This window comes from Lupinus angustifolius, chromosome LG20 (genome assembly GCF_001865875.1).
Source record: "Lupinus angustifolius cultivar Tanjil chromosome LG20, LupAngTanjil_v1.0, whole genome shotgun sequence".
NCBI classification, from domain to species: Eukaryota; Viridiplantae; Streptophyta; class Magnoliopsida; order Fabales; family Fabaceae; genus Lupinus; species Lupinus angustifolius.
In genome coordinates this window covers 5021994-5152335 of record NC_032028.1, presented here as the reverse complement: position 1 = coordinate 5152335, position 130342 = coordinate 5021994, and the positions used below count along the sequence as shown (strand labels likewise).

The following is a 130342-nucleotide window of genomic DNA, read 5'->3' as shown; positions in this document are numbered from 1 at the left end:
CTTCTTCATTTATTCCTAGGCTGATTGGAAACCTTCCTTTTTAGTTCATCTTCACGCCATATATTACTTGGCATGCCATTGATATCCCCTTGTTTAATTACTATAATGATCCTACATGGTTTCTTAGTATTCAATTTCTTGGCCACTATTGGACCATGTTACAAGGAAATAAAATACATTCCCAACCCTCATATTACATGATTTAATGAAAATAAAATACTTAACAATAATTTAAAAATACTCCTAACACTACCCATGAGAATTAATCCCACTTATTCGTGCAATAAAATAAAAACAACTACCATATAACATTTAAGGACTATAAATGTCCTTCCCCATGTAATCTCCAGGGTCAATTGAGTCCTTTGTGACCTTAAGGAGTCTTGATTTGGCTTTGGCCCTAGTCATAGGACCCTCTTGACCTCTCTTGCCACTTGACTCAGAACTTGGCCTAGGCTGGTTCATATCACTTTTAATGACAAATGATGATTCAAGGATATTCATCCTTGAATCGGATGGTAGAAAACAATTAAATTCATTTTAAATCGGAAGTTTTATCTTCGCGTAAAAAATCATTTCGTAAGTATAATAATTATCGTCAGTTAACTAATTAATGTTATTTTGGCATAATGAAGAGTTCGAGAGGAGATCAGATCAAGTAAGCTCACCTGCAAACAGAGAACCTAGCGATCCAACACACTCAGGTGAGGGAGAAAACATTGTGACATAGTGGTGTCCGAATATGCATCAGGACCTCCAAACTCCCTCACAAGTTTGGAGTTGTCTTAGATATTAAGAAAGCTTGTACTGAATCAATTGTCTGTTTATTTGGATTAAGTATAACAATATTTCTTATACCGATTTATGTTATGTTTATATATGCAAATATCATGTTTACTCTTGAATTATAATGTTTGAATGATTATTTTGGGAATAATATGTATGTGATAATTGTTAAATTCAAGGTTTAAAAACATGTGATATAAATGAGAAATATTTTCCTTGAGAAAAGTAATTAAAATAATATTCAGACTCTTCTCGCTTGAACGAGAAGTGTCTAGAGAAAACGAATGTTTTAGCTCGGGGCGAGACAGCTCTCACTTGAGCTAAAATAGGCACCAAGAGAACTGATTGTTTTCTCGCTTAAGCCACAAATGCCTCAAAAATGGATGTGCCATCATTTGAGCGAGACAGCTCTCGCTTGAGCGAGAGGGCTCCATATAGACATGACTTCTTTTTAAGTCGTCTGCACGATAACTCTCATATATACGAGAGCCTAATGACATGTTTGTCATCAAGAAGTTGTAAAGGTAAATAACTATATGAAATTCTTGAAAGTAATAAAAGTAAGGAATTGCTTTGTTAAAGGCGAGGTCCGAAGGTGTGATATTATGCCCACGCAGCGAGATCGTTTGACCGTAAGAGGCTTGGCTAGATGAGTTGTCCATGATGATTCAGTGATGGTTCGTAGTAGTGCTGAGAAGTATTATGTTGTGCCCACGCAGCGAGATCGTCTGACCGTAAGATGCCTGACTTGAGAGTCGTCCAGGATAATTCAACGATGGTTTGTACTAGTGCCGAAATTATTCTCTTTTTGTTTATATGTTAAGATCGGGACTCACTAGAAGCATCCCGATGGGAGATGTCTTAGGATGGCAGATCGCTGGGAAAGATGAATTAAAAGACATAATTTGCTAATTTCGGTTAGGGTGCATATCCATTGTCAAAAATGAAGTAGTGGAGAGGAAATGTACGGGAGACGAATGAGCCCCAAGATATTGAGAGAGACGACGTTGATGGCGGTGATTCGTCAGCAAAGTCTTGAGGGAGAGTATAGGTGAGACGAGTCCCATGTATTTATGAATGAGGTATTCTGTTGGATCGGACAATGCTCACAACGCAAACTATACGATCTCTGACAACCCCTCTTTGCAATTAGGATCGATGAGAGGGATGCCCATAAAGTGTTTGATACGACACCGTCATGAAATGGACAGTTCCGTTGGAACAGATCGATCATATATCCTTGCGATGAATAATTTTGGTGCGATCAAATCGGCTTGTTATGGGAACTGTTCTCTCGGTTATTTTCGAATAGTTATTGGGATGATAAAGGAGTAAGGATAGTGGACTTATGTATCGCATTGCATACAAGATATTCTTCGATATTGATTCTAAATTCTCGAGTTTTATACTTCATTCATCGTTATTATATGCTTGTATGATCACATGATATATATGTACTCGTGTATTGTCTTGTCTTGGTGTATTATTCTGTGTAATTCCACGACGTCAATGACAAGTTTTTCATAGATGTTTTACTTCCTCTATTTTCTTCTGGTGTATTTGTATGCATGTTGATATGGATCCATCAACACTGATCCGAGGTTATCACTTCACTATGTCCCAGGAGGGGACATAGAGTGTTGAGGGTAATCGACACACTTACGCAAGTCCTTGCGACCTGGAGCTGGATTGGGTAAGCAATGGCTCAATTCTGCATCTTCCACCTTACTACACAGTTCGGGAGGCATCATTCACTTTTCCCGACCGAAGACCTGCAACCGCCAAACTTTCTGTACTGGCTGAAGCTCGAGGCGTACCAGAAGTTGTTAGGACCTAACCCCAAATAGGATTCTCATCATCAGGATCGGCGGCGCCCAAGAGAGACAGACGGGGCCATGCCAAGGGTACACCCCGGATCCCTTGATGGTTTGGGGAGCGGATGAAGTGGAGGAGGAGGAGGAAGACAACAATGACTGTGTAGAGCTTATTTGCATTGAAGATTCAGTTGAGGTCATTGAGATCTCTTTTGACTCGGAGCTGGAGGAAGACCCTAGCGAGGCTTCCAGGGCACCTCCGGTTTAGGAGATTTTCTTTGTATTTTCAGTTTTTTTATTTGTGACGATGATTAGACTTCGCCGTGTAAACAATTCTGTATTTATTCAAGAAATTTATGAATGTGAGGCATTCAGAAAAGAATTGTGTTCATTTAATTATCTTCAATGTATTAAGAATTGTGTTCATTTAATTATCTGCAAGATTTGAAAATGGGATAAGGTAAAAGTAAAAATAATTTGTAAGTTATAGGTTACATAAAATAAAAAAAAAGGAAAAAAAAATTTAGCCATTTTTTTAAGAGATTAAATATATTAAATATGAAATGATTTTCGGGGCATTACAGTCATTATATACATTTTTTCTCTCAAATTCGAAAACCCGGAATTTGAATGATGTCCTTTCATCGAATCCTCCTAAACTTCATTGATTCATCAGAATGATTTCACTTGCATGATTGAATGCTTAAAGCACCCAACTCATAATTGACTAATGGCAGGTTCAATTCCTACTTGATAGTAGATACACGCTAATGGCTTTGTAATTTTCAGGTTTTTGATGCTATGGTTCATTTGAGGCAACACAATATTTACACTGGAAATTCTCTGCAGCCATGGATGAAGCCCCAAGCGAATTTCAATGATCATAATAACCTTCCCAGTTTGTTAGATAGTTCTCTACCACTAAGAGTTTGGGTCATCTGTCACAGAAATTACTAAAGGATCTAAGCTAAGGGCAAATGTTATGGTGGATGATGCATTTCAGGTATGAATTGCCTATCGGTCTTCTGCCCTCAATGCATTCAGAGTCATTTTGAACTATAATGATCTTTAATACTTTCTTTTTTTTGCATTACTTTGTGTATATACCAATTTTTCCATTCTTTTGTACCTTGCAAACTATTCTCATTGTCTTTGATCCATTGTTGCAAACTATTCTCATTGTCCTTAGGAGCTCATTACTTCATGTGTTGCTACATTAATCATGATACAGGTACACCTTCACTGATGTAACTGTAGAAGTAAAATTTGTTCTTTGTCAACTCTTTAAATCAAGATACCCAGTACTGACCACATAAGTTCTGAACTGGTGTCCTATATTGGGTTTGGTGTTTCTTTCTTGTCCTTCAACTTCAAGAGGCATTTATCATCATGTTTTACTCTTCTCCCCTGTCTTGAGAATACAACATGCATTTGTTTGCATAGTTGAACTTATTTGCGAACGAAAAATTTAATTGATATTCTTTAACTTCCAGACTTGCACTGAATGGCAATACCCTCCAGCTGATGTGGTTCAGATGTTAGATTCTGCTGTTACCAGTCTGCATCCATAGTCTCCTCTAGGGTGAGCATGAGTCGGGTAAAGGTTTGTCCCTTACCTGACCTTAAACGTTGATTGAGTCATTCTTTGAACCTAGACTCGATCATAGACTCGAAGATTTGAACTCGTGTCCGACCCTAGACCCAATTAAATATAATGTATACTTGTTTTAGATAAAATCTTCTCATTATTAGTTATTATTATGGATATATATTGTTAATGATGTATATATCATGAAAAAAAAATTAGAAAATCAATAATACTTCGACCAGATATATGTCATTATTTTGTACACAATTGAATATAGACACACATAAACACGATGAGTGAGAGACCATGGGTCGAGTCAGAACGGATCATTTTTGTCACCTACCCATCCTTAAATATTATATGAGTCTAATTTTTGAACCCAAAATTGGTCCTAGACCCGATGTGATCCGACCATATTTAGACTCAATCATAATCGAACCATATCAGGTAAACAAGTAGGTCGGGTCCTGCTCTCCTCATAAATTCAAATGTGCATAGGAAGAATTAAGAGTTAAGATTTTATCTATACTCCCTACTTGACTTTTCTTTTCCTTTAATCTCTTTTAGTAGATGTATATAGGATACTGAACTACAGTAGAAGCTCCTGGCTCACTTTGTAATTTATGTTTCTCTTTAGTTCAATAATTTTTATTTCAGGTCAAAAAGGTTCAATTGATGATATTGATAATTATGTAATTCACCACAAATTGTTTTAATGAATAAGGAAGATGTGATATATAAGCTTATAGAATATAATGATGAAAGTATGAAATCATAATGTATTGTATTAGCTAAAGTTATCATGCATTATATGACCTAAGAGTAGAATCATACTTAAATAGACATAAATTAATTAATGAAGTTAAAAAAATCATGCTGAGAAGATTGCTCACATTTCGTGAATAAAAAACTCTACTTAGAGAATTTAAATGTATTATTATCTCTTTGCTCTGTAATTGTTTAGAACCTATTTGATTGTCAATTATTTGTCATAATAGAACAATAATACAAGATGGTATAGCTTATTTTAATTTATGGTTTGGTGAAATAATAGAATAATTCAAAATTTATTGAGGGGATGTATCTCTGCCTAGTTATGTTAATTTATGGTTTGGCCCTTACTCCTAAACACCACTACTATTTTTCCATTGTTATATAGCCATTCGCACTTCTTACCATTATTTGGCCAAATCTCAATAGGATAAATATAATACCAGCCAATAGTTATCTATTGGGCTTTTGGAAAATGATAAAAAAAATCATAGGCTCACAATCTATCTTAATCTTGCCCATTTCTATCACCTCTCGGCCATAAAAACAAGCCCAAAAATGAAATCATTCTTATCAGGTACCAATAAAATAACCACACATTCTGATGCATATTTGTTGCTTGATTACGTGAATTGTGGTGCATTATAAACACCTTTTTGTTTTTTTTTGGTAAAATATAATCTATATCTACCTGTTGTCTTGGTGAATAAGACCTTAGCGAGGCTCATACATGGCCCCCTAGTAGGGCACAGGTGAGGAATCTAGGATATGTGCATTTCGCGTATCTAGTACAAATACCTAATTTTGCGTTTATAACATTATATTACGAAATTAATTGAGAGTATTTATGTTAATAAAAAAAAAGGAAAACCGTGTTTAGAACTTTAGATACATATGTAGTAAACTATCTAGATTAACCGGTGTTAGCCTGGGCTAAGGTAGAAACAAGTTAGGTAGCCTACCAAGGGTTTATTACATACTCTATAATAGATTAGGTTAGACTAGACTTTTTTGTAAAAATGTAAGGCTTTTTGAAAAACCTATTTAGTTTAACAGGTCAGGCTTTAGGTCATTCAAATGGTATATTAAGCCTAACAGACCGACCTATTTAGTTAGTTCATATTTTATAATTTTAATATATGAGTAATTTTATTATATATGTAATTTTAATATAAAAATGTATACAAAAATATAATTTAATTGTTAAGGTTATAAGACTCTTGTTAAAAGTATGCATATTAGTCTATTTAAATATTGACATGATGATTTATTTTAAAATAATATAGTATAATATGCATTTAAACATTCTAATAAGTCTGACTAGACTTTTAAACATGTCAGACTTAGGTTTTGAAAAAAAAAAATAAACAGGATAATAGAACAGACTCAGATTCCTATATGTTATACATGCTCGGTTTGTTTAAGACAAAGTCTGACATATTTCCATACTTAGTTTGGGCCCAACAAAAAAATTCATCCTCGTTAAAAATACAAACAAAATAAACTTCATTGGATAACAAATTAATTAATTATTCTTGATGCTTAAATACTTCCATATATACTAATAAGACATTGGTCTAAAGTTTCACTAAAATGACTAAAAAAGTCCAATTTTTGGGAGCTTAGAAGGATAATTATATATCCCAAAAGAGATTAGTTTATGTGAGGGGTTAAAGCGCTTACATTTTTCAACTATAACCATTGAGAACGATTCGCTCCGTAATAAATTTTTATTGCATTTTTTGTGTTGTTTGATTTCATAACTTTTCTAGATGTTCTCAATGATTTTGCTCCCACTTCAACTTAGTTGTTATATTTTTTATGCCTAGGCTGTATGATAATAAAATATCTGAACGTTTTCTTTTGGGTGGAATGAGTCTAGTTTGGTCCACAAATTCTCAATTAGTTCTGAATTGAAGTCTTCCATTTTCAGCTGCGATTCAAGGTAAAATAATATAATTCATTTTACGTAGTTGTTTAACATAGAATGCCAGTGTCCAAGTTATGTTAGCGCCGGTGGATTCAATTCAGAAGAGTGCTAGACTTTAGCAACCTTAGACCTATCATAATTATAAATTTTGATTGTTACCTGTTTTGTGCCTGTCAACATTATATCTTTTTGTTTGGGAATCATAGTGCTTCTTTCATTAATTAGATGTATCTTGTTAGGACTTAAATCACATGAGGAAAGTCCAACTCAAAAGACTAGTTTATTAGGTGAGAGAGTTTTGATTTTAAGTATTATTGAGTTTGCTATACTACCCAATATGAGATTTCTGATGAGATGTTAGGTAATGATGGAGCACACCACATTTTGATATCTGATTTTCTCTCAGATTGAAGAACTGTAGGCTTTCGATCAATCAGTCCTTGCCTATTTTATTTTGTTGGTAAAAATAACAGCAAAATCACCTGTGTTAGGGTTTCTGTGATAGCTGATTTCATGACCTCTACCCACTGAGCCAAGTGGGTCTTCGTACTCCTCAACAGCTGGTACTTGTTTCCTTTCCATATTTACTATTCATTTGTGTTTCTTGTTTGTTTTAAGGTATCTTTTGGTAAAGGAACCAAGAACTGATCACATCAAACATGTAGCATTTAATAAATCTCAAATCCATAAGTTATGACATTTATATGTTCGTTTTATTTTTATGTTGCTTACTACCATGTAAATCCTTCAGATTAATTGGAATGAAGTTGTTCAACTTAATTGGGAATTAAGCAATTTATTACTGATTTGAGAACCAGTATAGTAATAATGAGAAGCTCAACTGAAAATTGTGCAAATCCAATCAATCAAGTGTTATCAACTTGGGACTTAAGCAAATTTGGATGTACATTATTGCACTAAAATAGTTATATCTGGTTACTGGGTGGGACCTGACGCTGATTATGAGTGGGGATTTGTAGAAGCTGTAATTAATCAAATTACTTGAATTTGTTTGTTGGAGATAGTAGTTGAATTTATATAAGCCGACCAGTGACCACACTTTCTATTCTTCAAAGTTCCATAATAAACTAATCAGTCTTAACTAAAATGAGGGATTATTTTACACTGAAGTGTTTGGTGGAAAGCAGTTTATACAGCAGGGAATTTCAATTGGACTCCCTGATCATGATTCAGTCTTTTATTTTATACACAAATCGGGTTAGGTAGCTATTGATGTGAGAGCCAGCATGCTCCAAAAAGTGGCATTGCCACATGCCCACATGGTATGAGTTTCAATATTACCTTTGATCAGTCAATTAAGCCTGGTTTATAATTTTGTTAGATAATGAAAATTGTATCCATCCAATACAAGAGAAAGTGTCAATTGTGAATCTTTTTATAGAATACACTAATACAAAATGAATGATCTAAACACTTGTTTGCAAAATCTAAATTAATTGATGCAATATAAGATAGGAACTATATCCACGATCTAATTTGGAATTGATTTTTTTTTATTGGAAGATGACTTCATTTCTCATAATCCAAATTAACTACACAACAACAAACCAAAGCATCATCCACACCTTTTCCCCTCTTGCATTTTTGGATAAGGAAGCACGAAGCTTTAAAAATTCAATACACTTAACAAGAATGTATATCACAATAATTATAAAATCATGCCATGCACAAGAGATGAGAAGATGATATATGGATTCTACTAACTCCTTACAGATAATACATTTTCCGACCTTTGAATGAGACTTCTTTTAAAGAATTTGTCCTCACTCATAGCCTACCTCTAAGAACTTTCCAAAAAAATAATAGTTCTTTGAATGTGCATAATTTATCCAAGAAGAATTGTTTATAATAGTTCTAGCGAACAAGCACCGTCATGCTTAATGCATATGACATGTATATATGGATACTTGTGATATTCAATAATTTTAAAGTTTAATATTTACATATTTTATATTAATTAATATATATATATATATATATATAATTATTACATGAATAGTAACTTATTTGAAACATTTGTCATTATATAGTTTAATTGCTAAAACTTATTATAAAATAATAATGAAATAGATTATATATAAGTATTAAATTTAGTTATTTATTTATATATATATATATATTAGAGATAACATGTATATATATCTTTTCACTAAATTAATATATATATATATATATATTCACAAAAATTCACTAAAAATAATTATTAGTTTATTACATGAATCATGATATATATGCATGTATGTGACATTTTTATTCCAATTTATGTTTATATTTTAAACTTTGAGCTTGAGTGTAATATCTTAGAGTTCACGTTTTGTCTATTCTCCTCTGTTTTTTTTAATGTTTCGGTGCTCAATTACAACATGATATATAGAATTTTGCCAAGGGCTGTTTGTTAAGAATTAGTTGTGAATGAATAAAATATATGCTTTTACCCCTTAATCCCTAAAAATACGATGATTAGTGATTTAGAGAGTGAATGGAGAACTAAACGAATTTTACTTGTATGTTAAGATTTGAATCCTAGAGTTGTTATTGTGGATGGGGTTTTCTTAACATTAAGCCCATCGTAATATATCCCCAAAAAGTATATAATACTAACCTGAATCTTACGTTCCCACCAATAACTAATAAGTAATAATAGTTGAACAAGAAAAATAAAATGCACTTAAATTCGCACTGCTTGTATGATATTTTTTTTTTGTTTAAACTTTGGTGTAAACGTTGTTAATTTTTTTAAGAAACTTGGGCCTCGTTTTTTTTGATAAATTAGAGACCCTCAACCTATGACCTAAAAGATAATGAGGTTCAAAGAAAAAATATAATAACTTGTAATTAACATCACATACATCTTATCGTCTCAACTCAAATTAATTGCAGTGCAAATTTGCAATATATAGAATATCGAAGGTTAGGTTTAAGGTTTGGTGTAAAGGAGATTGAAGGTTCGAGTTTTATCTACAATAAATACTAATATTTTCCGATAAAAAAATATAAAGAACAACGTATCTAAGAATAAGAAAGGTCCCCTCCTTATGAGCTAAATATGTGTTTAGTTGGGTGCTAAGCTTATCTTCTCTATTTTTCATTTACTTTCAACCTCCTTTCTCTATGCCTAGCTGAACCTGGTTTTGCGAGCTAGTATCACAGTTACATTATTACTGTTAAGTTTGATTGTTTTTATGTGCTAGTTCGGGATATGCAAACCAAAGGTTACTCATGTTCACTTATGTTAAGCATTAAATACAGTGTTCAGATAGATTGATGTTATGATACTAGCTAACAGAAAATTAATGATTGATGGGAAGTAAAATGATACTCCTACAAAATAATAACAAAGGAGAGAATGTTATCATGCAAATTTATATAAGGACCTATCAAGATCCACTGTTCCAACGATAACATATTTAGTTTAGAAGTTCAGTAGTTCTTAAATCTCCTAATTACCCAAAATTCCATGCCCAAACTTTCCCTTCACTAACATATATATACATGATACATATAATATAGAAAGAAAGAGTGGATGAGTTCAGTTATATGCTCTATATATGTGACCTATCCAACTTAACTAGTTATATATCATGCAGTTAGTATACCTTTGCATCCCATTAAGGATTTAACAGAAGATCATTATCAGTTTCAAACCAAAATTGAAGTAAATTATTAGAGAATAATAGTGAAATGTTATAAAATTATAGTGTCATTACTTAAATGTACTAGGTTTTGGTTTTCTAACCCTAGAACCAGGGACCACTATATCACGTTGCTTTAGATGTGCATAATTAACTGTGAAATCGAATCATATCTCAGGCATGCCTGCATTCTCTTATATATTACTCCATGTCCCATTAAAGTTTACAGCAAAGCCCTAAAGTACTCAATTTGAAAATTCTATCAGAATTAGGGTTCTGCTATTTTCACAACCTCTTTGGGACCACTTCTCAACTATATATGTATTACATCTGAGACATTATTTAAAACCTCAAAGCCAAAGAATTTATACTTGTTTAATTAGAATTGATGTCACGACGGTTCAGAACCACAAAACTTTTGGTCAATATCTATACCAATGCAATGAAGTAGTTGACCATATTTCTTTGAAAGCAGCAAAATTTCAGTACTAGGTTTATATTTTTTTTGTATTACCAATGTTATTTTATCAACTTTTGGTTAAGAAACTAATCTCTTACAAAGTGTGTAACTGCCCATCCCAACAAGTGTAGCTCTCAGAAATCGAACTTTTAACATTTTGGTCATTTTGGGATCTAGTAGGTCTGACACCACTAGGTCTATATAAAATCAATATTGCAACACTAAGTTATTGTTTAAGATCTTGATAAGAATAACTGCATACATTAAAGTTTGTAATCAATTATAAATCACATAGTTGGGTGACTTCCATAGTTGAACATTTCAGTTGTGTGTTACTGTTCCCATGGATCCGACCATGAAATTGAGGTATTATATAAAACTATAAATATAGCATTCCTTTTGAGGGAGTATTAGCAAAACCAATATGGCAAACCGCATCAGATATGCCTTTTTTTCTGGATCATGGTTACAGAAGCTCAATGAAAAACTTGAGTGCAGATACAAAAAAAAATGGATTTCCCCGGAGCATGTAATTAATTTTCTTGTTATATGTTTTAGGAAAACAGAAACTTCTTTAAGAATTTCATAAGGAAAGCAATATATGAATTGATTAGTTTACACGCTCATATAGGGTAAACAAAGAACAAACCAAGAAAAGAAGGAAATGATACACTGAAGTGACTGAACCAATGAAGCTGACTTTCTCTTATTTCACCCTCAATTAATTACTTCATCTGCATATGTTAGTTTTACACCAAATTTTCAAACTGAAAGGTTCTCAAATACCTGACTTATGCTTCTACTTAACAGATCCAATACGTGGAATAGTGGATGTAAGTTAAGGGTATTTTAAATTGTGATTGTGATATCATTACATTGCTGGAAAATATAGTAGCAATTGCGGTGTTGTGATGTTGTTGTGAAAACTCTCACAACCATAATAAAATTTAGCAACAATTACTGTTGTGTAGTGCAATGCAATTTGAAGCACTAAGTATGTATGACTGTATTTTGTATTTTCATTGTTCATACAACATAACTCTTACAATTGGAATTGAAATGCTGAAAAGTCAGGAGAATTTGCAACAAATTGAATGAATCAACACGATTCACAATAAGTGGGTTTGACACATTTCTTGACTTAACAATTTAATACATCATGACTTATTTGATGGTGATCTGAATAGGATAAAAACAAGATATGATAGAAAATATTGTAGGATATGAGCATGATAAACTCTTATCATGTCTAGTATTTGGTGAATGGTGATCGAGCACCTGATAACATGATATTGATAATAGTGTTGATAACAACAATGGTATTCAAGTATAAGTCTATACACTTAAAGAATGATTCTAACATATTCTAGCCCCCGGAAGGAAATAAAAATGAAAACTTTAATTTATCAAAAACTTATAACTATAACTTCAACATTTTGTGTAATACATGAGGGTACGAATCACATTTATTTATTTTCTTGTTCAATAATTATTGCAAATAGTTATGGAGTTTGGATTAAGACTAATAATTTTTTTCTGACCCCTTTCATAATCAGCCCTAGGTCGTTGCCCCTTCTCTCTTTCCTTAGGATTAGCATTACATTCACTTACTACACCTCAACTATTATATAATAATATCACACATTGTTTCATACATTGAAGTATATATATATAGGATATTGGTTGTGTAGTCCGATCAGTGAAAAGAAGTTAGTTCTTTCATATCCAGCTCTAATCCATGTCCATGATCTCGATTAATTTAACTATAGATCAAACAGCTTTTCACAGTCTAATCTAGCATTTTTGAAGATAATATTGTTCATTTGTTCTTAATCCTATACATCCAAATTGAATATATAATTGTAAAACAAATAGAGATCCATGCTTCTTTTCCTTTCTTGCCAAGTAGAAACCTGTGTTGTGTGTAAAATGACTCTTCGCAGTCATTTGAATTGGCAGCACCATGACATATTCCAGTCATGCATAGAATTGATAGAGATGTTACCACACATCATATCAAGTCTTGCCGTAAAAGAATGAACAGAGATTTGTTGGCCCATATGCTCTCTCGCACTAATAAGAATATATAATGTCAATTAAAAATTTTAAACTTTTATTATTATTTTTGTTTTTGTTTCATTATCATTGAAGCGGAACAACGTATGAGATAGGATTTGGGACAACATATCTGTGTTCGTAAAAGAACAAGTGGAGTGTTTTTTCCTCCTCAGTGTTGCAAAAAAGCACAGTTGCAGGCTTGGTTTTCGTTTATAATCTATCAAACTGCTTATAAGTACTTGTCCTCAATTGGTATTTCAAGCACAACTCAAGATGTTTATATATTCATATATACTATACAGGCTAAATATAAGCTCACAGAAACCAGTGCGATATTGATATCATTATATCAGATACCTCAAGTGCTAGCTAGTGCTTAACTAAAGCTAAGCTATATGTTTTGTTGTTACTGTACTTGCACTAGTAATTAGTTCAGACTTTCAGTTAATATGTTCATGACTTTATTAGTGACTTTGGTCGAGCTAGTAACCTCAAAAAATTCACTTCCATATATCTTTAAGCCTTTGCATTTAATTATTATAATGTTTTTTTTTTGGAATTAGTTCAAGAGAATTTCATGGAGGGAAGGGGATCTTTAAACAGTTTACTAATGCTCTATATATTAGGAACCTAACTGGAAATAAATATAAATTAGTGCAATAATTTAATTATAGGAAAATTTGAATTTTATATATAAAAATGTACCATGGTTACTTAGCATGATATATATGTAAAAGAAATAAAAACAAGACACCTAGCTACTTGGAACAAAGGTTAGCAGATCCAACTAACAAACATGCGGTTGTAATTGTGGAGAAAAAAGGATAATAATGTTGTTGAAGGCAAAACTGGATCAACAAGTTAATTGATTAAACAAGAAGTAAGAGTTTCATTTGGTGAACTGTCTTTTGTTCAAAGCAAGATTTTATGATAAGCTGGATCTAGACTAACTTTATTATTCCATGTATCTTACCAAAATTTCCCTTTATTGTTGAACACAAAAACTATATTGTGCTAAGGAACTAAGAAATCAGTGATTCCATGTATCATCTTTCTAATACTATGTATTAATTGAAAATCAAGTCATGATTTGATTTGGATGTGTCAGTATCATCTGCAAAAGTTGCCTCTTTTATCTTCTACACTAAATATGCTCACAAATTATCAGACTCATCTATATTTGTTAATTGAGTAGTACTGCTACTTGTTATAGAAAATTATTAAGAGCAAAGTGGCAGCTAGTTCTTTTAATATCCAAAATATACATTACAGAAGCTCAATAACTAGCACTGTGGGATAGAAGGGTAAGTACCCCAAAAAAAAGATAGAAGGGAAACTAAGTCCCCTTATTTGACCAGATATATAGTTGCAACTTGCAAATTACCTTACAACAACCAACAAAACAAGAAATGTTATTCTTGATGAAGTAGTGTTATGTGTCATCAACTTGTTTGATTTCAGAAAGGCATATGAAATATATTGATCATCCAGATTTATCTGCAGGAGAGGTTTTAGTTTGATTCTCATGTTGCCCTTTTGTTTTTGTTGCTGATTCTTCATTGAAACTATCACACTTGTGCTGATTCACTTTCTCCCTTTCATTCTGCCTGTATTTATGCAAGTACATTCCAATGGCCCCAGCATAGTTATCAAACCCTAAGGACCCTAGAGCCCAAAAGATGTCATCCCCATTAACTGTCTTTCGATTTTCCTTATAACACTTGTCAGATGCCTCTGAAGTCACAAAACTTAGAAACTCTGTCACACACTCTTGCATTACTTGTTTCCCTTCTTTTGAAATCTTTGCACTAGGAGGAAGAATTTGCTTCATGATTCTACCCACATTTGCAATGGGCAAAGTTCTATCTTGCTCATTATTGTCCATTTTCTATAAAATCATGGTAACAACAACATTTGCTTACATCTTGCTTCTGATTTATGAACAAACTTGTTTTAAATAGATTTTTGTGCTGAATGTAATGTTTTGTGAAATACGATACGAATGTCACATGTATAAATGTTGGTATGTTTACTGTAACATAATGTATTAGTAGATCGATATTATTTTATGAGATATTTATGAATATCATTTTTCAAGAAATATTGGGGAGTTTTTCTAGAAAGAAATGTCGTTTTCTCGTACCGTATAACACGATTTTTTTAAGGAAAATATAATATTATATAATTCCTAAATTAGTAATATTATATATAGTTGATGTACAAATGGCCTAATTGCAGCAATATTTTAGGCAAAATGATAAATTGTAGTTAAAAGTCTGCAACTTCTTTAATATTCATGTACAGTACATATTGTTTAATATAAAATTGAGACATCATATATTTAACTTCTTTTGTATATTGTTTATTCCACCCCCCACTAAATGAATATGAAAATGTTTTTTCACAGACCAATTATAAATTATATACCATAGAAAGAAACATTTCGATAGCATTTAAACACCAAATATTTTACATGATTCAATTGGAACCTCTAAAATGAGTTCAAATAAAAATCTGAAGTTATATTGTTAAGAACATTACGATAAACATTTTGAAGTGCCTATCTTCAATTGCAGTTTACCATGGAATATCTTCTTTATAAACATTTTGAAGTGCCAATCTGCTTTCTATATATATATGTTCATAAATTATATAAAGCTGAGTGTGTAATCATAAACTATATATCTACATTATGACAAGAGATATTTTCGAAAATTATAATTTTGGAATCAAATGCTTATTACATAGGGTACAATTGGTCCCCACTGCCATTCCACTTATATCTATATAATATAAATATGCTCTAATGCCCTTAATTTAACTATTAGAGAACATATACTATAATCTATTATTGGTACAATTCATATAAGTGGAGTTTCATTCTCCGACACTGATCTGACCTAAACGTGTCAAAAAGAAGTCTTCTTATACCTTAACCTTGGTATTTTATCATAACTCTTACTTTAGGTTTTAAATTATGTTATTGACAATCTTATGAGAAAATAGCATTTCTTCTTTTCTAAGTTCGAATTCGGTTAGGTTTGGATTCTTTGTTAAAAATAAAATTCTTTATAACTTCCACATTAGATATGTTAGCAAAGCCAAATTGATGCTTAATTAGATTCTCAACATATAATGATATATATAAAAAGTCAATCACATTTTAACGTTAATGTTTGCTCATGAACTAGAACTAATAATAAAGTTACTCTCTGACTAATCGTTATAACTTTGAAGTGGTTAGTTAATGTGTTTGCTAAGTCTCTCGAATCTTTTTTCTTTCATGCTGTGTTTTAAAATACAACTGATCAAACTTCATTTGCCCCCTAGCTTTTTAAAATAGAAATGATTTTCTGTTTTGAAATTTGAAGTTAATCCATGTATTTTCTAGGTTCTTGATTTTTTTTCTTTTTTGTATGTATCTTCTCTGCACTCAAGAAGTTAGAGTTTCTAGAGTTGTAGCTACAACTCATGTGCTTAAATCTAATTGAATCGCATGCATATGCTTAAATCCATTTGTATCGTATTCCACATCCTTAATGAATAGGGAATGAGAAAAGTTCGTTACCTACATTTGAAGAGAAGAGAACTTTTTCGTACTCTATTTCTAGTTTAAGTTACTTATGAACTCAAACCTTATTTTTCAATGCAATTGGCACCTAATTTGTAAGACCCTAATTATTTTGTAATCTTTCATATTTTTTACCAAAAAATATTCATTTGTCACATGCATATGCTTAATCCCACCTTAACCTATATGCTTTGGATCCAAACTGAATTATTTTCTTTCAAATATGTTATCAAGAAGGTGTTGATGTAATGATGTAAGACATAAATAAATCTCAGTAATCGTATTGGAGGAATACTCACTATGCACTCAATTCCTAGTTTGACATTTGTTGAAGATGACTACACACTCTAAAAAGGGAATAATTTCTTTAGGTAATGGGATACATTTGACTATAAAAAAATATGTTGGAGAAGCTGGTAACCAGTAACTTTCAAACTCCAAATTATCATAGTAACCGTGGCCCACCATCATGATTATATTTTAGATGATTTTTGACTTTATCCTTGACTATGAAAAATGATAAAAGATCCTGAGCATGTGAATTTTACAAAGAGACAACCAAATTTTGTGGCATTCTTATACTTCTATTTTTTTTTACAAGGATTGAAGCATTTGGAAACCCAAAGAAGATTGGTGAAGCTATTATTCAGATCATAACAGGATCAGGGCAGCGGCCAGAGGTATAGGACACATTGATAAAAATCATGTTTGAGAGGATTCCCTTACAAATGCCTATTAGTATGAACTAGATTTCAGACTTGAGACCACATTGTTTCGGAGACGACACAATGTTTCTGTCCTATGCGCTCGTGGACATAGGTTTTTCGCTTTAATTGCGCAGGCACCGGAATTAGCCTGGCCAGGACTCAAGTCAGATTTCTATAGAATTGCACGTTCATTCAGTCTCACAGCTTAATTGGTGAATTAATATGAAACTTTAATGAATTATGAGATAAGCTCTTCCTTGCAGAAACAAGTCTGTATATATAGTACATGTGTCTTTTCTCCTTTATAACATACAAAATATATATGCAATTTATCATCATATGACTCTCAAATCAAATGTTTCTATCTATACGCATTAAAGGGTTACCTGGGTATTTGATCAACTACATTGAAAAATGCCAACCCATAAGTTATTGCTTAAATACAACTTTACTGTACATAATCCCTTTTTCCTGATTCAATGACCAAGCTTGAATGCAGGCGTTCAAGCACAAGTAATTTGCCTCCGCTTCACCATCTTCTCATAATTCTCAGAAACCATTGCTGTCAAATTAGGATCTCCATATCCAATCTCTGTGCCAAGTCTGTGGGAGAAACACAGTTAAGCCATTCACATTTATAAGTAACAGTAAGGAGATGAACATGTTGGGACATTTATTTTTCATGAAGAATCGACTAGTAAGGAAACAAACATCACATTTCTAAGGTTGACCTTGCAGGATAACTTACTAACAACAAACCCCTTGTAGGACATGGCTGATGCCCACATGATAAGGACACCGGTCAAACAAATAAACTTATATTCCATTTTAAAGACGTTCTGAGGACGTTCTGAGAGGAACATAATGAAGAAGGGGCATAGAAGAGAAAAAACTAATGCAATAACCAAAATGTGTGTGAAATATACATACTTTGGGTCAAGTACAAGTTTCTGAACTTCTTTGATGGCTGCACTTGCTGCGTAGAGAGATATCTTCCCAACCTGCATAAATGTCCGAGAGAATATCCAGACCAACACTTATGGGTCAGCTCAAAAACTACATGAATCTCAAGCATTTCTAAAGGATGTCATAAAGGGATGGAAGGTGACAATGAACAAAAGGGGTACTTAAGTAACTCTTCTCTCTTCTTACCTCCAATACTTGAAGTTTCGCTTCATGTTCGTTAGGTAGACAGCGGACTTGATCTGCCAATCTTACGGCTTCCCCCAGGCTTTCCGGAGATAAGAAATCAAGGCCCAATTGAACAGTGGACTGAAATTTTCATAAGACAGATTATCACATATACTATGATCACTCCAGAAGGGAGAATCCATTTTGTTTCCCCTAGACAGAAGGGTTTCCACTTTTATTCATCAAAGGAAATACTCTGTGATAATTGTGGTGACTCAATTGTAAGAATCTAAGGCATTCTATCACAAAATATGGTTAAAAACAAAAGTGAATTAATATTTTAGGCCAAAAAGAACTGCTATGTAGTTTTATTAAAGAATCTTATAAAAAAACATTTTTAATCAGATGACAATTTCACTCACCAAATGTGGTTCAAGCAACAGATATAAAATTATGAAGGTCATCAAGTAAAATATATGAACTGAACTTGCAAGGAAAATGAACTCACATGAAAATTTCTGGCTTGGAAAGGGCAACCAGCAGGGACAAATATAGCCTCCCCTATGTTCTGTTCAAATGACCATGGCTCCACACCTATGTAGGAAGATATGAATCACATTAAAAAGCAAGAAGATAAATAAATAAATAATTCAGATATTTCTAGGCTACCCACTATTTGTTCCTCCTCCATCTTTCCAATCACTTCTAGGCAAAACAAACTTTCAGGGTGTAATGAAGACCCCCCAACCTAAACTACCACTTCCCTATCCAGCTCTTAACAATAACATAGAAAACACATTCTCTTACCAAATTCTTCCTTCAACTTGCTTTTATGGTGTCTGTCAAGAAAAACAGCTCCATCATAAAGAGGCCATGTAACCTTAAATCCAAAGATTACTCATCAGCAATATAAAAGCAAAGCAAGTTAGCTAACTGAAAAAAAAGAGGACCCAATGTAAGTTTGCTTTCTTTTTTATTTAAAAAACAAGACTTACAAATTCATTTACAATATCATCTGTCTTCCCAAATTCTTTCCAATGCATTTTCAAATATTCAGTCACCTTTGGAATGTCCTGCCGACGAAAGACATCCCAAAGAAGTCCAGGATTTGTTTTCTCAGAGACATCTCCATTTTGTTTTAATGGAAGTTCACCATTGACCATATTCCCTTCAACACTGGGATGAAATTCAAACCCTTGATCCATAATTGACTTATTCTGGTCTGACTCCAAATCCAGTTCCTTATTATTGGCACCAACTGATGAATTAGGTGAACTCCCCCCTGGACATATTTGGGGATCCCCTGGTGATTCTTTCACATCAGATTCCTTACAATCTTTTTGTATAATTTCAATATTAGTTCTCTGACAGTCCTTCAGCTTCGACTCATTCGTATGAACCAAAAGGTACACCTGTTGAATCTCAGTAAATTTATTATATGTTACTCTATTCACAGTCCATTTCTTTCTTCAAATGAATCAAAATTTTATGATTTCATTCTAGATTTTATTAAGAGATTTTTAAATTATTAAATACAATAGTATATAACACTTGGAAAAATTTGGGTAAACGATGCACATGTTTAGGCATTTGAATTCAAACATCACATGATAATTTGGGAGCACATCTGCTGTCCCACACTTTGTGCCACTCCATGTGCCATGCGCTTGTAATTGGTTAGAAAAATACTTAATAATTAAATTTTAACTTAAATATATTTTTTCTGACCAATCACAAACTCATGGCACATGGAGTGGTACAAAGTATGAGACAGCAGATGTGTACCCTGATAGTTTGTGACAAAGCACTAATCATTGACAACTTACAAATTTTACTTGCAACTACAGATAGCAACAACTTGCAAATAGAACATGATAGTAAAACATGATAAATACCTAACCTAACATAGATTGACAATCAAGCACCAAATTTCTATGCTTAAGACATTTGAAATTAGAATGCCAAAAATATAAAGACATTGCAGTCCATGAACCCAGACTATCATAATTTTTTAATAAAACAGAGTATCATAAACTTGCGGTAAAATAATAAGCTGTATTACTCAACCCAAAACCATAAAAGACAAAAATGGCCATTTCTCACCACTTGGGTTATTGAGGATAAAGTAATATACCATGTCACGCATATTGAAGTGAAGATTTGTCACTGAATCACCTCTCTCAAGCTCATCACTTATCCCATAAGATATATAAATCTTGGGGCCTACATCATTCTGCAAGGAGTAATGAGGCAATTTAGCTGCAACATTTAGAAGACCCCACTTGGAATGAATATACTGAAGTAAAGGCAGTTTGCTGATAAACTCAGGTCTTTGGTACAACAGAAATTCTTCAGACGCACTAGGTGAAGGCCAGTCTTTCAACTTCAATATCTGTGGCCAACCATTTTCATGAACAGCCCCCTCAGAGTATCCTTTCATGAACTGACCAAGCTCGATATCAATCTGTAACATTATTAAAACAATAAATGGCGAAAGTAGAGTCAGTTAAAAAATGATAATAAGTAAACGGAGTGCAATTAAAAATCAATAAAATCTCAGTTGTCAAAAGGAGAATAGTTTTAGATATATGTGTACCTCAGACCTGTCTAAGCAATCTATGGCCTTAACAATTCTGTTTTCATCTTTCATTTTTTCGTCTGTTGTCTCACGAATCCCTTGCCAGATGACCAAGGGATCCCAGCTAGAGATGGATGACCTAGCAAATACTTGCTTAATGATAATTGGTTTACCGCTTTTCCAGTGCTTTCTAAAATTGTCAATCCCATCAGTTTTGAGATCTTCAGATGTTGGACAATAGAGATAATTATCATCACCAGCCTCTCTATGAGAATATTGGCAAACTCTGAGAGCATTCAACCCAGTTTCTGGTAGATCATCAGCATTGTTAATCCTACAGCCACTAACCATTTCCTCTACATTTTTCACCAATTTTGCAACCCAATTCTTCTTGAAAATCCGGCTTAAATTTAATGACAAATAACCACAGCCACCATAGTCCTTCGGGGGGCATGGAATACTTCCATTGTCATTGGATCTCCACTCAGGAAATTTACTTAATATGTTTCGGTCAGAAGCTTTTGCTTGCTCTGTTTGGGGTTCTTTATTGTGATCTATAGTTGCTTTTCGGAGATCTCGGCAGCAATTAAGGCACAAGTCATATGAGCAATTTGGACACCGTCGATGATAATCGATGATGGGTATCCTACAAAAATTGCTGCAATAAAACAAATAAAATAAAAATGGCCATTCTACCATCTAGTAATAAGGAAAATAAAGACAACTTCAGCACCCATTAAATCCATCACATATAAGGAAAGTGTTCTAGGTGTACCAGCACATCTGCTCATCTGCATTCAATTTTGTCCTGGGAAGATCTATTTCAGCACCTAAGGGACAAAACATTATTTTAACGTTGTTAAATACTTGTTTGGGAGAAAAGAAAAACAATATTGTCAAATACAGCTATGACTGCAAGAACGCAACCAAACCCAAAGAAACATTAAAATGCATCTTACCACACAACTTCTTTTCAAGTTCAACTTCAAAACACTGTTCACGATGAATCTGCTTTACTACAGGAAGCACTGATGACAGCAGCACATGGAGATAATGTAACTTATCTAGAACAGGTATCTCCCTTATCCGAACCTTAATACCAATAAAACCAGAATTTTTACTAACTGGAAAAAATTGCATATGCTAAACTTTGAAGGCATGCTTCATCAAAAGGTAACTATTAAAATACCTTTATGGAATTATCACTATGTAAGCAAGATTTGCAATTACAAATACCACGGCACGCAGGACATAACCTCTGAATTTCATCCAATGAAATGTCAGAGTACCTATAATAAGCAAGTAAAACATTAGTCTCACCATCCAAATAAAATAACTACAATTAAAAGGAGGTGTCTGCCTAAAATTCCACGCCCACCATGTAGATATACAGTTATCACAGTATCCTCTCCTATCACACTGGAGGCACCAAGTAACTCTCTCTTTGTCATTCCTCCGGCACTGATGGCAAGTTTGCCCACCAGTGTCCTGGGAAGAACCCGAACTTCCATCAGAATGTTCCTGCCAGTATAACCATTCAATTCAAAATATGAGTATAAAACCTCCCACCAGAATTAGCCACGAAATTTGCATATTAAACTCACCGGCGTAGCATTAGCATCCAAGCTCATCTGCATTTGTTTCCTGGATGAGTCCTCGCCAGAAGCGGTGGGTGAATCATTGGACACCCAATTCTCTTCATAGAGAGGGGCATCTGCCTCATCCTCTGAATCATCATCATTTGGATTCATAGCATGGTGCATGGTAGAACCCTTTATCTTGTCAGGGTTATAACGGAACTGATTTTTGGAGATCTTATCCAATAACTTCTTTCCAGAACGGTGTTCCTCAGCTTCAATAGAAGATACGGGCACATCAAGATCATCACTTTTGCTCTCCAAATAAATATCAGAATCGCCCAATGACTTCCTTTTAGCTTTCTTGAGGTTTGCTCTCATTGCAGAATTGGCAGCCCTTTTCTTAGCCTGGATGTAGTGCTTCTCGCACACTGTCTTGTCGGGCATGGACATTGCAGTGCATCTCCACTGCTTCCCGTCTGATCTCTTGCACCGCAAATCATCTGGAATCCCAACATTGTCCTCGCCGTTCCCTGAGTTCGTTCGTGCTTGATCCATTATGTTTTGAAGGGCACTCAAGAATTAATTCCAAGTTTCCAACACAAAAGAAGGAACCCGAAATTGAGAATCACAACCAGCAATGTGTTGTGATTCGAGTGAACAAATTCCTGGCACACTTAGAAAAGAATTGTCATTGTCAATCTCCAAAATTAGGTTATCGAAGTCAAAAAGTATGTGATAACTTCTCTACACTCCCGGATCCCCTCACTTCTTTTTTCAACAATATCCTCCAATATCAGTGAGAGTCTAATCTTACGAGTATTCGTTAAACGCCTAAGCGGCCAGAACCTATCCAACCGTGATTTTATTTTTATATACACGTGCTTTTTTTAAATCTAATTGTTCAAGTTAGAAATCCCTCGCCCCAATCGCTCTTTTGACAAAAAAGTTTATATTTTTATCGATAGACTCTTTCTTCAACCCTAATTATCGCTAGTTCGCTGCCCCGTAATTGAGAATTTTAGATCCATAACCTAACCCCGATATAAATTCAATTAGCAAATACTAACACTACAGAACCCAACCCTAGTACTGAATTGGAAAAGGAAAACGAAGCATAACAAGAATTGAAGTTGAGTTGAAGAGTTGAATGTACCTGTTGCAACGGCGTGGTGGTTTAGTGTGGTTCCAGTTCGAATCCAGAATCTTGGGTGTGATAGAAAAGTTTGCAGTAGACGAAGCCCAGGTAAGTTAGGCCGGTTGGATACATTTAATTTTTAAATCAATAATAACAAATAATTATATTTGTTTACAATAAAATAAATATTGAAAAGAGATTAACGTTAAAACAATTTTGTATAATATTCATGCATGACAAAAAAAAATCATACATAATCAATATATTATTCACTATTCATTTAAATTAATTTTATTTAAGAGTCAATGATGATTAAAAAATGAGTAGTAGATGATATAGTAACAATGTAAAAACTTTTACCATATTAATATTTTTTTTCTTAATTGTTTTTGTTTATTTCTCACGATAATTAATACATAATCAATATATCATTCACTATTCATTTAAATTAATTTTATTTAAGAGTATTAAAAAATGAGTAGTAGATGATGTAGTGACAATGTGAAAACTCTTACACTATTATTATATTTTTTTTCTCTTAATTGTTTTTGTTTATTTCTCACGATAATTATTATTTTCAGTTAAGTCGTTTCTAATGGCAATGAAAATAGAATATGTGAGGACTTGTCCGAACTCAACCCGAATGTAACATGAAAAACTTGATATGACTAAGATCGGGTTTTAAACAAATTCAATTTTTGGGTTCGGACGTAGTACATTTGATACTTCCCTAAACTCGATTAGTATACATAATATTACAAAATTAGACATAAATACATATATGAAACCTATATAGACATAAATACGTGTTTCAGATGGGTTCTCATTGTGTTCGAGTTGCTCAAAACTCAACTGGTTCGAAGATTGTAGTATTTTTTTCAATCCCGGTTGATTCAAATTCGGGTTTTAAATTTTGGGTTTGAGATTGAGTAAGCATAAACCCGACGTTGATCCACCCCGTTTTAATTCTTAATCATTTCCTATTTAGAAGTATGTATAACTATTATGGATGAAATTTCACAAAATTTATCTTTTCTCGTAGAATATCCATGATATGAATTGTTGAATATTATTGTTATTATTCATTTTCCTATCAAATAAAATGTATTCTTACACACTTTATGTGCTACAACTTTTACAAATAGAATGATTTTTTTGGAACTCATGTAAAATTTAATATCTTAAGTTTGAATAAAGTATTGATTTATTAATTTCAAAATTTGATGATCCATAAAGTTTTCGTTGTTTTATTTGTATCATCATATTTATCAAATAAACTTAAAGCGAAATATGAAAATATTGTAAAAATATTAAATGATTTATAAAAATAAAATAGAAAAATAAATATATTTAATTAAAAAAATTAAAAATTAGTTCCTTATCTTTGTGTGGCTTTAGCTGATGCATTTCCAGCATTTGCCTAGAATTAGGGATGACAAAAATAATTGACCAATGGTATAGTCAAAATACCCACAAAAACAACTCATGAGTGACAATGAGTATCAGATACCCTCCCACAGGGCACACAAATATATTTTCATTAAATATTTTTTATTATTATTTTAAATTATATTTTGTCTTTTTATTATTATTTCATAATAAATTTTAGTGATTGAATTATAATCATAAAATTATCATATACATATCAAATTGCTTACGTAAAATTATTTTTACATATTAATTATATAAAATATATAAAAATATAATTAAAATTGAAAATTCATTAGGTACTTACAAATATTGCTACCCCATCCTATTGCTATTCCTACATAGCAATAATGTGAACCGTCCTATTGCTATTCCTACATGAGTATTCACAAATAATGTGAGTATGGGTATGAGTGTGGACTACTTGTATCTAACCCGTCCTATTGCTATTCCTACATAGAACCGGTCTTAAGTGCTAGACAATGTCTATGGTGGTTGTGATGGTGGCCAATAATAATGATCACAGTGATATAAACGAGGATAATCGTAGGAGTGACAATAGTGAGGTGATATATTTTTTAAACTTAAAACCGAAATTTGTAAAACCATTTTTGTTATCAAAAAATTTGTGATAAAACCATATTTGTTATTAAAAAATTTGTGATAAAACCATTTTAAAAAGAGAAGAGAAAATTTATTTAAGAATTTAATATGTATATATTAATAGTATTAACATTTATATACAGTTTAATGTATTATCAAACATTTATTTGTATTAATTGAAAATAAATGATAATTAAAAAAAATGAATATTGTTTTATGATGAGTTGATGCATAGTCTTTCATTTAAACTCTAATTTTGCTTAAAGGCCTAAATAGTTTTAGTCTAGTATAGTACAAAACATTTTCCACAAGTATAACTCATAATCCTAGCTGATTAAAGAAAAACACCATCACCCTCGAGAGGGAGTTAGTAGAATTGAATAAGTGGGATCTGAATCGTGATGGCGATGGCGAGAGCAAGCTCCGGTATTCAATATCCAGAGCGCTTCTACGCCGCGGCCTCTTACGTCGGATTCGACGGATCCACCTCTCCCACCAAATCCATCACTTCCAAATTCTCCAACTCCACCGCTCTTCTTCTCTATACCTTGTATCAACAGGTTTCTCATTCTTATTCTTCTTCTTCTTTTCTGCATTATCGATCATCCTTTTGATACTGATTCCATTCATCACTATGTGGCATTCCATTGCAGGATTAGTTAGTTATTCTCATAATTCCACTCGAATATATATATATGAATATTGAATTGCGGTGACGGATGATGTTTCAAATAAACTACTTTGGCGGTGTAATTTTGATAGATCTGGTTTTTGTATTTAGTGATAGGAACTAAGAATATAATAATTCTACTATACAATACTCTTGTATGCAACAGTGATATAATTGTTGAGGATTTGTTTATCATTAGTGGATTTTGTTGTTGTCAGACTACTTGCGTTTAGATAAAACCTAGCTTCTGATTAAATGCAATCAAATCAGCACAATTCACATTCTAAACACTGAAGAACCAAATGTTATATTATAATGATGCATCCTAGTCTTATCGTTCTAGCCTCCTCATATGTGTTTTTGTTGATTCCTTCAGTTGTGTTGATATTTCAGTTTGAATTGAAGTAGTGATTTATACTAGAAGATTTATATAAGTAATTGCTCATTGTAAGCTTATTTTTTATATGTCAGGCTAGTATAGGACGTTGTAACATTCCCGAACCGAGCTCGTGGAAAATTGTTGAGCATAGCAAATGGGCCAGGTTTGTGTATGCTTTAAGTATTCATGCTGCCTTTTGCTTTCTCTATGTTATCACTTTAGACTCTAGTTATGCATGCTTTTATGTGTAATTCTGTTATTATAGTCTTCCGACTCTTCTCCATGCTATATATATGTATATATGTAGACTATTGCTTCAAACATAGAAGATGTTTATTCGAAAATACAACATTTGAGTTTTCTAAGTCTTGAATGCACCACTTTCCAATACACAATTTCTATCTTTGAGCTCTCATTCTCTTAACCAATGCCCTTAGGGAACCGGTTAACATTTCCATATTATATTATGCAAATAATTTTTTTTGGTAAAGTGTGCTGCATTGTTATCTATGTTATGTTTAATGTTAGTCTTTCAATTTGAAGTATTGCATCCCTGCTGTCATTTTCTTGAAAATTTAATTTAAAGTAGTAATTGTTGATGCAGCTGGAACCAGCTTGGAAACATGTCTTCCACAGAAGCCATGCGTCTTTTTGTGAAAATATTGGAGGTCTTGCAGATAATTTTATTTCAGCATTCTTCTTTGTTATAATGCAAAATGTTAGCTGATTACTTTCATTCTTATTTTCCTTTGTTGTGTAGGAAGAAGATCCTGGTTGGTATTCAAGAGCGTCTAACTCCATTGTAGATCCTGTTACAGATGTGCAAATGAATGTGAGTATTACCAAGCTTATATTTAACGCTGAGTCCTTTTCTTGCTTTGATGTTTTGTCTGGATCACCTAACTAAGTTTCATCCATACTTTATTCAACGACCTGCTATGAGTTTTACCTGTTAGATCCTTCTATCCTTTTCTTTCAGATTCTTCAGAAAATTTGGCATGTATTCATGATCAAATAGTCTGAAATCTTTTCTGTGGAAGAAATAAAATTGACCTCCTGTTTTTATATTATATGTAACTTGGTTTTTTCACAACCTTTCACCCATTGGGGATGTGCCCAGTTCTTGGGCAACTGAGAGCGTGTTTAGTGATTGTTATAAGTCATGTGCTGGCTCATTGATATGGCATTCAAAATTTTGTATTTGGATTTAATTAGTGTTAGACACTTGTCATCATATCAAGAGAAGTGCATTGAAAATATAATATTTTTCTTTAACTTTGGTGCTACTGTCAACATTCAACATTGTAATTTCTTACCTTCCATTATGTCTTTCTGGTTGTATAGCATAATTCCAAAGTCGAGCCAGTAGTTGAGAATGGGAACTCCTATCCCGAGACAAAGCCTATTTCTGCTGAAAATGGAAGTCAAGATAGAATACAAGATAAAGATGTTGTTATTGAAGGCTTTGGTTCAGTTACAGTCCATGATCAATGGATTGCACCTCCAATATCTGGTCAACGTCCAAAAGCGAGATATGAGGTATTGGGTTGCAAAATATAAAATATAAAGTTCATTCCTTAGTAGTTTTAACTTTATGCTCTATTAATTTTTCCCCTGAGCTACTTTGTCTTTATATTTCAGCATGGAGCTGCAGTTGTGCTAGATAAATTGTACATACATGGTGGAAATCACAATGGCCGTTACCTTAATGATCTTTATGTAAGCATATGTTCAATATCTATGTTGCATGAAGCTGTGCAATTTCTGAAAGTAATGGCATAATTTGAGGTTGATTTAGATCACCAATTTTGGTTTAGAAATGATTTATTTTATAGTTATACGGATAAACTTTTCTCAACCTCTTTCTCCAATTGACTAAGCCATATGGTATTTACTTTGGATTAAATGGAAACAAATACAGGTTCTAGATTTGAGTAGTTCAACTTGGTCAAGGATTGAGGCCAAGGTTGATTCTAGTACCGAGTCATCATCCTCAGCAACGTTAACCCCTTGTGCTGGCCATTCCCTGGTTTGTATTGAAGAAGTTTCTTTATGATTTGAATAACTCCATACAGTCTTATCTGCTATATTCAATGCTTTTTTAGTTGCTAGATCCGATTCTTGAATCGTTTGGATTTTGATGATGGAAACTTTGTTATTATAGATTCCATGGGAAAATAAGCTTCTGTCAGTTGCTGGGCATACAAAAAATCCTTCCGAAAATATCGAAGGTATACAATAATATTGTCATTATATCTTATCATTTTATTAGAGGTTAGCATCAAATCTGTTCAAAACTTAAAGTGTAGAAATGGGAAATTCAAAAGTGTCATTTAGATAAATCATCCAAAGAGAAGCTTTAAGAAATTTGTTGGGATTACTGTTCATTTCAGTAAATAACTAAAAAGCATGATACTATAACTTTATTCACCTTAAAAGGGCAAAAACAATCAAGACTCTTGCAAGTGATGAAATATTTGTGAAACATTCCTGGGAAAAAATTGTTTGTAGTTGTATTTTTTATTTATTTTGTAATCGCTCATTTTATTACAGCAACAAGTTATTACATTTTGTTCATTGATTCAATCTATGCCCGTTAATATGGTGCCCCCTCTCCCCTGTTTTGTGGCTTTTAGTCCTACTCCTGTTTATTTTATTAAGCATTCATACTACCATTATTAAATATTTAATATTATGACAGTGAAAGTGTTTGATCTGCGAACGACAACCTGGTCAACTCTAAAGACTTATGGGAAACCCCCGGTATGTATCTGTTATTCTTTCTGTTTTACTTATTAGTCTGAAAATCTTATGAATTTTGAATTATATATAGAAGTACATGACATCTTGAGTTTGCTTTTCTGTAACTGCTTAAGAAGAGTTGCAAAAGTTTAGTGGTTTTTGAATATTATGCATATTGCCCCTTTTCTTTTCCTTTCCTTTTTAGTGAGGAAACATTGTAATGGGCAGTTATCTTCCCCTTTTACTAGGTATCACGTGGAGGCCAATCAGTTACCTTAGCTGGGACAAGCTTAGTAATTTTTGGTGGACAAGATGCAAAGAGAACTCTCTTGAATGATCTGCATATTCTTGACTTGGAAACCATGACATGGGATGAAATTGATGCTGTGTAAGAACTTTCCTGAAGCAACATTTTCTATCTCCCTGGCTTCTTATTTTAGTTGGATTCTGTCTAGGGTGGAGGGGGTATGTTTTTTTTACCTCAATATTCTGGGAGAATGTTAACAATTTTTGGGTGAAAACTAAAAAGAGGAAGTTAAAAAAATAATTCAGCCATCTTTGCTTGTGCCAAACTCTGGTTTTATACATGGTATATACTCATTATCATTAGTAGCGAATATGCTATCCCCTGGTTTTCTATTCCTTATAGAAAAAAAAAGAATGAAAGAAAATCATGTTAAGGTTTGATGCTAAAGAAGTCTCAACTGGCAGTGGGACACCTCCTTCTCCAAGGTCTGATCATGCTGCTGCTGTGCATGAGGAGCGATACTTACATATCTTTGGTGGGGGTTCACATGCAACTTGCTACAATGATTTGCATGTTCTCGATTTGCAGACTGTAAGACAATTGCCTCTTCTGTTAGACTGTGACTAGAATAATCATTCATCTTCATCTGATCAATGATGTGAACTATACAGATGGAATGGTCTCAACCAACACAACTGGGTGAAATACCAAATGCACGTGCTGGACATGCTGGTGTGACAGTAGGGGAGAACTGGTTCATTGTTGGCGGGGGTGACAATAAGAGTGGTATGACTTTTTTCATATTATATTGAACCTTAAATGGTTCTTTGTGAAGCAATATTCAAGTTGATGATCAGCATTACAATGATTGCCCTAGGTACTAGTATTTAAGAAAACACCTTTTTTAAAGTAAAGATTGTTGGACACACACCAATCCAACCCTATGTCAAATAAAGTTGATTGATACATGATATTCTTCAAATCCTATTTGAGTTATTAATACGTGTCAACACATATTAGTAAGCTGAATGCAGGCCAATTGTTCCTCCTGTTTCCTTCTTTGTGTGCTTTATGAGTGAATGAAAGTTATACTGGAACACTTTTCTGAACTTCATCACTTAGATACTGAGAAAGACCTAGAGCCTGTAGTAGTTGTGAACTTAAACCTTGGAAGAATATCAAGTACAGCAAAAAAGAATTCAAAGCATGTAGAAGATCAATGAAGCCAACAATGAGATGCTGATAAGATCAAGAAGAAAGAAAGGAATTAATGGAAAACAATACCCTAAACAAGAATCAATGTGATTCTTGGTTGGGATGAAGAACAAGAATATTATTAGAAAGAATGAAAGAATAATAAGAATTGGGATGTACAAAAGGTCTCACGACCTTTCCCCAAAAGGTCCCACGACCTTTCCCCAAAAGGTCCCACGACCTTTCCCCAAAAGGTCCCACGACCTTTCCCCAAAAGGTCCCACGACCTTTCCCCAAAAGGTCCCACGACCTTTCCCCAAAAGGTCCCACGACCTTTCCCCAAAAGGTCCCACGACCTTTCCCCAAAAGGTCCCACGACCTTTCCCCAAAAGGTCCCACGACCTTTCCCCAAAAGGTCCCACGACCTTTCCCCAAAAGGTCCCACGACCTTTCCCCAAAAGGTCCCACTCATTCCTCCAAGAGACTAGTTCCTTATTTATAGCCTAACTAAGAAACTATTATAGAAAGCCTAACAAACTATTATAGAAAGCCTAACAAACTAACTGCTTAGGGATACTTTAGTAAATGTGTTACAATTACGAAATCTCTAACTAGACTAACATATTTCCCCTTCTATACACATTTTTAATGCTAGGCTTAGGCCTAATCTTATCAGATGCATTAGATAAATTCTTTGTTTAGATAATGAGCACAGGATTACATTTTAGGAGAATGTAGATAGGAAGAATTACTTTTGGATGGTTGAGTTTTATGTTTGGGAATGTTTACCCAAATGCAATTTTGTAGAAATGATTTTCATTTGGTTTAATTAAGTAAAATTATATGTATGGGAAATTACTAAAATAACAAAGGCAGATCTTCTTGATTAATCCCCTAGAGTCAACTCAGTTAGTCAAGCTGTTGGACATGAAGTGTGAGTGCCCGGGTTCAAATGCTTAAAAGTGTGCTCTGACCCTCTCCCCTCCCCTTGAATATCGTGGTAAAGAATTAACCTTTGACCCAGACATACCCATCAACCCCCCCAAAATACATTACAGAAACTATAGAGTAAAACCAAATGAGCACTTACTGTATGAGATGGCCTGCTTTTGGTTGCCTCTCCCAAATTCTTTGGTTTCTATGTGGTTTTGGGTATTCATTCTTTGATGGAGGTTAGTTGTCATTGCTTGTGCCCTTGATCCTCATAACAGATTCTGGAGTTACAGACCAAGCAAAAAAATTATGGCTTTAAGAACTAAGAAGGGTGTCAAATTTATATCTGACTTATCTATCATGCTTGTGATTTGAATTGTTATAATGATATAAGTGCTTATCTGTGGGAAATTTTCATGCACACTGTTCATTGTAAAAGAAAATTTACAAGGGAAAGCATTTCTGTTTTATTGGGATGATGGGATCACTTTGAAGGGTCATTTCTGGTGTAGTTATTATATATATATCCACATGGTTTCCTTACGTAGGTTGTTACAGATGTATTAATTATTTTAGATCCGAGGACATTTCTGCTGCTCTGTCGCGGTTGCTATATACGCCTTATTTCAACTTATATTTCTTGCTATTCTGCAGGGGCCTCAGAAACTGTTGTGTTGAATATGCTTACGCTGACTTGGTCAGTGTTAACTTCTGTTGAAGGGCGTGTTCCTGTTGCCAGTGAGGTATTTTCAATTAAATAGGATCCTTTTTATTTATAATAGAAGAACTCCAAATAAAGAACTCTTCTTAAAAAAAAATTAACCATGTAGGATCCTCTGTGGTTACTATTCCCCGGTGGTAAATATTTTTATTATCTGTTTTTGGAATTTTCTTTTTTATTATATATGTAATTTTTCAGCATTGCATGTGCCACAAATTCTGACTAGAGTGCTTATCCCTGTCAATTCCATGGTGTCATTAGCAAAGATAGCCAGACCTTTCACGTAGTTTGTTAATGCTATCTGCTTGAGATAATCAAATCTTCCCTCTGCAGGGCTTGAGTTTGGTTGTAAGCTCGTATAATGGTGAAGATGTGCTTGTATCATTTGGAGGATACAATGGGCATTATAACAATGAGGTCAAGATTATTTCAAAATTTAAGGCCTTTTATGCTTTGTTTTGCTTTTGTTTTATTGTTTTCCCCCCCTTTATGTAGTTTCCTGAATTCAGGTCTATGCCCTTAAACCAAGCTACAAATCAACATTGCAATCAAAAGTAATTGAAAATCCCAAAGCAGACAGTGTTTCTGCTGTGCACTTTGCCACAAATCCTACCCAAGATGTGAAGTCTGAGTTTGAAGCTGGCAATGAAGGGAAAATTAGGGAATCTGTCGTGGACAATGTTGATTCAACAGTATGTATTATTGCAAAGCATGTGCTTTTTCACTTTGACTATCATAGACTAGCATAGAGGTGAGTCTCGATGCAACAATATGGTTGTTGTCTTGTTATCTTGAGGTCACAAGCTCAAATCCTTGAAACAACCTCTCTAGTTGCGAGGGATAAGAATAGGTGCACTTATCCTCCAGAGACCCCACCGGGTGGGAGTCTTATGCATTAGGCCGCCCTTTTTTATAAATATAGATCAAGATGTTTGACATGGCCTAGTTAGTGATACTTCACTTGTTGCTGATCTCAAGACTATAGCAAAAATAATAAAGAAAAATTGTATAAGAAACTCCATACCACACATCTATACTATAAATGCATTTGTAGATATACCCATTTCACTCCTCAAAAATTCCTATTGCAGATTCTGTCTGGACCATTCAAAGTATAGGCGTATATCACATTTTTTAGTTCATTTTATTTCAATTCCTGCCAGTCTTTGACATTCTTCGGTATCGTACAGAAATTGAAAGGTGATCTTATAACTGTTCTGAAGGCTGAGAAAGATGAATTGGAATCATCACTCAGCAAGGAAAAGTTGCACGCTGTCCAACTAAAGCAAGATTTGGCTGAGGTCGAAGCTCGAAACTCTGACCTTAGCAAGGTAACTTCATTTAATTGTTAAAATTCCTTTTTCATTTTGGAGAGAGTTGAGGTGGGCTATTATTCATCAGTACATGTCGAACAGGGTGTGATTAGAGGATTGGTATGATGGAGTCTAATACTATATCAATAACCTTATTAATAAATATGCTGGCGAGATCTATAAATAAAACTTGAATATTATTCATTGTGGTCAAATGCAATCAAAATGTCCTCATTTTCATCTCATTGACAATGTAGGAACTCCAATCAGTACGTGGTCAGCTTGCTGCTGAGCAGTCAAGGTGTTTCAAACTTGAGGTATGCATTAATGCTTCTAAGAGCTTCCCCTTTGGGTCATTGTGCAAAAGTGTTTCTTATCATGACTTTGAAAAGTGAAAGCACACAAATTTAGAACATCTATGCTTATGCCCGGATCCCCCCTCCCCTGCACACACAGTTATACTTTTGTCAGATTTGGGGGTGAGAAGTGGTTTTGAAATTTTAGTTAGTTGCTTGGAGAGAATTGAGTCAGCAGCAGGTAAGTAATTTGTTAGTTGGATAGATAATAATGAATGTACATTTGAATGAAGTTATCCATTTTCTACCACTGACCCAGTCCTTTTGTCCAAATGTAACTAATGGAAGAAAAATCATTATCGGAAACACGAGGCACCATATCATCTATATGCTAAGTTATTCACAGAATAAAAAGTTGTCCCTGTGATCAACAATTTGAATTTAACAAATTTTCTGTTCTTTGCTCAAATTGCTCGATTTTATAACTTCTAATCACACAATTTAGAACTTATCTGTCTGAATCTTAGAAGCTGCTTTAAAAGTTAGACATTTGTATTCTTTTATTATAGTTGAAAAGATTTGATTTTTTTGTCACTAAAGAGAGCATTTGGGATCACAGGTGGAAGTTGCTGAATTAGGACAGAAGCTCCAAGCAATTGGGACATTACAGAAGGAACTCGAACTCCTCCAGCGGCAAAAAGCCGCATCAGAGCAGGCTGCCTTAAGTGCAAAACAAAGGCAGGGTTCAGGTGGTGTATGGGGTTGGATTGCTGGCACTCCTCCCCCTAGCTAGAAAGCAGATGATGCATGAATTGTTAGACCTTTACCATTTGCATTTGGTTTCATTTATCAAAATTTAATTCCAAATCATTTTTTTTTGCTTTGTTATGATTCAGTACCTTTTTAGTGATAGAAATAAGAATTTGCTGCTATTTTGCCAATGGAAACCCCGTGTGGGTTCTCGTAGTGATACATATTACATACTGTAATTTTACTTGGGTAGCTTTATATGGCTGTTAGTCCAAGACAGTGCTTGTTGTTCCCACCACTTTTGCTGATTTGTATTCAAAGTGAGCTCAAGATTCAACGAAAGCATATATATTCTCTTTTTTGGGAGAGCTACTATATTATTACAATTTTAATTTAGTCGTTACTTATTTCTAAGTATGAAGCTTTAATCAAGATCATCGTAATGGGACTGACTTTTGTTAAGCTTTAATAATCTCTACGTATCTGTTATTGTTGGCTGGAGTAACCTTGGTGCACAAAAAAAACAACAAAAAAACTAAAAAAAATAAGGAGAAAAGGATGTATGTACTGACATTGTATGAATTTTATATATTGTCACTGTATTATCTATTATATGTTTTATCATGTTGACTCTTCAAAAAAGTAATACAAATCAGTAGTAGATAATATATTGGTTGTGTATAAATCTTTATACTAATAGTATATAGATTTATACTAAAAAAATATTTATTAAACTTTAATATAGAGAATTGTAATAATTTAGCTAAATTTATACTTAGACTAGATAATAGCGAAATCGAGTGCTTTTCAATTGTATACTTTATGAGCATGTGTTCGAAATTCTCTAATCAACTCTTGGCATATTGAATACATCACTTATTTTTTTAAGTGGATACATCACTTATTCATAATTACTTTTCTTTTTTCCGGGAAAATCCTTATCTTTTGTTTATTTTTTAGTTGAACTTGAAATTATTCTTTTAACAGATGGAATGACTATTAAGTGATCCTTTGAAAGAAATAATTATCAAATAAGACCTCAAAAATTTAGAATTACCACCTAGTGGGATTTAATTATATAATATAGACCTTAATATAGAATTACAGGCACTTCAGAAGCAACACAACACAGCAAGCACAAGTAGAAGGAAAAGAGAGTCTTCATGTGCAACAAGTGTGCAACCCAGGCACACAAGTCCTTCTTTTGAAAATAATTCAATGATGAAAAAACAAAATGCCTTTGCAAGATAATGCCAGCTTTCTTCTCCCAATTAGATGCAATAGCCCAATCATCCTCGGAATCAACTACAACTGAAACAAGGATTTGCTGTTCCAAAACTGAGGAGAGAGTAATGCATATGAAAGAGTCCAGAAATTTTTACTGGACCAACAGAAAGGCATACTGGACCAACAGAAAGGCATTAATCCCACCAAGGTTTGAGAAGGGAATAGGCAAATTTGTCTGGAATTTCATTAGACAAAATCATATAAATAAAGATAAAGACTTCACAAAATCTTACTGGACCAACACCGAAATTAAGTACAGAGACTAAAGAGTAATACACTACACTCAAAACAATAATGTCTTAATAATTCCTTCATAACATGAGTAATGTATTAATCAAAGTTGAAAGTATGAATTGCTATGAACACACAAGGTAACACTGTTCAAACTCTAATCTATCTGAATGGAGCAAGAGGATTTGGGGTACGATGAGCTTTAGACCTTCTAAGCTCTTTACACACATTATCTAACATACCCAAAAAATCCCTTACAATCACAAATATCCTTAGTGGATTATCTTCTTTACTCACATCACCATGAAAATACTCAGTAATCTCTTTCACTCTTGCTATCACTCTATCTTCATCACCTTGCAACTCCCTCAAGTTTCTATCTGCATAACTTAAGAAACACTTAATTGAACTAACAAAGTTTTCACTCTCTTCATCATTAAACAACTCCTCCTCCACAAGATATTGCAACTTACCCATTCCATCTCTTAAATTCGACACCGAGCTAGCAAGAACATCTAAGTCAATAGTAGCTGTCTTTTTCACATTGTATAACTCAGTGCTGAGACCAGAAACTAGTTCTAGTCCCATTCTTTTGTAATCTTCTTCTTTCTCTTCTTCTGTTTTGTTAAGTTTGCTATTTTTTTGACTGATTTTGCCCATGATGCTAACTGAAACTTTGATTCCTTCGGCGCGAACGATTTCTTGAACAACAAAATGGAGTAAGGTTGTTCTGCCATCAGTTCCTTTAACATCTGCTAGTTTGAGAAGGGCATCAAGCTTAAATGCTCTAGCACCTCCTCTTATTGTTCCAACATTCATGCGGTTTCCTGTTTTCAGCACTGCTTCAAGTAGTTTCAAGAACAACCTACTTGATCTTAGTTCTTTGCATGCTTCCTGGTCAGATACATGTCAGTGTTGAGAAATCCAAAAGCTCAATTATATATCAACATTTTGAAGAAATTCTTAGCTGTTCTTAAAGTAAGAGAAACTTCTATGTAGCATTATTAATTGTGTCATAACTCTATCTTATTAGACACTAATTAAAAATTAAGAATGTAGATCAAAATTGATCCCGGAAGTATAAGTAAATACACATTTTATCTCTAGACAAAATTGTCTTAATTTGGTTCTAAATTCTAAAAAATATAAATGTCACTCAAATTGTCCCTAAAATTTATCCCAAAAATAATAAATATGTGTGTCATTTCAGATTTTTAATGACATATTTTTCATTTTTCAATAACCAAATATTTCTTTTGTATATTTTCTTTGGTCTTTTTAAAAAATTAGAGGTACAAAATATTCATCAAGCACATTTATTATATTCAAATAAAAAAAACTTAAATTTTTAACAAGTCCCCTTATTAGCCTTTTAAGTAAAATAAGATATGACAAACCTACCCCATTGATGACATGACACATAATTGTCAATGTTTTTCTTGACATAAGACAAAGTGATAAATGTCTTTAATTGAAGTTTTAATGGGCACCTACCTCTAGCATTGAAAAAGAGTTCCTGAGGTGAACAACTTCATCTTCAAAAGTCTCTCTGTAAAGCATACCTTCTATTCTTTGAAAGGCAAATGGCACAATAAGCATTGCCCTCACAAATTTTTCAGCTGACCCCAATTCATTGATGTCACCATTGTAGCTTAAGAGTTTTCCCTCTTCTTCCTTGGTGGGTACCATTTTCACCAATGCCTCTAGTTGTGGCAAAGACAAGCCCTTTCCTTTTTAAAAGAAAAATCAATTTAAACTACTCCATTTAATATGAGATGTGCCATCATTAATTTTGATTAATTTTTTAATATATTGGTATGAATGCACATGGGTATTGCATCCCGTTATGTATTAATCAGTGAAAAAAAATGTATGGTAAGAGTTTTATAATATTGACTCTTCAAAATGCAATATATAAATTTGTACATAAGTATTATATCATTTACTATTAATATTTAATTACCAATGATTCTTAAAAAAAAAAATAGTGAAAATGAATGGTTAATGATGTATATACTAACATATTATATTCATAGTAGTTACTATTAAATTATAACATTTGAGAGATACTTTATCTAAGACTATGTGACAAGTATCATTGATTCATTATCTTATTGTATATTATGTAGTATAACTTATTTTATTTCCACCACTTCTAACAAAATCCCTTTGGAGTTTGGAACATGTAACAATAATTGATTTATCCATACCAAACATGCACATATTTACCTTGTGTTAAGGCTTGACATACTTGCTCAGATGTCAAATTCAGAGCTTTTTTTAGTATTGTAATGTTCTGTAGCCGTTTTGGCTCAAGTACATGCTTGCTTGGTGATGGACTTTTGCTCTTTGTTTCATCATTCTTCATTGAACTTTGTAAATTGTACCCAAAAAGTGATTCTATCATTTCCTCATCCAACCTGATTATAATTCATAATATGGTTAAGCTGGTTAAAAAAGTAAAAAATTGTAGTTATAATGAAGGTTCTAAACTGCAACCAATTATCATAATTGTGAGTAGGGTGGTTTTTGCAGCCTCTCCAACTGCATTACAAACAATATTGTGATTTTCGCAAACAATGTGGCTGCAATTTAGAACCATGCTTATTAATAATATTGATCAATGAAGTTGAACTTACTCAAATGAACTTGATCTTAGCTTGTCCCAAACCATTGTTCGATTCGGTGCAGCTCTTACTTTGTCCCAGTGAAGTGGTTTGAGTTTTGGTAGTGTTGCTCCATCTTTACAAAGTGGTGTAAAATGAGGGAATTGAGATGGTGGAGGAGGTGGTGTTTTGCTATTGTTATTGATTTTGTTGCCTTTGAAAAATGGAGGGGGACATGGTGGTGGTGGAATATTGGGTGAAGATTTTGTAGAGTTAAGTTGAGGTGGTGAAAGAAACTGTTTTTCTGGACTTGGATTGGATACTGAATAAGTATCTGAATTTCTTGGAGATGATAAAATATGAGATGTCACAGAATGTGGAGAGTTAGAGGAAACTCTTGATGAGGAAGTAGTAAGAGAATGCAAAGTGAAGAGTGGCATTTTAAGGGGTAGAGGTGGTGGTGGAGGAATGAGAATTTTAGGAGAGGTTTCAAAAATCTCTTGTTCTTCATGTATTGGACTATATGGTGATTGGTGAGATCTTGTCTTTGAAAATGAGCCATTAGGGGAAGTAGGAAATTGGTTTGGTAATGATACTAATAAAGTTGAATTTTGAGGGGACATAGACATTGTTTCACAAAAGCTACCAGCTGAAGCATTAGAAAGTCTTATATTTGAATGTTGTGAATCAACAAGGGAATGAAAACTTTCATCATCTGATGAATGATATTCTTCTTCTAAAGGGATAATTTTATCCTTAGAACAAGAGTTTTCATTGTCATTGCCATCAGATTCATATTCACCTTTTACTACTGATTTTCCCTCATCTTCATGGACAAATAGAATTTCCTTAGTAGAAGAACTACTAACATTATCATAAATTTCAATGTTATTCTTACAAATTCTTTTGGAGGTACACCCTTGTTGTTCTATATCATCACCTAAAGCATTAACATAAGACAGATCTAACCCCTCAGAGTTTGAACTCACCTTGCTTGATGAATTTTGATAAGTACTTGTAACTCCATCAGTTCCTTTGTTCTTGGTACACAATGGAATTTTCCTATTTGGCTTCTTTCTGTTATTTCTGAAGTTCCTGCAGACTAAGATTAAGCCACAAGCACAAACTAATGTAGCAACTCCCACAGAAACAAGAACAGCTACTAGTATTATTCTCTTATCTTTGCCTCTATCTTCTTTAGCATGAGTTTTGTTGTTGTGAAGTGGTGGATTCCAATGAGAATGATGATGCCTTGGATGATGTGAATGAGAGTGAATTTGTGGTACTATTGGAGAAGGTGTTGGAGCTGGAGAATAAGGTTCTATGTTGGGTGATGGAGAAGGTGAAATTGATGGTGAAAGAAACTGAGATGGTAGTTTTGTATGAAAACTCTTAAGTCCAAGCAAAGCTCTAAACTTTTCAACTATCATAGCTTCCTTCATTTCATTCTCATCAAGTCCTGAGATTTTCTTAACTTGGTTTTCATTTCCTTGCTCATTCTTCTCCTTCTCCTCCATCTCTATGAGCATATCATCCACATTTAAAATGTGGATTCTTTGTAATGATAGGAACATGAAGAGGGTCATGATGAAGATCATGGTAAGAAACTCATAACCATAACCCATCTTTTATTTTTCACTCTCAACTAAAAGTCACTCAAGACATCAATGCAACTTTCCTCATATAAAAGCTTCTTTTTCCCTTAATTTTGTTCCATTTTTCAATGAAATAAAAAAGATCTCTTTGGGTGGTGCTGGTAAAGTGTGAGGAAGATCTGAAATAGTGTCTTTAATGCTACTCCAAGGAACCCCTGAACTTGGCAGTTGTAGCTGTACTGGCCCTTCTTTACTTCCATGTTCATTCACTCTTTATCACTTCTCAGTATAATCAATTCTTACCTTACAAAGACACTGTTAATGCATAACACTGTTTGAGAAAATGTTTCCCTCCTTCCATGTTGACTTAATTCTTTTGTCTTATATACTTTTTTAAGCTGTTTTGTCATAAAAGTTATGTTAGTGGGTTATTTACTTATTCTCCTGTTTCTTGTTATGAAAACAATCTAACATCACCTCCTTTTTAGTGTTAAGTTCAGCATTCATAAGCTCACTGACTAAAAATTGAGTCATGATCTTTAAAGTTGGATAAAACTTTTTAGTAGCTAAAAGTCATCTAATCAAAACAATGTAAAAAAAGTAGATAGTGGGGTCCTGTTTTGTTGGGGGTCTTGCTTAACTCTAGGGATGATTTTCTAAGATTTCTCCAACCTCATTGTTATTAATAAAGAAGATGGAGAGATTGGACATGTGGGGACTATGGTCCCCTAGCTTAGAGAAAATTTTCATGCTTATTTTAAATAGATGAATTTAATAATCTAGATTTGTTTAAGTATCTTGTGTAAAAAAACACCCAGAGACTTGCATTTAGTAGATTGCACATTTGTTATCTCATAGTTAGTGTTACTGTATGTACTATAACTTTATGATTGGTTGGAAAAAAATATTTAAATTAAAATTTAATTTCTAAATATTTTTCTAATCATTCATAACTTATGACACATGAAATGACATTGATTATGAAATTATGAGTTTGATTTATTAGGCCATAAATATAACTAGTGTTATATTCACCTAACTAAACAAGCTTAACCTTTTCCTTAGTACCATCACACCTGAAAACATGTAAGGCTAAAGCAAGATGTTGAATTATGAGAGAGGCTAGAATGACAACTTAGTCTTCTTCCTAAATATTTTTATTGATTAATGGTTCTCATGTGAGTCTTTGTTACACTTTTATGGTACAAAGTATGTTATCCACGAAATTTTTTGTAAAATAAATTAGCCTCACTCCCTCACTCACACGCACTAAAATAGTAGTGGTTTGGTCAAATTAATAGCAGTAATCAGCATACACACCTAACCATAGAAAATACTTTGTTTATGACTTATGACACCTGCTTGCAAAATCATCAGAGATAAAGATGTCTCAAATTCTCTTCATCTACAAATAATAAGAATGAAATAAAAACATAAAAAAAACATGATATGTTTTCATTGTTACTGTTTGTAACACTACATATATGTTTTTGCAAAACTTGATATGTGTTATTCCATCTTTTACATTTTGTTTTTAGATTTTTTTAATTGTATTAAACATAAAATAGGGACAGAATTAGAGACACTACACGTGATATCCTTCTTCCTTCCATCTTTTGTTGCCATTGCACTCAACGCAAATCAAGTTATCAACTGTGCAGGGTCTAAACTGATGTCATTTACTGACACAAGTATTTTTTTCCCTCTTTCAAGTATCATTATTAATCTTGTAAATTGTTAAACCTGTGAGTTCATATCGTTTCTATTAGGAAAAACTAAAAACCTTATTACACATACTTTTTGTACTATATCCAAAAGTTTATTACACACACTAAAAGCTTCAAACAAACTCTTAACACAATAACTTCGTGTTAAAACTCCAATGCAACTTTTGATAATTCTTGAGTCGAAAAAAAACACACTAGATTTTTAACAACTTCAAAAAATAGCTATATTTCCCCCCTCGTTTATTATGCCAGAGATGGAAATGGAGGAATAAGGAGCTATAATGTGGTGAAGGTTAAAATGATATATAATTGAAGAGCAGCAATAAAGAATATCGTAGGCGGAGAATATAGGACAAGAAACAAGGAGACGAAACAAGTGGAGATAAAGGAATCCAATGCAAAATTTTGTCAGAAATATATTTACACAAGGGAAGTATAGTGAATTATTTATGCTTTAACGCGCAGTGTTTTATCAAATTATAATCTCTGTGTCCATAAAAAGTGGTTTTTTCTCTTCCTCCTCTTCTTATTTGATTTTTCTATTAGTTAAATATAATATCATCTAAGGCTATTAGATCGGGTAAGGTTTGTTCTTTATTTGTCTTAAATGTTGATTGAGTCATTTTTTGATTTCGGATTTGGTCATAGACTCGAAGTTAACTCAACCCTAAATATCGATCAGGTCAGTTTTTGAATACAAACACGACTCTATATCCATTAAATATAATGCATACTTATTCTAGATAAAGTATTTTCAATGTTATCTATTATTATCACTATGTGATTTGATATATAAAATGATATAGCTATATATATTGTTAATCATATATATATATATGATGAAAAAGTTATTAAATTAATGTATAAATTTTTATATTAACAATATATAAATATCACACTCAATATCATTTACCAATATAAATAAATAATATTTCATATAAATTTTTTTATACTAACAATACAAATATATTAAACTCATCTAGTATTAATGTGCAAACACCAACCATTTCTGAATATTTGATATACAACCTCCCGTTTTTTTTTTAAGATTTTGTTTGACTTATAGTTTTAATAACTTTAAAGAATATTTTTTAAGGTTTTGTACTTTTATGCATATTCTTTTACCAAATTATTGTTATATTAATTTATTAGAAAGGAAAATTTTATAATTACTTAAGGGGGGAGAGAGAAGATGGTTGAATATAATTAATTAATGACAATTTTTGAAAAAAATAATATACAGAGGATAATTACCAATAACAAATTTAATGATACTAATACTTTTTTTAATCCACATGAAACTATCTAAAAGATTGTCATAAATAAGACAGGGAGTCGTAAGTAGTAACAATTATCGATATTTTTAAGGGACATTTTTCAGTTTTTGGGTACAGAATGATTCTTCTGTATTGATTCATATTAGTTGGATTTCGATATGACTTTTAGATACAAAATGATTTCAATAAATATATATTTATATTATCAAATTTCTAATTAATTTTTCTTTAAATAGTCATATACACAGTGTATCATTCAGTTAATAGAAACTGTTAATAGAAACATCAATGTTATGTCTCATTAGCATGCCTAAATAAAGTTGAACATTTAGGATGTTGTTGTATTGTTTCAGGCTATAGCATTTGGAATTCTGATTGGAGTTGGGTTGCATGCAATTTCACATCTGGCATGCGACTTCCCAAGGCTATTGCACGCAACAGATGCAGAATATGAGCCCATGAAACAATCTTTTTGGGGACGAGGCCTAACAATTATTGGCCGTTTGTGAAAGGAACAGCAAGTTGGACGGATAGAGATCACATATTTCAAACGATATCTCATTCTTTGTCTATGACATATTATCAGGTGAATAAAAAGTAACATTCTAATTGGTTGGGTGGATAACATTCGGGACATATGATGTGTGTCGGGGTTGGACAGGGGTGCTAATGGCTGTAGCATTCACTTTAGCTCAACCTTGGTTCCGTGGCAACAAGCTATAGACCTCCCTAAACCCCTCAATAAGCTCGCTTCAATGCATTTTGGTACTCTCACCACCTCTTTGTCATCGTTTATGAGCTTTTTATCATTCATGGACAATTCTTATACCTCAGCAAGAAGTGGTACAAGAAAATGGTATGCGCTCTCACTCATGCACGGTCTTTGTTTTCCTTTTGCTTGCGAGTTTTTCTTCATCTTATTGATTATTGCTGAATTTGGTTTTCACAAAATCCAATGGTACAGATTTGGAAGTATCTCGTGGTTCCTATTATACTATACGCAGGCGAAAGGCTACTTCGTGCTTTTAGGCCTGGCAACAAATCTGTGAGGATCTTGAAGGTACATTTCCTTTCATCTGTTTTAAGCTGTGATTGGGTCACTTATGGTGTTAGAGAAGGATCATCTTAAACACTTTTTGACATCATTTTCACACCGTTTTACAATCATTGGTCATTGTTGTTTTTAAAGTTAAAATCTGTTAACCAATGATTATGAATAAGTTGTAAAAATCAGCATGGAGAAAAGTGATATGAGAATATCGTTATTTTATGAAATTGTGACGTTACTAACCAATTTTCTCAATTGTTTTTAAGTACACTAGTGGTCAGTACATTTGTGTTAACTGTTCAGATGTCTCCCCATTCCAATGGTATGCATAATGCACTTAATAATTATGTTCACAATTTCTGTTACTGTTGTTATATTACTATTCAAACAAAGGGGGTGACAATGAGCAAATTGTTAATCTATCTATAAGCACCCCTTCTCTATTACATCAGCTCCCGGAGACGATTACATAAGCGTTCATATTCGTACTTCGGGTGACTGGACATCACAGCTGAAGGCTGTTTTCGCCGAGGTGAATACAATATGTTCTTATTTGGATAATCTGATTATGTTATAACTTACAAGCTGTAGTTGTTCATTTCCTCAATTATAAATTTACATACTCTTCAAATCCCCTGCATAGAAATAGATAAAATGCTACATAATATAAAGTTAGTTAATAGTAATGTGTGTATCTAACATGAGAGATACCTCCACTTTAAGTAAGCAGAAAGATTTGTGAGAGAAAATTATAACATTTCAATGTTGTTAGTGACATAAGTGCTAACTACTTCATTCACATGAATAAATTATGCAGGCATGTCAACCAGCAAATGATGACCAAAGTGGTCTTCTTAGAGCTGATATGTTACAAGGCAACAACAAATACTAAGGTTAGTTAAGCTGCCTTTAATGTAGGTTGAACTTTGAAGGGCATAAATATAATTAAAAGGGACAAGTGGTCAGAATAGAATAGACCTTGAGTATATTAGTATAATATGAAGATGGGAAAATGATAATTCTTCTTTCTGATCCTAGTGAAACTGAAAAAATTGCAGAATGCCAAGGCTCATGATTGATGGGCCATATGGAGCACCAGCACAAGACTACAAAAACTACGAAGTCATTCTTCTTGTTGGTCCATGTATTTTTTAATGGCAAATATGATATTTCATTATATATAAAAGGATAAAAATGTTTTTATCATATTACTTTTCCTTTGTTTTTGTAGTACTTGTCTCTTCATTATGTGCTGAACAACATCAAGCAGCAACAAGAAGAGATAGAAGTGGAGAATGGAGTTGAGAACAAAAACAAGAGAAACCCTTTTGCTACCGAACGCGCCTATAAGGAAGGAGTAATTGAGCTTCATAACTTTTTGACAAGTGTGTATGCAGAAGGAGATGCTCGATCTGCTTTGATCACAATGCTTCAGTCCCTCTGGTATGCAAAAAATGGGGTGGATATATTTTCAGGGAAAAGGGTCATGACACATTTTGCTAGGCCAAATTGGCGTAATGTATTTAAACATACAGCACTAGAACATCCGAACCAAAGAGTTGGTAAGTTTTTTATCTTGTTCTTAATCTTTGATTGCTAAAGTTTACACTGTTAGATATATTACTCTGCATGACTTGTTCTGTTTTCAGGTGTTTTTTACTACGGGGTGTGGATTGGTGGGAGAACTAAAAAGGCTTTCTCTAGAATTTTCCAGGAAAACCAGCACCAAGTTTGATTTTAACAAATAAATTTTTTAGATTCTTTTGTTATTGCTTTACTTAAATAAAATAATTCTTTTGTTGTTCACTCTCATGAAGTAGGAAGATGTCATGATTTTTTCTTTTGGACCAGATTATTCTGTATACTAATGGAACAACTACTACAATATAAAATAAACTTCTCAATTTATTTAACATTACATATTAGTGATATTACACATATATGTCAACAATACTGCTAGGGATATTAAAAAACAATATTGCTAAAGAAAAACAGTAGCTAGCTACAAATAGTAAAAAATAGATAGAACTTAGGGCACATATACTATCATGAAAGACTGGTGTAATTCAGAATGACACAGAACAAGTCTTCTCTTGAGACAAGTGGTGATTTCATTTTCAAAACTTGAATTGATAGAAAACGGACAGAACCTTTTATAGTTACAGATATACATCATTGAGTGAGGAAAGCTTGGTAACAGAAGCTAACTTAAAGTAAAGTAGCTTCTAACCGAATTAGCAATCAGTTATTAACTACTATCTTCTAATACCCCTCAAGTTGGACAATTTATGTGACAAGTTTAATTTGGACAACTTCTCTTGGGTAAAAAGAAAGAGCCAAATAAAAAAATGAAACAGACAACATCCTAATACTACAGTCCTTTTACAATGCAAAAGGTTTACATATCATTTACATGGAAACCTTTTACATTGGTGTTGCATAATGGTATATAGTATCACCATGGTCATTCACCAGTATCTAACTCTGTCCATAGAATAAAGAATCATTGACAAGTAACAGTATTTATAGTATATCTATCTCACTGCAAAATCAAATGAATATAAAACTGATGTATTTGTAAAATAACATATAAAAAAAATACCACTCATCTAAGCTCATCATTCAGCTCCCTAATAACTTAACATGGAAGGCTGCAAAACTTGCTTTTCCAACTAAAGTAGTGCGTTCACATAAATTTTACAGCAAAATCCAATCTGTAAATAGAGAGATATGTTAATTGCAACCTCTCATCTATAAAGGAGGTAGAAAAAGTGAGAAAAAAGAAAAGAAATTTTGACATTCCTTCTCTTTATATAATAGTATTCTTCAACAGTGTTTTTGCCTTTTGCTCATTTCATCTGCATATACTAATGTACATAAAGGTATCACGTAGCTTCCCTTGTGATGAAGTAAATCTCAAATTGGTAGAGTATATGGCCAATGAAAGAGGCAAATACAAAACAGTATAGAATCGTTGATGGTTATAAGAATAAGAATATATGCTTGAAATTCTTTAAAGAATAACCTGTCAAACCAAGGCTTTTTTTCTGCATGCACTAACATTACTTTATGAAATTATGATATCAAAAGGAAAAGAAAATAAATAAATAAAATCATTCAAGAGGCATCGAGAATCGATTGGCAAAAGAAGAAAAAAGCAGAAGCCGCATCAAATGCTAAATTGATAGGTGCCCACTACATAAATTAAAGTCATACAAAACTAAAATTGAAATGAATGAATCAGGTTGAAGTACGTCTCTGTTACTACACCGAGACCATAACCAGAGATATTTTTCCTTTTCTTTTTTCACAAGGTTCTTCTTTTCATGAAAGCTTTCACTTTATTTATTTCCCTTTTAATTTATATGCTAAGGTTCTTCTTCTCATTCCTCTGCTTTTAAATCATTCCTATCAGTTTGAGAATACCCTTCCTCTCTCTCTCTCTCTCTCTCTCTCTCTCTCTCTATTCTCTGGAATAGAATAGAACTCTGCTTCTGTTCTGTTTTTGAAGGTTGAAGTTAGTTCTAATGGCTGCAACAGAAGTTCCAAAAGGTGAAGCTAAAGAAGTGATGGAAGAATATGTAGAACCTCTCATGTGCAAGGTAAAAACTACTCTATGCTTTATAATCACTTATTTGTTTTCCAACTCTAGAATAAAATACTCCCCAACAGGTTCTGAACTTGTTACGCTTCTGTCTCCTAGACTTGTGTGTTGAAAGTCTCTATTCACTGTGAAGCTTGCAAAAGGAAAGTCAAAAAAATTCTACAGAAGATTGATGGTAAGTAATCATCTTCAAAATTAAACTCTCTTTTTTTATTTGTATTTCCTCTTTTTCATCGTTATCTTCAAACTCAATCTGACTACTCTTCATTTATAATAATTCACACCTCACACAACAAAATCATCATTATGTTCTTATGCCACACATGTTACATTTCTTCTTAAATTTTTCCAACAAAGTGTTCTTAACTTCTTATAAAATACTATGTAATTCAGGTGTTTATAACATAAACATTGACTTGAGGCAACAAAAAGTGGTAGTAACGGGGAATGTAGACAGCGAGACTTTGATTAAGAAATTGATCAGTAAGACAGGGAAACTTGCAGAGTTATGGCCTGAAAAACCAGAATCCAAAAAGAAGCCACCAAAACCAGAGAAACAACAACAAAGCGATGCAGAAAGTGGTGAAGAAAACAGTGAAGAAAAAGAAACAGTTAAAGTTGTGGTTCAAGAAGAAGCCACTGCTAAAAACACCGAAGGAAGTATTAACGTGAAACAACAACCTGGTGGAGAAGGATGTGTAACCGGTAAACCCGGTGTCCAGTTTCAAGAACCAAAGCCAGAGTTGAGGCAAACGGTGACTGTTCTAACCGGTATCCAGCCACCACCGGGGACAGAGAAAAAGGTCAGCATCGCTGTTCAAGTTCCTAATGAAAATGAACAACCATCTAATGCACCTGCTACCGCTGCTCCCGGTGGCAGTAGTGGCGGAAAAAAGAAGAAAAAGAAGAAATCAAAAAGTGCTGCTGCTGCTGCCAGTGGTGGCGTTACGGTTGAACATTCCGCCGATGTGCCCGTTACCACCGGTGGTCCAGGTAACCAGTCACAAGTCAATCCAGTTCATAATGGTTTAGGTGGTCCAAGTTCAGTTCCAATGTTTTCAAACCCTGCCAATGAGAGTCCTCCACGTCATCACATGTACAATCAGTATCCACCACATTACTATGCACCACCACCACCAGTTTATACGGTGAGTTATAACCAAGCGTATCCAAGTAGTAACAACTACGGTGCATCGTATTATACCTCTCCAGTACCGTATTCATACGCTCAAGTATTGTCTCCAGAAGGAGTGAACGAAATGGAGGGTCCACCACCGTATGTGTACGAAACGGAGTCGTATACGTCGCAACAACCAGATTCGTTTGAGCTCTTTAGTGAGGAAAATCCGAATGCGTGCTCTGTAATGTGATTCTGCTGCGAGTGTGAGAGATGGTGTTATTGTGTGCAATGACTCTTATTCATGTGCTTTTTCAACTTTATCATACAACTTGTATGAGCATGAGGGGTAATTTTTGTAAAAGTATGTAGATATAGGTGCATTAAAAGATGCTTTTAAAAAAAATAGAGTAATTGGAGTTAGGGGGGAAAACTATTGCTTGGTTTGAATAAATATGTGTTTGTTTTGTAACATACAAGTATAAGTAATATATGTTAAATTAGATTATTACTGGCCTTTAGATGCTACCTAATATTTTCTACGTAAATTACTTAATTTGTTTGTGGCTTAATACATAGAAAAGAAAGAAATGTGTGCACCCATAGTATAAGAATTTGCATCATTCATTATTTATTTTTAATTGTGTATAACTTTTTTACACTATAAATGCATGAATATCATATTCTATATCTTTCAGGGGCATATGCTTCTTTATAGAAATTCTAATTAGGTGTGAAGTAGTAGGCTGTTGTTTAGAGTTTGTGGTGGGCCAAATGGAACAACTGCAGAAAAAGGAGTTGAGATGATGAAAAAAGTGGGCTGAATGGTTCAGAGAATGAGATGATGTAATTTGACCAATTTTAAATTACAGAACAATGTATGTTTAGTTGTGTCTCATAGCTTGGAAGCTTCCCCTTGTGTTTAAAAATGGTTTTCTACTCTATCTTACATTACATTTATACAATATTCTTTTTAATAAAGAGAAGGGGGAAAGTGAAATTATATGATCCTTTTTTTATTTTCAAAGAGAATATTGTACAAACTTACAAAGTTGAAGTACAAATAGTATTGTTTTGAGTTTCAGCCATTAAGATGAGCATCCAAAAGAAGGGTGACTGTCATGTAAGGTGGTAAATACAGTTTTCAAGGAGAATGAAAACTACTACTTTCACTCTGAGTACTATCTAGGTTGTTGTCTTTATGTCAAAAAGACTTGGGTCTCTCTGCTTTAAGATTTTGTCAAATATTATCATGTGTGGATATGTCTTATTGGACAAGTATGCATTTTCTTTTCCTTGCTACTGAAATGCTAGTTAGCAATTTTCAGCTGCCCATGAGTGTAACTAGTGAATGCCTATGTAGACTTTGTTTGGAAAGCGACCCTCTGTTGTTGTGTGAAGACACGTCTTCTTTATTAAAGGAAAGGCTTTCTTTGTATAATTACTTCATTAACTCTATCCTCACCTATTGTTGTTACTGAAATTATTATACTCTCCTAGACTACCATGTGGATCACGGTCCCACCGGTAATCACATGACATGTGACAAAAGCAAGTGACTCATGACAAGAAATAAAAAACGGATTGAACCACATGTCATATGATGACCGGCTAAGACCTTGGTTCATATGGTAGCACAAAATTATGTAATAATTCCTCGGTCTTAAGCAGCAATTTAAGGAGATGATCAAGAAAGTTCTTTGCAAGAGACAAATAAACTAAGGCCTTAAGGAATGCAATCCCCATAAACATTCATCTCATGAGGAGGGGAATCTAAATAAGAAACCTTCAATTCATCAAGAAAGTTAAATTAAAAGGTTGAATCAAAGATTAAAACTTAATTTTGGGGCCAACACTACCTCTTCTTTGGGGTGTATTTATGGATCATACTTTTCACTTTAAACACATTTTCATTGGAATTATTACATTTTAATTATTATAACTGTCGATATCTTCTATAAATGTCTGGAAAGCTCTTTTTGGCTTTAATCCCCCTCTCAACTTTAGGCTTATTCCACAATCCTAGATTAATTTTAGAAAAATATAATTTCCACCGATCTTATTCTTTCATAAGAGGAGACTACATATGTTGTTCAGTTTTACAAGGCAGGGAAGAAAATTTTTTATGATAGACTTTTATGTCAAAAACAAACTCTTGGTAACCAAAGCTAAGATATTCAATGGCTCTCTCAATTAAACATTAAAAAATTCGGGACAATTAACTCATAGGCATGATGATTAATTCAGAAGTCTAATTAATTAGGAGTAAGTATAGGTTGAGTTAAGTTAAGTTTATCCCTCACCTAACTCTAAAAATTATTCAGGACAATGCTTAAATCTGAATCTAACTATAGATCTAAAGGAACAAGATAGTGTTTGGGTTTGAAATTTTTTATAAATAACTACAATCAAAAGGTTTTGAAGTCTCAACAAAAGTTATGAAAGTGGTTTGTCCTATCATTCATAAAAGTATGCCATTTAAGCACTGAATGGGAAAAATGATCAAGTATAAGTGTGCGGGAATATAAAGTAATGCTACCCCAATAAAAATAAAGGAAAAGTTCACATAACTCCCTTAAACTTTATGTATTTTACAAGTAGATACTATAAACTATTTTTTTTCCTAATTATTCTTTGAACTTTAACTATTGATAAAATTGGTCCATACATACAATTATAAATTACTTATAATAAAATTGGAATTAACACATTATAAAAAAAATAAAAAATTTGTACCATATACACTCTTTTTTGAAATGGGTTGTATAGTTACAATGAAAGAAATATAAGTCATAAATAATTATTTAATAATTATGATTAAAAACATATAATATGTACATATATCCTCTCTTTTGAGACGAGTTAGCACAATTACCAAACAAGAACACATGTTATTAAAAAAAAGTGAATATTAACAGTAAAGTTACAAAGCCTGTTTAGAAACAATGGAGTAGATTGTGAGTACTAGAATCAAAGTAGAAGAGTAGAATAGTGTAATAAATAGGGCAATTTACTAGCAATAAAGGAAAATTTACTTATTAATTCCAATCTCCTTGTTAATAATTTAAGATTGTATGCATGTAATGACCAATTTCATAAATAGTTAAAGTTTAAGGAGTAATTAGGTAGAAAAAATAGTTTATAATGTCTATTTACAAAACACATAAAGTTTAAGGGGGGTTTATGAACTTTTCCCTAAAAATAATTATAGAACTATGAAATTTCAAGCAAAACCAATTGTTGATTCACTAACATTATAGAAACCGTAAGAAATTTTAAGGAGGTAAAGGAAGACAATTAAGGGCTCTAAATCAAAACTAGTCAACATCAACAAAATGTACCCCCTAAAATATTCACACTATAAAATATTCTTTTACATTCATTTTCAATTTTCGTTTTCAATTGTTAACATAAATACATATCTATTAAGTCGGATATAGTTAGAAATACCAACTTAGGACAGTGATTTTCATTAGTATTGGTATGTCATGGATTGTCTATTGGTCAATGTTTCATTCTTCTTTAATTACTTCTTGTATATCCCTTTCTTCTCCAAATCAATCAATGAATTATTATTTAATTCAAACAAATATTCATTTATTATTTGCTAATAATATTATTATAAATTATGTCATTTGATATCACCTTAACATTAAATCTTATTTGTAGTTTTGAGATGAGCATATACATATGGAAAAGCACTTGACATCTACATCTTTTGGAAATGAGTTAGTTTCAAGTAATATTGTCTAGTCAATTCATAAGCTTAAAGAGTTAAATTAGTAATTTCAAGTTGAACTCTATTTAATCAAAATTCAATGATTCATGCAAACTAATTGGAGAGTCAAATCTTAACTCTGAGTGAACCAATGTCCAAAATGCATAAGTTCAGGATTGAAATAAGCAAGAAAAAACAATTTTGGATAAGAAAACTAAATACTCTATTTCACATGCATCTAATACAATTTATTCTAAAATAAATATATACATCCCATGAACATGAAATACTTGTTAATCGACTAGTTAACAGAAAGAAGAGAGCAGGGAAACTGATTTACTGAATATTTTATTTCGATATTTTTTATACTACGGGTATCCTCTTAACTTTTGAGTAAGAAACTAATCTCTTTCGATATGTGTGATTATCCCTTTGATTACAAGAATCGAATTTTTTACTTTTTTTTATTATTCTAAAGATCTTGCATGAGTCTTATGCCATTATATCAATAATTTGTTGTTATTTTATTTTGATATATGCTGAAACGAATAAAGAATAACTAGCAGTGATTTGGTAGGTGGAAACAAATAAGATAAACTTATAAAAGTTGAAAGCAAACAGAAAAAGCAAACGTGCTTCAGTTAAAGATTCAGGGACCAGATTTTTCGTCCTCCAACCGGATCCTTTTATCTTGTTTAAAAATTCCCTTCCATCCTATTTCTTATCTCTCTGTCCACCCCCTCAACATTTTAAAAATTCATTCAAACCATGATTGGATCAGTTCAAGATCATGCAATCTAACTATATATATTATCCGATTTAAAGATTATTTAGTTCTACCATGATCCAGGACTAATACACAAAAATAAGTCTGGAAATGAGCTGAAGTGAAGTGAAGTGAATTGGAACTCAATTTTGTTCAACTCAATAAGATTTTGCTTAGCTCGAAACTCGACTAGAGTTCGATATGAGTTCTTTTTTTATTCGAGTTCAGTTCGGTTAAAGTCATGAACTGATCGATTCAATTGAAATTTGCTCACTTGGATAACTCAAATAATTATAATTCATTTAACTAATGGAAATAATAAAATCATATGAATGGTAATGCATATTACCTTACCTTCACAGGCTAGAAATGACTTGTAGCAACTAGTGAGTGGGTCTCCAGTGGTAGGATACAACCTTTACAGGAGCAATGACATCCTTTAGAATGATGGAATCTCTTCTCATCTTTGGCAACGGTTTCTGTATAAGTAAAGAAACAAATTTTATCCAACTGGGACAGTCTCTACAAACTGTAAAATTATTAAAAAAATTGATATGAGTAGTCAAACCACCAGTCTTCCACAAAACAAAAGTTATTATTAATTTTTCGATGTGATTGTATAAAAGAAATCATCTTCGGTTCATCCAAATCCTGCAACACAAATCCGATATCAGGATTAAAATGAACAATTGTTAGAGTCCTCCACAATACCCACATGGATTTCTCACTTGCTCTAGTCAACTCAATACTTTTGTTGTTCCTAATGGAGGCAAATATTTGGCAGCCTTCTTCAAGTAACCCTGCATTGTTGCATTCCAGAACAATGGCGATAAATGTCATACCATCTACCTCAAGATTATGAATCAAATGATTAGCTAAAATCCCCGAAGATTAAAACAACTAATCAGGATGCTGTCAATAGTACACTCATTAGGCTGGATTCCCCAATAAATCATGGCTCCAAAAACCTCTAATGTTGCCCCATTAAGACCATATCGGGCATAACTCACATTCAATGCACTGCACAAGACAACATCTTTATCCAAAACAGGGTCAAACACTATATAGGCATCCCTCATTTTATGAAATTTTGAATACAAACCAACCATAGCTAACCCATGAGCCCTCTGGCCATGGCATATAAAACCCAACTCAGAAAGATAACAGAGAAAGCATAAGCATAAGGTAAAACACATCCCACAAGCTTGTCACTGTAAGCCCAATGGCTTCTTTGCTCTTCGCATGGCTGTCATGAGAATAAATCGTTGAATTCCAAGTAACAATGTGTCTTTTGGGCAATTTTTTGAACAGCTTTTTTTCAAGAACCGAATTTGATGATGTGATAGTGAACTGCAGTAAGAATTTTGTGTGCAAATTATACAATAGAGAAGAACAGAGAATTTATTGATATATGATACTTTTGGGATAGGGCATAGTTCTACAAGTATATATGCTGGTTTTGGTAAGTTATCTTAAACACAAACTCATTTCATGTAACAAGTGTAGACATAAAATAGTGGAAAGAAACTCTCATACCTCTTTGTTCCTGGTTTAAAAAAATTGGTAGGCATGGCAGTTGCAAGAACAACAACGTCATTTTGGTGATCGAAGATGGGGCAATGACTGCAGGCCAAGCTTATGAAACTATGAACACTGAAGGATTCTTTGATGCTAAGATGATAATTATACTTCATGATAACAAGCAAGTTTCTTTGCTAACTGCTACACTTGATGGCCCTACAACTCCAATTGAAGCTATCAGTAGAACTTTAAGCAAAATATAAGCAAACACCTAAATTCAAAGCAAAATTCAAGCAAGCACCCAAATTACACACTTAGAGAAGCTGCCAAAGTAAACCTTTCATATTTTTCTCATGCTTTCATATTTCCTAATTTCATATAATGTGGCATCTAACTATAATTTTATCTGCAAAAGACCACCACAGCAAATAGGAGGGCAAACCTACCAAATTGAAGCTAAGGTAGATGGATATGCAAAAGGTATGACTAGTGGTTCTGGGTCAACATTATTTGAGGAGCTTGGCTTATCCTACACTGGTCTTGTGGATGGTCCCAACATTGAAGATCTGGTCACCATTTTTGAAAGGTTGAAGCGATGCCTAACCCAAGTCCCATTTTGCTTCATGTAATGACTGAGAAAGGGAAAGGATACACCCAACAGAAGCAACTGCTAACAAAGTGAGACCACTTTATTTTCTTGTTCTAGCAGAACTATAAGTATTAATCAATTGGTTCAACGCTTATGGTGGCTCACACTCTCTCACGAATCGCAATTTCAATTGTTAAGAGAAGTTTGGCCCACCATCTAGCCATCATTTTAAGCCAAAATCCTCTCTAATTACGAACACCCACTACTTCTTTGAATCTTTAATAAAGGAAGTGGAAACCGACAATAAGATGGTAGCCATTCATACAGCCACAGGTGGTGGTACAAGTCTGAGTTATTTCCAGGAAAAGATTATGGAGCACTGCTTTGACACACAGATGGCTGAACACACGCTGTTACATTTACAGTTGGTTTAGCCGTAGAAGGTCTCTATGATCAGGTGAGCTGATAAAAGTAGATTAAAAAATATCAGAGACTGACTTTATTCATGTATGTCAATTTAAATATAAAAACCATGTAATATTTGAGGTCTATATTGGGGATGAATGTGATACATGATGTAGATCTTCATAAACTACCGGTCTGATTTGTCGTGAGAGCTGGTTTGATTGGTGGAGATGGACCAACACATCATGGAGCGTTTGATATTACATAAATGGCATGCTTGCCCAACATGGTGGTCATGGCTCCATCTGATGAAGCTCAACTGATGCATATGGTGACAACTGCAGCAACCATAGATGACAGACCAAGGTACTTTAGAATTCCAACGGACACTGCAATTGGAGCCATTTTCCCTCTCAATAGATAGGAAAGGGAGGATTTATGATAGAAGGAAACATGGCTGATATTTTGGGATATGGTTCATAGTTCAACGATCCCTGCAAGTTGCCCAGATGCTCAAAGCACTAGACATTTATGTGACAGTTGCTGATGCAAGGTTTTGCAAACCTTTGGATACTGATCTCATTAAGCAATTAGCTAAGGAGCATGGAATTCTCATCACAGTGGAAGAGGGTTCTATTAGAGGTTTTGGATCACATGTTTCAAAGTACCTAAGCATATCTGGTATCCTGGAGGTAAATGTACCTTTGTGTAAACAATTCACTCTTCTCATAACTCATTCCTACTAGATTGCCCCTATTTTTCTAGTTCTAAGTCCCTCTTGAGCCTTTCCTACAATGGAGATAAATGATGCTTCCTAATAGATAAATTGAGCAAGGAACACAATAACAGACTAAAGCAACAAGACTTTCATCAAAGAATATCGCCCCAACAATATTGTCTCTTTTGAAAAGGCCAAAAGAAGCTCTTTTATTTGAGTAAAAACACAAATATATAAGAATGTTGACCTGAGACCTAAAAGACAAATAATGTTAGAAGACTTCATATTTGTTTCATAGTTGATAATAAATAGGTACCCTGGTCAAATCAAGTTATGAAATAAGAGAATCTTGTAACAAAATAAGTGACCATATTTTAGTCCAGACTAGAGACTTGCAACTGAAATCATGCAAATCAATCATTGAAACCAATCACATACAACGTCTTGATATCAACTTGTCAATTAATATTCATCTTGTAAAGATTTCATTACCGATATCAGTTCATTTCAAGCAAGATATTCATTAATGAGTAACTTTGTAGTTCTTTCTCAGTACTCCAACTAATCCGTGAGGGGAACAGCCTTTTAAGGTAAAACTCTCTTGATGCCTATTTTCCCATTAACAAAACTTGAAGACTAGACATTGCTTAAAGGGAACTAAACTTCTTGGCTGTCGAACCCAAAGACATTAGTCTAATAACTTCATTCTAATAGCAAGTTCTCAATTGCTGATAGAAATGGGTACCATCTGATTCTACTGCACCACACGAATCTACTAAAGACAAATACGGGATACATTGACATCAAAACCAACTCACTGTTAGTGTAGCTTAAAGTTGAGAACCCATAACATGTTCAAAAGGTTGTCTTGTTAAACATATATAGGTAAAAACTCAAAAAGTTACAACTTACCATTAATGCAGTATCAAAGCCAGCCTATATATAGTGTTCACATTGACAGGCACATTTCAGAAATGGGGAATGTTTATTAAAAAATGATATAAAAAACTACAACCTCCTATACTTTTTTATAAGATCCTTTTGGGTTTTAGTTTTCATCCCCTTTCAAAAGTTCTAAGCATTTTAATTGATTTTATGAACAAAATATACTTACATTAATTGATTAGAAAGAGAAAGTCATCAGTTAATTGAGTGAAAAAAGAAATTGAACAAGTCACATTAGTGAAGTACAATTTTGGAAACTATATCTAATTATTGACAAAATTAATTATTTAACCATTTTCCTTAATTCACGTGAGGTTTTATCAAAGGACAGGAAAGGGTAGCATGTATACTATGTACTCTCCTATTGAATACTTTATAGGTTATTCAGGGTAATTGCAATTTGCCAGTAAAATGCTAGTTTAGCATAATTCATACACCAAAGAAAAGGAAAGATGTAATGGAAAGTATACCTTTTCTCTTATAGTTATTTCATTTCTGCTAAGAAAACAAATTAAGGAATCCTAGTCAGAGTAAGTTATGTATCACACTCATGCATTTAACTAACGAAAATAACTGAATTAGCAATGGGCCAGAATCATATGAATGGTCATGCATGTTACTTTACCTTAACAGGCTAGAGATGACTTGTGGCAACTAGTGAGTGGGTCTCCAGTGATAGGATACAACCTTTACAGGAACAATGACTTCCTTTAGAATGACATGATCTGTTCTCATCTCTGGTAGAGGTTTCTGTATAAGTAAAGAAACAAATTTTACCCAAATGGGACAATCCCTACAAACTGTAAAATTAAACCACCAGCCTTCCACAAAGCAAAAGTTATTACTATTTTTCACTATGATGGTATAAGAGAACTCATCTTCGACTCATCCCAATCCCACGACACAAATCCGGTATCAGGATTAAAACGAAGAGTGTTAGCCTGCTCTATTAATTTATACAACGTTCAAAAATATCATGAGCTCTTGGGAATGACAATCTCCACCTAAAAAAGTATAAATCTCTCTATCAACATCAACCAAATTCATTGCAGGACTTTTTTTCAATTTCAAATCTCTTATTTTGCTTTTCATCTCAGTCACATGCTTCCATTTTCCAGCTAAAGCATGAAGTTTTGTCAAGAGGGTATGAGTTCCCCATCCTCAGGAGGAAGATCATGGGCTTTTCTGACTTCACATATTTCTTTCTGCCATCTCCGCCTCTCCATGAAATCCTACACACAATTAGCAGTGGATTTCTCACTTCCTCTTTCTGTCTTTCAGCATTGCAGCCTCTTAAAGTCTCTTAGAATGCCCAGTAAATCTATCATACAAGCAAAATGGTCCTTTTGTCAACTCAATTTTTTGATTGTTCCTAATGGAAGCAAATATTTGACAGTCTTCTTCAAGTAACCCTGCATTGTTTCATTCCAAAACAATTCCGATAAATTTCACAGCATTTAGCTCAAGGCAGCTATGAATGAACTGACAATTACCTAAATCCCCTAAGATTAACACAACTAATTAGGACGCTGTCAAGAGTACACTCATTAGGATGGATTCCCCAATAAATCATGACTCCAAAAACCTCTAAAGCTGCCCGGCATAACCCACACTCAATAAAAAAGGAATCCCAATTGAGGTTAGCACTGGTAACTAACACAAATTTTCTATATACAATGCTGACTTAGATAAGTAAATCAAATAGTAAAGATTTGGTTATGTAGATAGGAAATGGAAGAATTGTGATAGAAGATAACATGGTTGCTATTTTGGGATATGGTTACATTTCTGTGACATGTTTCTGATGAAAGGTTTTGCAAACCTTTGGATACTGATCTCATTAAGCAATTAGCTAAAGAGCATAAATTTCCCATCACAGTGGAAAAGGGTTCTATTGGAGGTTTTGGATCACATGTTTCAATGTACCTAAGCATATATGGTATCCTTGATGGATCTCTGAAGGTAAATGTACCTTTGTGTAAATGATTCACCCTTCCCATGATTTCATTCCGACTAGAATTCTCTCTTGAAGCTTTCCTACAGTGGAGATCAATGGTGCTTTCTGATAGATACATTGAGCATGGAACACAAGAAGAACAGACTGAAGAAGCAGGATTTTTATCAAAGCATATTGCCCCAACAATCTTGTCTCTTCTGGAAAGGCCAAAAAAAGCTCTCTTATTTGAGTAAAAACACAAATAGATAAGAATCTTGACCTGGGACCTGAAAATCCTACTTCATATTTGTTTCATAGCTGATAATAAATAGGTACCTTGGTCAAATCATGTTATGAAATAAGAGAATGTTGTAACAAAATAAGTGACCTATTTTAGTCTAGACTAGAGACTTGCAATAGAAATCATGCAAATCAATCATTGAAACAAATCACATACAATGTCTTGATATCAACTTAAAGTGGTGTTGTAAAGATTTTAACATCAGTATGGAAAGTGTGAAAATATTATTACTCAATCAATTCTTTTCAATTCAAGTTAGAGATTTCATTCATATTGACACTGACTCACAAGTAGTGTAGCATAAAAAGTTGAGAAATCATTATATGCTTGGAAGATTGTCTTCTTAAAAAAATACGAGTAGCAACTCAGAAGTTTAAGACTAACTCAGCATCAAAGCCTATATTTACAATGTCCACATTAACAAGCACATTTCGGGCACCGGGAATATTTAAAAATAACAATCACTGAAGTAAAAAATAACATATTCATCTACTCACTTTCAAAAGTATTCTTTTTCTTGTATAATTCTGTTCATTGCTGCTTAGAAAACAAATGAAGGAATCAGACCAAACAAAGTTATATACCACATTCTTGCATTTATCTGATGGAAATAATTGAATGAACCATCTCTGTTAAAAAAATCAAGAAGTTTAGAAGCATATATATGATTTTGAGTATCAAGCAAAAACAGGGAATGAATCATGATTTTGTTAAACTCACTAGATACACTGGATTGAGAACATGCAAGCTAACAGATCAAGACTTGGCTCGTCGGTGGCACCATTCACTGACAAGTATTCCTTCCACAATGGAAGAGAAGACTAAAAATAATCAAGGAAAGTGTGCGAGTAAACACTCCTCTTATTAACCAACGACCACACTGTGAAATTGCAAAATTGTTTTGCCTCTATCAATTAAAGGATACATGTGGTTTAACATAGATAACCACAAACATATTTTCCTCCTAAAAAGTTAATGGAGCTTTAGGGTAATGCATTTTGATAATTTAAGTCTAATTTACCAAATTTATATATGTGGCTGGAAAGTGCAACTACTTTTTTTCTAGGCATAAAGTATGGAGCTCCTCCTTCGTATAAAAATCCAAAAACATCTTATGAAGTCAGTCATTAGCAGCATTGAATTTTGTCTTCTCTCCTCTCTGTGCTTGTAACACATTTCGTCCTTTCTTTCAATATCCATCCTCTCTGCAGTATAACCCCAGCATGTCTATCCTCTCATGCCACAAAACTCCAAGACTTAGTTGCACAAAACAGGTAGGTAAATCATTGAATCACACTTCCCTTTTTATTTTATTTTTTCTTACACAAGTGGATTTTGACTTCTGCAAGCCAAAAATAAACAAGCAATGTATGTATAGATAAAGTGATCCACCAAAACAACATCCATCTTTCCTACTGTTTCAACTGCATTTCTTTTAATTCTCTAACAACATGCCTTTAGATATTGCAAACAGTACAAAAGAGCCCCACCAAAAAGAAGATAATAGAGAAGAAAAATACTTCAAAACCAATCTTAAGTATGGAGGGATACTTGAAGTCCATACATTATTCCAGCTTATGAAATAGTTGTGCAAAATTTAAAGCAGTGCTAGAAAATACATGTCTTATCTTAATGAGCATCCTCATTCCTCAGTAACAATTGCTGATGAAAACAAAAGCATTATCTTGCACCTATTTGCTAGGATGAGATCATTGCAGGGGTACACAACAAAGTGTACGAAGCACTCCATAACTATATCATATTAGAACCTAAGAAGATTTAGGTTGCGATTCTCTGTTGCTTGAACTCTCTATAAAAAATCAACAACAAAATTTGATTTCCCTTGCAGCCTTTAAATCCCCCAAAGTTTTCCTTAGCAATAGAAACATGGTATGTAATGACAATCTTATAATCACCTTAAATGAGCCATGTTACAGTTGCATTGTCATATGAGCTCAAACATATCGGACTTATTTTAATTATGAATAATTCATTCATTTAGGGTCATCTAACCTTAAACATTCCAACCAAGATTTAAATTATGAGTTTTAGGGATATGAGAGAATCAAACATGTTGTCACCAATGTACAAGGCATAACCATCCTGAATAAAAGGCACCATAGCACAAACATGCCACACCACATGTTGGATTCCGTGTACGGCCATTGCTTTTACATCAAGCATTTTTCATTTATAGTATGGGTCACCAACCCACAATCCATAGTACCATCCACATCTATTATAGAACTCAGTACAATTGCATTTTAGATTGTATAAGGCTCAAAAGCTCAATTACAGTATCTCAATTAGCAATTAGAACAAAGATTTCCTTGTGTAATTGTACTTAGGGTCATCCACACAACTAGGTCTCGAGAGATTTAAAATTATCGAATAAAAAATTCATTAAGGCAACTTGGTTCGCATCCAATTTTAAAATTCATTGAGTTAGGGTCGCATTTGGATTAAAATCCATCTAGGCAACTAGAATCAATAGCACCAAGCCACCAACCAATTTCACATAATGATGGAAGAATTTTTCTTGTCTTACCAAAGTTCAGTTTTCACCATATTTTCAATTAATCAAGATTCAAGACCAAACATTCTTGATTAATAATCAAGAACAAGATCTGTAATCCATACAGTGTACCCGATAAGAGAAACATGCAGATTATAGCATACACAGATTATACCATACAGACGAGTTTGCAGAATAGAATTTTCCAAGAAAATAGTTTAACCCAGGAAATTGCCTTAAAAACATTTTTGGGTTTTAAAACATGGGTGTGTTTTCTAAAAGATGACACTTTGATCAAATCAATAGCAAAGAGTTTCAAAATGTTAAAAAATTAAAGAGAAATGATAAAGATGTTCATGTATTCAAATATAAACCGAGTAGGATCCTCATTCTTCTCTTAGGGTTTAAGATTTTTTTAGGCTTGGCAAAGGCACTAGCATATAAAACATGAAGGTCGTTTATGAATGAGTTCCCTCCTCATAATGTTCAATCAATGAAGAAAGAAGACAAAGAAAATGAAACAACCATACAATCCTCAAGTTTCTAAGCAACAAAAGTACGATAGTTTGACATCAAGATAACCCAAGAAAAGGGTAAAAACGTTCCCTTATATGATTTGATTCCAGACACAAGTTTCATCATTTGAATCCTTCAACTTTTCACAGTTTCTTTGATGCTAACCACTAAACAGAGATTAGAGAAAACCCACGAAGCAAAAAAGGAACATAGAAACAGATAGAGAGGGGGGGAGAGATAGAGAGAGGGGGAGAGATAGAGAGAGAGGGAGAGATTCTCTACATCTCCCTCCAACAAAATAGAGGAAACAACTACATATGTTGCAGCGTTCAACAACCTTTTAAACTAATAAGTTATGTGTAAAGGTCACGCACAATTTGGGCTTGGGCCTCACTTTTTTATATTTTTATTAATGAATTGTTTATAATTATAGAAATAATTACCCACACTAATAAGTAATAACCAACAAGCACATACTACCTAACTCACCTTAGTAATCCACTTATTTTAAAAAGTAAAATTTTTAAATTTACTTCATTTAATATTATAAAATATGAATGTGGATCGGCAAACATATGGTAATAAATTATGGTAATACAAATTATGGTAATAAAATACCTATCAACATGCTAGTAATAAGAATATAAATAAATTATGGTAATAAGATATGTTACTTCATAATAAATAAACTTAGAAAAACAGTGACCTACAATAACTTGCAATACAAATCTATATTGCAATACCATATTGTTTTATCCAAAATGCCCATAAGTATTTTACCTTCATCGGTGATTGTGTTCATTTCATTGAGTCATTCATAATGGAATTAATTTATATACATCGACATTATAAATGTTTTTACATTGTCATTAAATTATTCACTATTTATATGTTAATTATTATTAATACCTAAACAAAAATAATATAAATTAATGATAGATGATGTACAGATAGTATAAAAAAATTTACACTAACAATATATTGATTTTAAACTTTGTAATTATATTTACATCTTATTTTTCATATTAGTTTATTCCAATTTTGGTTTTACTATATATATCATTTACATTAAAATCGAGTGATGATTATTTTATTTATTTTTTATTTTGTAATCAACATATAGAAACTCGACTACTATAAAATACTAATGTATACAGACACTTCGTATCTGCCAGCAAATATTGTGTGATATTATATATTCAATTTTTATATATTATATTTTTTTTGTGTTTATGATAATGTTTAATTTAAGGTGAGATATGTGGGTAATTATTGTATCAGTGATAGTTGCTTAGGATTATATAGTTTTTTTGTAAAAATTAAATAATTTAAGAGCAATATAGGAAATGAAAATTACACTAGGAATGAAGTTATTTCAAGTTTTGGCTTTATATAGACTAGTGTGTATAGGCACTTCGTGCCTGGCGGCGAATATTGTGTGATACTACATATTCAATTTTTATATATTATATTTTTTTTGTGTTTATGATAATGTTTTATTTAAGGTGAAATATGTTGTTAATTAATGTATTGGTGGTAGTTGCTTAGGATTATATAGTTTTTTTTGTAAAAATTAAATAATGTTAAGGGTAATATGGGAAATGAAAATTACACCATGTGAGAAATTATTTCAAGTTTTGATTTTATATATAGTATAGATAATAAATTATCAATGTTGTAAAGATATTTATATTAATACATGTATGATGATAGCATATAAGCACAAAAGAAGTATGTAATATATTTTAATTTTAAAAATAATGCAATATCATATGTGTTGAAATTATGTTTATTTGATATGATTATAAGTATATTTATATAAATTTTCATCATCAAATTATGTAATAGTGAGTAAAATTCAGTAGATGTTAACAAATATTCTAGGTCTATAACAGATATTTTCCAAAAAAAAAGATGTGTTAACATATTTACATTGTATCATATCTTCGTTTTAAAAATATCACATCATCATATATCCGTGTAATACCATACTAATTGTTACGAATTCACGTTTATTCCTTTTAGTAGTTCTGGAATGATATATCTAGTTGATTAGATTGTGGTTCATTGAGAACAGTCGATAATTTCATTTTATTTATGGGGGATAAAACATTTGCTTAAATATGTAATGGTTAAAAACCTTAAAATGTAATTTTTTTTAAATCAGGGAACAATTAATAAATTTATTTGAATTAATAAAATATCTATACTACTTAATAAAGGGAAAACATAAAATAACTACTCATGAAGTATTTTATGTTTATCTATTAAATCTTTTATAACTCATAATTTTATGTTTATCTATACTACTTTTATACTACTTAATAAAGGAAAAACATAAAATAACTTCACATGAAATATTTTATGTTTTCCTTTTAATCATTTATAACTCTTAATTTTATATTTATTTATACTAATATTAATAAACATAAGATAGTTATCCATTAAATATTTTATATTTTCCTATTTTATCTTTTATAATTTTTAATTTTATGTTTATATACACTATCTACATTAATAATAATAAACATAAATAATTTTTTCATTAAGCATTTTATATTTGTCTATTTTATCTTTATAAGTTCTAATTTTATATTTATATATAGAGTAAATTATAGCTACACAAACCTTCTTTAGTGACAAATTACCCATCCCGTCACATTTTTACAGCTACTCTACACAAATCTTCTTTAGTTTACCTCCCCTAGTTTTTTATTCTTTTCTTACACTTTGATCATAAGTATAATATTTTAAACAATGTAATAACAACGGCAGAATTATGTCCCGTGCTCTCGCTGCGGAGGAACTATGTCCCGTGCTCTCACCGCGGAGGAACTATGTCCCGTGCTCTCGCCGCGGCGTCTCTTATTACAACTGCAGAACTGGGGCTGAGGCTAACCCTTACAACCGTGGCTGCAGTGCCATCACAAGGTGCAGGAGCTAAACAAAATTTCATTTTTTTATTGTAATTTTGAAATGGGTTTTTATTAATAATCTGTGATAATTGATTATTATACTGTGTTTATAAATTATGATTATAGTTGTATTGTTATTTGGATTTCAACGTTTCTGTAAAGAGGAGAAAAGTAGTTTTTTTGTTTACCCTTTAGAGCTTTTTTCACTTCAATCTCATCATACTGTAGTAGTCAGAATCTTAGTGACAGAGGCAGTGCCGGTGTACTCGTGTATTGAGGAGATAGTTTTGGATTTTTCAATTATTTGGGCTTTCTCTTTTTTCACATTTTGATAGAAAACTATATTAAATAAATTATTTTTGTATGAAAACTTCAAAATAATATTTTTTATACTATAAATCTCTTACTTTTTTTTGTGCAATAAACTAATCATTTTGGATTCATGAAGTGTCACTGTTTATTTTTTATCATTTCCTTACTGTATTTTGGAATTTGGATTTTTAGTATTCTCTAGGATTTGAGTAATTTTTAGCACGTTTAATTATTAATAGTAGTACTAGTATATGAGGTCCATTAATTTTAATTTAAACCTTGGGATTTTGGTTCATGCTATGAGAGGAAAATGCTTTTTGATAAAGAAACAATACATTAGGTGTCGGTGTGAATTGTTTCATAAACAGTGTTCACACAAACATATTACTTGGATTGAACATATTTTTTGCGTGTTTTTTTGTTTCAAACTATGCGGGTTTGAGGCTTTGGAGATTGAATATTCAATTAGTTTTCAGTTACCTTTTGTTAATGCTTTGCTTTATGCCGTAGCCTAAAGCATATTGCTTCAATTTCCATCCTTGCCTAAAATCATGAATAAAGTGTTGTTGGGGATATGAGATTATGTTGGACTAAGAATACTTTGTTTCAAAATTGAAGGCATAATTTGAAGGTAATAGTGAAAATATGAGAGAGGAGTGTGTGGGTGAAATGTATGAGTGAATGGATAATCATTTCCAAGAGGTTAATGAAAAAAAGAAAGATAAGTTGCCGATTGGAAGTGGTCTTCTTGGAGTGTTAGGATCGGTTCATCACATCTAAGATTAATTGTTATTTTCAAAATTCAATGGCAATATTAATTATTTCTTTATTAATTACTACTAAATAAATTGTTGTGGTAGACCAATAATATGGTAATTTCTGTTTCTGCCCTTACCAAATGATTGCCCCTCATCATCTAACAATAACACATCTTTGAATTAGCTCTGTAATTTAACTTATGAGATTAGTAATTATAGTTGAACACTTCAAATGTAATAATTTCTCTTATAAATTATAAGCACTTAAATTGTTTTTGTCTACTTTAATTTTTGTATTGTAATTCTGCCCATATTTGAAGAAAAAACATTTAAGAAAAAAGAATATCTTACAATTTTCATAATTTGACATTAGTTTGTTTGGAGGATGAACGGATGAGGATCCTCTGTCCCCATTGGTATTTTTAATTATGTCTCAGATCAATCAAAATATGTTATCATATTTAAAGGAAAATTATGAAAATATAAAATAATATTTTTATATTATTTGGTGATATTTCATTGGACAATAACATGAAGATATGAATCCTCTTAGGATAGAGAATCCATGTTCTTGTTTGTAAAGGATAACTCAAAACATCTCAATTATCAAATATAAATTTCATATAATATTTTATAATCCAATATATTTTCTCATAAATTAAGAATAACATCAACTTTCTTTCATAATGACAAATATAATTTTTATTTTTATTTGAATCTCGCAACTTATTATACAAATTTTCTCTCCTCATTTTCAATATGGGTCATATTTTCTTATAAGAATAATTATAAAAATATTTGTGTGGAATGAATATTCTTTATAAATAAAAATCTCATTGTAACAAATAAGTGAAGAATATTCTAATTTCAACAAAAATATATGAATTATAATTGGAGATACTCTTATGTCCTTGCGGTGGTTTCTTTACCCTGATAAACGTAGGGAAATCTTCCCTATTCAAGGAATCAAATCCAAGATATTTAACTTGTTTGAAAGCTTAAACAGAAGGCTTCATTATGTCTGTTAATATGTCAGCAGTCAGACACTGTAATTTTATCCCATATATAAATGCATTACTGTATACAAATGCTTTGGTTTATAGTAATTATTGATAAAACATCAAATAAAGCCAACAACAGGTAAACAGCTATCAACCCCATTATAAGGTTTCTATTCCCTCCTTTGTCGGTTGCACCCTTCATATGAGGTATCCAAGAGGATGTAGACTTCTACTAGGGAAATTTGGTAATAGGTAGTTAAAATAAAGAAATTTGGGGATGATTAAAATAAAAAATTATAACGTTCATGTTTAGAACCGCATTGCAATAGCTAATAGCCTATACTATTCCAATTACTAGTGAGATGAGATTTTGGCTAATGCGATGAGTGATGAAAAGAAATTCAAGTTCAAAATTTAAATAAATAAGCAAAACAGGTGTCATGAAAAATGAGGGGAAAAAATTCCATTGCCGGGAATCGAACCCGGGTCTCCTGGGTGAAAGCCAGATATCCTAACCGCTGGACGACAATGGATATTTAATATTAGTCGTACAATGTCGAAATATATATATGCTAAGTGGGTATAGTACCATAAATTATTCATGTTACTTGCTTAATGAATGAAACCTTGAAATTAATCAAATTATACTTGAGTTGCAATCTATAGAGAACCCCTTTTTATTTATGAATCCCTATTCCCTACAGACTTTAAAACGTATTAAAAATAAAACACACATGGTTAATTGAAATAGGTTGTTTAAACTCCCACAAATACTAAAGTTGGGTAAAAAAATTATTAAATATAAAAACATAAAAATACTATTTGCATTTTTTGTTAACTGTGAGGATTTTAATTTGATGACTTTTAATCTTTTAACCATCTTGCTTATAAGTCACTCCATTCAACTTATGCAAAACAACAAATGAACATGAAGTTACAAAAATTAAATAGTTAATGGATTTTCACCAATGAGGTGACATCCTCTTTTTTTTGTGAACTCGTAATGGATTTGTACAATTGTCTATTAATTATAAAATATGTTGGTGAGAGTCTTAAAAATTAATATACAAATAGATTATAAGTTAACACACTGAAATGATTAATTCCTTATTGGACAGATAGTCTTCGTAATACTAAAAAAACACAACACTAATACACAAGTCTTTAGGTAGGGTTGTGTTTTTGGCTCAACTCAAGTACTACATGTTAGCAACCTTGTGATCTATTTATAGAAATATCTTGTCGTTAATGATGTTTCATTTTCTATTCTACATCAATCAGATTTTAAAAGTTAACATAAAAATATTACTTTTGTTTTTAGAAGTATTTATTTTATTTATGTATCATTTCTGATCAGTTAAGATATAAAATAGAAGAACATTAAAGACAAGTAACCCTTATCTTTATTTGTGGCGAAAGCAATGAACCAAGTGGTGATAAGATTTGTGGGTTATTTGATGGAGTGTGGTGTGGGAGGTATAAGGAACAATGTTAGAACTCCTCAACCACCTTGATTGTTATAGTCGTGACTTGTGACTATGGGACAAAGGTTTGTCTTCAATTTTTCTCTATATATGCATATTTTCTATTGTAAAATATATGCTCCAAAAATGTTCACCCTCTTTGGGTGAAAACAATAATTAATTTATTTCTTAAAACCTATGATTGTGGAATTGGTGTTATAACACGCTTTCACTTTTATTTTCAACAACTTAAATAATGATTAATTGGAGTTAGAAGCAGGCACCAAATATATTGGATTTTTGTTTAGAATACAGGTGATTGAAATGCCATTTTCATTAACTCTTGCTACTGTATTGACACTTTTGTTTGGAGCTTTTTCTTTTGCATAACTAAAAACTTCAATTAACCAGGAAGTATGAACAATACTTCCAACAGAGAAAACAGATACAATTGTTGATGTAAAAAGGAGCCCTACGTAACCATTCCTATAAACCTTGCCAACCTCACATACAGATCGTTAGACAGAAACATAGAGTCTATGCTTCTTCTTTCATTTGCTAGTTCAATCTAATGCTAATGCTTTTGATCAGGAAAAAATTGTGTCTTATATTTGTATGCTGATATTGGGGGACAATGATTGATTTTTCCCAGGTGGAACTATTAGGACTTTCATGAAGGTATTATTCAAGTCCAAGCGAAGAAGAAAACAAGGTTGAATTATTATGCTTAAACTGGGTTCTGGAGCAAGATTTCATATCTAATCTTTTACTTTGCTATTAAAAATACATTATCACCATTTGCTATTTGAGTTTAAGAATTACAGAGTTTTTAAGCTCAAACATCATAACTAGAGCTCTTGAAAGCATGTGCTCAGCACTTGATTTCCTTCAAAGCATGAGCGAAGTAGATAAAAGTTGGATCAGTAGCACCTTCCTTGTAGTATGCAAACACGAGGCTACCATCATCATGCATGCTCTCTCCAACAAAACTGCACACATTCATACTCCACCAATGAGCATTATTTAAGCATAAAGGAAGTTACCAAATAGCAAATGATTATGAAACAAAGCCAATAAAACCAAATCAGATGAAAGACAATATAATGAAAACCACATACAATTGAAAGTCCTTGAGTTTTGAGAGGAGGAACTTGGTTGCTCCCTCAATGTTCTTCTTAAACAACTCTTGCTTCTCTGGCTCTAATTTGGGTGTCAGCAACTTAATATATCTCTTCATATAAGTCACAAATTGCTTCTTATCAAAAGAGGGTTGCTCCTGAAATTAAATGAAAGTTAAAAATATATACACTTATATGAAGTTGAACATATTGTAAAAATAAATAAGAAATTAGATATGTACATTACCTGAAGCCTAAAAGTGTCAACAATATCAACTACTTTGACAGCTTGATCATCAACACCCTCATCCTCTGCTCCACCTTCAGCAGAAGGGTTAGCACCAATATCTACATCCACTGCCCCTTGCACAACCCACTGCCAAAAGCCACATTATAAAATAACAGTGAGAAATATAATGAAACATATTGTTATAGACATGTATTTGGGGATATGAAAATTAAGCATACAATGAAATAAAGAACCCAAATAATTCCTAACCTTTCCTTCCACTTCCCACAGCATTGCATTCTCAATTTCCTTGTAGGGGAATGAGTCAGAGAGAAGCTCATCACCTAAATTTTCATCATCAAAAAATTGATGATTATCCATCAGATCAAACCTATTTATTTACATAATCTATCAACAATCAAGAACAATAATCAATCTTAAATATTAGTACTATATAATAGTAAGTATCATTCCAAAAATATGATATAATTAACAATAAGATCAAGTAAAACCCATAACCAAATAAAACAAGTTGCTTAGAAAATTATATTTCTGCCACAAATAGTAAAAAAAAAAAATCTAATTTTGGATAACATTAATAATGAGTAAAAATCTTCTCCATTAGTGTCACACAATAACACATTAAAGACAACATGTAATAATATTTTTATCATTTTATTTATTATAAAATCACATTTTTGTGATTATAAAGATGAGAAAAAACAATCCATTGTCTATTGTTCATTAATTACACTGCTTCAATCACGGCTTTTACAAAAACAAAAACAAAAAAAATCATACCAAGACAAAGCTAGCTTACATGATTGCAAAAGTTAGGTATGAATAAAAGGAATCACAATGAAAGTTGGTACTATTAAACACGAAATTCACTTCGGGGAACAAGTTTGAAGCGTTCATCTAAGCATATAAGATTCTAAAACACACAAAGCAGATCAAAGTTTTACCTGTAAGAAGATCCTGGTAGACAAGCATGGTTGCAGTTTTTTTACTATCAAACAAATCAAATTCGAAAATCAAATGAAACAGAGAGTTTTTGTGAGTACTGAGGAAATCAGAAGCGGTGAGTATTTATAGAAGAAAGGGTTCGGTGTATGATGGATTTCTCATATCTAGATTTTGCTAAGATAGCTCCACTTTTTTCTCCTCAATCCTAATCCATTGTTAGTTCTTCTTTTAATTCTAATTTTACTTTGATTTTTCTTTTGGTAAATCTAATTTTACGTTTACTACTCTTGTGTTACTTGTTATTATCTGATTAGATTTGGATTCCGAAAATAAATCGATTTAATTTCGATAAAATCTAAAGGGCACAACCTTTGTTTGGTTTAGATTATTCTTCAACAACAAAAAAACAGTTTATACTTCAAAATTGTTTGGGTAAGCTTCTTCAAAATTCAGAATCTCACCACAAGTCAAATTTCTGATTATTTTAGATATCTATGAGAATTAGCTTTGTGAAGGAAAAATAGACAAAATAAATAAAGAAATCTGAAACTAAAATACTGAGAGATGATTATGTCATGATAATGAATAGATAATCATGTGTAGAGACAGAGAGAGAGAGAGAGAGAGCAGTAGCATAAATTTATCCTAGCAGATTAGTGGATATATTTGAGAAAGCCAGTGGCAAGGAACATACATGTCATGTGAAACATGTTCTTTTCTGTTTTTATACTGTATAGTGTATAGCATTTTATGCCATGGTTAGTGGGATAAGAATATAGAATAAATGTGAGACCAAAATATTGACATTGTGAACTGAATTTGCAAATTGGACCAAAACTAGTCAAACCTTCTTCAACTGGGGGACATTGCATGTTTTTAGGGCCAGTTCATTTGTTTTTCATTTAATCATACAAAAAAAAAGCATGAATGTATAACTTATTTTTTTTATTTTATACTGTGATTTTTTATTTATTAATACTGATGTTAAGATTACCATTGGTTAATTTATAATAATGAAATTTTTGTTGTTGGAAGAGCTCAATACTCAAGTAAATAGTCAAAGGGTCAAGCTCAACCAATTTTAGATGACTCTTATGACATCAAACAGAATTAACTCTATTTCTGAAATGAAATATTTCTTCAACTCTAAACTTGAAAAAATCAATTCTAAATTATCTGTTTTCAAGCTTGTTGAAACATGATGTCAATGAAGTGTTTTTATATTTCTCTGTTTTCCTCTACGCAATCATTTTTTTATAAAGTTAAGGAGAGAAGGCTTGTATGATTTTGATGGCATTAGGTATCCTTATATATTTTTTATGCTCTGCCTATTATTCGACTAAATTATCATCAACTAGTGTTATTTGTCTGAATTTTATTATGATGCAATATGTTTATTGTAAACTTCATCAAATCATATTTTCATCCTAAAAATGATGAGGCACTTTATGATAAGACCTTCCATGTGCTTTATGGATGACAAACACCATATATAATTTCATGAACATACCGACTATTCTAAGGGTAGATATCTGTTCTCTCATAAAAGTGTACCACTCAATACGTTATTGTTTATGATTGATCAAAAAAATAATTAATTATTAAAATTTTAATTTAAATATATTTTTCCCATTAATTACAAACAATAACATATAGAGTGACATATTTTATGAGACAACCTATGTGGTCACCTATTCTAATGAGTTATTGTGGTGTGATATATCCTACTTATTTTTTATTATATATGAATGAAAAAGCTTCCAGAAAACCTAACTATCACATATTTGAATGATATGAACAATTTAATTGAAAATAAGACAATTAAAATAAAGTGGTTGCTCTTATTAATCACATATTATTACATTGTTTAATGGCGACTTTCTTGGAATTTGCATTTTAGAAAATAATGATGTTTTGAAGTGAAATAAATTTTTTTTATTAGTTTCATTTTGCTTGGAGAAAGAAAGTTAAAAGACTTTATAAGTCTTAAGTTATGATCCAACATTCTTTTTAGTAAAATATTTATTTATTATTTAATTTATTGGGGTCTTTGGATTTGGACCGTGTGTTGACTTGATCAACACACACGCAACAATAAAAGAGTCGTTGAAGGAGATCTCGACCATTATGATAGAGCCATTAGTAATAGAGCAGTTGGTAATAGAATTTAGTGGATATATTTGAGAAAGCCAGTGGCAAGGAACATACATGTCATGTGAAACATGTTCTTTTCTGTTTTTATACTGTATAGTGTATAGCATTTTATGCCATGGTTAGTGGGATAAGAATATAGAATAAATGTGAGACCAAAATATTGACATTGTGAACTGAATTTGCAAATTGGACCAAAACTAGTCAAACCTTCTTCAACTGGGGGACATTGCATGTTTTTAGGGCCAGTTCATTTGTTTTTCATTTAATCATACAAAAAAAAAGCATGAATGTATAACTTATTTTTTTTATTTTATACTGTGATTTTTTATTTATTAATACTGATGTTAAGATTACCATTGGTTAATTTATAATAATGAAATTTTTGTTGTTGGAAGAGCTCAATACTCAAGTAAATAGTCAAAGGGTCAAGCTCAACCAATTTTAGATGACTCTTATGACATCAAACAGAATTAACTCTATTTCTGAAATGAAATATTTCTTCAACTCTAAACTTGAAAAAATCAATTCTAAATTATCTGTTTTCAAGCTTGTTGAAACATGATGTCAATGAAGTGTTTTTATATTTCTCTGTTTTCCTCTACGCAATCATTTTTTTATAAAGTTAAGGAGAGAAGGCTTGTATGATTTTGATGGCATTAGGTATCCTTATATATTTTTTATGCTCTGCCTATTATTCGACTAAATTATCATCAACTAGTGTTATTTGTCTGAATTTTATTATGATGCAATATGTTTATTGTAAACTTCATCAAATCATATTTTCATCCTAAAAATGATGAGGCACTTTATGATAAGACCTTCCATGTGCTTTATGGATGACAAACACCATATATAATTTCATGAACATACCGACTATTCTAAGGGTAGATATCTGTTCTCTCATAAAAGTGTACCACTCAATACGTTATTGTTTATGATTGATCAAAAAAATAATTAATTATTAAAATTTTAATTTAAATATATTTTTCCCATTAATTACAAACAATAACATATAGAGTGACATATTTTATGAGACAACCTATGTGGTCACCTATTCTAATGAGTTATTGTGGTGTGATATATCCTACTTATTTTTTATTATATATGAATGAAAAAGCTTCCAGAAAACCTAACTATCACATATTTGAATGATATGAACAATTTAATTGAAAATAAGACAATTAAAATAAAGTGGTTGCTCTTATTAATCACATATTATTACATTGTTTAATGGCGACTTTCTTGGAATTTGCATTTTAGAAAATAATGATGTTTTGAAGTGAAATAAATTTTTTTTATTAGTTTCATTTTGCTTGGAGAAAGAAAGTTAAAAGACTTTATAAGTCTTAAGTTATGATCCAACATTCTTTTTAGTAAAATATTTATTTATTATTTAATTTATTGGGGTCTTTGGATTTGGACCGTGTGTTGACTTGATCAACACACACGCAACAATAAAAGAGTCGTTGAAGGAGATCTCGACCATTATGATAGAGCCATTAGTAATAGAGCAGTTGGTAATAGAATTATTGGTAATAGAACCGTTAGTGAAAGAGTCGTTAGAGAGTCATTGAAGGCCTCAGCTATAGATAGAGGCTTCGTTTCCTCATTATAATTTAAACCAAGTTCAAGGCATTTACCTCACAACTTCTTTCCCCCCTCCCCTTTTATATTTCGCTGAAGCATTTCCGACAACTTTTTCTCTCTTTCTTTTTGTGACACTTAAGAATTGGCACAAACAACTAAAGTGAGAATTTCGAGAACTAACACTAGTAGTCAGTATTGTGAAAAAAGAATTGACACGGGTAACCATACTGTGAGAATTCGAGAATTGACACTGGTAGTCATATTATGGGTGTATTTGAGAGCGATTCTTACAGTGCAGTAAGAAATCGTATAATAGAGAGCAACCTGATGCCAATAACGATTATTTTTTGTCATTCAAAATTGTTGCGAGCTACAGTAATATGTGCACAATCTTTTTATTAGAGTGACAACCCCCACTTTGCAAAATCTACAACAATCTAAGTGCAATCTTCTTTGAATAAAGAGGGAAAAAAATATCATGCTTAAATTTTGGTATTTTTAAAACTTTTACAATATTAAGATCATAGTTAAAACAAATAAATATCATAAAACCATTTCCCAGTATATAAGAATTGGATTTCAGTTAAAGTTGTAATTCTAACATTTGAATGAAGTTAAAATGTATTATGGTATAGAATTGAGAGCCTTAATTCAATTTTGATGTTATTCTTTGAATATTTAAATCAAACAATTCAACCTAGCTTCATCAAAAATCAAAATCAGATGACCTTCCATTTGGTCCAATTTCTCCAACACATCTTCAATCTTCTCCTTTTAAGATCACACCAACTTATTTGATCCAATTTCTCTACCAAAGCATCCTCTAATATTCTTTATTCAAGACCATATCAACATTCATCTTCTGTAAGTTATATTCCAACATTCATTTGAATCTATTTCTATTCAAATTTAATATTTTAGTGTAATCAATTCATTTCCCTTAAAAATTTAATTTGTTGCTAGATTTATCTTCGTCTGTTGTTTGTACATTACTACCCAATTTTCATTACAATAATCTTGTAGTATTTTTATTGGGAAAGTTTTTTATGAGAGGAGATGGAGGGAATTATATTGTTACACTCGTAGTTTGAAGTTTTGGTATTATCTAAGATAACTCACTTACTATTTTAGGTAAAAAACTAATTATTTTTAAGGTATGCTTAACTATCTCGGCACGTGTTTCATAGAATTGAACACTTAATGTTAGTGATTTGAAGTTAAATGTTCACATCAACTTTACTAACTTAATTGACTATCAGAATATTTGTTTATTTTATTAATTAAATATTTAAAATTCCTATGGTCCTTTACCACCTATCAGAACATAAGGCAGTTATACCATTATATTACGTCTCACTTTGTACAGAATCATTTTTTTTAATATATAATAACTTCTGTACCATTTCATAGCTTATTCACATCTTTATTCCCAAAATCATATTTTTATAATAATTATTATTAGTATTTCTGTTATAATATGATGATACTTACAAATAAAAATTTATAAAGTTAAAAGGAAATATACTAGTACTTACAAATTACAAAGTAAAACCAACCAGAAGAGAAAAGGGAAAATAAATTATATATATATATTAATTTTATTGTTTCATCCGAAAACCGAGTACTTGGTCCTCTCCTTTTCTTCTCCCTAACAAACAACCAATTCTGATAGATCTCAAAATTCAGAGATTCAGACAAACACAAAGTACAACTTTTTTTCTTTCCCTTACTTTTCAAATCCGTGTCTTACGCTTCACGTTCTAACTCAAACACAACACACCAATAATTAATACTTTCAATTAATCTTCTTTCTCTTCTCTTCTATTTCATTCCTTTGATTATTCGGGTTTCTATCTTCTTCTCCCATTTGTAATGGTTCTTCATGACAACGATGGCGATGATAATAAGCTCGTCGACGGCGGCGGCGGCGGAACCAAGTCGTTTGGTTCAGTGCCGTGTTCAATTTGCCTTGAGGTCGTTGCCGATAATGGGGATAGATCGTGGGCGAAGCTACAATGTGGCCATCAATTTCATCTTGGTAATTCAATTTTCTATGAATTTATGGATTTTTTATTTGGATTGGAACTGTAGAATTTGAGTTATTTAGCTCCGGGTTTGAATTCAATGGTAGATGTTACTTTGCCTAGCTCTGTTTTAATCGATTTTAAGTAGAATAACTGAGATCTAAATTTAAGGTTTTAGGACTCTGTTTTGTTTTGTTTTTTTTAGTGTCTTTTGTGATTGAGACAAAGCTTAGGAGGGAAGTTACTGTGAAAAGTGAAAACTGATGTATGGCAAGATATGGATAATGGATATATATCTTTCTGTTGGAAACTATCAAATTTTAATTGATATTTGCAATCTTGATTTATAGTAGGAGGGATTAATATTTGATGCTATGATGGATTGCTCGTTTCTGTGGTGGTTAGCTTTTTTGGGTAGATTTGGCAACATCTGGATTGGTTGTAAAGATTTGCAGCAGTTAGCAGACTCATATTGGTCTTGTTGAATTGGTCAGAGACTCGAATTCTAGCATTTTGAGTAATTTGCCAGAAGTTTACTTGAGTAACATATCTAGTTGTTTCATGTTTATTAGAGTAAGTTGCTGACCACGGTTAATAGGTCCTGTCAAGCAATGAGGAGCTCCATAGCAGTGTTACCAAACACAGATATCATTTTAGATTTTTCCATGTGTGATTGAGGACAGTGAAAATAATGTCATAGCGTTCCAATGCGGTGATGACTTATGCGTTACTTTTTTTTGGACTCTTTCGGGGTTTAGTTTTAGGTTAATACTCATCCACCTTCTACTTAAATTTTGTTATTTTATTTTTTTACAAGTATTATTTTACCCTTCTGACTATTAAGGCTCCTACCATTTCCCTTACGTCCTTTTCGGCTCCACCACATTTTCTTCGCCTCCAATCGTCATTACAGTGTTTCTGGAATGACCCTGTCTCTCTGACGAGACTGCAACTCCACTGTTTTGCATTCTGGCAAGCAGGAATCCCCTCCAAAGTATGTGATTTCTTTATTTTTCAGTGTGGGCCTCAGGAAGAAGGTCTGGTGGGAGATATTAAAAGTTAGGGTAAAGTGGACATTTACTGAGTTTCAGTGAGGGTAAATAAGGCACGTGAAAAGATAAAGAGATGGTATTGAGATTTGATGAGTAAAGCGGAAATGGTAAGAAAAAAGTAAAGGAATCAGAAATTTGAAATAACCCCAATTCTTCTAGCTTAAAAATCAGCCACCTCTCCTGAAACAGGTCCAAATTGCCTGAAAAGGGTATTTTTAGCTCTGGCACGGATGCTACAGGCTGCCTTTCTAGCCATGATCATGCCTGCGATGACCGCAGCTGAAAAACGCAACCTATGGTGTTTCACGTTGAAGAGCCCTGCCGCTCTGCTCCACTCCACTGTGATATCGTCACTGCATGCCACTATTGATTAATTAGGTTGGATTAAGCATAAACCTGGATTTGAAACAACTTTCTCATATCACCTAATCCTCAGAGAAGACTCCTTTTTTATTTATTTAATGGATGAGAAGGGAGAATGATATAGAGGAGGGAGACTCCACTGTGTAATGTTCTCCCCTCTCTTATCATTTTATATGGGGTAGAGGGAGCACTAAGGTGCATCTTTCCTCTTGTTTTCTCATGTAGCTCAATACTGTTCCAGTAATACAAACACTGGTAGGTCAGATTTCGTGTGGGCTTCTATGATCTTTTCCCAAATATCCTTGAACCTGAACCACCTAAGCTATTTAGTGGTGGACGCGTAAAAAGGGAAAGTGGAAATTTTTGGGGCCTATACCAGTGCTCTAATGTCTAACACTAATAAATATTTTGACACCTAAGCTAGTTTTCATGTTTTTAGTATATTTTAATTTCTGATATGCTGATAGCTCTATCCTTTGGCATCACATTCTTATGCTTATTTCTTACTTTCGTTATATCATTCAGATTGCATTGGTTCAGCATTCAATATAAAAGGGGCAATGCAATGTCCTAATTGTCGGAAGATTGAGAAAGGTCAGTGGCTTTATGCTAATGGTTCTCGGTCATATCCAGAATTTAGCATGGATGACTGGGCACATGATGAGGACTTTTATGATCTTAGCTACACTGAAATGGTAATAGTCCTGTATCTATCATAAAAATGGTTGCAGTCTTGTTAGATTTATGGTTTGATTGTGTTCTATTTTATGCCTTCATTCCCATACCTGTCTATCTGCTAGTCAAAGTCTACCAAGTTTACCACTAATCTGGTGGTGCACACTCTCTGCCACAATTTATATAGTACATAAATCTACATGAAATCCATTTTTTTTAATGTAGAAGTGGTTGGACTTTCGAGGTTGGTATCACCACTTTTGAGATTATTTCTTGTTCTTTTCCATTATGTGGAGAGATAATGTTCAGCTTACCATTTGACTACTATTTTTCTTAACGGTTTTTGCAGTCCTTTGGAGTCCAGTGGTGTCCGTTTGGTAACCTGACCCGACTTCCATCATCTTTCGAGTAAGCCTTTTTAGTATACCAGAATGTGCATACAAAACTTATACCTCTTAAATTCATACATTCGACTGGTTATTTGTTATATTCGTATGCTCTTTGAAGTGTCTGGATTTCTGTTGTGTGCATTATGAGAAAAGTTGGTTAGGGATTTTTGGGAAGGCATTTTTTAAGGTATAATTCTTACATTTGAGGGTATTGAGACTGCCCTTGACTTTAGTTCATTTGACTCTTATTAACCAAACTTGGTTTGACATAACCATATATTATAAGCAATTGTTTCAATGATATGTGGTTAATTTGGAACTTAATTAAATTAATTGAAGCAAAATGTGGTTAAAGCTGCTGCTGATGGTATTAACATATCTGAAGTCCAGAATATTTCTTAGAACCAGCTACTTGGTGAATAACAGATGCTAGAAAAAATTGTGGATATCCTGAGAAGAGCATGAGGGTTTTGAAGGCAGTAGTGTTAGTTAGACCATTTTATTCCCAATTGTTTAAAGCCAGAATTTGACATACCAGACTTGGGAAGTGGGGATCATAAACATAATGGACCTGTTTTTGTCCAATTTTTATCATGTTTGGAGTATTTATAAAAACTGTAAAAGCATTGAAGAAGTGATTTTTTCTAGCTAGATTTTGGTGCATCTAAAAAGACCTGTTTCATTACATAAAAACTATTAAATCATGAATGCATGTACTCAAATATTACATCCTAGCATATTTAAAAAAAAAAATCATATTTTAGAAGCTCCTCCAATCAAACCCTTAATCTTGATGTCACTTGTTAAATCATACTTCAGATTGTTTTAATGATAAAAATGTTTTCCTGCCTTTAGGATGTGCACTATCTAGAATGCTATATGTCAAAATAGGTTGAACTTTTGGGTTGGCTTGCCAGTTGCCACCATGTCAAAATGGTGCTATATATTTTGTTCCATTTTAAAAGCTTGTCAAATTGATTGCACTTGCTCAACATGTAGGTTGAGTCTTGTTGGAATGTGTTGCTGTGTTTTTTTGTAAACTTATATAAATTGGTTATTAATTGATCATTTAACCTTCTAACATTTTTTCAAATTTAAAGCTTCCAGACCCCCTCCCCCCCCCCCACACACACAAAAAACCTCATATTGTTCCTTATTTTCCAGGGAAGGGGAATTTTCATCAACTGCATGTGAGATCCCTTCTGCCCGTCAATGTTTCCTTTTTTTTCTTCAGTTGATGCTTACATAGTGAATATGCTAATCTTTACTTCAATGATGAGATGCAGATCATGATGTTGTGGGACAACATCCTCTACTTGCTGAACAAACAGCTGTATCATCTGCTAGCCATCCTTGCCCATATGTTGCTTACTTTGGTCCAATACATCCATCATCCTCCAACTCGGGTGGAACTGTTTCAGAAGGATCTAACTTCAGCCACTGGAATGGCTCATCTTTGCCTAGTGACATGCCAACGTCCTACGCGTTTCCTGCTCTGGATCTTCATTATCGCAGTTGGGAAAACCATTCTCCCCCTTTCTCTACTTCCGGTGGCCATCTACTTGCTGCTGATCAGCCCTCAGTATCATCTGGTACTCAAAGGTCTGCCAGGGGTGGTTCAGATGTACCAAGATATCCCTTCCTTGTTGGTCACAGGTGATGTACCTTAATAACATGTTTTTGCTTGCACAAGTGAACTTCCGAAAATGTAATGTGATGCAGCCGTATTATGGCACCAAATACACGATGATTTTTGGTTATACACAACTTATAGATAAAGAAAAGATAGAAATCAGCATCTTTGCTGGCTCATGGAAGTTCGCTCAGGCCTAATATTGACATTCATTTCATTTAATTTCTGCAGTTCTGCAGCCAGAGCTGCTTCGTCAATGATCCCTCCATATCCTGGTAGCAATGCTCGTGCCCGTGACAGAGTCCAGGCACTTCAGGAATACTATCAACAACAACAGCCTCCTAATACAGTTACAATGCGGACACCTATATCTTCTGGCACCCGAAGGTCCAGCAGTCATAGTGGGCCAGCTCAAATTGCACCAGTGGCCACATCATCAGACCAAAATGGTGGATTCTTTTTTATCCCATCGAGTTCATCAGGTGGCAATTTTCAAGAAGTTAACCATATACCAAGTCACATCTATTCTTGGGAAAGAGATCCCTTGCCTTCATTGTCATTGAGCCAAGCTGATAGAGATTCAGGCTGGAGAGCATACCACCAAGCTGTCAGCAGGTCAGATCCAAGTATCAGGTCCAGCAGCTTTCGATTAAGGCCATCAGATAGAATGCCTCCCCAAAATCGATGATATACTTTTGTCCTGTTTACTGTGAAGCAAACTACCCATTACTGTGGAAAATCGGAATTTATGTATGCTTTGAGAAATGTTATATAATGCTTTGGCCTTTCGGGTCTGTCGAGTTATGGCAGACCATATACCGTGGCTTGCTTGGGAATTGATTTTTGCTTCCTCTAGTTTCTTGGGAGGTCTTAAAACAATCTAGTTGGGAAAATGTGACAGAAAATCAGGGTTTTTGAAAAATCAGGGGTTATTATCATTTCAAGTGATAAATCAAGTGGATGAGAGCAACCATGGTCGGGTTTGTATTGGTCAACTATTTATGTGTGATAACAATGCTCATGCAAATGCTTTGCATTGAGAATTTGAGTAATTTTATCTCTACTGTGGCATGAGTGATTGTAGACTGTTGTGCAATAATTGAGCCAGGTCATGGAACTAGCATGAGAACTACCATGAATCGAATTGATTGTAGTTGCTGTTTTAAAATATAATCACTTGTCAAGTGCTTATTTTAGAAAATATAAAATGTTATATATTACATCTCAATAACTAAAAATATTCAGTTTTTAAGTTGATTTTATTTTTGGTTTTCCTTTCTTATCATAGCTACCAAGGATATTGTGAGGTGAGATTACCCAAATGAAATTTTAATAGTAACTTTCGTAACTTCTGGTTATTTTTTCTGCAAACGTTTGGCATTGAAAAGAAAATAAGTTTCTTTCGAATAAAAAATATATTGTAATAAGTTTTGATGATAATCAACTACTTTTTGTTACATGGGAAATATAAAAAAAGTAGTTAGTCCCTTATGTCTTCTTTAACATCCAACTTAGCAAATGCATCCACAATGTAATTTTGGGAGTGATTAACATGACAAACATACACTTCTTAAGGAAGAAGGAGCACTTCGCGAGCTTCCTCAATCTCAGATGCGTGAGCCTCAAGAGCAATGGATCCCATTTTTGACTAAGTCAAGTAATAGTTGCTTAAAGTTTGAGTCACGCTTTGTGCCACTTTTGAAAATTACTCGTATCAACATATAATTTATCTCCTCCAAATAGTAAAATATAACACTTATACTGTTTTGTTTAGTTTTAAAATTACTTTTATTGAAAATGATTTAGAAGTTAGAAAATATAACTTATCTTTTTATACTAAAATATATTTTATTCCCTTTAAAATTTTATGCCATCTTTATGAATATCCTGTGGGGTAGACAAAGGAAAACAAAAACAAAATACTTTTTTCCTCCATCCAACAATTTCAAAAGGAGAAAAGAACTGTCACGGCCCTGTCATGTCACCCAACACATCATCCCTCTCTCTAATAGTTTCAACCACTATCTAAATTAAATTACTCTTAATTAATGTAAGGTTATACTGTCGTGCCATGGGAGTGAGTGTTCTTATTCACAACAAGTCATCATTTCCTTTTGCTTATAAATCACTATCCAATTTAATGTTCCTAATTAATTAAGAGACAAAGATAAACATCGACTAAATATTTTTTACATTGTCATTCCATCATTTATCATTAATTTTAGTTATTATTGACTTTTAAATAAAAGTATTGCAAATGAATAGTAGATAATACACTGACTGTATATAAATCTTTACATCATCATTACACACATTTTACACTCATTAATCAATACTCAATTTCACATAATGTTCGTTCAATCATGCAAACGCCTTCGCATAATGAAAGGTTATATTGATGATAATGATAACAATAATGTTTTAAACTATATTAAATGTCTTATCTAAGATGTATGAACAAATCATAAGGTGGGACTCAAGCCACGCGCTTCATTGAGAGTTTCAATGATATGTCCATATTCAACGTAACAAAGGATTCCATAATAAATAAAGATGTATAGAATTTATATAACTTTTTACATTTTTTAATTCAATAGAATTGTCCTTCAATATATATAATATATATTATTATTATAAAAATTGAGAACAATTAATATGAGTTATTAAATCATATTTAAATAAATAAAATTAAAAAAAATGATTATATAACTAATAATTAATTTTTAATCCTGAATTATTGGTCCGAAAATAAATATTAATATGCTGGATTTAGAAGAATTCCCCTCTATCTATAAAAGAGATGCAAAATACCCTTGTTCTCCAACAGCATATATCCAACTAAAGCATATTGTGTAAGGAGTTGTGTGTGTGATAATTGATAAACCATGTCTACTAGAACCAAAATCCCGAGTGTTGTGCTCAAATCCTCCTCCAACCAATGCAAAATGCCAGTGATAGCATTTGGTACTGCAGCTAACAGTAACAAGAGCAGTGGTGAAATCACAAAAAGTGCAGTATTAGAAGCTATCAAATTAGGTTACAGACACTTTGATACTGCATCATACTATGGTTCTGAGGAAGCTCTGGGAGAAGCCATAGCACGAGCTCTTGAAATTGGTCTCATAGGATCTAGAGATGAACTCTTTATCACCTCTAAGCTTTGGTTGACTGATAATTTTCCTCATCTTGTTCTTCCTGCTCTCAAGAAATCACTTCAGTAAGCAAAATTCCCTATCTTTTTTACATTCAAATTATATCACAAAGGCTTCTCTAATTGACACAACATCATATCCCCATAAACACATAGAACTCTTTTTATTGATTAGAAAATATAGTTTCTCAATTTTATTATTAGTAATGTAATAATTCAATGAAAAAAGAGGGCAAATTTATTGTGCATGCACCTTGACTGAAATATTACAGTCTTGATACACCTTGACTGAAATGGGTATTTAATATTTATAAAATCGAAAAACATAATAAACTAAAATGGGTATTTAATATTTTATTTTATAATGGAATACACTGACTGTATATAAATCTTTACATCATCATTACACACATTTTACACTCATTAATCAATACTCAATTTCACATAATGTTCGTTCAATCATGCAAACGCCTTCGCATAATGAAAGGTTATATTGATGATAATGATAACAATAATGTTTTAAACTATATTAAATGTCTTATCTAAGATGTATGAACAAATCATAAGGTGGGACTCAAGCCACGCGCTTCATTGAGAGTTTCAATGATATGTCCATATTCAACGTAACAAAGGATTCCATAATAAATAAAGATGTATAGAATTTATATAACTTTTTACATTTTTTAATTCAATAGAATTGTCCTTCAATATATATAATATATATTATTATTATAAAAATTGAGAACAATTAATATGAGTTATTAAATCATATTTAAATAAATAAAATTAAAAAAAATGATTATATAACTAATAATTAATTTTTAATCCTGAATTATTGGTCCGAAAATAAATATTAATATGCTGGATTTAGAAGAATTCCCCTCTATCTATAAAAGAGATGCAAAATACCCTTGTTCTCCAACAGCATATATCCAACTAAAGCATATTGTGTAAGGAGTTGTGTGTGTGATAATTGATAAACCATGTCTACTAGAACCAAAATCCCGAGTGTTGTGCTCAAATCCTCCTCCAACCAATGCAAAATGCCAGTGATAGCATTTGGTACTGCAGCTAACAGTAACAAGAGCAGTGGTGAAATCACAAAAAGTGCAGTATTAGAAGCTATCAAATTAGGTTACAGACACTTTGATACTGCATCATACTATGGTTCTGAGGAAGCTCTGGGAGAAGCCATAGCACGAGCTCTTGAAATTGGTCTCATAGGATCTAGAGATGAACTCTTTATCACCTCTAAGCTTTGGTTGACTGATAATTTTCCTCATCTTGTTCTTCCTGCTCTCAAGAAATCACTTCAGTAAGCAAAATTCCCTATCTTTTTTACATTCAAATTATATCACAAAGGCTTCTCTAATTGACACAACATCATATCCCCATAAACACATAGAACTCTTTTTATTGATTAGAAAATATAGTTTCTCAATTTTATTATTAGTAATGTAATAATTCAATGAAAAAAGAGGGCAAATTTATTGTGCATGCACCTTGACTGAAATATTACAGTCTTGATACACCTTGACTGAAATGGGTATTTAATATTTATAAAATCGAAAAACATAATAAACTAAAATGGGTATTTAATATTTTATTTTATAATGGTTGCATGGTACAAAAACAAGAGAAAGATGCTCATTTAATTTCTTTTCTGTCTTCCTTCCTTTCAATTCCATTCATTTATTTTCCTTTTCCTATGATATATAAAGTACATATTACATGAAACTCGTCCACTGCAAGGACGAGTCCTTCACTTTAGGTAAAAAAATATTAAAAAACCCAAATTGGCAATGGTAAGAATGAGGGAGTTAATAAATAAATAAAAAATTCGACACTAAGGATTCCTTCAAACACCAAAATGATAAATAGCTTAAAAGGTGCATCAAAACTGTAATATTTCAATCCAGGTGCACCTATAGAGTGAATTTGCCTACAAAATAGTGTGCTTATGACATAGTAGGTGGACATTTACTGTTTACCCCAGTTAGAACAACTATAAGGATCAAAACTATATTTTAACTAAAGTTGTTAAATGTTAGTATAAAATTTAAAAAACAGAGTTGTTTAATAACATTTATCATGTATCTCCTGCCAAACATTAAAATAGTTGTTAAGGAATCTGATTTCTTTCAGCCTAGAAGTATCTGCAGATAATTTATATGTGAATTAGTGGTTTATTGTAGTAAGAAATGAATCACTTATGTCTTAATATATTAGTTAGACAAGTACAAGCACCAGGCCTGAAAATGAAACTTGTGCAATACTGCAGGACCCTGAAATTAGAATATTTGGACCTTTATTTGATCCACTGGCCCATCAGTGTGAAGCCTGGAAATTGGGAACAGCCATATGTTGATGAGGTAATAACTACATTTGACTTAGAGGGAGTTTGGACTAGAATGGAAGAATGCCAGAGATTAGGACTTACAAAATCTATTGGAGTCAGCAATTTCACTTGCAAGAAACTTGAAAATCTACTCTCATTTGTTACCATTCCTCCTTCAGTCAATCAAGTAAGCCCATGTGCTCATTCTGGTCTTTTATTGTTTGTTTATTTCACAAGTTTTCTGATTTTGCTTGGCACAACTAGCTAGCTGAAAACTTACAAGTCAGGTTCTAAAATTCGATAAATAATAGGCTAGCTAATCAAATCATACATGTTTGGTAAGGTTAGTATATAAGTCTAAAATGAAATAATCTTCTAACTATTATCCTATGAGCTACCTCAAATAGCTTACTGAAATAAGTCCTTGTACAACTCTACAAACTGTTACATATATTTGGATCAACAGATTATAATCTTATTTAGGATTTAGCTAGTTTCATTATCTATAATTTATGTTTATCTTATTAATTGTTATTTGGATTATTATTATCTCATCGTTTTTAATAGTTTTTGCCTATATAATAAATTATTTCGGTCAACTCATATTTGAGTCGTACCAATCTTTACCATCATAATTTTCTATACAAACACCAACAAATAGCTTGTTTTTTTGTCAAATAAACTACTTGGTCGTGTTACACACTTTATATATGTTTGATTACTAGACTCTGTGACCAAATAGGTAGAGGTGAATCCTGGTTGGCATCAGAGGAAGTTAAGAGAATACTGTGAAGCAAAGGGTATAATCATAACTGCTTTCTCTCCTTTGGGAGCTAAAGGGGCCAGTTGGGGTACAAATGAAGTTCTGGACAGTCATGTGCTCAAGGAGATTGCAGAGGCTCATGGCAAAACTGTTGCTCAGGTTACAATTTTAAGTGTCATTCATATATATTCTAATAGTTTAACTTATCTTCTCCTTTTTAAAAATAATTATAAAACTTCAATCCTCAAATGAGTATTTAAATATGTGATGAAAAGAAAGTCTGCTTATGAAAGATAGAGAGAAAACAAAAGTTATCTAACAATGTAATCAAAGTTAGGAAATAATGATTCATCTAACTTTATATCATTTAGCAATTTGAGATTCTAGGTACATTATTAAATCAAGGGTAGACATAACTTCATTTGGCCATTTCAGGGGATCCTTAATTCCTTATATACCTTATATTTCAGGGTATACTTTTATTAAACTCATGTGTGTATTGATTCTTAGACTACTTATTGATGAACCAATTTGAATGTAAAATGTTCTCTTATTATAGGTATGTCTTAGATGGTTATATGAACAAGGTGTGACTATTGCTGTGAAGAGCTACAACAAGGAGAGATTGAAGCAAAATTTAGAAATATTTGATTGGTCACTTACAATAGATGACCATGAAAAAATTAATCAAATCAAACAGGTTCGTGTCGTTAAAGGGCCAATAGTATCCACTGATAACCTTTGGGATGGGGAAGATTAGATTTAATATCAGGCTCAATCCAATACTATCTTCATTTTGATTATGATATTCACCAAGTTAGTTTGTTTTCATTTTGTGTGGCATCATAAAATGATGAACAACAACACTCTTTTGCTTTGAGATAAGTGGAGTGAGAATCCCATACTTTCAACTCCAGAAAGTTTGTCTGTGGCACTATGGAATCTCCTTGTGTTTTGTACTTTATATATTTGAAACATGGGTGTTAGTTTCACATATAAAAAAATATACATTAGAAAGTGGTATATCCAAGACTTTGAAATTTAAATATTGTAATATGTAATGTACTTTCTATGTTTTCCTTTCAAATTAACCAAAATGAATGAATTATTCTATTCACAAAAGTTTTATTTTTTTAAAAGTAGTAACTTACTCATGGCACAATCATAGGAATATAGATGAAAAAATCAACAATGTTAGCCTCACAGTTCATATGGTCCTCAATTTATTGCGGGTAACACATACAATTGTAGTGTATTTCTGGCTCATTTGTCTATCATACTTACACTTCTATTGGACCCATGAGCTTAATATTTAAAAAAAATCAAATTCAATTAAATCGCGACGTAATATATTCTGATTCCTGAAAAACTGCAACATGACATTGTGGTGTAACCTGCCAAAGTTTTTATTTTTATTTTTTCCTTCAACTTTTTGCTTACTTTTTTTTATTTAGTTGTATGAAAATTTTCCTACTTTTTTATTTACTCGTTTTAAAATATGAAGCATGATAATTTATTAATAATATCCTAAATGAATATATTTGTGCCCACTTTTGATTTGTTGGTAGAGCTAAACAAGTTGGACAACTCATTACCATTACTATATACTAGGGTAAAAATTATCTATGTTTCTATCATGTTAGAAGAGAGAGCTTGCTTGAATTTCTCTCATGGTAGAGCTTGTTATCAAATAAGACATTAAGTAATAAAAGGTGGATTACCAGAGAAAAATATATATGTTTTAATATGTTCATTAGTTTACATAAGTTGATCATCCATCAATTTTAAAATTCATGTACATATGAAATAAAGTTGCCCTTTTCAATTTCCAATAACAACTTAATATTTTTGGATAAATTAAAATGTGTCATGTGGTACACATTAGAAAAATCCTATGTACATGTTCCTCAAAGTTTTCACCTTGATATTATATGAAGGAAAACATCAAAATTCAACCACAAGTTTTATCTATATCTATATTATTAAGCCAAAACAAAAAGCAATCACCATGACTTAATTTTTATATTCCAAATTTATCCTTTTGTAACCTCTTTCATGAATATGTAATATAAACTTTTCACACATTGCTTTCATTTTTACATTAATGTATTATTACTCTTCCATTCTTTACCATATTTGTATATTATTTCTTTCTCAACCCAAGAAGAACGCACAATAATATATAAAAAATGTCCAACAACTCCGTAATGATTATCATTGGCACAAAATGAGAAACTTACAGAAATTTTATATATATTATATCAATTACCACATATTATATTCTTAAATCTTACGTTTCTTATATTTAAATTATTTTTTCTTAAAGTATATAAGATGAAGATGATATGGCACAGAGTGCCAATTGACAACTAGTTTTAATAAAAATAATTAATCACATGTGAGATAAGCATGAAGATTAAAGGATTAAAGGTTGTTTGATGTTTTATCAACTTTGTTATAGTATAGGGTGGATGAATTTTCACAAATCACAAAGGTTTTGTTTTGTTAAAGGTAATTAATCACTCAACCAAGGCAAAAGAGAGGTTCGCCAAAGGTTTGATATTTGATTATAATTTTGTTTTTGTCATTGTCAAGCATGTTGTGGGAACTAATTTCTTTCTAATTACATTATTTTCAACTAATTTTTATTTATTTATTTATTCTCGACTATATATATATATATATATATATATTAATTTAAGCTGAGCAATTTGGTACTTATAAAGGGAAGAAAAAACACAAGAAACTTGCTCCTCCTCTCTTCACCGCCGTCTCAACTAATCTTCTTACTTGGCTTCTTTTGACCTTCCTCAACTTCTTCTGCTCTTTTCAGGTTTACATGCTCCCTCTGCATTTCACTCCATAATTCCTTTTTTTTTTTGCTTTCGTTCTTCTGCTATGATTTCACACCAATTTCATTCTGCTTCGGTTTCGCACTAATTTGATTTTATGGATGATTTTTTTTTAATTTATACATATATTGCAAACCTATATGATATTTTATTTCTGTATGTACTCGGTTGGTGAGTATGTGTGTGTTGGTGCAACCTCAAAAATGCATTAGGATAATGTGGAAGATTGCAATGCTGATAAAAACTCTGATTGACAGTGCTGTTTTTACTTAAGCTTTTCGGCATTTTCCTTTCCCCACTCTCCCATTTTATCATTCTAAATGTGTTTGTTTCACCTTCAGGTTCTCATATTCTTAGAATTGAGAACTGCTTTAGATGCTAATATTTTAAGACCTATCGGCCTGTTTAAAGGTATATTGTAGAGGAGGCCTTTCAAAATAATCTTAGCTAGACCAGGCCTTAGAAAATGGCCTTTGGCAGGTAAATCGGCTACACTTAGACCTCATAATAGTGATGCGGGGCATAGTGGCGGAGCCAGACATTTACCCATGAGGGGTTCATACTAAACAAAACATATATAACATGGAGAAAATTAATTTAAGGGGTTTAAAACAAGCCAAGCATAAAGAGATGTAATCAAATAATAATAACATAATTGATGTGACTTTGCGATAAATGTAAGAACTAAATATAGCTAACTTGATGTGACTTTGCGATGCAAAATTTGAATAGGTCAAACTCTTGCATTTGGGAAACATATTATGCTTATTAAGCCAAGGTCTAGTTTCCCAGCTCTTTTCCATACCTAGTACTATTCAAACATACTCGCTGAAATGATAGTATAGAGTAGCTGGTTCAATAGAATTCGCGTTGTGTTCCCTTTTTCTTATTTTTATTTTCTTCACTCAGCATTCAACAATAGCAATAGCAATGCCAATGGCCAACTTTCTCTGCTTGGGTTGATTGATTTGTTGCTTATTGCATTTCTAATTCCTATGCAGGTATTGGAAATCATCCAAATAAAACTAGCACTACGAAGACGATGATGAAGTCCCGCACTGGCCCTACTACTTCTAACTCGAAAAGGTAATCAGTAAATAATTAATGGTTTGCTTTTTTATCTTTAGCAGCTAGTTGATGATGGACACCAATTTAGACCAACAAACAATCATACTTGACTACCCTGAATCTGTGATTCAGGGCCCTCTCTTAATCGAAAAATTACTATAGAAACCCTCGTTCTTTGTATATTCATGGGTAAACTGGTCATTATAGTTTCCGCCTTCTCTACTTCACTGCTCTATCAACCACGTCCCTCTGAAAATCAAAATCTCTTGCTCTCATTTGATGCTGCAGCGTTGTGACTGGGCTGGCCTTTTATTAGGTTTCAGATAGAATTATTTTTTTGTTCCTATTTTTGTTTTTGTTTTTTAATATGCTATTCATAGTATTCTAATTATTCTCTTACTCGTGTTTATCAACTTTGAGTTACACTGGTGCATGATAATTTTTTGCCTTGTTTAATTAATGAAGTGCATTGCTCTGCCTATTTTAAAGGAAATGGAAGGAAGGCAAAAGTGAGAAAAAAGTAAAACAGGGTAAAGGTGGGAAAAAGAGGAAAGACACTGACGTCCCTGAATCTCACAGCATGCTGATAGGTCACCATGATGATGTAGAAGGTTTGATTAACATATTTTATAATTACATATTTATTTAGAAGCCATGAACTTGATGTGTAGCAGAGTTCTGCTTATGGTTTTATCATTCATTTAGGTTCTTTAAGGGTCTGTTTGCGAGTGGAGTTTCAAAGGGGAAGGAAGGCCTAGAAGGCTTCAGAGCCATGAAATATACATGTGAGATGACTCTGAAGTCTTTCCTTTCCCTTCTTTCCTCTCCAAAATTTAACTCACAAACAAACCCTAAGGGTATATGATCAGGTTTATAGCTTTTTTCTTGTCAGTTGGGAGCCTCATGGACTCCTACAAAAAAAACTTATTAGTGTTCAGTTAGAGTTGCAATTTTTGTTGTAGTCCAAATAATGTCATTTTGTTAGGCTATGGTTATGTGAATTTAATCACTGGTTCCTGATTGCATGCTCTACTACTCCAACTGACTGTTTACTCTTATCTGCCATATCTCCTCATTTTCACTATCATTTGATAATTATATAATTGTGGGTTATCCTTTTTTATGTTCTTATTCTTCACTCACTTAGGGTTTGAGAATGAGACTCCAACAAGCAAAATTGTGGAAAGTCAACATCAGGAAGATACTGATTCTGGATTGGCAGAAGATTCTGACACTGAAGACAATGTTGAATTTTCTCATTCAGATGAAGAGGATATCAAAATCAATGGTCAATCAACTTCTGAGAACTCAGTGCATTTGAGGTTTGTTAACATTAAATTTCTGCTGTCGCTGTCGTTTTCTCATTAAGAAGTATGACTTCATCAGAGAGAAGAAAAAAATTAAAACTATGGGGAAGGATAAGCTATCCTTGGAAACATTGTATGTTTTCTTTTACTTCTTCATAACAACTGATTTCTGTATTATATATTTTAATAATTTGACCTCATCTGCATGATTTGCAATCAATCTGATGACTGCTAACCAGCTACTGATAATTCGGTTGTTATTTTGTTCAATACTTGGTAAATGTACAATTGTACATAGCCTGCATTAGTTTTCTTTTTGTATGCATCGCCGTCTCTAATCTGACTTTGTTTTTTCCATGCAGTTCTTTTGATTTACATTTGCAACATGACTTATCAAAAGAAGAAATTGAGAACCAAGGAAACTTGAAATTTAACTGGGAGATACCGGCTACCGGTATGTCAAATAGCAAATGGATAGGAACTGGAGAGAATTTTTTGGAGGTATTTCATGTCATTATTTTCTTTTTATATGTCCATGATTCCATGATTCCATGTTTCGATGTCTCTGTGAAAGCGAAAACTTTAGTACAATAGATGGGAGCCTTGGGGAAAAGTTGGCCTTGGTGGCTTTCATCCCCTTTCTAATTTTTTATTGCACTCAATTAGTGTGTGTTACATGGGAAAATGTAATTAGGTATTGCAAGCATGTAATCAACTTTCATTCCCTTGACCTTTTTAGGTTTTGAAATAAATAGAAGATTGTTTTGTTGACTTTGTTTGCATACTAGTTATTTTGTTGGTAAAGTTACTTTTTGAGTTGATAATAGTTAATTGAGTCGATGTTGTGTGTCTTAAAGACTTTGATAGTTGTCCTAGAAGTGAAGATAAAATATGCAATGGTAATTTCCAAATGGGATCAGCATTCTTCTTAGGTATGTTGTAAATTGTAATTGTATGTCTTGTAAAATCATAATATTTTTTAGATTCAGAGAAGTGGAGAAGAGTATTACAGAAGAGAGGAAAGTAGTTCAAATTTATTCTGTATATTCTATTGAATTATGAAACTGATACAGGTTTAGGTATTTGTACAATGATAAGGTGAATGAGTTTGGTGCAGGTTTAGGGGATTATACATTGTAAAAGCTTGGTTGGCACAACTAGAGTCTTAGTTATGCTACCCGTGTGAAGCACTAACATTTGCATATTAATAGTGTAAAAAATATATATTCTCTTGTGTTTGCTCAAGTACATGTAACTTTTTGTTTGTTGCTTTCTATTTTAGGGTTTGGATATCAATTCTTATGATGGTCTGAAGGAAAAGTTGTATGAGCACTGGATGGATGTCTACAAGTCATCTGGAGGCAAGGATATCAATTCGGATAAACAAAAGTTGTTTCTCTCCCTTTGTGAGTTCATCTGAAATCTCAGTGGATCATTATGTTCTTACTTCTCTAATTCGCTTGTAGTTGTTATCATTAAATGGTTACATAATGCCCCCGAGTTTCCCTATATTTATCCTGAATGTTTGCTTCACTAAGGATGTGTTTAAGATACAGTTTCTTTTCATTTTCAGAAGGAAAAAAAATTCTTGTATCTTGCTTAAAAAATATTTCAACACTGATAATCCTTGTAATATAAGGAAATAGCAAAAGGTCAAGGAGCCAAGCGAAGAAGAAGCAAATAAGTTTCACTATTTCTTGTGCTGGTTTTATTTTATCCTGCATATTATTAATGTAAAATCCTCAAACCTTCCAGGCAACAGTTACCGGGATATACTTCACTGTAGCAAGAGACCATTTTATCTCAAAGGCCTTGAAGACACAAGCATCATGGATGCATATATAATGCATTCTGTAAGCAAATTTTCCTTCCTACATAAAACTATGCTGTTTGTGAACATCTTTGACTTAACGACTATTATGCACAGCTCAATCACGTCTTCAGAACAAGAGACTGTGTGAAAAAGAATGATGCCAAACTGACCAAGGTTGGAGAGACGGCTGATATTGATAGATTTCGAGATCAAGGTTTTACTCGTCCAAAGGTAAAGGACTCTTAATTATTCTTTTCTTAATGATTTCTGATTCTAATTTCCCTTGCCACTTGGGTATCTTAATCAGTGTTCTGTACTTTGTTTGACCCTATTGGTTCTGATGTCCTTTGAGATGCTTCACTTAGAGAAAGACATTCTGCAACCACTTATTTTAAATTAATTGGTATATTTGGTTCCTTAAATGTACACTTGATTATAGATTTCAGAATACTTCTGACATTTTTTCTATGTTTAATTGATTTACTTGGTATTCCCTTTAAATGCACTTAGTTAGACTCTAGCTTCTATCTTAGCAGTGTTAAGCTTAATTACCAGATCTTCTCTATGTTAATTTGATATGTTTTAAACAAAAAGTAAACTCTTTTTTCTGTTTTGTGCTCCAGGTTTTAATTTTATTGCCATTGGCTAGCATTGTGTACCGTGTTGTAAAGAGGCTTATACAGCTTACACCTTCAGTTTATAAGGTACTTTAGTTTTCTCGTTCTTTTATAATCAATTTTTTCAACATATAGTCAATCTATTTAACCATGGTCTGGACTCTTGAACATTATATAGTATCGATGTGTGTTCTGGAGGTAGTGTGAAGTGTTGCCTCAATTCTTAAGCTGGACATTAGAATTGATCTTTTTGCATAACATGGTTGTTAATGAATAATGTCATACTGATTAAAGTGTAATGCTGTCAAATTCAGCTATTTTTCCTTTGTTGTGAATCTCTTTTGGGATACAAAACACATATCCTTGTTTCTATAAATGCAACTTTTTGGTCAAGTTTGAGGATGTTGGCTTATTTAAATTTCTACAAATATTAGACATTCGTAAATATTTATTAGATATTCTATTACTAGAATATCATATAAATATTTATAGAAGTATTAATAGATTAATTGTTGCAGATGTTGTTGCTTATTAATATTATCCAGCTTCTTTATCACATCTTCCTTGTGATATTGGCGCAACAGTGAGGTTGCTGCCTTGGGACCTAGAGGTCATGCGCTCAAATACCGGAAATTGTGTCTGCTTGTGAGGGTAAGATTGCCTACATATACCCTCCCTAGAACTCACTAGATGAGAGTCTCGTGCATTGGGCCACCTTTTTTCTAGTATCATATCTTCCTCTATCAAGATAAGCAACTCTGGAGGTCCCTATGATATCTACGTTTTATTTTCTTAGGCCAATGTTGAGCATATGGACCGTTTTGCCACTAAATTTGGAAGTGAAGAACATGAAGGCCAAAAGGAAAATGATCTGGAGGCTGATGATGCAAAACCTCAGAATTTATCCAAACCATCTGACTTTGAAGCACTTTTTAGTGGCAATAATGAGGACGACTTTATGATGGGCATCAAATTTACTAGGTAATAAGTTACATTCTTGTAGTGATTAGCATTCTTTGTTGCCTTTACTTTTCCTGTATTATTACTCTGCTCAATATCTGTACTGCCATATTACTGTTACTGTACTCTATCTAAATTAATGGGATGTCGCTTTTCTCAATCTTTGTATTTGTTGTAAGTTGTTACATAATCTAATTTGACTTGATTTTCTCATTTCTAATATAAGCTATATGCTTCATTCCGTGCAGGAAGACAATCAAGTTGTTCAGTGATTTCCATACCTCAGACATCATTGTTGCTTCAGCGCTCTGCTTGGCTAATGTAAGCAGTTTCTAATTTTTTTACCTCATTTATGCATAGTTTCTTGGATTCATGTTTCACTCAAGAGACTTCTTTCAGTTCTCTTTAGATTATATTTTGAGTCCTGTGACTGGTTTAACTTGCTTTTTTAATATATTGCTTATATATGTTAATAGTAATAATACCAGATTGTTCTGAATGTTAGAAAATCGAAGAGGCTGGGAGTAATAAGGACAAAGATGTAGATTTTCTTTCATCCATAGAGGTAAATTGCCCTGTCTCTTGTTGTTGGACTAAATAATTCTATCCAGACAAGCAGTTTCCATCTACGTGGATCATGTGTTTTGAAGTTGACAAAGTGTATATTTTTTTGAGCAGGTTTTGATAATTGATCACGCAGATGTAATAGCAATGCAGGTTTGTAGTGATGTTTCTTTAAACTATTAACAAATTGAAGGACCCTGTAATTTGGACTACCATATGAATGTTGTTTCTCATTATTGTTGAAACTTGATAGAATTGGTCTCATGTGCATACTGTTATCGAGCACTTGAACCGCTTACCGTCTAAGCAGCCAGGAACAAATGTTATGCGCATTAGACCATGGTAAATTCTATATTATCTCTTTCTGCAATGAATTTGATTTTTTTGGTTTTTTCCCTGCCTGTTATGAAATCTCCATGCTTTTTCTTCCATCTCTGTTTTCATGACTGAATAAATTCTATTATAGAGGGAAATTAAATTGAGAGAAGAGGATAATACACCCTTCTAAACAGAAAAAGACTAGAAGAAAGCAATAACCCTAAGGCTAAAAAATGCTACATATCTACATGAAAACTGCTTTAAAAAGTTTGCTCTTAATGGTTTTATATCGATAACTATGTATAAGAAATTTGCAACCCTTTCAATCGCAATGTCATTCCATGAAGAAGCTACTAATAAATACTATAACAAGAATATTGCATTATGACATTTCCTTCTAAGGATTGCCTAAATTTACTACTTTTTCTTTGGAGCACTGTACAGTTGCATTGTTTCACATTTCAACTAATAGCCAGTTTCTCCAATATTTGTGTGATATATGTTCTCTTCCTGTGAGAGACAGGAAGACATGCTGACAGGCACTCATGGACGTATATGCATGTAAATAAAATATCAAGTGGAATTTTTTTCATTTTTAAGATGAAGATTGATATGTCAACGTGTACGTTCTTATGCATGCCATTTGTATTCTCTATTATTTCCATTTGATTGGATTTCACAGAAGGGACTGGATTTCTTTTTATATCATTATTTATTTTCTGCACAAACTCATATTATACTTGGATTATCAGAGGCAATGGGTCTGAAATGAGATAAGAATTTATGGTTTTCCTACATATGAATTTTGAAATTAATCCACAAGTTTGTATTCCTTGTTTAGGTATCTTGATGATTATGCCAGATTTTACAGGCAAACAATAATTATGGGTTGTTATTCAAATCCAGGTAATCAATCCTCCCTCTTGTTGCCAAGGCTTTAATGAACAACATTTTATGATACTTTTGGTCTTTACCTTCTTTAGAAAAAGACAAGATGTTATTCATCTGTTTCTTCTGATTGATAAATGGTGCACATGTTTGTTTGCTGGAAGATTACTTCATATGGTAATACATTTCCTTGTTGCAGATATAAATGCCTCATTCAATCATCAATGTTTTAACTATGAAGGGAAGGTATGTAGCATGTCTGGTTAAATTTTCTATGTTTTTGCATGGTTTAAGGTTTGTACCCGCCTTCAGTTCTGGAGCTTTTAGGGATAATCATGGCTGAATAGTTCTGACTATGTCAAGATCTCTTAATTTTTCTCTGCTCCTTTATATAGTCATTTACTTTTATTGATAAATGAAAACTTCAATGAGTTTTTTCCTTGTTGCATACACGGTTACACCCATCAAAATAGTTATGTTCCTAATGTTGAAATCAATTTTTTTGATCAAATATCTGCAGGTGAAGCTGATCTCTGAATATAAAGGTGTTCTACACAAAGTGCTACCCCAAATACGACAAGTATGCTTTCTTGATTTTATTGGCTTTTTGAAATATTGAATTACTACTCTGCATGTTGTCCCTTTAAACTATTGTGATGCCAATTAAGGCCTAGTTAATGCATAGTGTTTCTGATAGGAAGGAAACCATTTGGGTCTAGATGCATCCTTGTAGTCTAATAGGCAAAACTATTGCTGTCAGTTTCTTTGGATCTCTTATGTTATATGTAGAATGGTGTTCATTGTTTATTATTACTTGAACATATGTGGAAAAATTGATTCATTAATGATATTGATCTACCTTGCTATACAGTTTATCTTTATTCTAGATTTTCTACCTGTATGTAGAAAAGAGACTCTATCTTTCAGGCTGCGTTTTCTTAGTTGGTAAGTTAGTATTGAGGGATGATTGGTTAATACGTATGTTTTCATAAATTAGTATATTTCTTGTATGTCCAATAGCGTGAAAGCGATTTGTCTTAAAAACTTATGGTGAAATACTATCTGTGCACTGTTCTATTTTTTGCTTAGCTATGGTTGTGCATAATAGTCACTACTTCAAAGATCTTAACAAACAAGTGGCTCCCTCAAAATAGCATCGAACTTGAAGACATAAAGGAAGATAAAATTTAAATTCTTTAACAAAATGTGAAGCAAGAAAAGACGAAATTCGAGGCTTAAATGAAAACTAAAACACAAACCATAAAAGTCAAATTGAATGGAGACATGGTTGTGAACATGAATGAGCAGTTGAGAAGTTTCTTTACTAGTCACTTTGATTTTCAATGTCACTGTGTCTTGATATTAAAAAGGGTGCTAATACCAAAAGACTTTAATATCCTCAGTTATAAAACTTATCCTTTAACTATGTATTTTGAGTACCAAATATCATAATAGTTTGAAAAGCATTTTAATAAACTATATCTTATACTGTTATTTTATGTGGCTGACTTGGCTGAAACATTCATCCTTGTCACAATTAGGCAATTCATTTTTATGTCTTCAGCGTTACCAAATTATCTCGGTATGTTTGCAGCTTACTATCTCTAATTCTAATAATTTTGCTAAATCTTGTATACTGTAGATTTATGAGCGATTTGATGTAGACTCGATAGTAGATGCTGATGATGCCCGTTTTGAATATTTTGTTAAGAAGGTATGTATTTTGGAATTGTGGTTTTCCATTCTTTCTGGCTATCCACTATCTTTGCAGAGTAAATTGGCTGAAGTCATATGTCAAGCAAGCATACTTTCGTAACCTTATTATAGACTGAAAATCACTGTGTAAACCTCTAGTCAGCCTGGATGGGAAACTTTCACCTGGATACCCATGATACTGAAAGTGTGTGGATATCATTTTTGCATAATTTTGATGGTCAGTAGACACATTTTCACAAAATCCTGTCTTCCTGTCCAATGAATAATTTTTGCCTCATGCCCTCCTCGTGTAATCACTCACATGACTCATACTAATTTGTTTAAACCCAGTTAATCAGACATATCTTTTTCTCTAAATTACTTTTACGATCCATAAGAATTTAAATTATTTGGATTCTTTTTTACTCAATCTGAGCTTTCATAATAGGCCACTGTGGCACTGGCTTGATTACTTTAAATGAGAAATTATGTCTTCTTGTACTAGTAATTGTGAATTAAGCCATAATAGGTTACAACTTACAACAACAACAACCAAAGCCTTTTCCATCTATGGATAGTTCTAAAAGTATCAATGATTATGTGCTTATGATTGAAATTTCTTTTGACACCTTCCGGGTCATATTTTGATAATGTCGATCATTCTTTTCTTGCAGGTTTTCCCTAGAATCAAAGATTCTGATCAGGTAGTTTTTCTCTCTGAAATTTCTAGTGTGTATGCTTGTCATAATTTATATTGTAATGATCTTGCTTTCTTTGATGAAATTTTTTATGCAGGGAGGGATCATGCTGTTTACCAATTCTTACTTCGAATTTATTCGGATCAGAAACTTTTTGAAGTCACAGAATGCATCCTTCTGTCTTCTTGGGGAGTAAGGAGCTATTTTAATTATTATACCATTTTTGTTCTTATTTTATTGGTTTTATATTATTGATCATAACTTTATAGTGAATTGCAATGTTGCTCCTATCTGCATTGTGATTTATAACTTTTTTCTTCTTAATTTAGATATACAACCCAAAGTGATATTTCTCGTGCGCGTCTTTGGTTCTATGAAGGGACAAGGAAAATTATGCTTTACACTGAGAGATCTCATTTTTACCACAGATATAAGGTTGTGTGCACATAATAGGTTCTTTTCAAATTTCCTTTTGTTTTCTCTCTGTTGTAAGAGCTGTATGTTCTGTTAGTTTGAAAGAACAAAAATATTAAAAGACCTGCTGCCTGTTGGTTGTTTGTCAAATTATAACGTTTTGTATCATTAATGTTGAAATTTATGCCATTTAGAATGGGAATTATGTTACACAAAATAAACAATGACCATTAATAGAATTGATAGGATTACGTATACCCTAGTCCAAAGTGTTAATGATGGAGGCCATGACTGATATTTGTGTTTAGCTTAGTTTATGTTGTATGTACTGAAGTGTTAATGATACACAATATTGACAAATTTAGTTTGTTTCTTGATTGCAGATTCGTGGGGTTCAGAATTTAATTATTTATTCACTCCCAGAGAGGAAGGAGTTTTACCCTGAGGTGAGCAAGCTTGTAAAGTAGGATGTTTTTCTCACCTGTTATCTCTCAAAGAATTCACTATGAAATGGATATAAAACACGCGTAGGAATCCTCTAAGGCTACAAAAACATTATAGGAATGAGAAAAAATATTTAAGCTTAAAAGAGCAATCTAGTCCCTTGGGACGTCCAACCTAGAAAGCCATTTATGGCTAGAAGTTTGAGTTATACTCCTGAAAAATATAACAGACTCTTTCAAAAGAGCATAATCCAAAAACCACCTTAGTAATTTTTTGTTGTTTCTATTTTGTTTCGATAGCCTGTGCATTTCCAGATTTTTAGTTGATATAATTTTGTGTCGGATGTTATTATCATGTCCTTATGACCTGTGGATGAAAACATAATCTTGAATCTTAAATTTCATCCCTGCACCTTTTTTTTGTTGCAGATCGTGAATATGCTTGATGGGTCTGATAATATGGCTTGCACTGTTCTATTTTCTTTCCTTGACAAGCTTCGGGTTATACACTACTCTCTTTGAACTCCTTTTAGTATTATGTTACTTGTTGGAATGTAGTGTGTGTGGGTTGAGAAAGGTTATTGATGATGAAGAGGGAGAGTTAAACAGAAAGGTTGGCGTTTGGCTTGGTGTTTTATTGCTTCCTGTTCTCTTTTCTTGCTACTTCATTGTTGACAATAGTATGACCATATAGGCTTTTTCAACGCCACATGTCTACTTTGAACATTTTTTTGAGAAACTGTAGATTCTTTATTAACTGTACTTCTATAATTTCTTGGAGCATCTGGATAGTTTTACAAATCCATACGTGCCCGTGGAGTTCTTTGAATAACATTTCTTGTCCCTCAAAATGTGCCATAACCTTGTGGCACTCTTACTGATCGGTCAATTGGTTTTAGCATCAGACAATTGTTTAGATTATATTTCATGGTGAATGAGAAAGGTATGGCCCACTTTGCGGGACATAAAATTTTAATATCTAGTCCTATGGAACAGGAAAAGAGAATTATTAGTTTCCTTTTGGTTCCTTTTATTAAATTGACTGCTCTAAAAAATGAAATGAGAAAATGTTAATTGGCTTTCTCAGTAATTGAGCAATTAGTGGTGACAAGTTAGAAACTATCATGGTATCGGATGGGATCCTTTCAAGTGTTGTAGAGTCTAGTACTGGATAGGGATTGAGATAAGTGGTAGCAGTATTTGGAAGTATTCATTTATAAAATATACTGCTAGCCTTGTCATCTTGTTTTCATTTTGCTTCCTTTCAGGGTTACTTTAATTACATATAATGATTTTAAATATGTTATATACTCTTCTCATTTATACCTATAAATTTCAGCTGGAGAGAATTGTTGGAACTGCTCCAGCAAAAAGGATGGTAGCTGCAAAGAAAGGTGTTTTTGTGTTCTGCGATTAGCATTTTGCTGCACTCCAAGTCTGGACCTTTTGAAGTGTAACTTAGATGAATAGAATTTCATGTTTCATGGATTTATATGCCTTTGAGGCAAACGATTTCGACCAGAAGATGAATGGAAGAAGTTTTTTCTGTGGATGCTTCAAGTTCAAGAAACTCTGCCTCTATGCAAAACAAAAATCATCATGTAGGATAGATAACTTTGGTTAACTAGTCATCAGCATATTTATTTCTATGTTTTTTAGCTCCTTTTATTCACCATATTCTAATGTTGGAGTAGCATGAAAATATCTGAGATTTTTCTAAATTACAGTTTGGTAATACCAAATTCATTAATTGTTACTTTACACCGGATATTGGATGACAGGATATGTTGTCTCTTGTTTTTGAGGGGACTAAAAATATGTACTTATTGTTTGTAATTTTGTTTATTTTAATGAAGTACTTCAACTGCAACTGATAAGTTTACTTTTATCATCCACTTTTATCATCATTTACCTTTCAAAAAAGAATAATATAAATAAATAGTGGATAATGTATAATATTAAATTCTAAAAGAAATGCAAAAGATATTTTTTACATCCTAGTTACTAGGTCCACAAGGTATAAAAACATAGAAACAATATGAACTACTTGATTGTCAGACCGGTTTAATCACTGATCGGACTTAAAATGGTTATGGTTTATTGTCTTAATCGAGTGAAGGTTGGACGCTATGAACCGGGGAAATTTTGGCCTGAAAATGTTAAATTCGGTTAAATCGGATTAACTCGAGAAGTAAACTGGACGGTTCACTTAAAAATTAAAAAAATGTAACACCACTCTAATCTTTTGTTTTCACTTCAGTCCAAAAATGGTAAAAATACATTATTTCAATATATAGTTATATACTTATAGATAAAAAATATTAATTATGTATACAATTACTCAGTTAAATAAAATGATTTAATTATTTAAATCGACTAAACTTAATAGGAGACATGGTTTGGTTTCACACCATTTGATAGAAGGACGAAACTGGGTACTGAACTTGAATGTGTTTCCCAATAAATTATAAGTGAAGGAGGAATGCTATATTTTCCATACAAATTAGCTTAAAATACTCCTAGTTATGAAAAAGTTATGTGGCACTTTTTTTTTTTTACACTTTCTGCTAAAATGAAATTGAACAACATTTTACTTGGATGCGTGGAAAATGTTGTCAGGTTTATTCTTACACCATAAAACGATTTGTTTTTAATGACATGGCATGCTTTATGACTGAAAGTGATACCATTGATAAATTATTTCAAAAATCAAAACCATTTTGTATTTCAAGCATTCAACATTCTAAGCAGAATCAGGTTTGGAATTGGATATATATTTAATAAGTCCCCTTTATTAAAGTTGTTTTTGGGCCATGTGGCCACCAAAGGTGACTTGGGAAATGGTTATTTTTCTGATTTGTGTTACCTGAATCACAAAGATGGTTTCGCGAATACTGTGTGCTTAAATGAATAAAATCACGTGTCATGAAGCAGTGCCGATACATTTAACATCGCTCCTTTACAAATACAAATTCATATTCGCTTCTCTCCTCTATTTTATAATTCCCTCAAATCTCTCTCTCTCTCTCTCTCTCTCTCTCTCTCTGTAACAAACAATGGCTGATGCTAAGACACAAATTCAATCTCTCAGGAAATGGGTCGTTGAACACAAGCTTCGTACTGTTGGTATTTTTCTCCTCCATCTTTCATTTTCTCTCATTCTTCATTTTTTTAATATTTTATTTTTTAATCGTTATTTATGATTTTGGGATTAGGGTCTCTTTGGCTTAGTGGTATTGCTGGTTCAATAGCCTATAATTGGTCTCGCCCCAACATGAAAACTAGCGTTAAGATCATTCACGCCAGGTATATGTTACAATTTTTCATCATCTTTGTATTTTTGTTTTCTTCTAATTATCTGGATTTGTTATATCTGGATTAGTATTTTATCTGTGAAGAATAGATAAAATATATTACCAGTTTCTTAATAAAGTCATAGAAAAATTCTTTTTTTAAGAATAGTACCCGAACAGAGAGAAAATAAATGGTTTTTGTAATTGATTGTGAGGTTGTTTGGTCTTAACGGAATGATGCTAACATTGGGTTAATATTTTGTTCTCTGGCTTGCTGATTTGTGTCACTTTGATGGATTCTATTATCCCTGTGGGGTTTTAGTACCCCGATTTGTTTGATATGGGGGATGATCATTTTAGTTGGGAATAATATATTGCATAATTTACTGCAATAATGTTAGTGGTTAAATCAATTGATAAAGGTTTAATGATTTCAGATGTTAGTGGTTAATTCATTAGGGTTTACTTTTCATGCCTTCAAAAAAAACTTCCCTTGCCTCAAACTTTCGAATTTCGATGCCTTCAAAAAAAATTCCCCGGCCTTAAATTTTCATACCTTCTAAAGCTTTCAGCTACAATGTTTTTAAAGGTGATCTTGAAGTTAAAAAAGTTGTTTTGTTAGATCAGGTCGCACTTGTGATTAAATTTAGCTTCATAGCTGGTAGCACCATATTTCTCTTTCATACTTGAGCCTGTTGTCCATGACTCCATGTTTCTTGAAATCTGTTTACATCCACTGTTTCTCTTGTTTGTGTTCTGATATAGTGTCAAACTCAATTTTCCCATAAAATCAATAACCGAAATCTGCTAGAGGAGGATTGAAATACAGCCCTTTATATATATTTCTATTTGTCATATAGCAATAGGTAAAGTGAATCATTGGTTGATATTTATGACATATTTATAGGAGGTTTTGATTGTTGAGTGAGACTATTGACACTCTCAAATGCCTATTTACGCTTCTTGTTAACCAATCATGAATTTGTATTTAAGAACTACAAGCATCATTGGTTAGTCCGAGTGTGGATAAGCAATTTGAGTACCTTTAGCCACCCTTTGATTGTCTATAAACCAATGTTGTAGTGTATGGCAATATTTTTTGTTTTTTATGGGTTCAAGTTTCTGTTTTTCTTTTTTCTACACTTCCTTCTTGTGTTGTGAAGATACAGTTTTCAATTTCCAATTACCTTATTGCCTCAAGGATAAGGGTTAATCTTCATATCTGTCATAAGTAATTAGATATGTTCATGTCCTGAAATATAAATAACTGACATGATTTTACATATATTTTGAGCTTAAAGTCTCCTCTGTCTCTTTTGTTGCAAAACTTTCAGCACGATATGTGCTTGTTGTAAGGCTTTTTCTTTTCTGAACTTGTTTTGACATGATATCCTGCTTGATTTGCATCTTATCCATACTTCTTTCTAACTTGGTCAATTTTATTTTAGGTTGCATGCACAGGCTCTTACACTGGCGGCATTAGCTGGAGCTGCAGTAGTAGAATACTATGATCATAAGACAGAAGCAAAAGCAAAGGATCATTGAATTCCTTCTTCCATTATTGTGTACTTATCCCAAATAACAAATAATTTGTTTTTATGATTGTATACAACAGAATTCTATGCTAATTTCCGGAAACTACATACTCGGTAAAGCTTATCTGATAAGCTTGAGTTTATTGTATACTTGTTGTATTCACCTCTATATATGTAAATCTTTGCCATCCATGATTATACTTCTACATTATTCTGTGGTAGTAGAGTCTATCTGCTTAACCAGATTTTTTCCCCATTTATCATGGACACTGCAACATCTGATGATGGCACCACATCTTCAATCACGAACCCTTCCAACACCTCCTCTTCAATTCCACTCATGGAATTCAACTTTGCTTCAAATAGTGGCAAAAAAATAATTCACAATTCACAATCCTTACAAATCCATGATAATTAAATACATATGTTTAATTTAATGGATTTAAATGGAGACATTCTAATAGAATTTATTCATTATATATATTCACATAGTAGAAGTGATAAAAGTTGGTGGACATTTTCCAAGTGATGTATCATATGGGATGTTATCTCTTTTAACCCCCAATTATTTTATATTTACTCAATTGTACATGAGTATCATCCTACAAATTTAAAAAAGCTCAACTCTTCAAGCATTAATATCGTGTATTGTAATAAGAAGAAAAAAAACAGAATCCTAATTTGTGTTGAGAAAAAAATTTAGACCTATCTTCGTGATTTTTGAAAATCAATTATACATAAATAAAAGGTAAGTGGTTGTAGGGACAAGTGAAAATCAATGCAAGGAAAGAGTCTATGGTACTCGTAGGGCTTAATTAATTGCTTAAAACCCTCCATCAATAAACCAAACCTCTCCTAGTCCATGAACCTAATCTCTCTTATGAATGGCGACATATAAATATAATATTCTTTTTTTTGAAATTAGGTAAAAAATTGAAAATCAAGATATGAAATTGAAAGCCCAAACAAAATGACCTGTTTCATTCAGGCTTGGATGTGGGTTCAGGTCCTAGAACCAGTGGCCCAATTAATTTACACCATAAGCTAAAACTGTACTAGTACCCATCAGATTCATATACACCGTGTTTGGGTGCAGTCAAAACTTATAATAACTTAATTTATTAGCGTCAAGAATAGAGTCTTGAGTGTTTTATTAAATCGAGATCATAGTGTGATGGTGGTTTTTCGGGCATGGAGGCACTCCCAGTCTCAGCCCCATGTGGGACCCAAAACCATTGAATATGGCTTCCTTCTTTTTCTCATCTGCTTCCATCTCTTCTTTCCTCACTCTTCCGGTTAGCTTCTCTCTGTTAATTTCCTTTACTTATTTTTTGATTCGTAAAGTTTATGATCGTTCTTCTATATTTCTATCCATTATTTGGTTTTAATAATATATAGTGTTAATCTTAACCAGGGATACACATATACAGGGGGAAAACAAATCAAAAAACTTTTTGTAAAATATTATATAGTTTGTATATTTATGGTCTGGGTAATTCTTCAATTTGATCCCTTCTGTGTTGTTTGGTTTAGAATTGGTGTTATAACTTACAAGGTTCATTTTTTATTAACAGTAACTGGAGACTTGGAACTAATTCATAGGTGCAGGTTTTGATAAACCACAAAATGGGTTTGTGGAGGGATCCAAATTTTATATCACTTAACTCCCTTCATTTCACCAGAAACCCGAGTTTCGTCGGGAAAAACTTGTATACCTTGATTGGACTATACTATTTTTTATACATATATGTACTTTCCTGAATTGTCATGAGCAGATTTAGTTAGTTCTTTGCTATTCTGCTTAGCATATTGAGATACTCATTTCGTATTGTTTCCACTCAAGCTAGAATGGGCATGATTGTCATTACTCATTAGAGTAAACATATATCATGTAGCTAGTATCACTGTTGGAAAATTAATCAGAGATGAAAGCCTGATTGCTATCCCTATTCCTTTATAGTTAGATGGCCTTGAACAACTTTTATGTAAGCATGTTGCGGATCATAATTGACAAGATGTGTCATCCAAATTTTATTCTATATTCTGTGTTCTTCTTTAGTAGTAAATGGTAATTATGTGTCTAATGTACATAGAGAACTCAGTGCTTTGTAGAAAATTTGGGGTTTAATACAACTTGTGATAATAGTGATCAAATGCCTAACAATCTGCTCGGATCATGATTGAATAACTCAACAAAGTATATACTCAAATGAGGTATCTAACATATTGATTAAGGGAAGATTGACAGGTAGATGTTTTGTCAATGGAGATGATTTACAATAGGGTATTTTGGCGTCGTTCGATTCATGTAGCTGACCCCACTTAGTGGGATTAAGGATTGGTTGTGTTGTTGTAATCTCTAAATCACAGTTTATCTTCTTGTTACGGCTCCTTTGTTACATGACTGTTACAAGTAAAGAGAGAATTTAGAGACATGTAATAAAAGCGGGGTGTCTGAATCACACTGCAGAGACTGAGAATATATAGAGTCAATGCAATAAATACAATTATTGCAATTAGCCTAATTTCCATAACGACATGATTTGGTTAGCTTATATAATCTAGGAATCATTTACGCTATTTTCAACAATGACTTTCTAGCAAAATAGCATTCTTGTTATCTTGCATGCTTATTATGGTTTTCAATTATCTTTCTTATTTCCGGATGCAGGTAAATCCAGTGGAGTGTGTATTTCTCAAGGTGCTCGTTTTCCTGTCTTTAAATTAGAAGGTAACCCTCCCAAAAAGGGTCCTAAAGATTTGTCCCTTTGCCGGGTTTTTCGGAAAAAGACTTGCTGTGACATAACCCATACTCATCCTGCACTGCTGACTGTGAGGAAGCTTGCTTCTACTGGGGAAGCTAGCCCAGAGTGCTTGCACTTATGGGAAGTATTGGAATGTGCAATATGTGATCCACGTGTTGGCACTCAGCCTGGACCTCCTCTTATCTGTGCATCATTCTGTGAGAGACTTTATGATGCATGCTCAAGTGCTTACTTCTCTATGGATTCCAAAACACAGGTATTTTCTATCACCTGTCCTATGTATTTTTTAGGGCTGGAGAGTTCAGTATGTATATATTTGCTTTCTTAATATTAAAACATGAGTTTTTAATTTGTCTCCTTATTTCAATTTTTTATTGACTTGAATCCTCAGAGTCTTGCACCTTGTGGAGTAAATGACTTTGTGTGTGGTAGGGCCGCTGAATGGGTCTCCAATGGTACAGATCTCTGTCACGCTGCAGGTTTCCAAGTGAAACCAGCTGATATAATGCATGGTGCGTCAGAAGGAACATTTTGCTATGGTGATAAAGCAAGTCTAAATTCAGTTTCTGATTCATGGAAGGCTCCAAAATTTGAGTTCATCCCGAAAGTTGACCGATCCAAGATGTTGAATGATTTCCAACAATGGGCGAGGGAAATGCCATTTAATGAAAGAGTTTCTTGGGCTATAGGAGGGATGGTTCTAACAGCAGGCTTGTTGTTTATAAGGTCAGAATGCAATCCCTTCTCCTTCTTATCATTGAGTAGCCGGGCATTTCATATGCCCGTAACAGGAAAATCTTTGGCAAGTTAAAAAAGACAAACTTGGTAGAAATATGGAGTATTTTAAGTTGTTATTCATATTTTTCTTTATCCTTTTCTGATTATTGTTTTGATCCCAACTTTTTCTTTTACTTCTCGCATCTTGTCAAAACTTCTATCATTATGATGGAATTAACATTTCCTCTTTTCACATCATTCCCGGTTCAAAATACAATTGCATGTTGAACATAATCTTGAAACTTGCCATATATTTTGCTTGTTTTGTACCTTTGCTGAGAAATGATTCCATTATCTTCATTGTCGGGGTGTTATCAATTTACATCTATATGATAATCATGCAGTAAAAGAAAAAGCCATAGCCGACGCCAGAAGCTAGCAGCTATAAAGAAAACTGCAAGGAAGCTGGGAGGCAAGATGGCGCAGCAACCACCTTCTCAAGAAATCAGGAGAAGATATGCCGAATGAGTGTTCCCTTGCATGTGAAAGTGTGAACATAAATAGTTGTGCTAATTTGTAGGTGAACCTTGAGTTTCTTATTGTAATACTTATAATGATGTCTTGCTTTAAATTTCTACTCTTCATTATGAAAATTATGAAATATTTTTGTCTGGTCTTCTGGGTCTTCGTTTAGCAATAAATACAGCATAAGCCGTGAAGTGCAATATAACTGCACGGCTACTACCACCCAAAGTTGCAGCTGGTATCCAATTACCTGAGAGTTCTAATAGTTTCCGGCTCCGCCTTGCGCCACCACAGTCCAGTTGCAGAGTTCAGGTCTTGCTGAATGAAGGGTGGGAGGTGATTTTCACAAATGATTTTTTGTATTTTACTTCCACTTTTAGTGATTTATTTATATCCAATGGTATATATGGCCAAAATCACAATCATCATTTCATGAAAATCATACAACAACTGAAAGTAAGCATAAATAAAATATGACATACACTTTTCTTATCCTATTTCCTTGTACTGTCTCCCATCAACACACCAATTTGTTCCTAAACAACATACTTGTGACCAAAATTTGGATGTTAACATTGATTACAATATTTAGTCGTGTGCATGAAGAATGAAATTTCTGTAAAAAAAGGAAAAGGGTTAATCAAACAACAATGAAATTCCTATACTTTTTTATTTGGCAATTGGCATATCAGAGTGTAATATTTATGCACTATTAATATTAAGATTTATATAGTTATAATATCATCTATTATTTATTTGTGTGATTTTTGTTGAGGAGTTTATGATCATTGAATATGAATGGTGGATGATGACAGTGTTTAAAATTATACATTGATAATGAATATCTTTTTTTCTCCCCGAATAACAACACTTTATCTTTATTTTCCTTCTCTAACGCATGATTAATCACATCTCGCTCATTTCTTTTTACCCATAGACACTTTAAAATGTGGTGTGGGTTTAACATTTTCCTTAATCAAAATTCAAAGCAGTGTATAGTTAATTTGACTTCAATACATTAATGTTAATTACGTCTAGCAAATAAAAAGTTGAAAGCTTCAATCAAGGTGTGTGAATGAAATTAAGTTTTGTTTAATAGAGATATAATTGAAAGAAATGTTATAGAAATAAAATCAACTTGTGTGATGTATATGTATGGATTAATGGAAAGGTTATCTTTCGTTTTTTTAATAATAAAAGGAAGAGCTATTAGAATATTAGCTACAAAATGGGCCATATCTAACAGTTACAAATTAAGACCCAATCGAAATGAATGAATGGTATGCTCGGGCCGCGAAAGCCCAATTATGAAACCCGGAGAATTGAAACCCTAGCCCCCTTCAAATAGCATGAGCTTAAATTGAAAGTGCAGCAGTCTCAGACACCGTGCGAGGCATCGAAGAGGAGGAGGAGGAGCTCGTCAAGAACCCGAAGAAGCTGCAATGGTATAACTTCTTTCACTTACTCATTCGCGGTTCTGCAATTCGTGTTGTTGCATTTTTGCACTTTCTGAATATTTGAATGTTGAAACAACGTAACAGGGAATCGATCTTAAAGCCGGAGGTAAGAGCAAGAAGACCAAAAGAACAGCACCTAAGTCCAACGATATCTACCTTAAGCTCTTGGTTAAGGTACGTATAACTCTCGCTGAATATTCTTCACTTTTTACTTCGGTGATGTTAATATATGCTAATACGTTTTTTTCTCAGATGATTGTGTATGATGTGTAGTGTAGTTATATTAATATGATGATGATGATAATTGTGAATACCAGTTCATTATTATAATTGTCTATTATAGTCAAACTCATTTGTTTTTTTAATTTTTATTAGCTTAAATCTTTACGTAGATCTCTATTAGATTAATTCATGACTGCTACTGAAATTTAATTTCATCACGGTCCCTAAGTTCATATAGTCTTTATGTTGATAACATCTATTAATGTCAATTTTATTTCCTATTTATTGTATTTGTATCATTACGAGACCTTATTCCAAGGTCCTGGAATAGTACTTTCCACATTCTAAAACACCCATTGTGTTGTAAATATCTTAACTAAATGCTGATTCCTGTTGTCTGAAGGATACGTACGTAACTGGTTACTGAGATGTAATCCATTATGTTAAATTCTATAGTTCACTTTGACTTTTGAGGGTATCCTCTATTAATGTCAATTTTGTGCTCGTCAAGCAGTAAATGTTGCCAATTATGTTTCTAAACCATGCTAATGGTGATAAGTGATGATTATTTCTTTCATTTTTTTTGCGGAACTGGTTCTCCATTTCATTTTATCCTGTTTTTCAGAAATATCTTGTGTTGGTTTCTGAAGCATTTATTCAGACTTCTGAAAGTCACGTTTCCCGTTTTCTTTTTTGTCTATGCATTGAATTATGCTGATTAAATGCTATTTTATCAGCTGTACCGCTTCCTTGTTCGTAGAACTGGCAGCAAGTTCAATGCCGTGATACTGAAGCGCTTGTTCATGAGCAAAGTTAACAAGCCTCCACTTTCATTGTCAAGGTTGATTAAGTATACCAAGGGCAAGGTTTGTCTTTTAATCTGTTTCTTAGTAATTTTCTTAGTGTGATTTATTACGTCATTAGTTGATTCTATTTTAAATTTATGCTGTGTAGGAAGGTAAGATTGCTGTTGTGGTTGGGACTATAACTGATGATATTCGTACATATGAGGTTCCAGCCTTGAAAGTTACGGCACTCAGGTTTACGGAGACTGCTCGTGCAAGAATAGAGAAGGCAGGTGGTGAATGCTTGACATTCGATCAGTTGGCTCTTAGGGCCCCTCTTGGACAGAACACGGTATGTGCAATATTGTACTGGTTTTTTTGAAACCGTCCTGTTTTTAATTTACTGTTGAATCTTTCTGCTCACTGGAGATTTATATTATCTGTTTTCTTCTCCCCAGTTGTTTTAACTGTTTGTATGATTATTCTTGTGTATGTTCTTATGGAATGAGATGGGGCATGCTGATGATTATCAAATATCAACATCATTAAAGTCATTTATTTTTATAAAATTGGGTGCAGGTCCTTCTTAGAGGCCCAAAGAATGCTCGTGAAGCTGTGAAGCACTTTGGTCCTGCTCCTGGTGTACCACACAGCCACACCAAACCTTATGTGCGATCTAAGGGAAGGAAGTTTGAGAAGGCTAGAGGAAAGAGGAACAGCAGAGGATTTAGGGTTTGATTTGATAGCCGTTACTTATTTCTGTTCTGATGTTTTTTTGGAATTCAGATTTTTCCTTATATCATTAGACATGTTGACAGTTTTTGTGATATTCCTCTCCTGATAAGGATTTTCATATGGATATTTTATTCTTGTCTCTCTTATTATCCCTTCTAAGTTCATGGTGAAAATTGCTTTTAAGGTAGTTTTAATTCTAGCGAATGGAAATGCATTTTGTGATAATACTTAGTAGCCTTATGTTTTTGCTTCGATCAAATATCTGATGCAAATAGAATTAACATTGCAAATGTTATATTTATGTCATCTGATTAAGAATAGTGGTGTGATTTTCCATAAATCGGTTTTGTTTAAATCATTTTAATAACTCATTTTTACATTTGTGGCAAACTGATCAATAGCAACAAAAAAATACTGAAGCCTGTATATACTCTGTTTGGCTGGAGTCATTATTTATTCAATTGATTTTCTAGGACTCGGTTTTTACCCCATCCAGTTTGAAATTAGTGATGTTATTGTATAGTATATTGTTTATGCTCTGGATACGTTTCAAGGAACATCTTTCACTTACTGAAGTGATGGCTCTAAAAGCATTTTTAGTTGTTACTACATTGAAGTTCACTTAAACTATGAGCTTCACTTCAGTCCTTGATGCAACACTTAGTTTTACCATGAATAGATGATAGAAAAATGTGTCCATTTCATAGCTATGGTAGTATTAGATTGCAATGTTGCTGAGGAATGAGGTATAGATGCGATCACAATATATAGGAAGATAGAAGAAAAGTGTATTATCAATGTATCATCACTATAATCATTTAGATATTGTAGTACATTTTTTATCATTTATTTGTATTACTTGTTTATAGTCCATGATTATTAAATCTGAATAATGGAAGATGTAAGAGGTGTATAAATTTCTTAAAATATTAGTGCATACAATTTTTATGGTAGCATTAATGTAAACAAATTCTGAATTATGGTACCTGTCTGAAATCTAAATTCTCAATTCTGTATTTTTGTAGTGTAATTGCTCCAATCCAATAGTTTTAAAGTTTTTTATATTATTTATCATTCATGCCGTGAAAGTCTATAATTTATAGTGTAATACTTATCCACCCATTGATTTTATTTATTTATATCTAAATGTTAATAATGATTGAATGAATGATAGATGGCTTATTGCTGAAATTCTTTAGTTCAAGGTTTCTGTCGTCGTCATCTGTTGTTAAGCAAGGCTTTGGATGAGAACATTTCCATACCTTTTATTACACATAAACAAGATTACAAAAGAAGATTATCACCCGAAAAAGAAAATTGCAAATGAAGCTTAAAACAATCAGCTTGCAAACAACAACACACTTTTATTTCAGTAGAGTTCAAACTTGAGAGGAAGGAGCTCAACAATTTAAGTTGAGAATGAGATCAGAACTTCTTAATGAAGTCATAAATGTGATTGCTGACATCCTCAGCTGCTTCTTGGTTGTTGAAGTGAGCTACCCCTTCCTGCACAACCACTTCCTCTAAACTTGGCACATCTTTCTTGAAACCACCATCATGGATATACTCCTTCACCCCTGGAGTAGTGTATACAATGTCCACATCACCTGTGATGAACTTCACTGGTACATTCTTAATTCCAACTCCAGTCCATGGTCCTGTGAGCTCCCAATTCCTGCAACGCATTGAAGATTTTATTAACCAGTACTTCATCAGCCAAAATAATTGTTTACCATTACCATGATTAGTACCAAGAGGGTGAGCCTCTCTGTAGTGTTAAGTTGTTTGTCTTATGATCGTAAATTAGAGTTCAAATTCAATTATAAAGATAGAACTTGATGTTTATCAACTATATTTTATGTCCTATCAAAGACAAGCTCCTAGGACGAGTAAATTCCTTTAGGACTAGTCACTGAGAGAAGAACATGATGGTTTTTTCATCAACGATCTATATTAAGAATAGATTGAAGCTTCAGGCTATCATGTCCTATATCAACATTAGTAACTCAATTAAGACTTACAGGTTAAGATTTCTATAGTAGTTCAACCCTCCAGTAAAACCTGTCTTCTCGAATTTATTAACATAATATGCAAGATCTTCTTCAGAGAGCCAAGAAGGTAAGGTCTCCGGAGTATTTGGATTAAATCCAGTTCCGTACTCTCCTTTTGGAAAAATTGGGGGACCAGTTTGGCGCATTGTAAGTATGTTCTTGATCACATAAGCAGCACCAACTTGATCTATCTCAGCTTCCATCTTGCCTGGTTTCTGTCAAAGTCATTTAAGCAACAAAAAGTTTAATGACCTAGCCTCAAGCCTATGATCAAATCTACCAAAGATTCTTAGGTCTTATTTTTTTCAAATCCACTATTATAATTGGCATTAACTGCATAACAATATATGGATTCATAATCCCCAATAGTCATAACTGACTTACAATTTAAGAAGTTTCATCGAAAGTATGAAACCTAAGGAATCAGTGTCACTAAAATTAATAAATAAACATATAACGACATTTGGATCATATATTCAGTTGAGAAGTAAGAAAGAAACATTATAAGACATTTTTTGTAAAAAAGAATTTGAGAAAAGGAGGCATGCGTTACTTAATGATACATAGATATTATAAGAAAGAAACATTATAAATAGGAAAGGACTAGTAAATTCTCATAACCATAACTATTTCGTTTGATCCATAAGGGTAAGGACCTAAGGAGTAAGGAACAGAATATGACCTGAAATCTGCATACGTAATAATCATCTCCATATGCAGCACGAAAAGCATCTCCAGTCTTGACTTTGGAGTCCCCTCTATTGAAGGGTCTGAAAGGGACACTAAGACAAACATAGGCTTTAATCCTATCAGGTCGGAACAAACATAACCACCAACCTATAATAGCACCCCAATCATGTCCAACAAGGAAAACCTTGTCCACACCAAGAGAATCGATGAGTGCAACTATATCACCCACAATGTAAAGGCAATTGTAGCTACTGACTGAAGCTGATGCCTCTGTGTCACCAAAGCCACGGAGATCAGGGGCCACGGCACGGTAACCGAGGGAGCTAAGAGAAAGAATCTGATGGCGCCATGAGTACCATAGTTCAGGGAAGCCATGCAAGAATAACACAACTGGGCCTTCTCCTTTTTCAGCAACATGCATCTTTATGCCATTAACTTCTACTGTTCTGTGCACTATGCTCTCCATCTCTTTCTTTCTCTATTCACTTTCTCACTGGAAACTCTTGAGAACCTGAAGGGGAGCTTCTTGAATATATAAAGATGGGGTATAAGGCAAAATTTGCTGGCTATTGTCTCCTTCCATGGTTTTTCTTTATTTTTTTAATACATTCGAAATGAACTTGTCTAATGTTAGACTTATCTCTTACTTTTTGGATAAGTAACTAATTTTTTTCGGGTGTGTGATTACTCTTTCCAACAAATATTGCTTACAAAAATCGAACTTTTAATTGTTTAAATTATCCTTAGGATCTAGCAGAGTTTTGCACCACTAAACCAACTAATATGAACTAATATAATATAATATGTGTACTAATAAAATTTTGTCTTGAGTCTTGTGCCTCAACATAGTCAACTTCTATTGATTCTTAAATTCTTATGCTAGTTGTTCTTGGGTGTGAAGAAGAACTGTATAATTTTATTTAAGGAAAAGTTGACTGAACCCCATAAATTTTACGTTTTTTACAAGTAACTATTATAAATTATTTTTTCTTCTTAATTATTCCTCAAACTTTATTTGTTGGTAAAATTGATCCCCGTGTGAATATAAATTTAATTTACTTTTGTATAACAATAAATTCAACGCCTACCATATTTGTTGTCAATGGATTGAACTTACTTGATAACCATTGCTCTTATCTAGCTTGTTTGAACTTGATTTATTTCTTCTCAAGCACTTTGATATGATCTGAAATGCTGCAATAAGTTATATGTTAATGATAATGTGCATTTTCTTCCTTTCTATCTTATGCCTAAGTGTTTAGTAATCACAATGTGTCAAAGTTTTACAGCAATCACAATTTATTTTTAATAGTCAAATTTAGCAGATTAAAAAGATGCCAGCACCCCAAACAAACTTGAAAATGTGGTGTGAGTAATAAGTATAAGTATGAGAACGAAACATAAATAATGATTATGGTGCCACTAAATTTGGTAGTCAAGACGGTGAGGAATTTGGCTCACCATCACAGGTAGGTGATCCCCACATCACGCTCTGTTGTTGTTCTGTATATGTTTGGTCATTGATCACTTAGGGGAAGATATGGGTCAACAAATCTATTGTTGCCATTATAGTAGTGAGCCACAATCTCTCATTGCTTGAATCAGTATTGTTTGTTTATTGTTTTAATTCTATAGTGGCACCTCCTTTTGCAATTGGAAATGATGAAGCTTAATCATGCAAATTCTTTTGAAGTTAAATATTTTTTTCTTCCTAATTTAAGATTATCTTTATGTATGGAGCAATTTTACCAACAAATAAAATTTAAGGACTAATTAGAAAGGAAAAATAGTTTATAATACTTGCTTGCAAAAGACATAAAATTTATGGAGGTTATATGCAATTTTTCATTTTATTTATTAATGTGGTTGGCTAATAATTTGGTCCTGTGTATTACGTACTAGCCTTATCCCATCACTGTTCTCTCATCATCTTACATAAATACATTTTGGAATTAAATTTATAATTTAACCTATGGATTAGTAATCTTTGAACAATTAAAATTTAATTTTTTCTATTATAACAACTTAATTGTTTTTCTTTAATCTTTTATCTATCTACACGTATTCATACAAACTCATTTAGAAATAAAAGATAAATTAAAATTGACACAATTTAATATTAGTGTATTTGGAAGATAAGGTTGTGGCTTAGCTATAAGCAATCCTCTCTTTACACTGAGAAAAATAGAGAAATCTTCCTCAGTAAAGGAGTCAAATTCAAGATGTTTAACTATTTTTCAATAATAAAAAAGTTGTTTACTAAAATAAACAAAAGACTCACATATTTGAAACGTTAGGTAGGGGCTTTCTTATGTTGGTAGTAAGACACTAATTTTATTCCATATACAAATGCATTATTGCACACAAATTGTTTGACTTATAGTAATTGTTGTTAAAACATCAACGAAGCCCACAACAACCCAATCCCATTATAAGGCTTTTTTTTATCTTGTCCTTTTGTTGGTTGCACCCTTGTTATTGAGTTATTATTTGAGAAGGTTAGAGGAAATTAGTGCTTGATTTGATAGGGATGACTTATTTCTGATCTGCTGTTGTTTCTTTTGAAATTCAGATTTTTCCTTATATCTTAGACACGATGACAGTTTTCGTGTTATTCCTCCTCTTATAAGGATTTTTAGTATGGAGATTTTTATTCTTGTCTCCCTTATTATCCCTTCCAAGTGCATTGTGAAAATTGCTTTTAACTTAGCTTTGATTCTAGCGAATGGAAATGCGTTTTGTGATAATACATGATAACCTTATGTTTGCTTCTATCAAATGTTTGATGCAAATGGAATTAACATTGCAAATGTTATATTTCTGGCATGAGATTAAGAATAGTGGTGTGATTTTCCAGAAATCGGTTTTGTTTAAATCATTTTAAATCTCATTTTACATTTGTGGCAGACTGGTTAATAGCAACAGAAAAATACTCAGACTTGTATATACTCTGTTTGGTTGGAGTCATGATTTATTCAATTGATTTTCTAAGGTTCAATTTGAAATTAGAATGTTATTGTATAGTATACTGTTTATGCTGCAGATATGGCAAGGAACTTCTTTCAGTGGCTGAAATGATCGCTCAAAATGCATTTTTAGTTGTTGCTAGAAGTTCACTCGAACTGTATTAGCTACACTCAGTTTACCATGAATAGATGACAGAAAAAAAATTCCATTTCATATCTATGACAGAATTAGATTGCAATGTGCAGAGAAATGGGATTTAGGTTTTAGCACCATGTATAAGAAACGGTAAAAGTTATGTAAACAAAAGTTGTGTTTAGGATTTACTATAATGCTACCTGTTTGAAACCCATGTCCCCAATTTTGTATTTTTTTTAGTTTAATTGCTTTGTACCAATAGTTTTTTACACTGTTAAACATTCATATCGTAGAAGTATAATTTTTAATGTATTCGTGATAGATGATGTATCACTCAAATTCTTTGGTTCAAGGCTTCGGTAGTGGTTTGTATTAAAGAAGATTGTAAAAGAAGCTTAAAACAATCTAACTTGCAAACAAGTACAAATAGTGTGCCCCACAGAGCTGGCACTAATTTTATTTCAGTAGAGTTCAAACTTGAAAGGAAGGAGCTCAACAATACAAGTTGAGGATGAGATCAGAACTTCTTAATGAAGTCATAAATGTGATTGCTAACATCCTCAGCTGCTTCTTGGTTGTTGAAGTGAGCTATTCCTTTCTGCACAACCACTTCCTCTAAACTTGGCACATCTTTCTTGAAACCACCATCATGGATATACTCCTTCACCCCTGGAGTAGTGTATACCAAGTCCACATCACCTGTAATGAACTTCACTGGTACATCGTCGATTTGAACTCCAGTCCATGGTGCTGTGAGCTCCCAATCCCTACAATGAATTTAAGATTCTATTAATCACTACTTCTTGAGCCATAATTTTTTTTATATCACCATGATTAGTACTAAGAGGATGGGCCTTTCTAAAGCTATTAAGTTGTTTGTCTTGTAATCGATAAGACAAGTTAAAATTTGATTAGAAGGATAAGACTGCACATATTTATCGACCACACTTCTAAGAGCCTCTTACATATGACCACCCTCTTTATTTTTATAATGACCAGTCCCAAGTCTTAGTGTTTATATTTCATGTCCTATCTGAGACCAACTATTAAGACGAGTAAGTTCCTTTGGGACTAATCATGGGGAGAAGAACAAGATGGTTTTTCCATCAACGATTATATATTAAGAATAGATTGAAGTTTCAGGCTACCATGTCCTACATCAACATTAGTACTCAATAAGGACTTACAAGTTAAGATTTCTATAGTAGTCCAATGCTGGAGTGAGACCTGTCTTCTTGAATTTGTTAACATAATAAGCAAGATCTTCTTCTGAGAGCCAAGAAGGTAAGGTCTCTGGAGTATTCGGATTAAATCCAGTTCCATACTCTCCTTTTGGAAAAATTGGGGGACCAGTTTGACGCGTTGTAAGTATGTTCTTGAACAGATAATCAGTGCCAACTTCATCGAACTCAGCTTCCATCTTGCCCGGTTCCTGTCAAAGTCATTTAAGCAACAAAAAATTTAATGACCTAGCCTGAAGCAGAGCATATATGGTCAAGTCTACAAAGATCCTTTGATCTTATTTCTCCAAATCCACAGTTATATTTGGCATCAACCCCATAACAACATATGGATTCATAATCCCCCATTCATCATAACTAGCTTTCAATTTAAGAAGTTTCATCCAAAGTTGAAACCTTGGAAATCATTGTCTCTAAAATGAACAGATAAGCGTATGTTCACATTTGGATCATACACTCCGTGGAGATTTTCATGTAGATGCATTTTATCAAATCCTGTGAGAACAGACTATGGCTTTCTCACTTTTAAGACATTTTTTTCATAAAAGAATTTGAGAAAAGGAGGTATATGTTACTTAATGGGAACATAGATATGTTGTCATGTCTCACAAGCGGTCTCACATAAACATTAATGAAGTAAAACAACAACAATAATGAATTTTTAATTGACATGAAATGTCTTCATGCTTACGATACAACACATGGACCACATCCTGTTTAGTTAATGATACATAGATACTATAAGAAGGGTGACCCATTGCATGAAGCTCTCATTTAATGAGAGAGGAGGGTAGATGTATATAGTCTTACCTTCCTTCAAGTAGAGAATCTGTTTCAATGATTTGAACCAGTGAGTTCATGATTAGTATATTGTTGCCCTAAGCTCATCTATATATATAGTTAGATAGTATACTAAAAAAACATTATAAATAGTAAAGGACTAATAAATTCCCATAACCATTTCGTTTGATCCAAAACTGTAAAGACTAAGGAGCATAATATCACCTGAAATCTGCATATGTAGTAATCATCTCCATATCTAGCACGACAACCATCTACAAACCTGACTTTGGGGTTCCTTCCATTGAAGAGCCCGAAAGGGACACTAAGACAAACATAGGCTTTGATCCTATCTGGTCGGAACATACATAACCACCAACCAATAAGAGAACCCCAATCATGTGCAACAAGGAAAACCTTGTCCACGCCAAGAGAATCGATAAGTGCAACAATATCACCCACAAGGTAAAGGCAATTGTAACTAGTAACCGAAGTTGGTGCCTCTGTGTCACCATAGCCACGGAGATCAGGGGCCACGGCACGGTAACCGAGGGAGCTAAGAGAAAGAATCTGATGGCGCCATGAGTACCATAGTTCAGGGAAGCCATGCAAGAATAACACAACTGGGCCTTCTCCTTTTTCAGCAACATGCATCTTTATGCCATTAACTTCTACTGTTCTGTGCACTATGCTCTCCATCTCTTTCTTTCTCTATTCACTTTCTCACTGGAAACTCTTGAGAACCTGAAAGGGAGTTTCTTGAATATATAAAGATGGGGTATGAGGCAAAATTTGCTGGCTATTGTCTCCTTCCATGGTTTTTCTTTATTTTTTTAATACATTGGAAACCAACTTGTCTTCTTATATGCTATAATATATTTTTTTTGGATGAATAACTAATCACTTTTGAAGTGCGTGTTTACCTATCATAATAAGTATCGTTAATGAGAATCGACAATAATATCTTTTATCATCCTTAAGATCTAACAGAATCTTTCACCACTAGACTAAGACGTATGTCCTACTAAAAAATTTGTCTTAGTCTTGTGCCATAACATAGTCAACTTCTTATTGATTCTTAAATTCTTATGACAGTTGTTGTTTGTTGTGAAGAAGAACTGTATTATTTCATTTATTAATGTGGTTGACCAATAATTTGATAAATTGTATTACGTACTAGCCTTATCCCATCACTGTTCTCTCATCATCTTACATAAATACATTTTGGAATTAAATTTATAATTTAACCTATGGATTAATAATCTTATTTGAACAATTAAAATTTATTTTTTTCTATTATAACAACTTAATTGTTTTTCTTTAATCTTTTATCTAACTCTACATGCATTCATACAAACTCATTTAAAAATAAAAGGATAAATTAAAATTGTCACAATTTAATATTAGTGTATTTGGAAGATTAGGTTGTGGCTTAGCTATAAGCAATCATCTCTTTACACTTTGAGAAAAATAGAGAAATCTTCCTCATTAAAGGAGTCAAATTCAAGATGTTTAACTTTTTTACAATAATAAAAAAGTTGTTTACTAAAATAAACAAAGAGTCATATTTGAAACGTTACATAGAGGCTTTCTTATGCCGGTAGTCATACACTAATTTATTCCATATACAAATGCATTATTGCACACAAATGCTTTGATTTATAGTAATTGTTGTTGAAATATCAAATAAAGCCAACAACAAGCCAATCATCAGATTATAAGGATTTTATCTTATCTTTTACGTATCTTTCTTATTAAGTTATTCTTTATCAATAGAAAGATAAATGATTAAAAAAAAAGATAAATACAATTTTCAATAATATTCATTTAATTATAATGAAATTACAATTTTGTTGCAGAGATGGCGGTAAGTGCATCAAATAAAGGTTTAAATTTTTCATTATTTTAAAATTAAATAATTGAAAAACATTTAAATTATTCCTTTGGAGGTCCAGTACTAAGGGAATGAAGTATTTGTATGAATATTATCATGTATGTTCTAAGGGGAGGAAGTTTGAGAAGGTTAGATGAAATTAGTGTTTGATTTGATAGGGGTGATTTATTTCTGATCTGCTGTTGTTTCTTTTGAAATTCAGATTTTTCCTTATATCTTAGACATGATGACAGATTTCGTGTTATTCCTCCTCTTATAAGGATTTTCAGTATGGAGATTTTTATGCTTGTCTTGTCTCCCTTATTATCCCTTCTAAGTGCATTGTGGAAATTGCTTTTAACTTCGAAATTAGTAATGTTATTGTATAGTATATTGTTTATGCTGCAGATATGGCAAATAACTTCTTTCACTGGCTGAAGTGATCGCTCTAAATGCATTTTTTAGTTGTTGCTACAATGAAGTTCACTTATTAGATATGAAAATCAGCCATAAAGGTTCTAAAAGCATTGAAGAAAAGAAACCGAAGAAGGCAGAGGATAAAGGAAGTTCTCCCCCTAACTTAACAGTTAACACCACCTACTTAGTTTAGTTATCTCATGGGCCTTAGTTAGTTTTCTATTTTTAGGACCAGCTCCTCTTTTAGCAGTTTGTTATAGTGGTGTTAGTTATTATGGTTACTCTTAACCACTTTATTCTTATAAATAGCCTTTTCTCTATACTGTGTAACTACACTGAAATTTAATAAACAAGAGGTATTATTCAGTTCATCTTCTTTCTATTCTTTCATGAAGTCTTTCACCTTTAAGATGGAATACCATATTCTTTAACATCACTCGAACTATATTAGCTAATTACCATTAATAGATGACAGAAAAAAATTTCCATTTCATATCTATGTCAGTATTAGATAACTTGGAAAGGAACTTGTCTTCTTATCTATGTCAGTATTTTCCTTTCTTTATTTTTTTAATAAATTGGAAAGGAACTTGTCTTCTTATATGCACTAATATAATAGAGTGGTGGCTTAATAAAGATTTGTTTTTGTTTTTTGCTGAACTTTTAGATTTGGGGTAATTTGATATTCATTACTGCTCAAATAAATCCAACGTGTTTGCCGTCCCAATGTTGACTAAATTGAAATTGGAAATTGAAGTTTTATACTTTTAACCTTTTGTCTAAAACAATGGTTTTGAAGGGGAAGAGAAATGAATGAATGACTTTGGAAAGTTTTTCCTATGAGAGTTGGATAAAGAAAATAGAAAAATTTGGTAGGGTTTCTAAAGCTTTCTAAAACTTATGTCTATTTTTTAAGTTCCTCAAGTTTAGGATTTTTGTAGTAAGAAAATGTAAAACATCTCAATATTTTTTATATAATTATATATCATTGTTAATTAAACTTTTAAAATAAAAATATTCTTACACTATTACTAGTTAATTAAACAAATTATATATCATGCTTTCACACAATAAAAGTGATTATCTTCATTTTCCCTTTCATTACTCTCTTTCCTAATCACCTAATCATTTGATCTCTTTTCTTTTCTTTTGTCTCATAGCTACCAAACGTAGCCTTAGAAAAAATTAGCTAATAGAATTAAATAATGAAACACATATAATAAAATAAAAGTAAACACCAACTCACTCAATCCATATCAAGTATAGTTAAAATTACATGTCTTCATTCATGTTTCATTTTATTTAAAATGTTTTATTTAATTAAGAAATAATAAAAAGATAAATTATTATTTTTATATTATATTGTGAAGTTTAATTACCAAGATACCATAATTGGGAAGAACTGGTTTCTAAGCCAATAATGTTTCTGGGATATGAATAAAACATATATCTTAAGTAATTGTATGTGATACTATAATTGGGAAGAATCTATATATTAATGGAAGGGGCCAACATAATTAACAAAATAGTTATCTCCTATAATTGACATTTGATATTTATCGGGTATATTTATATTAATATATTTTTATTTGTTTAAAAAAATATAAAACAAAAATGTGTATAATAATAAAATAATGTGGAAGAGACGTTGCATTTATTGCAACTTTCTCTTCTCTCCACATTTTGTACACATTTTTTTATATGTCCCTTCATTACTTTCTCTTCTATCTAGATTCTATGCATAATTTTCAAACCTGTCCACTCATTTACATATTAAATACATATTTTTTCCACTTTCAAGGCTACGTTTGATTCAAAACAATCCCAATTTAAAACTCACACTACTCATCTCTCTTCAAAGTCTTCTCTCAAATCTTGATCTCACTTTCACTCTTATACTCACCTGAAACTCATACTTAAGGTAATTAATGGTATTGCTTAGAAGGTTAATAAATAATTGTCACCATTTTGTTGGACCATGAAACCTTTTCATTTGTTTACTTTGTTTCGTCCATTTTCTTTGTCATCTATTAGTAAATAAGTCATTTTTACTGGGTTACGAAGTTTGAAAAAATGATTACCATTTTGTTATAACCATGGAATCTTTCATTTGTTAATTGGGTTTCCATTTTTTTTATTTTTAAAAATGACTTCTTTATTGAGTTTCCCTTTTCTTTTCATTTATTTGTAAAAAATTACTTCAAATTATAGATCATATTTATCTTTTCTGGATTTCCTTTTTCCATTTATTTTAAAAAATGACTTATATCCATGTATTAACTTGCTCTTTACTTGGTTTCCATTTTCTGCTTAAAGTTTTGCCCTTTAAAGTAAGTCTTTTACCACACTTTGTAGGTGTTGTCCTTCTTGGATTTTTACTAAATAATGTAAAAATTCACACTTATTACCTATTTAAGTATAAATTTAGTATTATTTGTTAATTTATTTGTAGTCTTAACATAAAATTTTACAAATTCATATGATATACCGTAGAAGAGCAATCTAAACTATTTCATACTATCATCCAAATTGTAAATAATCAACAAGATCATATGTTTTTCTTATATGGTTATAGAGGAATTGGTAAAATCCATAAAAGTATAACTAATATATGCATCGATATCTCAAAATCAAATTGTACTAATTGTTGTTTCTAGTGGTATAACTTCTTTATTATTGTCTGTCAAGATAGACCACAATGCGGAAGAACAAGATTGAATCAATTGAGAACAAAAGAGAAGCAAGTAAAGGATAAAGAAAATAACACACAAGATTTAACGTGGAAAACCCCTCAGTGTGAGAGGAAAAAAACCACGGGCGATCAAGAGCAAAATTCCACTATGTAAAAAAGAAGAGTACAAGAAATCCTCTTATAATGATGAGGACAAATGACAATATTTTTCTCACAAATACTCTCTCAAATGGAACAAGAATTCTCACCAAGAATGCACTCACAATATATGTGTAAATGAAAGAGATGTTGTGTGTTGTGAAGATGATTTTGAAGCTCTCTATATGTGTCCTTTTATAGGCAAGCAAAGTCTTGGTATCTTGGATATGAAGCATTGGATGCTTGGAAACAAAGCCATAAAAGTGACACAAAATGTCTTTAGAGAGAGCCATAAAATAGTCATAAAATTCTTTTAAGGCATAGAAATGAGAGACATCTAACAATATCTAACAGGAAGCAAACAAGGATGAGTTCTTGACAAGTTTCAAAACTCAAATTACAAAACGGGTTCACAAAATGATAGGAGTCACTTTAAAACATAAATGCTTGTGCTTTCACAACACTTCATTTTCAGAAGGATGTTAAAGATAAAGATAAGATTGATAAGTTGCCAAGGTAAGCACGTGTGAAGTTCTCTCAATATGGGAGCTCAATCAGCATAAAAAAGAGTGAATTTGAATTTAATTCAATATGGGTTATTTGTGGCTTCTCAAACTATTTCTAAAATGCATTAACCATTTTGCATGAGGTGATTCCATTCAAGCTATTGAGACTGCGTCTTACACAGAAGCTAAGAATTTAACCTCATATTGGATACTATTCCTATTAATATACCTCTTTGAATATGCTTTCATGAGGCGTCTTCTACGGTTCAACTTTTGGCTTTATATCAATCTCATGACCATTTTTCATGGTGGAGCGTGTTTCACCCATTCAAGCTATTGGTGCTGATATGTTTGATAAGCCATTTCCCAACTCTCCCACTGTCTATGACCGACTCTATAGCCATGAGACGAAAAGCGAGCGCCACTAAGAGGTAACCTAGCCCAGGTTGTATGTAAATGTCCTTTCTTGTTGAGTGCATGTTTCTTATTAGTCGTTGACTGAGTGAGCTTGTTAATTTGGTTTACTATGTCTATGTGCCATTAATAAGAGATATGTTATTCTTAATATGTTGTTTGTAATATCAAGTTTAAGTCAGATCTCGTGACAATTATATATTTATACCGAATATATTTTAAATAAAAAACGTTGTGACCATTCTTTTGATAAAATCCTATATCTACATTAATGAACCATCATCAGTCTTGAGAACGATAAATTTTTAACTATATTTCAATTTTTTTTTTTGAAATTTGATGTGGTGTGGACATTAGTTTATGTTGTTTCATCTATCTTGAAAATATGACAAATTTTTAACTATATTTCAAATATATTTGAGATTTGATGCGGTATAGCCATTAGTTTCTGCTGCTTCATTTATCATGCAGATGACAAATGTTTAACTATATTTCAAATATCTCTACGAGATTTAGTGCCGTATAGACATTAGTTTATGCTACTTCATCTATCTTGCTATTTCAATATTTCAAATATCTCTTTGAGATTTGATGCGGTGCAGACATTAATTTCTGCTGCTTCATCTATTCCGAAGAAGAAATTTTTTTAACTATATTTGAAATATCTGTTTGAGATTTGATGCGGTGCGAACATTAGCTTCTGCTGTGTAATCTATCTTGAAGATGATTTTTTTTAACTATATTTCAAATATCACTTTGATATTTGATGCGGTCGAGACGATCTTGAAGCACTACGCTAGAATTGGTATTTAACAACACTCATTCAACATCGCTTATGTGTTGAACACGGTTAAATGTAAGGCGTGAGAGAATTAACAATGCTTCTTTAAGCAAGCGCTGTTAAAGGTGTTATCTTTAACAACGATTATTGAAGAAAGCGCTGTTAAAGACCATGCTTCATATATTTAACAACATTTTTTCAATAAGCATTGTTAAAGGTGTTATCTTTAACAGCGCTTATTGAAGAAAGTGATGTTAAAAGTGTTATCTTTAACATCACTTATTTTAGAAAGTGTTGTTAGGGATACGTAGAAGCAAGATAACCTCTTGTCAGACACAAAAATAAAAAATAAAAAATTTTGATTAATTTGTAAGGATCTAAAAATAAAAAATAAAGCATTTTGCTTTAGTTATTGAATTTCAACGCCGTAGGGATAATTTATATTCTCTCCAATGAGCTAAACGTCCTAGAGATAATTTTTTATTCCCTTCGATGGGCTAAATGCCCTAGGGATTATCTTTCATTCCATTAGATAGGCTAATAGCTCTAGGGAAAATTTTCAAACCCTTTGATGGGCTAAAAGCTCTGTGGATCATTTTCATTACCTCTAATGAGCTAAACACCATAAGGATAATTTTTTTTTCCCTTCAATGGGCTAAGCGCCCTAGGGATAAATTGTTCATCAGCCTGATAAGCTCGGAGTTGTGTCGTTTAACTTCGAGGTTGCCTTAATAAAATAATATATGTCAAATCCATCATGACATTTTATTATATTGTAAGTGAGACTATATTACCCCAAAATAGGGTCTACCAGACCCTAGGGATATAGAAAATTCATTGACATCATTCTGATACATATCATGAATCCATTCATACATGCTTTCATTCCAAAATTACATAATTCATACCTTCATCAAAATATACATCATTCAAACATTCATAAAAAATAAAAAAAACCATCATTTATACATTCATCATCCATCACACAAAAAAAAATCATCATTCCGACATTAAAAAAATCAATCAAACATTCACTCATTCATCCAATCATACGAAAAATATATCACTTATTCATGCATTACTTGGTTGATTTCTCTGTGCATTCTTCTTCTACCTTATTCTTGTGATTTTATTATTGGTTGACTTATGCATCAATAATCCGTTGTACAAAGTAGAAGAATCAGTCATTTCTCCCAACAACTAATTCAATCCCTCCTTAGTTGCCATGTAATTCTTAAAATTGGCACCAAACCTTATTTTGAGTAAATTATCCTACTTTTGTATGGTCTCAAGATCATTTTTGGGAGAATGTTCCAACATCTATCGCCCTTCAAGCTTCGTTGGAGAATGCTAAGATTTCTCGAAAATCACGATGAGAATCTTTACAGAATCTCAAGAGCTGAACATTTGGAATATGATTGAGGAAGGACCTTATGAACCTTTCACTATTGTTAATAGTGTAATGGAAGTAAATCCAAAATACTCGTGGAATGATGAAGATAAGAAGACAGTGCAATATGATCTCAAAGCCAAGAACAACCTCACTTCAGCCCTTGGTATTGACGAATTCTATAGACTGTCATTCTGCAAATCTGCTAAGTTAATGCGGGATAGTCTACAGACCACTCATGAAGG

The 130342-nt window shown here is 32.6% G+C and overlaps 15 protein-coding genes, 1 non-coding gene and 1 pseudogene across 23 annotated transcripts; 9 read left to right on the top strand and 8 right to left on the bottom strand.

The window, feature by feature from the left end:
- LOC109335671 (nuclear transcription factor Y subunit B-4) lies at positions 14407-15013 on the bottom strand. Its single transcript, XM_019571829.1, has one exon. The coding sequence runs from the start codon at positions 14943-14945 to the stop codon at positions 14544-14546; it is 402 nt and encodes a 133-aa protein (XP_019427374.1). The 5' UTR covers positions 14946-15013; the 3' UTR covers positions 14407-14543.
- LOC109336286 (lysine-specific demethylase JMJ25) lies at positions 17596-23890 on the bottom strand. Of its 2 annotated transcripts, none has more exons than XM_019572792.1 (14): positions 23781-23890; positions 22652-23300; positions 22426-22568; positions 22237-22336; positions 22007-22139; positions 21823-21877; positions 21066-21705; positions 20604-20933; positions 19465-19881; positions 19277-19349; positions 18978-19063; positions 18491-18610; positions 18269-18339; positions 17596-17941 (listed from the first exon to the last, which is right to left on the bottom strand). In XM_019572792.1, the coding sequence occupies exons 2-14, from the start codon at positions 23180-23182 to the stop codon at positions 17842-17844; spliced, it is 2799 nt and encodes a 932-aa protein (XP_019428337.1). In that variant the 5' UTR covers positions 23183-23300; positions 23781-23890; the 3' UTR covers positions 17596-17841. The 2 variants fall into 2 exon arrangements, with proteins under 2 accessions (XP_019428337.1, XP_019428336.1); XM_019572791.1 differs by having other exon boundaries at positions 22652-23292.
- On the top strand, positions 26090-35406 carry LOC109336396 (acyl-CoA-binding domain-containing protein 4-like). The gene is made up of 18 exons (XM_019572967.1): positions 26090-26353; positions 26935-27005; positions 27447-27510; positions 27603-27674; positions 28187-28381; positions 28484-28561; positions 28764-28871; positions 29007-29073; positions 29544-29605; positions 29833-29972; positions 30296-30422; positions 30503-30617; positions 32613-32701; positions 33013-33096; positions 33189-33371; positions 33870-34010; positions 34250-34309; positions 34908-35406. The coding sequence occupies exons 1-18, from the start codon at positions 26195-26197 to the stop codon at positions 35079-35081; spliced, it is 1989 nt and encodes a 662-aa protein (XP_019428512.1). The 5' UTR covers positions 26090-26194; the 3' UTR covers positions 35082-35406.
- On the bottom strand, positions 36531-41176 carry LOC109336548 (formin-like protein 11). The gene is made up of 4 exons (XM_019573217.1): positions 39196-41176; positions 38786-38976; positions 38051-38286; positions 36531-37450 (listed from the first exon to the last, which is right to left on the bottom strand). The coding sequence occupies exons 1-4, from the start codon at positions 40785-40787 to the stop codon at positions 36719-36721; spliced, it is 2751 nt and encodes a 916-aa protein (XP_019428762.1). The 5' UTR covers positions 40788-41176; the 3' UTR covers positions 36531-36718.
- On the top strand, positions 43092-46773 carry LOC109335421 (annotated as a pseudogene).
- LOC109336801 (heavy metal-associated isoprenylated plant protein 36-like) lies at positions 47975-49957 on the top strand. Its single transcript, XM_019573625.1, has 3 exons — positions 47975-48411; positions 48513-48588; positions 48807-49957. The coding sequence occupies exons 1-3, from the start codon at positions 48337-48339 to the stop codon at positions 49781-49783; spliced, it is 1128 nt and encodes a 375-aa protein (XP_019429170.1). The 5' UTR covers positions 47975-48336; the 3' UTR covers positions 49784-49957.
- Positions 59787-61262, bottom strand: LOC109334953. Of its 4 annotated transcripts, none has more exons than XM_019570945.1 (3): positions 61159-61262; positions 61014-61058; positions 59787-60415 (listed from the first exon to the last, which is right to left on the bottom strand). In XM_019570945.1, exons 1-3 carry the CDS (start codon positions 61170-61172, stop codon positions 59890-59892), a joined length of 585 nt encoding a protein of 194 aa, XP_019426490.1. In that variant the 5' UTR covers positions 61173-61262; the 3' UTR covers positions 59787-59889. The 4 variants fall into 4 exon arrangements, 1 of the variants encoding a protein (XP_019426490.1); XR_002106162.1 differs by having other exon boundaries at positions 60206-60415; positions 61150-61262; XR_002106161.1 differs by lacking the exon at positions 59787-60415 and adding an exon at positions 60811-60826 and having other exon boundaries at positions 61150-61262.
- On the bottom strand, positions 68908-68979 carry TRNAE-UUC. Its single transcript has one exon. It is a non-coding gene; the product is annotated as a tRNA-Glu (tRNA).
- LOC109334955 (translationally-controlled tumor protein homolog) lies at positions 70660-72421 on the bottom strand. Its single transcript, XM_019570946.1, has 5 exons — positions 72222-72421; positions 71527-71600; positions 71275-71403; positions 71028-71185; positions 70660-70898 (listed from the first exon to the last, which is right to left on the bottom strand). Exons 1-5 carry the CDS (start codon positions 72247-72249, stop codon positions 70781-70783), a joined length of 507 nt encoding a protein of 168 aa, XP_019426491.1. The 5' UTR covers positions 72250-72421; the 3' UTR covers positions 70660-70780.
- LOC109336472 lies at positions 77596-83182 on the top strand. Its single transcript, XM_019573084.1, has 6 exons — positions 77596-78001; positions 79928-80097; positions 80427-80485; positions 81631-81656; positions 81753-82122; positions 82331-83182. Exons 1-6 carry the CDS (start codon positions 77836-77838, stop codon positions 82785-82787), a joined length of 1248 nt encoding a protein of 415 aa, XP_019428629.1. The 5' UTR covers positions 77596-77835; the 3' UTR covers positions 82788-83182.
- LOC109336518 (NAD(P)H-dependent 6'-deoxychalcone synthase-like) lies at positions 84908-89381 on the top strand. 2 transcript variants are annotated; one of them, XM_019573162.1, is made up of 5 exons: positions 84908-85316; positions 87532-87775; positions 88331-88510; positions 88911-89126; positions 89197-89381. In XM_019573162.1, the coding sequence occupies exons 1-4, from the start codon at positions 84985-84987 to the stop codon at positions 89109-89111; spliced, it is 957 nt and encodes a 318-aa protein (XP_019428707.1). In that variant the 5' UTR covers positions 84908-84984; the 3' UTR covers positions 89112-89126; positions 89197-89381. The 2 variants fall into 2 exon arrangements, with proteins under 2 accessions (XP_019428707.1, XP_019428706.1); XM_019573161.1 differs by lacking the exon at positions 84908-85316 and adding an exon at positions 86128-86565.
- On the top strand, positions 91079-103432 carry LOC109336567 (U3 small nucleolar RNA-associated protein 25). The gene is made up of 24 exons (XM_019573244.1): positions 91079-91184; positions 92205-92289; positions 92761-92882; positions 93419-93593; positions 93941-94079; positions 94861-94984; positions 95334-95431; positions 95506-95622; positions 96015-96095; positions 96805-96989; positions 97217-97289; positions 97474-97533; positions 97647-97685; positions 97786-97874; positions 98692-98756; positions 98938-98984; positions 99259-99318; positions 100381-100452; positions 101108-101137; positions 101229-101323; positions 101461-101566; positions 101929-101991; positions 102418-102489; positions 103328-103432. The coding sequence occupies exons 2-24, from the start codon at positions 92246-92248 to the stop codon at positions 103403-103405; spliced, it is 2034 nt and encodes a 677-aa protein (XP_019428789.1). The 5' UTR covers positions 91079-91184; positions 92205-92245; the 3' UTR covers positions 103406-103432.
- Positions 104852-107025, top strand: LOC109335212. Its single transcript, XM_019571325.1, has 3 exons — positions 104852-105114; positions 105204-105294; positions 106730-107025. The coding sequence occupies exons 1-3, from the start codon at positions 105045-105047 to the stop codon at positions 106824-106826; spliced, it is 258 nt and encodes an 85-aa protein (XP_019426870.1). The 5' UTR covers positions 104852-105044; the 3' UTR covers positions 106827-107025.
- LOC109336750 lies at positions 107903-110932 on the top strand. The gene is made up of 4 exons (XM_019573547.1): positions 107903-108111; positions 109488-109837; positions 109973-110307; positions 110703-110932. Exons 1-4 carry the CDS (start codon positions 107991-107993, stop codon positions 110824-110826), a joined length of 930 nt encoding a protein of 309 aa, XP_019429092.1. The 5' UTR covers positions 107903-107990; the 3' UTR covers positions 110827-110932.
- On the top strand, positions 112145-124068 carry LOC109336294 (60S ribosomal protein L18). Of its 3 annotated transcripts, none has more exons than XM_019572804.1 (7): positions 112145-112268; positions 112365-112454; positions 113240-113368; positions 113457-113639; positions 113867-114033; positions 121873-121879; positions 123944-124068. In XM_019572804.1, the coding sequence occupies exons 1-5, from the start codon at positions 112266-112268 to the stop codon at positions 114023-114025; spliced, it is 564 nt and encodes a 187-aa protein (XP_019428349.1). In that variant the 5' UTR covers positions 112145-112265; the 3' UTR covers positions 114026-114033; positions 121873-121879; positions 123944-124068. The 3 variants fall into 3 exon arrangements, with proteins under 3 accessions (XP_019428349.1, XP_019428351.1, XP_019428350.1); XM_019572806.1 differs by lacking the exon at positions 121873-121879 and adding an exon at positions 121467-121477; XM_019572805.1 differs by lacking the exon at positions 121873-121879 and having other exon boundaries at positions 113867-114050; positions 123956-124064.
- On the bottom strand, positions 115262-117286 carry LOC109336292 (bifunctional epoxide hydrolase 2-like). Its single transcript, XM_019572803.1, has 3 exons — positions 116756-117286; positions 116044-116288; positions 115262-115697 (listed from the first exon to the last, which is right to left on the bottom strand). The coding sequence occupies exons 1-3, from the start codon at positions 117227-117229 to the stop codon at positions 115448-115450; spliced, it is 969 nt and encodes a 322-aa protein (XP_019428348.1). The 5' UTR covers positions 117230-117286; the 3' UTR covers positions 115262-115447.
- On the bottom strand, positions 120250-122646 carry LOC109336291 (bifunctional epoxide hydrolase 2-like). Its single transcript, XM_019572802.1, has 3 exons — positions 122112-122646; positions 121053-121297; positions 120250-120632 (listed from the first exon to the last, which is right to left on the bottom strand). The coding sequence occupies exons 1-3, from the start codon at positions 122583-122585 to the stop codon at positions 120383-120385; spliced, it is 969 nt and encodes a 322-aa protein (XP_019428347.1). The 5' UTR covers positions 122586-122646; the 3' UTR covers positions 120250-120382.

Excerpts from the sequence above, each read along its gene's own strand:
- LOC109336801 (XM_019573625.1), top strand. The coding sequence starts at position 48,337 with ATGGCTGCAACAGAAGTTCCAAAAGGTGAAGCTAAAGAAGTGATGGAA. Across the intron at positions 48,412-48,512 it reads TAGAACCTCTCATGTGCAAG|ACTTGTGTGTTGAAAGTCTC; the intron begins GTAAAAACTACT and ends TCTGTCTCCTAG. Across the intron at positions 48,589-48,806 it reads AATTCTACAGAAGATTGATG|GTGTTTATAACATAAACATT; the intron begins GTAAGTAATCAT and ends TATGTAATTCAG.
- LOC109335212 (XM_019571325.1), top strand. The coding sequence starts at position 105,045 with ATGGCTGATGCTAAGACACAAATTCAATCTCTCAGGAAATGGGTCGTT. Across the intron at positions 105,115-105,203 it reads ACACAAGCTTCGTACTGTTG|GGTCTCTTTGGCTTAGTGGT; the intron begins GTATTTTTCTCC and ends TTTTGGGATTAG. Across the intron at positions 105,295-106,729 it reads GTTAAGATCATTCACGCCAG|GTTGCATGCACAGGCTCTTA; the intron begins GTATATGTTACA and ends ATTTTATTTTAG.
- LOC109334953 (XM_019570945.1), bottom strand. Across the intron at positions 60,416-61,013 it reads CAGATAAATGCAAGAATGTG|GTCCCAGGTCAAGATTCTTA; the intron begins GTATATAACTTT and ends TAGGATTTTCAG.
- LOC109336548 (XM_019573217.1), bottom strand. The coding sequence starts at position 40,787 with ATGGGTTATGGTTATGAGTTTCTTACCATGATCTTCATCATGACCCTC. Across the intron at positions 38,977-39,195 it reads CTAAGATCAAGTTCATTTGA|GTTGGATGAGGAAATGATAG; the intron begins GTAAGTTCAACT and ends AATTATAATCAG. Across the intron at positions 37,451-38,050 it reads ACTCTTTTTCAATGCTAGAG|GAAGCATGCAAAGAACTAAG; the intron begins GTAGGTGCCCAT and ends GTATCTGACCAG.
- LOC109336567 (XM_019573244.1), top strand. The coding sequence starts at position 92,246 with ATGATGAAGTCCCGCACTGGCCCTACTACTTCTAACTCGAAAAG. Across the intron at positions 93,594-93,940 it reads GAGAACTCAGTGCATTTGAG|TTCTTTTGATTTACATTTGC; the intron begins GTTTGTTAACAT and ends TTTTCCATGCAG. Across the intron at positions 99,319-100,380 it reads TGCTACCCCAAATACGACAA|ATTTATGAGCGATTTGATGT; the intron begins GTATGCTTTCTT and ends TGTATACTGTAG.
- LOC109336396 (XM_019572967.1), top strand. The coding sequence starts at position 26,195 with ATGGCGATGGCGAGAGCAAGCTCCGGTATTCAATATCCAGAGCGCTTC. Across the intron at positions 26,354-26,934 it reads TCTATACCTTGTATCAACAG|GCTAGTATAGGACGTTGTAA; the intron begins GTTTCTCATTCT and ends TTTATATGTCAG. Across the intron at positions 34,011-34,249 it reads GAAACTCTGACCTTAGCAAG|GAACTCCAATCAGTACGTGG; the intron begins GTAACTTCATTT and ends TTGACAATGTAG.
- LOC109336750 (XM_019573547.1), top strand. The coding sequence starts at position 107,991 with ATGGTGGTTTTTCGGGCATGGAGGCACTCCCAGTCTCAGCCCCATGTG. Across the intron at positions 108,112-109,487 it reads CTTCTTTCCTCACTCTTCCG|GTAAATCCAGTGGAGTGTGT; the intron begins GTTAGCTTCTCT and ends TTCCGGATGCAG. Across the intron at positions 109,838-109,972 it reads CTATGGATTCCAAAACACAG|AGTCTTGCACCTTGTGGAGT; the intron begins GTATTTTCTATC and ends TTGAATCCTCAG.
- LOC109336294 (XM_019572804.1), top strand. Across the intron at positions 113,369-113,456 it reads TTAAGTATACCAAGGGCAAG|GAAGGTAAGATTGCTGTTGT; the intron begins GTTTGTCTTTTA and ends TATGCTGTGTAG. Across the intron at positions 113,640-113,866 it reads CCCCTCTTGGACAGAACACG|GTCCTTCTTAGAGGCCCAAA; the intron begins GTATGTGCAATA and ends AATTGGGTGCAG.
- LOC109336286 (XM_019572792.1), bottom strand. The coding sequence starts at position 23,182 with ATGGATCAAGCACGAACGAACTCAGGGAACGGCGAGGACAATGTTGGG. Across the intron at positions 20,934-21,065 it reads ATTGCTTAGACAGGTCTGAG|ATTGATATCGAGCTTGGTCA; the intron begins GTACACATATAT and ends ATAATGTTACAG. Across the intron at positions 18,611-18,977 it reads TCCAAGCCAGAAATTTTCAT|TCCACTGTTCAATTGGGCCT; the intron begins GTGAGTTCATTT and ends TGAAAATTTCAG.
- LOC109336518 (XM_019573162.1), top strand. The coding sequence starts at position 84,985 with ATGTCTACTAGAACCAAAATCCCGAGTGTTGTGCTCAAATCCTCCTCC. Across the intron at positions 87,776-88,330 it reads TTCCTCCTTCAGTCAATCAA|GTAGAGGTGAATCCTGGTTG; the intron begins GTAAGCCCATGT and ends GTGACCAAATAG. Across the intron at positions 88,511-88,910 it reads ATGGCAAAACTGTTGCTCAG|GTATGTCTTAGATGGTTATA; the intron begins GTTACAATTTTA and ends CTCTTATTATAG.
- LOC109334955 (XM_019570946.1), bottom strand. The coding sequence starts at position 72,249 with ATGCTTGTCTACCAGGATCTTCTTACAG. Across the intron at positions 71,186-71,274 it reads TTGACACTTTTAGGCTTCAG|GAGCAACCCTCTTTTGATAA; the intron begins GTAATGTACATA and ends ATTTAATTTCAG. Across the intron at positions 70,899-71,027 it reads AAACTCAAGGACTTTCAATT|TTTTGTTGGAGAGAGCATGC; the intron begins GTATGTGGTTTT and ends GAATGTGTGCAG.
- LOC109336292 (XM_019572803.1), bottom strand. The coding sequence starts at position 117,229 with ATGGAGAGCATAGTGCACAGAACAGTAGAAGTTAATGGCATAAAGATG. Across the intron at positions 116,289-116,755 it reads ATTACGTATGCAGATTTCAG|AAACCAGGCAAGATGGAAGC; the intron begins GTCATATTCTGT and ends TGACTTTGACAG. Across the intron at positions 115,698-116,043 it reads TACTATAGAAATCTTAACCT|GAATTGGGAGCTCACAGGAC; the intron begins GTAAGTCTTAAT and ends AATGCGTTGCAG.
- LOC109336472 (XM_019573084.1), top strand. The coding sequence starts at position 77,836 with ATGGTTCTTCATGACAACGATGGCGATGATAATAAGCTCGTCGACGGC. Across the intron at positions 78,002-79,927 it reads TGGCCATCAATTTCATCTTG|ATTGCATTGGTTCAGCATTC; the intron begins GTAATTCAATTT and ends TATATCATTCAG. Across the intron at positions 82,123-82,330 it reads CCCTTCCTTGTTGGTCACAG|TTCTGCAGCCAGAGCTGCTT; the intron begins GTGATGTACCTT and ends TAATTTCTGCAG.
- LOC109335671 (XM_019571829.1), bottom strand. The coding sequence starts at position 14,945 with ATGGACAATAATGAGCAAGATAGAACTTTGCCCATTGCAAATGTGGGT.
- LOC109336291 (XM_019572802.1), bottom strand. The coding sequence starts at position 122,585 with ATGGAGAGCATAGTGCACAGAACAGTAGAAGTTAATGGCATAAAGATG. Across the intron at positions 121,298-122,111 it reads ACTACATATGCAGATTTCAG|GAACCGGGCAAGATGGAAGC; the intron begins GTGATATTATGC and ends TGACTTTGACAG. Across the intron at positions 120,633-121,052 it reads TACTATAGAAATCTTAACTT|GGATTGGGAGCTCACAGCAC; the intron begins GTAAGTCCTTAT and ends AATTCATTGTAG.